General features: G+C 43.9%; 2 protein-coding genes across 6 annotated transcripts in view; both read right to left on the bottom strand.

Annotated features, from left to right (window-relative positions):
• Positions 1–41,610: 41,610 nt before the first annotated feature.
• On the bottom strand, positions 41,611–123,893 carry PGM1 (phosphoglucomutase 1). 2 transcript variants are annotated; one of them, XM_007522534.3, is made up of 11 exons: positions 123,559–123,893; positions 88,122–88,284; positions 87,310–87,456; positions 83,558–83,683; positions 77,754–77,944; positions 72,593–72,747; positions 69,755–69,870; positions 55,365–55,500; positions 49,732–49,915; positions 45,053–45,187; positions 41,611–42,276 (listed from the first exon to the last, which is right to left on the bottom strand). In XM_007522534.3, exons 1-11 carry the CDS (start codon positions 123,802–123,804, stop codon positions 42,187–42,189), a joined length of 1,689 nt encoding a protein of 562 aa, XP_007522596.1. In that variant the 5' UTR covers positions 123,805–123,893; the 3' UTR covers positions 41,611–42,186. The 2 variants fall into 2 exon arrangements, with proteins under 2 accessions (XP_007522596.1, XP_007522595.1); XM_007522533.2 differs by lacking the exon at positions 123,559–123,893 and adding an exon at positions 94,651–94,965.
• Positions 123,894–142,387: 18,494 nt separating this feature from the next.
• EFCAB7 (EF-hand calcium binding domain 7) overlaps positions 142,388–144,179 on the bottom strand; it is a 50,795-nt gene continuing 49,003 nt past the window's right edge. For all 4 annotated transcript variants that reach the window (XM_007522532.3, XM_060206329.1, XM_060206328.1 and 1 more), the window contains one exon: positions 142,388–142,645. In XM_007522532.3, the coding sequence (XP_007522594.3) occupies positions 142,571–142,645 (75 nt within the window). In that variant the 3' untranslated portion in view covers positions 142,388–142,570. The remainder of the gene's footprint in view (positions 142,646–144,179) is intronic.

Raw genomic sequence — 144,179 nt, 5'->3', positions numbered from 1 at the left:
TTATGAGGGAGGGTAGGGGATGGACCTAGAGGCTTAGGTATCTGCCTCTGGCCATTGCAAGTGTTCCTTTGTCCTCTGGTGCTGAGGACAAGCAAGATGGCTCACTGGGGAGCTCCCTCCTGGCTCTACCTTTGCTTCCTCTCTCTTCCTCCCCTTCTCTCTTCTTTTCCCCTCCTTCTCCCCTTTCTCTTCCTCCTCTGTTGTCCTTTGTTTAACTGTGGTTGCAGTTTACATATCTTCCCCCTCACTTCCTTTTGATTTCTTTTTCCTTCCAGTTCTTTACAAAAACCCTGAAGATATTTTTTTTTTAATTTATCAATTTTTACAAATTAGAGAAAGACCAACTCGAGTATATGAGGCCCCAGGGATTAAATTTGAGACTTCATGCTTGTAAGTGCCACATGCTACCTCAACCCTACCACCTTGGGCGGCTGATCTGGCATTTTTCAAACCAGGTTGATTCATCCATATGGTGCCAGGAGGTATGGCCATGAATCTCACACACACATTTTAGCCACTCAGTGTTTGTCATGTGCTTATTATGGCATCAATATTATTGTAAAAGTAAGATTAAGTTAGGGTGGTGTAGGGGAAGAGAGAAACAGGCTGGCGGTAGGGATCCACCTGCCAACGCCCATGTTCAGTGGGGAAGCAATTACAGAAGCCAGACTTTCTACCTTCTGCATCCCACAATGACCTTGGGTCCATACTTCCAGAGGGATAAAGAATAGGAAAGCTGGGAGCCGGGCTGTAGCACTGTGGGTTAAGTGCAGGTGGCACAAAACATAAGGGGTGATGTAAGGATCCCGGTTCGAGCCCCCGGCTCCCCACCTGCAGGGGAGTCGCTTCACAGGCAGTGAAGCAGGTCTGCAGGTGTCTCTCTTTCTCTCCCCCTCTCTGTCTTCCCCTCCTCTCTCCATTTCTCTCTGTTCTATCCAACAACGATGACAACAATAATAACTACAACAACAAAACAACAAGGGTAACAAAAGAATAAATAAAATAAATATAAATAAATATTTAAATAAATATAAAATAATAAAAATAAATATTTTTATAAATAAAATAAATAAATAAATAAAATAAATATTTTTTTTTAAAAAGAATAGGAAAACTATCAGGGGAGGCAATGGGACACAGAACTCTGCTGGTGGAATCTGTGTGGAATTGTATCACTGTTATCTTGCAATATTGTTAATCATTATTAAATTTTTAAAAAGACAGTATCTATGGGGAGTCGGGCGGTGGCGCAGTGGGTTAAGCGCAAGTGGCGCAAAGCGCAGGGACCGGCGTAAGGATCCCGGTTCCAGCCCCCGGATCCCCACCTGCAGGGGAGTCGCTTCACAGGCGGTGAAGCAGGTCTGCAGGTGTCTGTCTTTCTCTCCCCTCTCTCTCTGTCTTCCCCTCCTCTCCCCATTTCTCTCTGTCCTATCCAACAACAAAGCAACGTCAACAATGGCAATAATAACCGCAACAAGGCTGCAACAACTAGGGCAACAAAAAGGGAGGAAAAATGGCCTCCAGGAGCCGTGGATTCATGGTGCAGGCACTGAGCCCAGCAATAACCCTGGAGGAAAAAAAAAAAAAAGACAGTATCTATGAAGATGTATAATAAATATCACTTCAACTCTAAGAAAAGATAAATTAACCCAAGTCAATAAAATTACTATGAAAAAAAGGATTTAGAGTGGTGAACAAAATAGAACACCGTGTGTGTGTGTGTGTGTGTGTGTGTGTGTGTGTGTGTGTGTGTGTGATGGAGTATTGACTCACGTGAAGGCAAGGTAGTAAAAAAAAATGAAATCAACAAACAAACAAAAAAATTCCTTGCTTGTAATACAGACATGAGTCTCTTAATAATGTTAAGGTTAGCAACTGACTAGTAGTATAGATGATGGCCCTAATGATCTCTATCTTGTAGCCCAGGTGGGTAGTAGACTCTACTAGCTACATACTATGATGTTCACACAACAAAGCCACTTAAAAATGCATTTCCTGGAATGTGTCTCTAACACAACCCATGGATGCAAATGGCGTCTATGTGACAACTGCACTGGGCTCAGGTGATAATGACTGACTAGGCTCTTCAGAATGACTGGTCTAGGAAAACTTCTCTGCGAAAGTGGGCATTTGCCTCAAGAGAATATGGGCAGGGTGGTGGCAGGAATGGAAAGGATTCTGGAAAGAGAAAACAACTGCTACAAAGAGCTAGTCAGAACCTGTGAAGAACCAAAAAACCGCCAAGGTGGAAGGTCAAAAAAGCCTCCAGGAAAGAGATCCTGTGGGGGTTATGAGCCAGAGCCAGATACTTAGTTTCTATTGTTTGTTACAAAGTTAGAGGGCTTTGGGTAGTGAAATGATATGTTGTAGTTTTATTTTTAAGATTAATTTTGGCTGCTTTGTGGAAGGGTGCTTGGAGAAAAGATACAGAAACACTGTTAAATGGAAGTCAGAATGGAGGGAGATGGTGGTGCTTTGAGTTCTGGTAGTGTCAGTAGAGAAAAGGGGGGTGTTAAGGCTGTTTCTCAAGTCAAGTTGATGTCATTCTCATATTTCTTGGATAGAAAGAACTGAAAGATAACAGCTTTACTTTTCATTTGAGCATCTGGATGTCTGGGGCCTTGTTTATTGAGATAGGAGGAAATCACATATATTAGTCTGAGTCGTGAAAAACAAATGTGTGTATATATATATATGTATGTATTATACGCAGCTCTATATAATTGTACATAGCTTATATGTGATATTGAATATATGCATCCCATTGGTTCTGGTTTTCCATGTATATATTGACCAAGAGTAGGTTAAATCTAAAAGACACTTACTAGGAGGAATGACTTACATGATCTGTGGAGCCTGAGAAGTTCAAGACCCGCAGACTGAGTTGGCAAGCTTTATACCCAGGAGAGATGACAGTGTATTGAATAGTTCCAGCCTAAGTCTGAAGATTTTAAAATCAGGAGAGCCAAATGGTATAAGTTTCAATCTCAGGCCAAGTCCAAAGGCAGAAGACAGCTGGAATGTCCCAGTCAAGCAAAAGAAATAATTCAGTTTTTTTCCAGCATGTATACTTTCATATAACTAAAAAATAAAAAAATCAATCTGTTGTTTTAAAGATTCATTTATTGATAATATCACAGTTAATTCTGAAAAAGATATTTCTATACAATTCCACTTAGCATTAATGCACTCATAATTAAACTTTATTTTATTGTACAAAGAAGTAAGATTATTTTTTCCATAAAGTAGAAGTCTTGGATGATCCATTCAGGGAAGATCACTTAATCCAGCTTGCTGCTGTATCCCCCTCTTACAAAAACACTGGCATTATCGCAACAAAGTAAAAGACTCTGGGGTGGGTGGGTGGGTAGAGAGAATACAGGTCCAAGAAGGATGACAAAAACACTGGCAGCACATTTTGAGGTCAGGATTTTTTTCTATTTGGTCATGTTGATTTGAGAAGATTCAGCAAAAGGGCAAACTTCCATTGAATGTTCACAGATAACTCCAGTAGAGCAGTTGAGAACACATCAGGCTTTCAGGCAGGCAATGAGGCAAAAGAAAAAAGAACACTTTCGTACTCGGCCTTTTATTCTACTCAGACCTACTGATTCAGGGAAGCCCACCCACACTGAGGAGGGCAGTCTTTATTCAGCCTACTGACTCAAAGGTTATAGTCATTCAGAAATGCATGCATGCATGCACAAACACACACACACACACACACAGTTTGGCCAAATATCTGGGCACTTGATGACCCAATCATCTTAACATAAAAATGAACCACCCCACCACATAAGTAATAAAGGAATCCCTATAGTTCAAGGGATTAAGATTTTCCATTTAAATTATACTAATCTAATACCTAAAAAAATAATCTATAGGGTTGGGCAATGGCACAACCAGTTGAGTACACACATTACTTGTGCAAGGATCTGGGTTCAAGCCCCTGGACCCTACTTGCAGGGGGAACCTTCATGAGTGATGAAGAAGGTCTTCAGGTATCATTCTTCCTCTCCATCTCTCAATTCCTCTTTGTCCTATCAAATATAATAAAAATAATAATAATGAAGCAAAGCATTAAAAAACTATTATAGATGGACAGATGTAGGAACATGAAATTCTGAGGAGACATCTGAATAGGAGATGTAAATTTGAAATGTAGTGGTTGATAGATGGGTTGAAGTCAAGGACGTGGATGAAGCCACTCAGAGCAAAACAGTAATATATCACAGGGGGCTGAGTGGTGGTGCATTGAGTTGAACTGCACACATTACAGTGCATGTGGACCCAGTTCGAGTCCCAGTCCCCACATGCAGGGGAAAAAATCTTCACGAGTGGTAAAGTAGTGCTGCCGGTGTCTTGAGAAAAGAGCATATGACGGGAGTCAGGCGGTAGTGCAGCGGGTTAAGCACACGAGCCGCAAAGCGCAAGGACCGGAGTAAGGATCTCGGTTCAAGTCCCCGGCTCCCCACCTGCAGAGGAGTCGGTTCAAGCGGTAAAGCAGGTCTGCAGGTGTCTGTCTTTCTCTCCCCCTCTGTCTTTTCCTCCTCTCTCCATTTCTCTCTGTTCTATCCAACGAGGACATCAATAGCAACAGCAATAATAACTACAACAAGAATAAAAAACAAGGGCAACAAAAGGAAAAATAAATAAACATAAAAAAGAGCATGTGACAGTCCTCCCTGCATATCCCTGCTAGGCGGCTGATAAATAAGCCTGAAAAGCAACCAGCTGCTGTAGAACAGCAGAGTTTGTTGTCTCATAGGGCTGGAGACCAGAAGTTTGAGATCAAGGGGCTGGAAGAATTGGTTCTCTTGGAAAAATATTTTCCCTGTTCATCTCCTAGTTCCAGAGTTAGACCTCCTGGACTTGTAGATACCTCATAATCATGTGACATTCTCCTGGTGTGAGTGTTCTCTTTTTACAAGGACATCAGATATTGGTCATTTTTTAAGGACCTCTTTTTATTGGATTACTTCTGTAATCCAATAAAAAAAGATCCTATTTTAAGGAGTCAGGGGGTGGCACACCTGGTTCAGTGCTCACATTACAGTGTGCAAGAAGCAGGTTCGAGTCCCTGGTCCCACCTGCAAGGGGAAAGCTTCACAAGTGGTGAAGCAAGGCTGCCGGTGTCTCTCTGTCTCTCTACCTCTATATCTCCCCACTGCTCTCAATGTCTCTGTCTTTACCAAATAAATAAATAAAAATTAAAAAACATATATTTTAAAAGGTTCTATTTTTTAAAAAATACCACATTCTGATGATCTAGGACTTGGAACTACATTTTTTTAAAATGAACTTTCTTTTTATTTATTTATTTTCCCTTTTGTTGCCCTTTTTTTTTTTATTTAAAAAAGAAGACATTAACAAAACCATAGAATAAGAGGGATACATTTTTTGAAAATATTTATTTCTTTATTCACTTTTGTTGCCCTTGTTTGTTTGTTTAATTGTTGTAGTTGTTATTATTGTTGTCATTGTTGGATAGGACAGAAAGAAATGGAAAGGAGGGGAAGACAGAGAGGGGGAGAGAAAGTTAGACACCTGCAGACCTGCTTCACCGCCTGTGAAGCAACTCCCCTGCAGGTGGGCAGCAGGGGGCTCTAACCGGGATCCTTACGCGGGTCCTTGCGCTTCACACCACGTGCTCATAACCCGCTGCACTACCGCCTGACTCCCGGAAGTACATATTTTTTTATTTCTTTTTTTTAATATTTATTTATTTATTCCCTTTTGTTGCTCTTGCTGTTTTATTGTTGTAGTTATTATTGATGCCGTCGTTGTTGTATAGGACTGAGAGAAATGGAGAGAGGAGGGAAAGACCGAGAGGGGGAGAAAAAGACAGGCACCTGCAGACCTGTTTCACCGCTTGTTAAGTGACTCCCCTGCAGGTGGAGATCCATACCTGGTCCTTGTGCTTTGTGCCATATGTGCTTAACCTGCTGGGCTACAGCAGGACTCCCTATTTATTTATTTTTAGGATAACAGTGGTACAATTCCCACCACCTAAGTTCCACATCCCATCCCTTCCGTTGGAAGTTTCCCTATTCATTATCCCTCTGGGAACATAGACTAGAATTCTTTATGGGGTACAGAAGGTGGAAGGTCTGGCTTCTGTAATTGCTTCTCTGCTGAACAAAAAAATGTGTTTGAATACAAATATGTATCATGTGGAATTTGGGACATTTTTATACTAAAAATATTGTCATTTATCCAAAATTCTAATTCAACTAACTGGCATCCTTTATTGTTATTTGTTAAATCTAATAGGCCTATTCTAAACTAGAACCCTGTCAGGAATAATTTCCTGTTTGCCTTTCTTGGCAATCTCGTTCCCTTTTCCCCAGGTCTCTTTCATTCAAGTATAACCTTTCTCCCTCACCAAAAAGAGGTTCATTAGAAACAGAGTTCATGTCCTTCCTTATCAACATTGCATCTGATGATTCATGGTAAAGCATGAAACAAAGAGAAAAATGGGAGGAAGGGAGATAGAGGAGGAGAGAGGGAGAAATAAGGGAAGGGAAGGAAGAAAGAAAGGAAGGAAGGGAGGAAGGAAGGGTAGGTTAATTCCAAGTGATTTTTGAGGAAATACCACCTAGAAAATAAAGACAAACCTATCCTTTCATTTCACATAAGCCCAGAGACAGAGCAGACAACAGCCGCTCAATAATTGCTTATTTCTTCATTTTCATCCTGCTAGTTAACATCATTAGAATGCCTAGGTCTCCATATAAAACCAAGACTTTAAGTTTCCAAAAATCAGATATTCTACAGATCTTTCTGGAAAGAATCAGTTATTACAACACCACTTTTTGGCAGTGTCTCTGGGTCAGTGTCTTCAGGGAAATAAGTAAAGGAAAGCTTTTTAACCAGGCACAGAATAGGAACTGCAGCCCAAACCAAAGAGAGTCCTTCACACCCCTATCCTAATAAGGGTGGTCTAAAGTGATGTCAGGAGCTGAGGTGGTCTCTGTAAGTGGGAGGAGGGGAGGTCCCAGTGGATACTGGAGGCTTCCCACAGCAAGTCCCACATGTGTTCTGAAAGTCCAACAGGTGGATGTACTGACAACATGGGAGAGCTAACAGTGGAAGTCAGGATGGAATTATAGTACCGTCTACAACTTGGTGACAGAAAGTCAGTAAGATATAAAGCAGGACAAAATGTCTAATAAACAGGAACCAAAAAGTAGGAATAAAGCAGATGAAAGTAGGGATCAAGGGAGTCGGGCGGTAGCGCGGCAGGTTAAGCACATGTGGCGCAAAGCACAAGGACCAGTGTAAGGATCCCGGTTTGAGCCCCCGGCTCCCCACCTGCAGAGGAGTCGCTTCACAGGCAGTGAAGCAGGTCTGCAGGTGTCTGTCTTTCTCTTCCCGTCTCTGTTTTCCTCTCCTCTCTCCATTTCTTTCTGTCCTATCCAACAACAATGACATCAACAACAACAATAATAACTACAACACTAAAACAACAAGGGCAACAAAAGGGAATAAGTAAATAAATATTTTTTTTAAAGTAGGGATCTTAGGGTAGAACGAAGATAGGAAGTCTATTTTAGGTATGTTCCTAGGGGCCCATGACTTTTGTAGTTTTTGCTTAAGTTTGATAACTAACACGGCAGTGTTAGTTGGGAATACGGCATCAGAGCTGAGAACAGGACTAGAAAGCTGGACTAGAACAGAACATAGCTACCAAACTTAAAGAAAATCTCTGAATAAAATTAACTGTTTAACCCCATCAATATGACCCAAGGTCCATATAAACCTCAAACTAACTACACAAAAGAAAGTAAGTAAAATGTATCTCTTAGTCTCTTCTGACAGGATCAGCATTACTGTCACCCCTTGATAATCTTTAGAAGAAACACTATAAAATTGGCCAAAAGATGTACCGGCAAAAAACATATATCAACAAAAGTACAATTATTTTCCCTATGAAAACCTTTATAGGGAGTCGGGCTGTAGCTCAGTGGGTTAAGTGTACTTGGTGCAAAGCGCAAGGACCGGCATAAAGATCCCGGTTCAAGCCCCCGGCTCCCCACCTGCAGGGGAGTCGCTTCACAAGCGGTGAAGCAGGTCTGCAAGTGTCTATCTTTCTCTCCTCCTATCTGTCTTCCCCTCCTCTCTAGATTTCTCTCTGTCCTATGCAACAATGACAACATCAATAACTATAACAATAAAACTACAAGGGCAACAAAAGGGAATAAATAAAGAAAAAAAATTTTTTTAATTCCTGAAAACCTTTATTAAAATCAATAAACTAGTAAAACGCAGTAAAACTCAACCAAGTTGCAGATGCTACTATGATTCCATCCTAAACTCCCTGGGCAGAACTCACTTCTCCAGAGCCCTACCCCACTATGGAAAAGTAGAAACAGACTGGGTTATGGATTGACCTGACAATGTCCATGCCCAGCAGAAAAGCAACTACAGAGGTCAGACCTCCCACCGTCTACACCCCATAAGGAATTTTGGTCCCTAGTTCCAGAGGGAGAGAAATGATAGGGGGAAGATGACCAGTGGGGTCAAGACTCCATTCCACCAAAACCCAGAAAGAGATGAGAAAAAAAGGAAGGAGGTTCAGAATTAGTAACAGGTGTGGGTGTGACTTAGAAAAGAAGAGGAGGCAGGACCTTGGGGAAAAATGAGTAAAAAATTATATATATATACAAATAATTTTAGAAATAATAGTCAACCCATATGAGATAACTAGTGCAGTTTCCAATACAGGGAATGGGGACACAGAACTCTGGTGGTGGGAAAGGTGAGTAATTATACCCCTGTTATCTCATAATTTTGTACATCAGCATTAAATCATTAATTAAAATTATCTTTATTTATTTAGTTAACAGATAGAGACAGCCAGAAACCTAGAGGGGAGGGGGTGATAGAAAGGGAGAAAGACAGAGAGACACTTGCAGGCCTGCTTCACCACTTGCAAAGCTTTCCCCTTGTAGATGGGGACAACACGATTGAACCTGGGTCCTTCTACACCATAACATCTGCACTCAACCAGGTGCAACACCACCCAGCTCCTAATAAAAAAGATTTTTGAAAAAGACTAGGGTCTTTTATAAAGTATATCACAGGAGTTTCCATTCTGGAAACGTAGTCCTTATCTTTCACTTTCAGTCCCAAACTGCAGAGGAAACTAGTAACTAGTCCTTTGAAGTTACTAGTAACTAGTCCTTCAGCCAAAGACTTAAGTCAGAGACCTTAGCAGATCTGAAGACTAAGGAGTTTGTAAAGTGTGTCTGTTGCAGTAGCACGAACCTAGGTTTGAATCCTTGCTCCACAATTCACGAATTTTATAACCTCCAAGGAGTCATCTCTTCAGAAATCTGGTTGCCTAGTCTATAAAATGGGAATATTAGTGTATCCCTAACTAGTAAGGTTATGAAGATAAATAAATAAGTTGACTACATGTAGAAGTCTTGGCCTGCTGCCCAGTACAGAGTCAAAGCCAATGGAAGCTCTTAGTAGTACAATAATGTAGAAATGTCACAGCATTTCATAGGCACATCATTATTTATTCCTTTTTTTTAATTTCATGAAAGGGGGAAAGGGGATGGATGGAAGGAGGAAGGGAGAGAGAGAGAGAGAGAGAGAGAACACTTTAGATTTGATGGGAAATTGTGCTTTGAAACTGACAAGTACAATTTGTCTGAAATTGCCAAGCTCTTGGGTTGAGCCTTCCTATTGGAAGAAGAGACAAGTGAGATAGATTAATTTGGGACCTTCATTACTTGCTCCATCTGGCCTGGCTTGGCACAGCCCCTTCCCTCTGAGGACTGGTTCCTCCTTCAAAAGCCTCAGCAGAGTGGCCCCTAATAGCTTCTGACAAGGCAGGAGTGAGGTTCACAGAGCACAGAGATAAGGGCCCCAGCACCAGGGCCAAAACATTGCCAGGCCCTGAAGCTCCACTGCCAAAGAAAGAAAGATGCTGAAAATGAGCCAAGGCCTCTGAGCCAGAGCAGATCCCAGGATCCCTAAGGGCATCTCCTGCCCCAACCCCCACCACGCACACTTGCACACTCGCACACTCGATGAGGAGCCGAGGATACAGAATGCCCATGAACGGGAAAGCTGAGTGGATTATCTGCTGAGCTGTGTTCCAGTGACCACGGGCACTTTTCAGTCTAGCTTTCTAGGCACACTGGAGGTAGGAAGGGGTTTGAGAGAAGTGAAGAAAGTTGTTTTAAGGCACTTGCCAATAAAAACCTGGCAGCCCCCTCCCCCATCCTTGTAGCTCCCACTGTGGGGGAAATGAAAGAGGAAGCAGGGAAGGAACGGATGTTTACTGAGTACCTGTTATGCTCAAGGCAGGTGGTCTCCACACAGTTGGCTCTTTCACACAGCACAAGTCTGAGGAAGTATAATAATAATAGCAATGATAATTGTTATCATTATTATTACCACCAACATAATCACTGGGGCTCAGTGCCTGCACTACTCCTGGTGGCCATTTTATTTCCTCCCCTCCCCCCCTTAACTTTATTTGATAGGACAGAGAGAAATTGAAAGGGAAAGTGGGAAAAAGACAAAGAGAGGGGCTGGGTGGTGGCGCTCCTGGTTGAGCGCACATGTTGCAATATGCAAGGACCTAGGTTTGAGCCCCAGGAGAAAGCTTTGCAAGCGGTGAGGCAATGCTGCTGGTGTCTCTTTGTTTCTTCTTCTTGTTTTTCTTTTTCCTTCTCCATTTCTGGCTCTCCAATAAATAAATAAAATATAATGTATTTTTTAAGATTTATAAAAAGGAGAAGGGGAGAAAGGAGAAGATAAGGAAAGAGAAGGACATCTGCCATGCTGTTTCACCACTCAGGACGTTTTCCTCCTACAAGTGAGAAGCGGGAGGCTTGAACCATCTTTGGGGTCGACCAAGTGCACCATGGCCCAGCCCCAGTGTTGCTATTCTTTAACTGAGCAAGGGGACAGCATTTACCTAGGTCACCACATTAGTGGCAGAGTCAGGGTTTGAACTGCCCACCTATGAATCCGTATGATGGTTCTGCTGTTTTGTACTCCAAGTAACGAGCTACCTCTAAATTAGAGAGAGATCATGGTGAGGGAGACATCCTCAGCCCCAGGAGCTGCCAATTCTGTGTCTGCATCATCTTCCCCAAGATCCTGTAGACCATAAAGCCTGAAAGGGGACTTTGTATTGCCCAGAGAAAGATGACAGTTAAAATTTTTTTTTCAGAAGTCGGGCGGTAGCGCAGTGGGTTAATCACATGTGACACAAAGCACAAGGACAGGCATAAGGATCCCGGTTCGAGCCCCTGGCTCCCCACCTGCAGGGGAGTCGCATCATAGGCGGTGAAGCAGGTCTGCAGGTGTCTATCTTTCTGCCTACCCCCCCCCCATCTTCCCCTTCTCTCTCCATTTCTCTCTGTCCTATCCAGCAAGGACGACATCAATAACAACAGTAATAATTACAACAACAATGAAAAACAACAAGGACAACAAAAGGGAAAATAAATAAATAAATAATAATAATAAAGCCATAGTATATTAAATTTTTTTCATTTTATTCATTTATTTGCAAAAATACAGAGATAAATTGAAAAGGGAGGGTGAAATAGAGAGAGAGACAGAGAGCAACCTGCAGCCCTGCTTCACCACTCGTGAAGCTTTCCCCCTGAAGGTGGGGACCAGGGGCTTGAACCTGGGTCCTTGCATGCTGTAATGTGAGCACTTAATCAGGCATGCTACTGCCTGGCCCAAGTATAGCATTTTTTAAAATGATAAATTATTTGAAAAATGGACTGGGGTGGCAACTCAGTGGTATTTCCCATGCACAAGACCCTGAGTTCATTTTTCAGCACTACACTAAAAAAACAGGGACACTGAACCCTTTTTTTAAAGCTCGAGACAGAGGGAGGATGAAGAAGACCACAGCACCAAAGCTTCCTCCAGGGCAGTGGGGATCCAGGCTCAGATCTGGGTTGCACACGTGGCAAAGCAGTGCAGTATGCCAGTGAGCTAGTGTGCCAGCACACTGAACCTTCCCACACACACACACACTCAACAAACAGACACCGAGCAGCTCTTTTGTGCCAGTCTCTGTGCCAGGCATTAAATGTGTGAGCATCATAAAGATAAGTGGTCTCTAACTTGATGATTATAGTCTCACACAGAAGATGAACTTTAAATACATAGTTGTCTCATTGCAAATAAGAAATCTGCTAGTTATGATTATGGTAAGTGCTTAAAGGAAAAAGCACAGTGAGGTAAGGTGAAGGGGCCCTGCCTAGTGACACACACAGAGAAGGGATCATGTCTAAACACCTAAGCGTCTGTGGAAATTGGGCAAGTGAAGGGATCTTAGAGAAAGGAATGTATGAAGGCCCTGAGATGGGATGAGACTTAATACATTTGAAGAACTAAAATAAGTTCTGTGTTGACAAGCCATTAAGAGAAAAACAAGGACCAGTTTGGTGGAGCATCCTGTAGAGAGGATATACTACCATGCCTAAGGACACAGGTTCAAATCCCCAGTCCCCACCTGTAGTAAGGTAGCTTCACACACAGTGGAACAGTGCTGCAGGTATCTCTCCTCTCTGAGTCTCTCTCCCTCTCTCTGTCTTGCACCCCCTCATCAAAGAAAAATAAAGTGGAGTCATTTATGTAGGCACCAAGTCCTACTGACAACCCTGGGAAAGGAGAGAGAGAGAGAGAGAGAGAGAAATTGAGAATGGTGTGAGGTAAGGATAGAAAAACAGAAAGTGAGGAGATCACACAGGACATTAGAATGTCAGGTTTAGGATTGAGCTTTTTGTTAGTAAAGTCTCATTTTGTTACTTTGAAATAACTTACTAGAGACCCAGGAAGCCAGTACATCAAATAAACTTGTCTGAGGCTCCAAAGATCCCAGGTTCAATTTTTAGCACCACTATATGCCAGAGTTAAGCAATACTCTGGTTCATTTTTTCTCATGAAAATGAATGAATATTTTTTTTAACCAAATGCAAACTAGTTAAAAAGATAGAAAAAAAAAAGCAACTCATTTGTTCTAATAATTGGAAAGTTTGGAGCTAAGCTTCAGGTATGGCTGGATCCAGGAGCTCAAACAGAATCATCAAGAATTTCTTTTCAGGGTCAGCATAATAGCTCACCTGAATAGTGTGTTTGTCTTTGACATGCACCTGACCCAAATTCAAGTCCAGCCACCACTGTACTGGAAGGAGATTTGGTGTTGTGCTGTCTCTGTGTACTCCTAGCGAGCTCTCTGCCTCTGTTGCTCTCTCTCTAAAAAAGAAAAGAAAATCTCTGGAAAAAAAACTAACATCATTTTCAATGAGGAACAGCTGAAAGTTTTTCTTTTTCCTTAAAATCAGAAACTAGACAAGGATGTCCACTGTCTCCACTGTGATTCAACATGGTCCTCAAGGTTCTCACTACGGCAATCACACAATAATGGTATACAGATTGGAAGGCAAGAAATCAAACCATCACTACTTGCTGATGACATGAAACTCCACTTAAAAAAAAAAAACAGGGAGTCGGGCTGTAGTGCAGTGGGTTAAGCGCAGGTGGCGCAAAGCACAAGGACCGGCATAAGGATTCCGGTTCGAACCCTGGCTCCCCACCTGCAGGGGAGTCGCTTCACAGGCGGTGAAGCTGGTCTGCAGGTGTCTGTCTTTCTCTCCTCCTCTCTGTCTTCCCCTCCTCTCTCCATTTTTCTCTGTCCTATCCAACAACGACTACAACAATGAAGCAACAAGGGCAACAAAAGGGAATAAATAAATTAAATAAATATTTAAAAAACAAAGGAAAAAAAAACTACTGGAAATAAATAAATTCAGTAAAGCAGCTGAATACAAAGGCAATAGACATAAATCTGTGGAATCTCTGTAAATAAGGAATCTGAAGAAAGGGAAATAAAAGACTCAATCCCACTTATAATCAAACCCAAAAAGATAAAATACCTTGGGGTGAGTCTCACAGAGGAGGTGAAGGACCTTTACAAAGAAAACTATAGGACATGGCTAAAAGAAAAAGAGAAAGACATACAGGGAGTCGGGCGGTAGCGCAGAGGGTTAAGCGCATGTGGCGCAAAGCGCAAGGACCGGCCTAAGGATCCCCGTTCAAGCCCCCGGCTCCTCACCTGAGGAGGGGGGGATCACTTCACAGGTGGTGAAGCAGTTCTGCAGGTTTCTGTCTTTCTCTCCCCCTCTCTGTCTTCCCCTCCTCTCGCCATTTCTCTCTGTCCTATCCAACAACGATGACAACAAGAATATCTACAACAATAAAACAACAACAAGGGCAACAAAAGGAAATAAATATATATATATATATATATATATATATATATATATATATAGAGAGAGAGAGAGAGAGAGAGAGAGAGAGAGAGAGAAAGACATACAGAAATGGAAGAACACTGCTTGTTCCTGGATTGAAATGGAGGGGGCAAACATGGAAGTTAAAGAAATATCAGACTAGGGGTTTCTCTCGGTCCTAGCCAATAAAAAGTGTTGGGTGGGTGGTCACCAGGAGCAGTGGATTTGTAGAGCTAGCAGCAAGCCCCAGGGATAATCCTGGAGGAAAAAGAAATATCAAACTAGGTAAACACCTCTAATTTATCTAGAAATTATATAGAAGTGCTCAATAAACAACAATACAGATCGTTTCAGATGCACAGGAACTTGCAAGAATATATGAGAACTTCCCGTGGAGCAGATAGGGAGAAACTGAAAAACAGAAGGTTAAGTGAACAGCTGAAACGGTGGCTTCACTAGAACGTTCTTCAAGAACTGGGTAATTAAGAGACAGATTTAACCAGTTGTGTGTGGAAGAGAGAGAAAGGCATAAGCCTACATGAGATGGGTATCAGGCTCAGAGAGAATTTTTCTATCCTTTTGCACACCTCATAGACAACTGGAGAATTCAGCAAATGGTAAACTAGCAAGGGGGTGGGGGGGTGGAATTCATGGGGTCGGGTGGTAGCACACCTTGTTGAGTGCACACATTACAGTGTGCAAGGATCCAGGTACTAGCCCCCTGGTCCCCACCTGCAGGGGCAAAGCTTTGTGAGTGCTGAAGCAGTATTGCAGGTGTCTCTCTGTCTCCCACCTTAATCTAAATTTCTGGTTGTCTCTGTCCAATAAATAAATCAAGAAAATAAAAAAAAATAGAGAGAGAATTCATTGTCATGGAGAGACAATAATGAAGCATTTGTGGCTTATTCTGAGCTGTGAGTGGGAAAAGAGCCACCCCCTTTGAGACTCTATAAACATGAGTCATCTTGTGGGTTTGGGACTGAAATACATTCCACTTGCATGATCTTGAAATAATTAAGGTGGGCTGGGGAGATAATACAGTGTCTGTGTAAGAGATTTTCATGCCTGAAGTTCCAAGGTCTCAGGTTCAATCCCCAGGACCTTTAAAAGTCAGAGCTGAGTAGTACTCTGGTTGGGGAAAAAAAGAGGGGGGGGCAGGAGGTGATGCATCTGGTTAAATGCACATATTACAGTGTGCAGGGACCTGGGGTTCAAGCCCCTGGTCCCCACCTGCAGGGAGAAAGCTTCACGTGTGGTGAAATAGGACTGCAGGTTCTCTGTCTCTCTCCCTATGTATCTCCCCCTCCCTTCTCAATTTCCCTCTATCTCTATCCAATAATAAATAAACATTAAAAGGAGGGGAAGGGAGAGGGGAGAGGGGAGAGGGGAGAGGGGAGAGGGGAGAGGGGAGAGGGGAGAGTGGAGAGGGGAGAGGGGAGAGGGGAGAGGGGGAGGGGAGGGGAGAGGAGAGGTACAATCCATTTGAAAGCAGGTTCCAGTCTGGTCATATCCTTGTGCTACCTAGGAGACACAAGCCAAACTCTGTAGATCTTCCTGCCCAGATGCATCCAGAAAAAGAACAACAAAAAACCATCACTCGGTGTGTCTTCACAACTGCACACAGAGGATTTTAGCCATCTCTCTTCTCCCCTGATGAAAACATGACCCTTTACCCAGCTGGTCATGTGACCATTGCAGACCCCCCCCCCCACCTGCTGTCCCCATAGCCTTGCTTCCTGCCTGAGTCCTGCAAAGCTGTCATATTTCTGTCATGTTCCTGATTTGGAATTTCTGCTTCTTCCTTTACCTCCAGGGTTATCGCTGGGGCTCTGTGCCGTTACTACAAATCCACTGCTCCTGGCGGCCATCTTCTTTCCATTGTTGTTGTCATTGTTGTTGCTGTGGCTGTTATTGTTATTGTTGCTGTTGTTGGATAGGACAAAGAGAAATCGAGAGAAGAGGAGAAGACCGAGAGGAGGAAAGAGAAAGACAGACACCTGCAGACCTGCTTCGCCGCTTGTGAAGCGACGCTCACCCCCACACACACCCCACAGGTGGTAAGCCGGTGGTGGGACTTGAACCGGGATCTTTGTGTTTTGCACTAGGTGCGCTACCGCCCAACCCCCTAGCCTTGGAATTCTATATCCTGGTGTGACCCCCGGTAAACAACAAACACTGGGTGAACGTATGAGCTTGGTTATTTTCCAAGCTTATCAAGGTGCAAGTAGAGAACCCTGCCCTGGCCTAGGCTGTCCGGGCCCTGCCTTTGTCCCTCCAGAAAGCACGCAGGCAGCCCTTTCCTCTCTGCTGCAGGGCAGGGTAGAACGCTGTCTAAAGAAACGGGGGAAAGAAGAAAATCAGGGTTAGGGGGATGTTCATCCTCCCAGTCTATTATCTATTGGAGAAGGGGTGGCCTTTGGGCCTAGGCTCCTCCTGATTTCAGGACATAATTTCTTCCTTGCTGGCCAGGCCCAATTGTGGCCCAGGTTGGACAGTGGGTGTGAGAAACCTTTCCTGACTCTTCCCATCTTCAATGGAAGAGACTCTGACTCAGTTCCAGGAACCCAAATTCCTCTTCACACCACCACGGCCTAGAGTGGTGGTGAGCTTGGCAGCCTGAGAATGCTGGCACTGAGTTCTGAGGTGCAAATCAAAGAACTATCTGACTTAGAAAAACAGTTCCAACACAGCAGTCTTTGTGAGAAGAGAAAAGACAAGAGCCGGCCAGAAACACCAAGGGAGTCGCTGGCAGTTCTACCCTGCCCTGCAGCCGAGAGGAAAGGCCTGCCTGCCCGCTTTCTTGAGAGACAAAGGCAGGGCCCTGACAGCCTAGGCCAAGGCAGGCTTCTCAACCTTGGCACGCTAGGAAAATAACCAAGCCCATGCATCCATCCAGGAAGTCCCTCAGGTGCTGACAGAGGTGACTGTAAGCCCCAAGTGCTCACACATGGAGGTGAGTTTTTGCTAAGCTTGGAGGACAGAAAGAATGGCTCAGGCCGGAACTGTGTGGTCTGCACACATGCCTTCTACCCCCAACCCCTTCAGCTCTCAGTGCACAAAAGCCTCCACCCCAGTGTCTTGTCAAAGAGAACTTCCACCATTACCACAGTTCAATTATTAGTTTAATTACCACTGTTCAATTACCATTGTTTGTGACTAGTCCATGACCCCAGTGTGGTGCAAGGCATACTGTGGGCTCAGTAGTTAGCCCCACATACATTGTAGAGCCCCACTTCCTTCCTGCAGATAGTGGGGGGGGGGAGTTGAACTCTTATCTCTAAAGGACTTTTTAAAAAGATTTTATTTGAAGGGCTGGGCAGTGGCATACTGGGTTAAGCACACATAGTACTAAGCACAAGGACTCACAAAAGGATCTCTTGGTTTGAGCCACAAACCTCCCCCCACCCCGGCTCCCCACCTGTAGGGGGGTCACTTCACAAGCAGTGAAGCAGTCTGCAAGTGGCTATCTTTCTCTCCCCTCTGTCTTCTTCCCCTTCTCTCTTAGTTTCTTTCTGTCCTGTCCAATAAAATGGAAAAAATGGCCACCAGGAGCAGTGGGTTTGTAGTTCTGGCACCAAGTCCCAGCAATAACTCTGGAGGTAGTGTGTGTGTGTGTGTGTGTGTGTGTGTGTGTGTGTGTGTGTGTGTGTGTGTGTGTGAATGAAATGTGGTTTTTATTTTGTGTTTGTGTGATTTAATAATGATTACCAAGATTATAACGGGTATAATTTCATATAGTTTCCATCACCAGAATTCTGTGTCCCATCCCCTCCATTGGAAGCTTCCCTATTCTTTATCCCTCTGGGAGTATGGGCCAAAATTCTTTATGGGGGTGCAGAAAATGGAATGTCTGACTTCTGTAATTGTTTCTCTGCTGGACATGGACTTTGGCAGGTCCATACCCCCAGCCTGTCTCTATCTTTCCCCAGTAAGGTAGGGCTCTGGAGAGGTGAGATGTCAGGACACATTGGTGAGGTCATCTGCCCAGAGAAGTCAGAATGGAATTACAGTACTGTCTGCAACTTGGTGGCTGAAAGGTGGTAAAATAAAAAGCAAGAAAATCATTTAATAAATAGGAACTCAAAGAGAGGAATAGAGATAAAACTAGGGCTGTGGCAGGTGGTAGCACTTCTGGTTGAGCGCACATGTTATAATGTGCAAGGACCCTGGTTTGAGCTCCTGGTCCCCACCCGCAGGGGAAAAGCTTTGCAAGTAGTGAAGCAGTGCTGCAAGTCTCTCTCTCTCTCTCTCTCTCTCTCTCTCTCTCTCTTTCTCTCTCTCCTCAATTTCTGGTTGTATCTATCCAATAAATAAAGAAAATTAAAAAAAAATTAAATGGTGGTGGAGGGGAGTCAGGCGGTAGTGCAGCGGGTTAAGCACAGGTGGCGCAAAAACACAAGGACTGGCGTGAGAATCCCGGTTTGAGCCCCGGCTCCCCACCTGCAGGGGAGTCGCTTCACAGGCGGTGAAGCAGGTCTGCAGGTGTCTATATTTCTCTGCCCTTCTCTGTCTTCCCCTCCTCTCTCCATTTCTCTCTGTCCTATCCAACAACAACAATAATAGCTACAAAAATAAAACAAGGGCGACAACAGGGAATAAATAAATAGGGGGAAGAAATGGTGGTGGAAAGGAGCAGTAGGTCTGAAAAGCATCCTTACTTACTGGAGCATGGAAACAGTGACTGGGATGAAATCTGACTGGCAAGCATGAAGGGGGTTCCGTTCCCGAGCTGTTTCTGAGACCTGTCATCCCTTTGACCTTGAGCGACTTACCTAGACTCTACACCTCCACTTTTGATCTAGAAAACTGGAGTGAAAAATCACACCGCCTCTCTTCCTGTGGTCGTTAGATGAAAAATGTAACATACTCAACTAAAACAGAACCTGGGAACTGAGGCGGTGACGCAGTGGCAGAGCTCACGACTTGCTTTGATACCAAGAACCACATATGCTGGAGTTGGGCTGTGCTTCTCGCTCTCTTGTGACATAAACAATGAATATTTAAACCCACACAGCTGGGGCCAGGCAGTTGGGTGCCTGGTTAAGCACACACATTACAGTGCACAGGGACCCAGGTTCAACCCCCCGGTCCCCACTTGCATGAGTGGAGAAGCAGGTCTGCATGTGTTTCTCTGTCTCTTTCCCTCTTTCTCTATTTTTTTTAATTGTCTTTATTTATTTCTTGGATAGAGATAGCCAGACATTGAGAAGGAAGAGGGAGATAGAGAAGAAGAAGAGAGAGAGAGAGCTGAAGCTGTGTTTCAACACGCATGAAGCTCTCCCCCTGCAGGTGAGGACCAGGGAGTCAGACTTGGGTCCTTGCATATTATCACATGTGTGTTCAACCAGGTGTGCTACCACCCCGCCCCTGTCCCTTCCTCCCTCTACCTCCTCCTCCCCTCTTAATTTCTCCCTGTCTCTATCCAATATTAAAAATAAATAAAGAGATAAGTTAATTTTTTATTTCTTTTTTTTTACTCTGATTTATCGGGGAATTAATGTTTTACATTCAACAGTAAGTACAATAGTTTGTACATGCATAACATTCCCCAGATTCCCATATAACAATACAACCCCCACTAGGTCCTCTGAATCCTTCTTGGACCTGTATTCTCCCCACCCACCCACCCCAGAGTCTTTTACTTTGGTGCGATACACCAATTCCAGTTCAGATTCTACTTGTGTTTTCTTTTCTGATCTTGTTTTTCAACTTCTGCCTGAGAGTGAGATCATCCCATATTCATCCTTCTGTTTCTGACTTATTTCACTCAACATGAATTTTTCAAGGTCCATCCAAGATTGGCTGAAAACGGTGAAGTCACCATTTTTTACAGCTGAGTAGTATTCCATTGTGTTTATACACCACAACTTGCTCAGCCACTCTAATCCACACATCCTAGTAGAATGGGAATCAGAACCAGATTTAAATTGCTTTAAGGTAGTAAAGGAAAGGGTGGGGAGATAGCATAATGGTTATGCAAAAAAGACTCTCATGCCAGAGGCTCCAAAATCCCAGGTTCAGTCCCCCATATACCACCATAAGCCAGAGCTCAGTGGTGCTCTGGAAAAAATTAATTAATCAATCAATTAAAGGAAAGTGAATTTCTTTGCACATCTGAATTGATGGGCTCCTACTGGGTGAGCCCCTACTATTGGTCAGGCAAAGAACTAGACCCAGGGGATACAGTGCAAAACAGCCGTTTTCTCCCTTAGAGGATCCCAAGGAGTTGCTTGCCATCCAGGGGAGGAAAATGTTGCTCCTTAACAAGTATATAAAGCACATAAAGCACATGTGTCCTTATTTAAGCTCAAATTCCTGAGAGAGACATCCTAATTATTGTAGTTTATCTTTTCTTTTTTCTTTTCTTTTCTTTTTTTTTTTTTTTTTGCCTCCAAGGTAATTGCTGGGGCTCAGTGCCTGCACTATGAATCCACTGCTCCTGGAGGCCACTTTTCCCCATTTTGTTCCCCTTGTTGTTACTGATGTTGTTGTGGTTGGATAGGACAGAGAGAAAAGGAGAGAAGAGGGGAAGACAAAGAGGGGGAGAGAAAGACAGACACTTGCAGACCTGCTTCACTGCTTGTGAAGCAAGCCGGGGGCATGAATCGGGATCTTTATGCCAGTCCTTGTGCTTTGCACCACGTGCGCTTAACCCGCTGTGCTACCGCCGGACTCCCAGTTTATTTTTTAATCAGGCCCCTAGTTGTTGAGTAGCCAGTGAATTAAGGACACTTGAGTCGGATTTTAACCCCTGGTCCAATCAACCACAGCCGAGAAACATGTTAGTAGTTCATGGCACCAAACATGCCTACACTCTCCTCCTTCACCCAGTAGGGCTTAGTTTCCCTTAGAAGCGGAGTTGAATTATTGAATTACTAAGTAGTAATTGAAATATTAAATCAATTCTTCTTCTAGCGTTTGCCCTTCTTCCGTAGCCAGTCAACAGCGTCAGGTTGAGCCTGATGTCTGCTTGTTGCTGGCTTTGAAAGTGACTGGGATCCATGTGGATTCAGTCGGCTAGGAAGGATCATCAGTTTCCCCAATAAATGGGTACTCACGGGATGCACCACGAGAAGGTCGATCCAATGCATCCCATTAAATCAATAATAAAAAAAAAGAAAGGGATACCCATCAAAATTCCACCAAGCTTCTTTAAGAGAATAGAACAAACACTACAATCATTTATCTGGAACCTGAAAACACCTAGAATTGCCAAAACCATCTTAAGGAAAAGAAACAGAATGGTGTTTATGTACACTCCTAGCAAAATGTAGACATATAAATCAGTAGTTAATTAATATGAGAGGGGGGAAATCAATTGTATGTCTCAAAGTTTCTCAAAACACAAACTGAATCCTTTTAATATATAGGCTGTGTATTTGATGTGCGGACTCTCTCAAAAGCCTAGACCAAGTAGATTAGAAGCATCCAATAGCACAGCTATATACAAGATACTGGATACTGTACAGCAAACCATAACAAAAGGACTTTTCAAAGTTAACCCAATTAACAAATAATGTGATGATAACATTAACTATCGATTGTCTTTTTGAACCCTAAGACAGCAGGAACCTCACATCTCCACTATAGAGCCCCTACTTCCCCCAGTCCTGGAACCCTTGGATAGGGCCCACTTTCCCGTATGCATCTCCCAATCCAAACCAAATAATATTGCATCCGCCGACCACAACCTAACCAACGCAACGATTGCCACCTCAACATGCTTCACCTCAGACTGTGTCCAGAGACTTCACGTGTGGAATGACAACCCTTCAGCTTCATTACTCGGGTGAGACCTTTCCTTTTATAGTACACTCTAATTTCATCTCAGGTAGTTCACTTTCTAACAAAGTCCCATAACCTAGATATATACCAGTTTCTGTGAGAGAGAGCATATGTTCACACGTATCCATAAACTACTGCAAAATATATACCTGAAAGCAGTAGTACACTAGAGTTTGCAGTGAGTACCTCCCTAACACTTCCTCTCCACTATTCCAAGCTTGGGATCCATGATTGCTCAACAAATTGTTTGGCTTCGTATGTTAACTCTCTTTTCAATCACCAGGTTCCAGATGCCACCAGGATGCTGGCCAGGCTTCCCTGGATTGAAGACCCCACCAATGTGTCCTGGAGCTCTGCTTCCCCAGAGACACACCTTACTAGGGAAAGAGAGAGGCAGACTGGGAGTATGGACTGACCAGTCAACGCCCATGTTCAGCGGGGAAGCAATTACAGAAGCCAGACCTTCCACCTTCTGCAACCCTCAACGACCCTGGGTCCATGCTCCCAGAGGGATAGAGAATGGGAAAGCTATCAGGGGAGGGGGTGGGTTAAGGAGATTGGGTGGTGGGAATTGTGTGGAGTTGTACCCCTCCTACCTTATGTTTTTGTTCATTAATCCTTTCTTAAATAAAAAATTTTAAAAAAAAAGCACTACTTCTAGAACACACCATGAGATAATGTTTAACTCTGTAAGAAAGTACCAGGCTTACCAAGAATCTGTACTGTTTTCATTCCTATCTGCGATAAAGAAGAGTTTCTATTGCAAAAAAAAAGAAAGGGAAATGGGTGGAGCAGACAGGACATTAGGGAGGCAGAGAATGTTTTTCCAGTAGATGCAAAGTCAGGTCAATGTGGAAAGAGTGGGTGACTCCTATGGAAAATGAAGACATTGGACTGGGATTGGAGAGACATTTGGAAAGGGAGGCAGGACACCAGCTGCAGCCGACATCGTCTTGCTCTGGAAATCAGGACGTTCTTTCATTATAGAACAGCATCCATGCTAAGTCATTATCCCATAGTGGGCCTTGGAGAGGGAACCACTGATTACTTTCTAGAAGTTTCATCCTCACCCATCCACCCTACCTAGATCCCCTGCGTCACCCCACTGCCCCCCCCCCAAATATCTGCAAGGCAATCCTTCATTCTCTGGAAATTACTGTAGAACAGAAAAGAAAATCTGCCTGCGATATAGAGAAGGGGTTAGAAGCATGAATTTCAGCCACAGATGAATTCTTCTTTTTTAAAAAAAATGTTTTTTATATATTTATATATATTTATTTATTTTCCCTTTTGTTGCCCTTGTTGTTTTCTTTAAAGCATCTTTATTTTATTTATTTATTTTTAAATTTATTTATTGGGGGATTAATGTTTTATAGTCAACAGTAAATACAATAGTTGTACATGCATAACATTTCTCAGTTTTCCACATAATACAATCCCCACTATGTCCTCTGTCATCCTTTTCCAGGACCTGTAACCTCCCCCCCCCCAACCTCAGAGTCTTTTACTTTGGTGCAATACTCCAACTCTAGTTCAGGTTCTACTTGTGTTTTCTCTTCTGTTCTTGTTTTTCAACCTCTGCCTGTGAGTGAGATCATTATTTATTTATTTTTCACTAAAGCACTGGTCAGCTAAGGAGACATTAACAAGACCATAGGATAAGAGGGGTACAACTCCACACAATTCCCACCACCTGATCTCCATATCCCATCCCATCCCCTGATAGCTTTCCCATTCTCTATCCCTCTGGGAGTATGGAGCCAAGGTCAGTGTGAGGTGTAGAAGGTGGAAGGTCTGGCTTCCGTAATTGCTTCCCTGCTGAACATGGACGTTGACTGGTCAATCCATACTCCCAGCCTGCCTCTATTTCCCTAGTAAGGTGGGGCTCTGGGGAAGCGGAGCTCCAGGACACATTGGTGGAGTCATCTGTCCAGGGAAGTCTGCTCAGCATCACGCTGGTATCTGGAACCTGGTGGCTGAAAAGAGAGTTAATATACAAAACCAAACAAATTGTTGAACAGTTATGGACCTAAAGGCTGGAATAGTGCAGATGAAATGTGAGGGGATACTCACTGCCCTTGTTTTTTATTGTTGTTGTAGTTATTGTTGTTGTTGTTGTTATTGATGGCATTGTTGTTGGATAGGACATAGAAATGGAGAGAGGAAGGGAAGTCAAAGAGGGGGAGAGAAAGATAGACACCTGCAGATCTGCTTCACCGCCTATGATGCGACTCCCCTGCAGGTGGGGAGCTGGGGGCTGGAACCGGGATCCTTACTCTGGTCCTTGAGCTTTGCACCACGTGCGCTTAACCCGCTGTGCTACCACCCGACTCCCAGATGAGTTATTCTTATGATGATGTCAAGTGATTCCTGAGCAGAACAATCTCTACCAGACTTGCTCCACTGGGGTTCTAGGAGAGAACTCCAAATTTTTCTTTCTTTTTCTTATTTATCTTATTTTATTTTACTTTATTTCATTTTATCTTTTCTCCAGGGTTATTGCTGGGGCTTGATGCCAGCACTATGAATCCACAGCTCCTGGCAGCCATTTTTTTTTTCATTTTATTGAATAGGACAGAGAGAAATTGAAAGAGGAGGGGGAGATAGAGAGCGAGAGAGAAAGACGGACACCTGCAGACCTGCTTCACCACTCGGGAATCTTCCCCCCTGCAGGTGGGGAGCCGGGGGCTCGAACCTGGATCCTTGTGCAAGTCCTTCGGTACTATGTGCGCTTAACCAGGTGCACCACCACCACCTGACCCACTGAATTCCAAATTTTTCCTCCCTTCCATAAATCAGTGACATTTTAAGGGATAAGCTACTGATGAAACTTTGGATTACTGAAATGGAGCTTATTTTTTATTTTATTTATTTATTTGCTTTTTTAACCAGAACATTGCTCATCCCCAGCTTATGGTGGTACGGGGGATTGAACCTGAGACCTCTGGTGCCTCAGGTATGAGAATCTGTTGTGCTACCGGTGCCACTATCTCCCTGGTCTAAGATTAAATTTAAGTCGACTGCATCTCCTCACTGAATGTGTCTAGATAAGCCGAATGTGTATTTTATATTAACAGCTATCTCTGGGAAATACTGTCCACTGCATCTCAAATTCTTCTCCTCTTCCTCCTTCTTCTTCTTCCTTTTTTTTTTTTTTTTTACTTTATTAGACAGGCCAGATAGAAATTGAGATGGGAGAGGGTGATAAGGAGAGAGAGAGACCTGCAGCCCTGCTCCACTGCTCTTGAAGCTTCCCCCCTGCGGGTGGGGAACAGGGCTTGAACCCCAGTCCCTGAGCATGGTGATGGGTAATCAACCATCTGGATCCAATGAAACCTTTTTTTGCCTCCAGGGTTATCACTGGGGGCTCGGTGCCAGCACTACAAATCCACTGCTCCTAGAGGCTATTCTCCATTTTGTTGCCCTTGTTGTGGTTGTTATTATTATTTTTGTTATAGCTGTTGTTGTTGTTGTTGGACAGGACAGAGAGAGGAGGGGGGAGTGAAAGATAGACACCTGCAGACCTGCCTCACTACTTGCAAATTGACCCCCCTGCAGGTGAGGAGCTGAGCCGAGCCGGGAGCTTGAACCAGGATCCTTGCACTTTGCACCACGTGCACTTAACCCTCTGTGCTACCACCTGACTCCCAAAATTTTTTTAATTTATATTTTTTAACTTTTAAAATATTTTATTTATTTATTTTCCCTTTTGTTGCTCTTGTTTTTTTTTATTGTTGTTGCAGTTATTATTGATGGCGACGTTATTGGATAGGACAGAGAAATGGAGAAAGGAGGGGAAGACAGAGAGGGGAAGAGAAAGACACCTGCAGGCCTGTTCCACCGCCCTCGAAGCGACCCCACTGCAGGTGGCAAGCCGGGGACTCGAACCGGAATTCTTCAGCCAGTCCGCTGCGCTACCACCCGACTCCCAATTTATTTTTTTAATATTTTATTTATTTATTAATGAGAGAGATAGGAGGAGAGAGAGAAAGAACCAGACATCACTCCAATATGTGCTGCTGGGGATTGAACTCAGGACCTCATGCTTGAGAGTCCAACACTTTATCCACTGCACCACCTCTCGGACCACCCCAATTTTTTTTTTAAAGTAAATGTCTCCTGACCATCACCATGCATTAGTAACAAGCATATTCCCGGAGGACTGGGCAGTGCTGCACAAAGTTAAACACACACATTACCATGTGCAAGGACTCAGGTTCAAATCTCTGGTCCCTCCCTGCAGGGGAGAAACTTCATGAGCTGTGAAGCAATTCCACAGGTGTCTCTCTCTCCCTCTCTCCTCCCCTCTCAATTTCTCTTTGTCCTGTCAAATTTGCCATACAGGCACTGAGCCCCAGCAGTATCCATGGTGGCAATAATAAAAAATAAACCCATAAGCAGGAATAGGAATTTTAAAAAGGGTGGGAAAAGCATGCTATGCAATTATATCAAGATTTGCCAAGTCAGCTCACCTGGAGAAAGGCTACAACTCACCTCCAGCCTGGTTGTGGTGGTGGTGGTGATATCATTCCCTCTCTCTGCCTCTCATTTTCTTTTTTTTTTTTTAAATCTTTTTATATTTATTTATTTATTTTCCCTTTTGTTGCCCTTGTTGTTTTTTTCTTGTTGTTGTAGTTATTATTGTTGTCGTTATTGATGGCGTCGTTGTTGGATAGGACAGAGAGAAATGGAGAGACGAGGGGAAGACAGAAGGGGGAGAGAAAGACAGACACCTGCAGACCTGCTTCACCGCCTGTGAAGCGACTCCCCTGCAGGTGGGGAGCCGGGGTTCGAACCGGAATCCTTCTTCCCGTCCTTGCGCTTTACGCCACGTGCGCTTAACCTGCTGTACTACTGCCCAACTCCCTATCTCTCATTTTCTATCTGAAAAGAAAGTTGATGCAGAGCCACAAAGTCCAAGTGACACAAAACTATGTTAGTTTACCTTGCTATAGTAATCCCTTGAAAAAATCAAATACAAGTACACTTTCATTCCCTGACGAAAGTAGCTGAGGAGAGAGCGTAATGATGATGCAGAAGGCTTTCCTGCCTGAGGCCCTGCGGCTGTGGATTCAACCCCTGGCGGCACCATATGCCACAACTGAGCAGGTACTTTGATTCTTCTCTCGTTACAATAAATAAAATATTTTTTACAAAATAAAGTAACTGAGGCCTTGTTTCTTACCAGTTTTAATCTTAGGCAAATTGCTTAATCTCTTACATTCTCCATATTTTTAATCTGTAAAATGGAGCTACTAATACCCACTTTTAGAGTTATGAAGGTATTAAATGACATGGTGTGTGTGTGATTAAGCTATCTGCTATCTAAAAGACAACCAACGTATAATTATAGTGACTTGTCTTGAGTTGGGGAAAATAGTCTGATTGCTAAATGCCATGTAGACTGTAAATGTACCTAGTCCACAGTATGGATGTAGATTAAATGAGAAAGCACAAGTAGAAACGCTTTAAAAAGTTTCGGGAATTGGGAGTCGGGTGGTAGCAGCGGGTTAAGCGCACGTGGCTTCGAAGCAAGGACAGGAGTAAGGACCCCGGTCCTTTCCCTACCTGCAGGAGGCTCACTTCACAGGCGGTGAAGCAGGTCTGTAAGTGTCTAACTTTCTCTTCCCTTCTGCCTTCCCTTCCTCTCTCCATTTCTCTGTCCTATCCAACAACAAGGACATCAGTAACAAGAACAATAATAACTACAACAATAAAACAACAACGGCAACAAAAGGGAATAAATAAAAATGGAAAAAAAAAGTTTCAGGAATCGTGAACTCAGATATGGAGGCTCACAGTTGAGACTGCAATGGGGTAGGTAGGTGGAGAGAGCCAAAATATAGAAGAAAAAAAGAATCTGGGATTGTGAACATCTGTAAAAGGAAGAAAGCAGGACTGTTCCTCAGAAGTAGCAAATACACATTCTCTTGCATTCCCAATCCAGCTGAATAGTACCCCTTGTTTACTGCGCCATGTTGAGGTTTCCTGGAGGCCCAGCTGAACTCAGTAGAAAGAACACGGCGATCAGTGACTATGCCTGCCCGGGTAACATGAAGTGAGAACACCTGTCCATACTTAGCGTCTCTAACAGATGAAAGCTCTCCGTGAAAGCAACTGAGGTATCTGTTTATTCTGATGTCCACATGATTCACAATGATTACCTGTACTGGGGAAAGATATATATATTTGAAATGAGACAGATTGTATTTTCCAGAGATGGCTTTTAAGAGTTCTTATCCAGGAGCCGGGTGGTGGCGCAGCGGGTTAAGCGCACATAGTAGAAAGTGCCCTGACCTGCGTCCGGGTTCGAGCCCCCAGCTCCCCACCTGCAGGGCGTTCGCTTCATAAGCAGTGAAGCAGGTCTGCAAGTGTCTATCTTTTGTTGTTAAAATTTCTGAGGCTCTTGCCGGGCCTGCTAGCTTCACGGCGGGTAACAGAGACGCGGAGACCACGGCTGGGCAGGGAAGCTGTATTTCTTTATTCAGGAACAACGATTCACAAACTAAGACAAACTAATCACCAAACAGAACTCGGCTGTCTCTTTGCGGCGGCGCAAGCACTCTCTCTTACTCTCGAACTCAGGAACTCTCCAACTCTGCAACTCTGGAACTCTTGTACTCAGGAACCCTCTCCCGGGGTCCCCTTTGGGTCGGGGCCAAGCGGGCCCGCGAAATTAACTGGACTGATCCAATTCTCTTGGCGGGGGAGGGCTAGAACCAACCAATGTAAAGCATACGACAATCTTTCTCTCCCCCTCTTTGTCTTCCCCTCCTCTCTCCATTTCTCTCTGTCCTATCCAACAACAATGACAGCAATAACAATAATGACGATTAACAACAAGGGCAACAAAAGGGGAAAAAAAATTTTTTTTTAAAAGTTCTTATCCAAGCTCAAAAGATATCATGTTAAGTGAGATCTGTCAGAAACAGGAGGATGAATATGGGATGATCTCACTCACAGGCAGAAGCTGAAAAACAAGATCAGAAGAGAAAACACAAAGCAGAACTTGGACTGGAGTGGGTGTGTTGCAGCAAAGTCAAAGACTCTGGGGTGGGCAGGGGGAGAGTTCAGGTCCTGGAACAGGATGGCAGAGGAGGACCTAGTCGGGGTTGTATTGTTATGTGAAAATGTCATGCATGTACAAATATTGTATTTTACTGTTGACTGTAAGCCATTATTGCCCCAATAAAGAATTTTTTTAAAAAAGAGTTCCTATCCAAAACAAACAAACAAAAAAAGAGCTCTTATTAAATCTCATGTGTTTCTGCAATGGGACCTTGTCACTCTCTCCAAAAAAAAGAAAAAAAAAAATTCCCTTTCTCTTGAATCTGAGCTGGTGTGAAGGAGTTGGTCACAGGCAACTCCCAATAAAAGTGCTGCTATACAATTTGTTTGGCTTTCTATCTTAATGCTTTTACAGCCACCAAGGTGCAGATGCTACCATGATACCAACCTGACTTCCCTGGACAGATGACCTCACAATGCACCCTGGAACCCCACCTCTCCAGAGCCCCACCTCACTAGGGAAAGGTAGGGATAGGCTGGGAGTGTGAACCCTTCTGCCAACGCCCATGTTCAGCGGGGAAGCAATGACAGAAGCCAGACCTTCCACCTTCTGCACCCCACAATGACCCTGGGTTCATATTCTCAGAGGGATAAAGAATAAGAAAGCTTTCAAGGGAGGGGATGGGATATGGAACTCTGCTTGTGGAAATTGTGTGGAAGTGTACCCCTCTTGTCCTGTGGTCTTGTCGATATTTTTCTTTTTTTTCTTCAAGTTCTTATTTGTAAATTGGAAACACTGCCCTGGGAAGTCCAGCTGGCATTATGGCATTATGGTAGCATCTGGAACCTGGTGGCTGAAAAAAGAGTTAAGATAGAAAAAAGAGTTAAGATAGAAAGCAGAGCAAGAATTTTCTATTTTATAAATTAATTAACAACAATAAAAAGTGATGTTACATGATTTCTTAAAGTGTTGTGTGTACGTATATGTGTGTGTATTTTGTGAACAAGAGAGCAAAGAGCATCATTCTGGTCACCTGCAGTGAAAAGTTATGACCTCAAGACCTCATGAATGCAAACTACACTCACTACTCATGGAACCACCTCATTTGTTGACAAATTTGAAGGTGAATGCTGCTTCTTCCTGACTCTTCCTGACTCTTTGGCCCACTTCCTGCTAGAAACCAACACTGAGAAACTAAGTTAGAGGAAGGTCAGATCCAGGTGACAGAGAACAGTCCATTTGAGCCCAGCGTTCAGGTCAGGGAGCCTCCAGTTGATTCTTGGCCCTGTGTGTTTCGTTCATGCCCAGCTGCTCCAGTCTTCACAATCAACCATTCAGGAAAGAAAACGATCCTAGAGGACTGGGCGGTGGTGCTCCCCATTAAATGCACATAGTAATAAGTGCAAAGACCCACTCAAGGATGTGGATTCAAAACCCCGGCTCCCAACCTGCAGGTGGGTCGATTCACAAGCGGTGAAGCAGGTCTGTAGGTGCCTCTCTTTCTCTCGCCCTCTTTATTTCTCTCTGTCCTATGTAGTAAAATGGAAAAAATGGCTGCCAGGAGCAGTGGATTCATAGTGCTAGCACTAAGCCCTCCCCCCCCCCCCCGTGATAATCCTGGAGAAAGAAGGAGGAAGAAAAGGAGGAGGAGGATGAGAAGGAGGTAAAAGAAGGAGAAGGAAAAGGAGGAGGGGGAAAAAGGGAGAGAAAGAGGAGGGGGAGGGGAAGAGGGGGAGGAGGAGAAGAAGAAGAAGAGGAGGAGGGGGAGGAGGGGGAAGTGGAGGAGGAGGAAAGAGGAGGAGGAGGAGTGGGAGGAGATGATGATGACAACCCTTCTCCACTGCACCATCCGTATCCCTGATCTTCCTCTATGAGCATAAGATTAGGCAAAAGTCTACCACCGAATATTCTGGGGGTGGGGGAGTGCACTGGCCACATAAACTCTCAAAGTTTCCATTTCTTTATGGCAATAATAGGGGGCCTTGCATCACAGTACAAGAGTGAAGTCAGAAACCACCAGAGAGTTTTGATAAAACCATCTGTTGTGAAAAGCCAACAGACTGCTACTCTTATCCCGCCTTCTCGTCTGCTAGAGAGTAGCATTCTGAATCACACACACACACAGTGCTCTCTGGAAAATAGTTATTACACCATCCCCACAAATCCAACTTTAATGGACCTAGGTAGAGCTTTCACATTTGGTGAAAAACCAAAGCTCTCAAAAGTTCCCACAGGGCAAGCAGACAGAGCAGTGAGACATATTCTCACGGGCAGTGACCTCACTTCGATATAATGGGAGGCTGTGATGCAAGAATGCTTCTTGTTGTGATAATAGTAACTCTTCGTAGAAGAGCCTGGAGAAATGTCTGGCTGTGTGCCCCGCCCAGTGCAGCCCATGGCTGTCATCCTCCCAGCCCTTAGCAGCTTCCCTGCCAAGTCACCCTGCTCAGAGACGCTTGGGGTTTGGACTGGTGTTATGGATTCTACTTCTGGAAGATGAGCCCTGCTTTGTATTCAGTCTGATTGGGCAGAACCCTCTCTAAACTGTCCATTAAGTCTTACAGCAGTTTTTTTTTTTCTTTCTTTTCTTTTTTTTTTTTTTTTAGTTTTTAGAACTTTATTTATTTTACTTGATAGAACAAAGAGAAATTGAAATGGAGCGAGAGATACCTACAGTATGGTTTCACCACTTGTGGAGCTCTCCCCTTGCTCGTGGGGACTGAGGACTCGAACCCAGCTCCTTGTGCATGGTAATACAAGCACTTAACCAATTATGCCACAACCTGGTCTCTGGAAGCACAATATTTTTAATGTTTGGATTAGTTTTTTACTCATTGATTCATGGCATCATATGTGGTTCTCTAACATAAAAAGGTAAACAAATAAATCTTTAAAAAATTAACTTTTACTCAAAATTCTGTCATTATCTTCTGTCTGCTGCAGGAATCCTTTGCCTTAGGTAGCTTTTCACCTTCAATCTCTAATGTCTTAGGAAAGAGTTCATTGTGAGGCATTCATTAGCTGTGATGGTTGGTTCACTCAGCTGTCACTTATAAATAAAACGTGTTCTACAAATACTTTTTTGTTGTTATAAATTAAAATAATCAGAACTCACAAAGTAAATACTGATAGAAAACACACCACTGGGGGCCAGATGGTGGTACACCTGGTTGAGCTCACGTTACAAAGAGGGAGTCGGGCGGTAGCACAGCGGGTTAAGTGCAGGTGGCACAATTTGTAAGGACCCACATAAGGATCCCAGTTCGAGCCCTCAGCTCCCCACCTGCAGGGGAGTCACTTCACAGGTGGTAAAGCAGGTCTGCAAGTGTCTATCTTTCTCTCCCCCTCTGTCTTCCCCTCCTCTCTCCGTTTCTTTCTGTCCTATCCAACAATGACAACAATAACAACAACAGGCAACAAAAGAGAATAATAATTAAAAAAAAAAAAGCAAGGATCCAGATGTCTCTCTCCCTCTCTATCACCCCCTTCCCTCTTGATTTCTGGCTGTCTCTATCCAATAAATAAATAAAGGTAATAAAAGAATATATTTTTTAAAAGTTTTATTTATAAAATGTAAACACTGACAAAACTATAGCATAGGAGGGGTACAACTCCACACAATTCCCACCACCAGATCTCCATATCCCATTTCCTCCCCTGATAGCTTTCCTATTCTCTATCCCTCTGGGAGCATGGACCCATGGTCATTGTGGAATGCAGAAGGTGGGAGGTCTGGCTTCTGTAATTGCTTCCCTGCTGAATTTTTTTTTTAAAAAAGAAAAGACACCACTGCCTTCTGGGATTGGTGATAGTGGGAGAAAAGGAAAGAGGTGATTAACATAGACTGAGATATGCCACAGGGAGGGCACTAGGACACTAGAAAAAGCTCCCAAACTGCACATTACAGACTTAGGAACTTCTTGGAGCAGACAATGTACAAGCGGAGACCTGAGGAACAGGGGCCAGGTGGCAGCGCTCCTGGTTAAGCGCTCACATTACAGTGTGTAAGGACCCGGGTTTAAGCCCCTGGTCCCCACCTGCAGGGGGAAAGCTTCACAAGTAGTGAGGCAGGATTACAGGTGTTTCACTATCCCTTTCCTTCTCTATTTCCCCCTTTTCCCCCCTCTCTAATAATAAATTAATTTATTAAAACAAAAAAACAGACCCGAGAAGTGACTGAGGCCATGTGCAACTATGGGGCTTCATGCATATGCTAGTCGATTGCTCCTAGGCCAGATTTTTCATTCTGTTTGAGTTCCTACCAAAAAACAGTAAAGGAGAGCACAGCTGGTTAAGCACACACATCACAGTGCACAAAGACCCAGGTTCAAGCCCCTCACCCTGCCTGCAGGGGGAAAGCTTCACAGGTGGTAAAGCACGACTGCAGGTGTCGCTCTGTTTCTCTCCCTTTCTATCTCCTTTTTCCTCTCAATTTCTCTCTGTCTCTATTCAATAATAAATCAATTATTTAAAAAAAATTTTAAAAAAAACAGTAAAGGACTGGAGAGTGGTATACCTGGTCAAGTGCACATTACCATGTGCAAGGACCCAGGTTCAAAGCCTCGGTCCCCACCTGCGGGGGGGGGGGGGGTGTGGCTTCACAAGCAGTGAAGCAGGTCTGCAGGTGTCTCTGTGTGTGTCTCTCCCTCTCCACCTCTCTCTGTCAAATTAAACAAATACAGTTAAAAAAAATCTTTAAAAAGGAAAGGAGAGAAAAAAAAAGTCACCACAGCATGAGGCTCCCATCCATGGTGTTCGCATCGGGTGCTTAGACTGAAAGCCAGACTCCACACATGGTGCAGACAGTCTGTGTTGTTCTAACACATGAGCTAACTTGCTGGTCTCCGGAAGATTTTTATAAAACAAAGTCAATTTCTGTCTAAGAAGTCAAGAAGAAGTACAGCAGAAAATGTTGGATGAACTCTGAGAAAGAGAACATATAGCCTGGCTTCCCAACACTACAACAAACTTGACTTCCAACTTCCTTCTCCCTGAGGTAGGACAGATCCTCCAGAAACCAGGCCACTTTCTGGGGCTGGGGGAACATTCCAGAGCAGGATTCTGCTTCTCCAAAATGAGAGCCGAATGTCAAGAGGGAAGGACTAAGGAAAACTTCAGAGTCGGACCTTAAACAGTTTCAACCCAATTTTCTCATTGTAATCCTCACCACACCCCTAAGAAAACAAGCCTGACTCACAGAGCACATCTATCCTGGGCAGCAGAGAAACTTGGCTGTGTGCCGCTGGCCAGTCTCTGCTGGCTCTATCTCCCAGCACTCCAGGGACATATGGGTAGGGAGCCACTATCACTGAGTGATCCAGCCCTAAAAGTTTGGATGCTAAAAGCAGGCATTGCTATCCAACCCATAAGTTAGGTATATTCTGGAGTCTTCTATTTTTTGTGCTAGATTTTATTCCCCCAGATTGGTGTCAGCCGAAGAGCAGTAGCTGTGTCAAGGGTCAAACCCAGGACTTCACACAGGCAATAAATACATCCTACCCCTCAATCATCCAGTCCTGAGAATTTGGATCCTAAAATCAGATATTGCCTACAAGACTCACAGAGCATGTAGTCCACACAGTCTTCTGTTTGTGCACGACTTCATTCTTGCAGCTTGGTAACAGAATGGAAGAGTACCAACTGTGTCATCAAGACACATCATATTTAGAATGGAAAGGAATGAGGATAAAGAAAGGATCCTGAAGGCTGCAAGAGAAAAACAAAAGAGTCACCTATAGAGGAAAACCCATAAGATTAGCAGCAGACTTCTCCACACAAACACTACACAGGCCAGAAGACAATGGCAAGATATCTATTGAGTACTCAGTGAGAAAGGCTTTCAACCAAGTATCCTAGTATCTTGCTAGATGGCCATTCAGACTAGATGGAAGCATAAAAACCTTCTCAGACAAGCAACAATTGAAGGAGTCAACTATCACCAAGCCTGCCCTGAAAGAAGTTCTGAAAGGTCTCCTATAAACTTTAAGTTCATGACTAGTCAACAATTTGTTCTGCTTTGTATCTTAACTCTCTTTCAGCCACCAGGTTCCAGATGCTACCATGATACCGATCAGACTTCCCATTGTTTTTCCCCAATGGCATCTCACACTCAGTGTGGATTAGTGTTTCCTGCCTGATGGATACACCAGGTATGGGGGGGGGGGGGGGTAGGAATGTTGGCTCACAATGCCAGGCCTCATGGAGTCTCTGGTAAACAGCAGGTACATAGTATTATCTTTCAGTAAGGAAAATAAGGGGCATGTACACATCTTGCATCATAAAAGTCTGGTAAAAATGGGTCTTGGGACCTCACTGTTCCAGAGCCCTACCCGACTAGGGAAAGATAGAAACAGGCTGAAGGTATGGATAGATCTACCAATACCCATGTCCAGCAGGGAAGCAATTATAGAAGTCAGACCTCCCACCTTCTGCACCCCAAAAATCTTTTTGATCCATACTCTCAATGGGAGAGAAATGATAGAAATGGAGGGACTGGGGATCCAGAACTCTGGTGGTGGGAACAGTACAGAGTTGTACCCCTGTTACCTTGTAATTTTGTGAATCAATATTAAAGACACACACACAGAAAGAGAGAGAGAGAGAGAGAAAGTCTGGTAAATCCAGCCGAGTTGGAGCTGAACTGCCTAGGGGCATGTAATCCTTTTCTGTGATGTGACCTTGCATAAGTCATTGAACCAGACCTTAAGATGGGATCTCTCAGAGTTCCTACCTCAGTAACTGGGAAGATTTAAATCGTACATCGAAAGTGCATAGTAGAGTGTCTGGCCTATAACTTGGGTCCACCTGCATGATAGCTGTCAGACCCAGGCAAGAAACTAGTAAAGTGATGAGCTCCTTGGAATATACATAAAATAGACCTACTAGGTTTTTCCAGAATGGAGGCCACCAAATCTTCATCTGCAATATTCTTGCCTTTAGGTTTATGATTAGTCAACAATTTATTCTGCTTTGTATCTTAACTCTCTTTCAGCCACCAGGTTCCAGATGCTACCATGATACCAATCAGACTTCCCAAGGCAGACGACCCCACCAATATGTCCTAGATCCCTGCCTCACTAGGGAAAGAGAGAGACAGGCTGGGAGTATGAATCCACCTGCCAACACCCATGTTAAGCAGAGAAGCAATTACAGAAGCCAGACCTCCCACTTTCTGCACCCCATAACAATCCTGGGTCCATACTCCCAGAGGGATAAAGAATAGAAAAGGTTTCAGGGGAGGGGAGGGGATAGTTTGTGGTCTAACATCCAAGTTCTTGATCTACTTGGAATTTACTTTTGTATTTGGTGAAAAGGGATAAAGAATAGGAAAGGTTTCAGGGGAGAGGATGTGACAGTTTGTGGTCTAACATCCAAGTCCTTGATCCACTTGGAATTTACTTTTGTATTTGGTGAAACATAGTGGTTCAGTTTCATTCTTCTGCATGTTTTAACCATTTTTTCCAACACCATTTGTTGAAGAGACTCTGCTTTACCCATTTAATAGTCTGGGCACCTTTGTCAAAGATTAGATGTCCATAGCTGTGGGGGCTTACTTCTGGGCTCTCAATTCTATTCCACTGTTCAGTGTGTCTATTCATGTTCCAGTACTAAGCAGTTTTGATGACAATGGCCCTATAATACAATTTGAGATATGGGAGTGTGATGCCAGTTTCTTCCAGGTTCTCTAGCTTGGTGGCATATAGTTGTTCATAGAAGCCTCGCATGATATGCTGAATTTCTGTGGTGTCTGTTGTGATATCTCCTCTTCCATTTACTATCTGATTTATTTGGGCCTTTTCCTTTTTTGTTTTGTGAGTCTGGCTAAAGGTTTGTCGATTTTGCTCACTCTTTCAAAGAACCAACATTTACTTATGTTGATCTTTTGTATGGTTTTCTTATTTTCAATGTTATTGATTTCTGCCCTAACTTTAGTGACTTCTGTCCTTCTGGTTGCTTTAGGGTTCCTTTGTTCTTCTTCTAGGACCTTAATATGTGCAATCAGGCTATTTATTTGTGCTTTTTCTTGTTTCCTAATGTGTGCTTGGATGACTATCAACTTCCCTCTCAGTACTGCCTTAGCTGTGTCCCAAATATTTTGATAGCTTGTGTCTTCATTTTCAATGAACTTTCGAAACATTTTGATTTCTTCCTTTATTTCCTCATTGACCCAGTTGTTACGGAGTGTACTGTTGAGCTTCCACATTTTGGGACTATTCCTAATCTTTTGTTGATTGTGAAGTGTTAGTTTAATTCCACTGTGGTCTGAGAAGATGCTTGGGATGATTTCAATGCTCTTGAATGTGCTGATGCTGTCTTTGTGGCCTAAAATATGGTCTATCCTTGAGAATGATCCATGTGGACTTGAGTAAAATGTGTATTCCAGTTTCTTGGGATGAATGACTCTGAAAATGTCCAACAGTTCTATTTTATCTATCTCCTTATTTAGCTCTCTCATTTCTTTATTGATTTTCTGCCTGGATGATCTGTCAAGTTGAGAGAGTGGGGTGTTGAAGTCCCCTACTATTACTGTGTTGCTGTTAATATATTGCTGTAGCTCTTTCAGTAGATGTTTGATGTATTTAGATGGCTTCTCATTGGGTGCATAGAGGTTAATAATTGTTAAGTCCTCTTGATTGACTGATCCTCTGAGCATTAGTGTCCATTCCTATCTTTTTAAATTTTAACTATTTTAAAGTCTATCATGTCAGATATGAGAATAGCTGTTCCTGCCCTTTTTTGTGGGCCATTGGCCTGTATGAATTTTCCATCCTTTCAATCTGAGTCTGTGTTTGTCTTGTTGAGTTAGGTGGGTTTCCGGTAGACAGCATATTGTTGTGTAGTGTTTTCTGATCCATTTTCCTACTCTGTATCTTTTAATAGGTGAATTCAGGCCATTGACATTTATTGATATAAAAGATTGAAGATATTTTAATGCCATTTTTGTAGAGTTTTAGAGTGTTCTGATATATGGCCTATTTATGGTGGTCTATCTATTGGAGACCTTTCAGAACTTCTTTAAGGGCAGGCTTGGTGATAGTTGACTCCTTTAATTGTTGCTTGTCTGAGAAAGTTTTTATGCCTCCATCTAGTCTGAATGACCGTCTAGCAGGATACTAGGATATTTGGTTGAAAGCCTTTCTGAGTACTCAACAGATATCTTGTCATTGTCTTCTGGCCTGTGTAGTGTTTGTGTGGAGAAGTCTGCTGCTAATCTTATGGGTTTTCCTCTATAGGTGACTCTTTGTTTTTCTCTTGCAGCCTTCAGGATCCTTTCTTTATCCTCATTCCTTTCCATTCTAAATATGATGTGTCTTGGTGTCTTTAAGTCTGGGTTAATTCTGTTTGAAGCCCTCTGGGCTTCTTGAACCTTTATGTCTTTGATGTTGTCTAGACTAGAGAAGTTCTCAGCTATTCTGTCCTGAAGAATGCTTTCTTTCCCTCCCTTTTTCCCTCTGGTAAGCCAATAATGCTTATATTATTTCTTTATTTCTTTTGAAGTCATCCCATAGGTCTCTGTTGTTGTTTTCAGTATTTCTTAATCTCTTTTTTGAGATCTTGTACTTCTTTTTTAGTCGTCTCCAATTCATCCTCGATCTTGCTAATTCTGTCTTCAGCTTCATTTATTCTATTCTCTCTCCCCTCTACTGTTTTCTGGAGTTCATCTAGAACTTTTTTTACCCTGTTCTGATACTGTTTTAGCTTGTTCAGCTAGTTGTGTTTTTAGCTCAGCAATTTCAGCTTTCAGCTCTCTAATAACCTTGAGATAATTAGTGTTTTCTTCTAGAGTCTCATTAGTTGTTTCTGCATTTCTGATGACAATTCTTTCAAACTCTTTAGTCACTCTTGTGATTATTTCCTTAACTAGTGTTTGGATGTTGACCTCATTATCTTGTACTTCAACCTTTGGGGGGCTTTTAGCTGGACTCTTGTCCTGGTTCATTTCTCCAATATTTCTTCTTGTTGGTTTAACCATTTTATGTATTATGTTATGAGTTCCCTCTCTCAGTACTTTTCAAATTACTGATCACTATTGCCTGGATTGACTTGTGTCTAAGTAAGGTAATTAAAGGGTTCACAGTTGTGGAAGTTAACAGTTGTTTCAATAGTATTTTAATTCCTGATTTGGAGTTCAGTGGCTTAAAAGCCTCTTTTGTGCTTTTTCTTCCCTGTAGGATATGGGAGCCTGAGGGCTTTTAAACTATAAGTAGGCTTCTTAGCTTAATCACTGACTCCTGACCAAGAGATAAAACAGGGTGTGGCAGAGATAATCCAGTGGTTATGCAAAGAGACTTTCACAGCCCCACTGCTAGGGCACCAAGGTATAGATCTTCTCCTTAATTTCCTGGCTAGATCTCTGTACCCTGGTGTCAGCACAGGGCCTCCCTTCCACTGCTCCAGATTCTGAGGGCAGTAGCAATGGAGACTCAGAGTTGCATTTAGTGAGTCTCAGGGGAGTCCTCTCCTCCCTTCAGCCATCCCCTTGTTCGTGAAACAAACTGGAGGTGGTGTCTCAACTGATAAACTGCTGGACTACTACCAACCACTTAATCTCTCTCTAGGCTCCTCTCTGTCTACCAGCCACACGTTTGCACTCACTGGTGATTTGGTGGGTTCCTGAAGTCGTTCTAGTCCTGTCTTGTTCCAGTCCTAGGTGGTCTCCTTTGGTATTCCTAGTTGATCTGGGAGAGGAGAGGAGAGAAATACATCTGCTGCTGCTCATAGGCCCGCCTCCGGAAGTCTCCCCAGGACTATATATTCTTGCCTTCTTCTACTTTCTGCCATAGACCATGTTCCTCTCCTTACAAAAGAAGGGGATGGAGTGGGGATTGCTTCATTCCCTTGTTATACCCTTCTGCTGTGGTTATATTAAACTGTTTAAAGACAGTCCTTTGGGGCCTCAATTTCATCACTCTTGTTTCTTCTTTTCTTGTGTCTTGGTTACCATAACCTCTTTCCTTCTCAAGAATTTTGTTCCTTTAACATTTCTTCTGACTAGAGGATTATCATTCTCTCCCTTTCTCCTAAATCAGACCCATCAGCACAACAACCATCTCCAGTTCTCTTAATGCTCTCAATAACCCTATATATGGCTGGGTTCTGGGCTCAATGATACAGCACAGAACTCAATGATCCTATAAACTTAGAACTACTCTCCACTTCATTTTTAAATTGAGGAGAATATATTCAAAGGTCACTCCGAGTTGCCAAGTGGAATTCAAACTCAGGTCTATTGGCTCTCAAGTTTATATTTCAACTATTACATTACACTTAATGGATACACTATAAATGCTGTATTCAATAATATTAGTAATATTCCAAGGAGTCCAAGACTTCCAGTCTAGTGCCAATAGTCCTGCTCTTGGATTCTTAGAGCCTCCACAGACAGCCTCTCTGTTTCTTGCTGTGAGAGCTCATGAAAATCCTCTTCCTGTCCTTCATCCCAAGTTAACTATATCAAGCTGCATTTATCTACCCAGAGCTCAGCTGACCCTACTAAGACTTGCCATTACAGTTCTAGCGCTTTGATTCCCAGCATCTCATGTCAGAGTGATGATCTGGCTCTTTCTCTCTTTCTCTTGTGTGAATATTTTTTTTCCCTTTTGTTGTCCTTGTTGTTGTAATTATTGTTATTGCTGTCATTGTTGTTGGATAGCACAGAGAGAAATGGAGAGAGGAGGGGAAGACAGAGAGGGGGAGAGAAAGATAAATACCTGCAGACCTGCTTCACCGCCTGTGAAGTGACTTCCCTGCAGGCGGGGATCCGGGGGCTCAAACCGGGATCCTTACGCCGGTCCTTGTGCTTTGTGACACTTGCACTTAACCCGCTGCATTACTGCCCAACTTCCTTAAATAATGTTTTAAAAAGAAATTACAGTTGAGTCCAAAGATCATTTTTAAAAAATATTTTATTCATTCATTCATGAGAGAGAAGGAGAAAGAGAAAGAATCAGACATCACTCTGGCACATGTGCTGCCGGGGATTGAACTCATGACCTCATACTTGAGAGTCCAGTGCTTTATCCACTACACCATCTCCCAGACCATGAGTCTAAAGATCACTTGTTTGAGTGTCTAAGATCTTTACACTTAGTACAGAGAATATTTTGTTTGCCAATTATGATACCAAAACAAAATATATTTCCTCCCTCCTCTTCAAAAAGAAATGTTTCCTTTCTGAAATCAGAAGGACATCTTGTTCAGAAAATAATATATGGGAGGTGGTGGTGGTGGTGCACGCAATTAAGTGCACATAGTACTAAGTACAAGGGCCTGTGCAACTATTCCAGCTCGAGCCCCTGGCTCCCCACCTGCAGGGGGGACGCTTCAGAAGCTGTGAAGCAGATCTGTAGTTGTCTCTCTCTATCTCCCCCTCCTCTCTCAATTTCTCTCTGTCCTATGCAATAAATGACCACCAGGAGCAGTGGATTCATAATGCCAGCACCAAACCCCAGCAATAACCCTGGAGGAAGAAAAAAAGGAAAGGAAAGGAAAGGAAAGGAAAGGAAAGGAAAGGAAAGGAAAGACAACACATCAAGAAACAGTTGCTTATTTTGCTTTAATATCCCAAAATTACATGTCTGAAAGGGACAATGTTGCAAAACAAGGAGAACACATGCAGCTGAGTACGTCTCACTCTGACGAAAGAACTGAGTGGAGAGAAGGCACCAGAAACTGGTTTTGGCTGGGTTGCATGTAAACATAAGTCGGGGAGAGATTCACTGAGGTGAAAGAAACCTGCACTGCTATTTTATTGGCACAGCTGAAGGATGAAAGAAATGGCCTTCCAAGTAGATGTTTAACTTCCCTCTTCTACTGTAGTGTGAACAGACCCTGGTCTACGGAGACAAATACCCACAATGCAGCCGTGCAGAAGGGCATGAAAGGGAACCGGCATTAGCATAAGCCCCTGAGTCTTCTTTGCCTTGGAGCTCCCAGGGGCATCTCAACTGGCAGTGCCTTGCTAAGGTGCCACTTCTCAACAACGGGTTAGTGGGAAAGCAGAATCGTATAACGGCAGCTGAGGCTGAGGACACTGTGCTTCTCTCTGAGCTCTTCCATCAGACGACCTGGAGGGTCCTGGGCTGGAGGGACGTACCACATCTGGCTGAGTTCTTAGGTGATCACGGTGGGTGCTGTGCGGCCCGTTCTTTCCTGGAGCTGGGACACTTTTAGAGCAATGGAGATAAGGGGGGCTAGCATGACCTGAGGAAGACAAAAGGAAAACACCGTCTCCGTCACTCTGTAGACACACAACAACATTCCCAGCCTCCACAGTGCCTCTGAGCACTTGACTGCCTACTTGCCTGCCCTAAAGGCTCCTCAGAGTCAAGGATATATTCTTTTCCCTCAAAACCTGGTTCCAACATTCCACACTTCAGTGAATAGATGCTATAGTCCCTCAAGTAAAGCTACTGAATCACGGTCAGTCCTTGCACCTTCTTCTCCCACAACCATTTCCCTTTGTGCAGTCGACCAAGCAGTCCAAGGGATGTGGACCTTCCAAGTATCCCTCCAGGACACTCATTTCTCTCACCCAATATTACAGCTCCTGTTAAACAGAAACAACTGGGCTCAAACCACTGCACCAGGAATTTCCAAATGAGCAGCACAAGATTTCTGTTAGGTGGCAGAAGTGATCATGGCAGACAATCTGGGAAACGTGAGATTGTGAGTTCAGTCTCTGGCACTGGATGGGCCAGTGATGCTCTGGTTTATTCTTTTTTTCTGTCTCTTTTGTGTTAATCAATCAATCAATCAATCAACCAGTCTTTTTTTTAAAAAAAAAGGAATCTTGCAAATGCTATTTTAAACAGGCATCTACTGTAAGTTTTTTTTTTTTCTGCCTCCAGGATTCTCGCTGGGCCTCGGTGCCGGCACTACATATTCAATGCTCCTGGCAGCCATTTTCTCCACTTTATTGGATAGGACAGAGAGAAACTGAGAAAGGAGGGGGAGATAGGGAGCCGGGCAGTGGCACACTAGGTTGAGCACACGTTACAATGGGCAAGGACCCAGGTTTGAGCCCATCGTTCCCAGCTGCAGGAGGAAAGTTTCATGAGTGCCAAAGCAGGGTTGCAAGTGTCTCTCTGTCTCTCTCTCTCTCTCTATCACCACCTTCCCTCTGGATTTCTGGCTGTCTCTATTTAATAAATAATATTTAAAAATTAAAAATTAAAAAAAGAGAGGGAGAAAGATAAGACACCTGCAGACCTGCTTCACTGCTTGTGAAGCGTCCCCCCTGCAGGTGGGGAGCCGGGGCTTTGAACCTGGATCCTGGCGCAGTTCCTTGTGCTTAGGACTATGTGCGCTTAACTAGGTGTGCCAATACCCGGCCACTGTCTACTGTAAGTCTTTTAGGTGCTATCTATGTTGGGAATTTCCAAGAAGAGGTTAACGTAGCACAACATATACTGAGCTCTGTTTTGGGGAGCACCTGGTCAGACTGACATTGTGAGAAGGTGCTCCAGTGTGCAGTGCTCAGACAACACTGTAAGGAGCACACATGAGGAAAAGCCTTTCCCTGCGTGCAGATACCACCACCCTTTGTGACGCTTCCATTTGGGTGATTATTTTCCAGGCTCTCTGTGTGACTTCTGGCTTCATGAGTCCCTCCTCTTTCTGCCATACTTCTGCAGACTCTTTGGGTGAGGCTGGAAGAACACAGCATTGCGTTACGATGTGCTACAGACTTTTCCATGGAAAAGTGGAGCCGTGAAACCCTTTCTCCTTTAGCACCGAATGCAGAACCGGTATGTTTGATGCCGGAGCAGGTGACGATCAGAGCAAGCAAATATGAAAACAATCAGTGACAGGTCAGAGCACCAGAAGATGCTATTTAAAGAGAATGCTGGGCAGTGGCTTACCCATTAAGTGCACATACTACTAAGCACAAGGACCCATGCAAAGAAAGGATCCAGGTTCGGGTCCCTGGCTCCCCACCTTCGGGGGAAGAGTCACTTCACATGCAGTGAAGCAGGTCTGTAGGTGTTGATCTTTTTCTCTTGCTCTGTACCTCCCCCTCCTCTCTCAATTTCTCCCTGTCCTATCCAATAAAAAGGAAAAAATGGGGGAGTTGGGCGGTAGCAGAGGGTTAAGCGCATGTGGCGCAAAGCACAAAGCCCCCGGCTCCCCACTTGCAGGGGAGTCGCTTCACAAGCGGTGAAGTAGGTCTGCAGGTGTCTGTCTTTCTCTCCCCCTCTCTGTCTTCCCCTCCTCTCTCCATTTCTCTTTGTCCTATCCAACGACGCCATCAGTAACAACAACAATAGTAACTATAACAATAAAATAACAAGGACAACAAAAGGGAATAAATATTTTTTTAAATTAAAGAAAAAGGAGTTGGGCGGTAGCACAGCAGGTTAAGCACACGTGGCGTAAAGCGCAAAGACAGCGTAATATTCCGGGTTCCAGCAGGTCTGCAGGTGTCTGTCTTTCTCTCCCTCCTCTGTCTTCCCTTCCTCTCTCCATTTCTCTCTGTCCTATCCAACAATGATGACAACAATAAAACAAGGGCAACAAAAGAAAATAAATAAATAAATAGTTAAAAAAAAAGTTAAAATTAAAAAAAAAAAATTTTAAAGAAGGAATAAATGGCCACCAGGAGCAGGGGATTCGTAGTGCCAGCACCGGGCCCCAGCGATAAGCCTAGAGGCAAAGAAAAAAAAAAGTGATTTAAAGATTAGTTATCCTGAGTCTGCCACTTAAGAAGCGTGCGAACCATTTAACCTTTCTGTGCCTCAGTTTCCTTATCTGTGGTACACAGATTCCACCTCCTTTGAGAATGACATCAGTACTACACCAATGTAATGAGTTTAAAGCACAGCTCGGAAGACAGCAAACACTTAGATAATTGTTAGCTATCGGCTATTATGACAGAGATGTGAAAGCGCTTCTCTGATCATTCGAGAAATGGGTTGTGATAACAGACCTGTTGAACCACTATCACCCCCTCTAACAGGGCACAGGGCTTGGGCATTACCTGGGGGTCCTGGTAGATCTTGGAAGCATCCTTCTCATAGCTGTCAATGTACAGTCGGATGGTGGCTCCTGCACTCCCAGTGCCACTCAGTCGAAAGATGATTCGAGAACCATCTGTAAAAATGAGCCGCAAACCCTGTAAAAAAAAAAAAAAAAAACCACGAAGCTTTATTTATTTGCCCCTACTATGCTAGATGGAGTGGAGATAGAAGGCTGGCAAAGGGGTCCATTTGGAAATCTGACCTCATCTATACTTAACCGGAAGATTTGATCCTTGACAAATGGCCATAGTTCAGCCCCTTGAGTCTTCTGCCAAGGCTTCCTCCCAGTAGGGTTGAGCTCATGCAGAAGCACTCCCAGGCTCAGGTGGAATGTCATGAGGAGGGTGGGAAACACAATTCCCCTCTCCTCCTTCACCTCTCCCCCCACCGTCCCTGATTTTATGGTTTTCGTGGCTTTAGCTATTTCAGTTGGAAGCCTAATAGTAAATAAAATAAGAAGTGATCCATTGGTGACAGAAACTTAATCCCTGGACCAGGGAAGAAAGAATCGGCAGAACAGGCTGGAGTCAGAGCAGAAGATTCAGGAGGATCTTTCCGAGAAGAATTCTTTGCAAATCACCGACAGAGAGCCACAGAAAGAAACCCAGAGATCACATGACTGAAATGCCAGAGGCCAGATACTCTGACCTCCTGAGCAGAGTCCATGGTCAACATTCCACAAGGCCATTGTTTTGCTACCCCTGAAGTTTCCCCACTGCAGGTGGGCACTGGGGCCTCGACCATGATAATGTCGAGCAGGTGCACCACTGCCCAGCCCACAGCAGCACCTGTTGTCCTCAACATTCTTTTGTTTCAAGAGTAAAAAGGTTGGGGTGGGGGGGGGGTCAAGGAGGTAGCACGGAGGTTCGTTATAGAATTCCTTGCTTGAGGTTCTGAGGCCTCAGGTTGAATCCCCAGCACCACTATAAACCAGAGAACCCTGTACCCTGAGTTTCCGAGAGGCTCAGAGAAAGGCCTCCAGTATGGGTCCCTGGTACCCCGAGGAGGGAGCCCTCGCGGCTTTTGTCTTCATCCACACCTGGTCCAGGATCTTAACTGTGGTGCTGGGTTCTGCACTGATGTACTGGGCTTTGCTGCAAGTCACATGCAGACAATGATAGTTACCATTTCTTTGAATAGCTAAGTGGCTAATTTATGTTTCCTCCTCCTCCTCCTCCTCCACCATCTTCTCCTCCTTCTTCTTTTTAGAAATTAGAACATAGGGATTGGGTGGTGGCACAACTGGTTGAGCACATCTATTACAATGCGCAAGAACTCAGGTTTGAGCCTCCAGTCCCCATCTGCAGGGGGAAAGTTTCATGAGTGGTGAAGTAATGTTGCAGGTGTCTCTCTGTCTTTCTCCCTCTCTAGCTCCTCCTTCCTCTCAATTTCTGGCTGTTTCTATGCATTAAAAAAATAAAGATAATTTAAAAATTAAAATAAAAAATAGGACATATAAAAGTTGATGATATTGTCACCCTCATTGCGATGATTTCTTAAGAGAAGTAGGAGTAAAAGTCAAAGCATGAGCTCTTTCAGATGCTGCACTCCATCTCACATATTGCATAAAAATTGCCACGGAATCTTGGTGAAGAATTCCAGATGGGGGCATAGGGGGCTGCACAGGACCAGGGGAGAAATCATTTTCCCTAAAGAGTACAGTAAGTGTTCACTTACCATCTCTCGGTTGTTAGAAACTGTAATTTTATGCGAAACAGTGACTAACAAAGTCAATTTAACAAGGATTACTGATACAAACAAAAGTCAATTTCCTGTAGCATGTTTCTGGCTACACACACACACACACACACACACACACACACACAAGAAAAGAAGGGAGTCAGGTGGTAGCACAGTGTATTAAGCGCACAGACCAGCGTAAGGATCCCGGTTCGAGCCCCCGGCTCCCCACCTGCAGGGGAGTCACTTCACAGGCGGTGAAGCAGGTCTGCAGGTGTCTGTCTTTCTCACCCCCTCTCTGTCACCCCTCCTCTCTCCATTTCTCTCTGTCCTATCCAATGACAGCAACAACAACAATAATAATAACCACAATAATGATAAAACAACAAAGGCAACAAAAGGGGAAAAAGTGGTCTCCAGGAGCAGCGGATTCGTGGTGCAAGCACTGAGTCCTGGCAATAACCCTGGAGGCCAAAAAAAAAAAAAGGAAGAAAGAAAGAGAAAAGAAAGAAAAGAAAAGAGAAAAGCCCGGATCGAGCCCCCGGCTCCCCACCTGCAGGGGAGTCACCTCACAGGCGGTGAAGCAGGTCTGCAGGTGTCTGTCTTTCTCTCCCTCTCTCTGTCTTCCCCTCCTCTCTCCATTTCTCTCTGTCCTATCCAACAACAATGACATCAATAATAACTACAACAATAAAACAACAAGGGCAACAAAAGGGAATAAATTTTTTTTTAAAAGTTTAAAAAAAAGGAAATAAATCACATCACTAGCCTTTTTTTATCATTAGACTTCTAAATAAATATCTCAAACACTTCTAACATTCAGTCATCATTTGCTTTCGCTCACTGCTCTGTGTTCTGGTCAGTGTATGTAGTGCAGCCAAATCATAAGTGGACAGGCCCCATTTTGGTAGCTCAAGGTACATGTGAGGTGGGACCCAGACCCGTGCTACTCATGCCCACATGCACTGGCTCTGATTTGGACAACCGAGACAAGACGATGAATTGTACTTTTTGTGACGTGGAAGAAAAAACTGAAATGCCCAGATAAAAGCCATGGAGACATGGGGCAAGTGTGCAAACTCCACACAGACTGGGTGGGAATCTTTTTTTTTTTTTTCTCCCTCATCATAATGAACTACACTGAATGAAACGTTATTCGCGCACATGCCAGGCATGTGCAAGCCAAGTGTGATTCATCACAAAACCAGCTCAGAAGAGCTACCTTAGAGACACAGGGCTGTGGGTGGGAGACATAGCATAATGGTTATGCAAAGGACTTTGGTGCCTGAGGCTCTGAAGACCCAGGTTCAAACACTTCCATCACCATAAGCCAGAGCTGAGCAGTGCTCTGGCCTCTTTCTCTGTACATTTCCCTCAGTATCTCTCTCATCAATAAATAAATAACAGAAAAATGAATCTGCAAAGGGGAGAGAACTAAAGAAGCTTTTTTTCTCTTTCTTCTTTTCTTTCTTTCTGTCTTTCTTTCTAAGATCTGCTTCAGGACTGCCCTTTCTACCACTAGGCCCATGGGCCACGGCAATAACAAGCAATCACAATGTACATAATGATACTATGTCAGAGTTCCCACTGTTGTTTAATATTTGCTCATATGTCACAGAAAGAAGCCTAGCAAAATTCCTTTTGATAATACTGCAATTAATTTATATGACTTATGTGTAAGTTTTTACAGTCAGAAATGATGAAAGGCCTTAAATCACCTGCTATCAACTTGTTCACTTTTTTTTTTAATTTTTAAAAAATATTTATTTTTCCTTGTGCTGCCCTTGTTTTATTGTTGTTGTAGTTATTATTGATGTCATTATAGTTGGATAGGACAGAGAGAAATGGAGAGAGGAGGGGAAGACAGAGAGGGGGAGAGAAAGATAGATACCCGCAGACCTGCTTCACCGCTTGTGAAGCGACTCCCCTGCAGGTGGGGAGCCAGGGGCTTGAACCAGGATCCTTACGCCAGTCCTTAAGCTTTGTGCCACATGCGCTTAACCCACTGCGCTACTGCCCGACTCCCAACTTATTCACTTTTCTAGCAAAGGCTTAAGTAGAACACTTAGAAGAAATTTCCCCTAACTGAAGAGGTCCTCTCTCCTTATGATATGCTATGAATAGTGACAAAAAAGTCTAAGAGGAGGAGCCCCACTAACAAGACATTAACCATTTCTCCACATACAGTACTATGATTTCTAGCTTGTTTTTTTAGCTGATGTATCTAGAAGACAGACAAGTCTGTTTACACACTACTCATTCTCCTTTTATCTGTTCCAGACAATAGTATGTCTGGAATATTAAGTTATTATAAAAAAAAATCATGGTGTATTTTTCTGTTTTTCTACACAAAAATGCATCATGATTTTTCCAACAACTCAATATCAAGAGAAAGTAATAGTACTCAGCTGTTGCAATGGCTGCCATCTTTTCTGGAGGGGGCCTGGTCTTCTTTTATTATATAGTATCCATTAATGTTTTCTGAATAAGTATAATTTTGATCCAACAATATATGTAAATATCATAATGTTATTTTTCGTGATATTAAGTTTGTGATACATTAGGATCAAGCAAAATGTGTGTGTGTGTGTGTTATGCATAGCGGAGCTGGGGGGATGGTTCAGCTGTAGAGCGACCAACTCAACATATGTAAGGCTTAAGGTCTATCTCAACACCAAAAGAGAACAATTAGGAGAACTGTGTATATCGGAGCAGTGATCTGCTCTCTCTCCCTCTCTCCAAAATAAGATTGTACTATGGAAAAAAAAGTGGACCCCCGTGCAGGTGGGGATTCAGGGGCTTGAATCCAGGTCCTTGAGTGGGTCTTTGTGCTTATTACTATGTGCACTTAACCACGCGCATCACTGCCCAGTCCCTGGAAGCTTTTTCTTTTGGGCCTTGTGATTTCAGGGGTGAAGCCTGAAGATCTCACTCCTCCATACTTACAGATCTGTCCTACCTGATTTCTGGAGATGCTTCCGTCGACAGGATCACTGTATTCAAAGTTATCGATTTTCTCCACTGTGTAAACTTTGTCACCCACAGAGAACTGTCTCCCCACAAAGGAGCGGTCAGCTATCAGGGCCTCCAAGTCCTTCATCATTTTGTTTGCACCCTCTGCATCCACCTCCTCATAATCATACCTGGAAGAAATAACCAAGTTGAGGCCCCATAGGCTGACTTTAGATTACACGGAAGTATAACAGCACTCTCTTCTTTATCTGTGTGCCCCCCCCCCAAAAAAAAAAAATCAGCCAAGTTTAGAAGCTGGCAAAAGGATGAGTGTGTCAATCCCTGGAGATGAAACAGACCAGAGATGAAAGGAAGAGTTTAGAGGATCTTAGGGAAGGGTTAGAAGCTTCTGGATAAGCAGAAACTGCAATTTTGACTTTTCTACAAAATATAGCTCTGAGAAGCTTCAAAGGCTTTAGAGAGTTACTATCTAATGTTTAATCACACATCCTGAGGAGGTAGAATTAAAAGCAATGTTATCTCAAGAGAATGCTGGTTAAGCAGTCCCGTGACTCAGACCCTTCTCTTCCAAACTCTGAGGGCTGCTCCCAGTCTGGAAGCTGCCCCATGCTGCTGACACTCTGCTAAGCAAATTTCTAGCCTCCACAGGAGCTTCCAAATATAAGGCCAAAGTTTCACTGACTGGACACAGGAGCCAAGCCCGGAATCTCTCCATCGGAAACATCTCAGTAAGAGTGGATTCTGGTTCAAAGTGCTGTGGAGTATCCCTGACAAATGTAAAAGGCTCAAGGGAGGGGGGAAAAAGTGTTTCAAGATTTTTTTTTTCATTTTTCCTCCATGAATTCTTCTTAACTTTTTTCTAACGAGGTTAAAAACTCCTACAGGCTGGGGGTCGGGTGGTGGTGCAGCAGGTTAAGTGCACATGGTGCAAGGCGCAGGGACTGGAGTAAGGATCCCAGTTCGAGCCCCCGGCCCTCCACCTGCAGGTGGAGTCGCTGGAGTCACTTCACAGGTGGTGAAGCAGGTCTGCAGGTGTCTATCTTTCTCTCCCCCTCTCTGTCTTCCCCTCCTCTCTCCATTTCTCTCAGTCCTACCTAACAACGAACAACATCAACAACAACAATAACCACAAAAAAGCTACAACAACAAGGGCAACAAAAGGGGGGAAATGGCCTCCAGGAGCAGTAGATTCATGGTGCAGGCACTGAACCCAGCAATAACCCTGGAGGCAAAAAAATAAAATAAAACCACCCTCTTACAGGTCAAGATGTCCACTTGAAGACAATACCTAGCATATGGTCTGCAAGGAAGCTGCTTTAAACCTGGGAATTTGGGGCTGACAAGTAGAGGCTGAAAAGGACAAAGGAGGCATGGAGTTCCACCGTGTTACAGATGCTACCTAACCCAACCTGACTTCACTACTGGACGGATGACCTCACTGATGTGTCCTGGAGCTCCGCCTCCCCAGAGCCCCGCCCCACTAGGGAAAGAAAGAAACAAACAGGCTGGGAGTATGGGTCCACCTGCCAACGCCCATGTCCAGCAGAGAAGCTATTACAGAAGCCAGGCCTTCCACCTTCTACACCCCATAAAGATCCTGGGTCCATACTCCCAGAGGGATAAAGAATAGGGAAGTTTCAATTAAAAAACACAAAACTCTTACAGGTGTTTTTTCTTTCTTAAACTAATGGCACACACTCTTCAGAGGTTTATTTTATTTTTTTAAGGCTCAAGACAGCTGGGTTATATTTATGTGCAATCGTGAAACAAATGTGATATGTGCAAGACGACGCATGAGAAATACTGGGGAATTAAGTGTTGGGTAGTATGCCAGCTCCCCCTGGCTTCTGCTTAACCAAGCACTGGTATGCCTGTATAGGGATTGGTTTGATCCCACTCAAAACTGCGGTCTATTTACATAAATCACTTTTATATTTACATAAAGCACCACCTTCCCTGCAGGGCATTGGTGGTTTAGTGGTAGACTTCTCACCTGCTCCGCCCCCTCTCCTTGTCACACCCTGATCTTCCACCAGTCACTTTTCTCTCCACCCTCTCTATGTCACATCCTGTTTCCACCCTACTTGGAGAGTATAAAAACAGCTGCTCTTCTGATTAAAGACACTTGGAAATAGCTTTCCGGCTCCGAGGGTTCCAGAGTGTATCTCCTGCGAAGTTAGTGCGGCATGAGTTCCTGATCCCTCTCCCATGCAGCAGCCTAGATCGGCTCCAGTTGAGTTCTCTCCAACCCAGAGCACTAGCTCGGGAAGAAGCACCCTCAGGCTATCCCAGCAATTAAGGTCAAACTATTCTGGCTCTAAGATTCTATGAATCAAGGACAAAGTCTCCTTACTCGTCAAGTCACCTCCCCCGGCCCCCTCCCCCAGTTAAAATGATAAACAGCAAGAAATTATGACCAGGTGTTTGTGACCTTTGGGTGTTGAAGGGAGATGTTCTATAAATCCTAGGTTCATAGGAGTGAAATGGAAAGGATCTGGGCTTTGAAATCTCAGGAACAAGGTATGAATCCAGTCTTCTCCATTACTAATTGTGTGGCTATGTGAGAGGTATCTCACCTCTCTGAATCTCAGTTTCTTCCTCAGTGAACTGTTTTGAGGCAGATACCAGCAGTGCACACAAACATGCTTAGTGCACAGCTAAATAAATGGATATCAGAATGGAATCTCAACAAGCCATATATGCATATTTGACTACTTTACTTGCAATAATCGATTAGCAGTTATTTGAAATTAATAAAACTATATTTAGACAGTTCTTCAATAGGGTCTTTAAAAAAAATGACCCTTCTGTGAAGCACAAGAACCAGCATAAGGATCCCCGTTCGAGTCCCCGCCTCCCCATCTGCAGGGAAGTTGCTTCATAGGCGGTGAAACAGGTCTGCAGGTGTCTTTCCTTCTCCCCTGTGTCTTCCCCTCCTCTCTCCATTTCTCTCTGTCTTACCTAACAATGATGACATCAGTAACAACAACAATAATAACTACAACAATTAAAAAAAAAGGGCCAACAAGGGCAACAGAAGGGAATAACTAAATAAATATTTTTTAAAAAAAAAAGGGCGGGGGTCGGGCAGTGGCGCTGCAGGTTAAGTGCACAAGGACTGGAGGAAGGATCCCAGTTGGAGCCCCCAGCTCCCCACCTCCCGGGGAGCCACTTCACAGGTGGTGAAGCAGGTCTGCAGGTGTCTTTCTCTCTCCCTCTCTGTCTTCCCCTCCTCTCTCTCTCTCTGTCCTAACAACGAACAAAATCAACGACAACAATAATAAACACAACAAGGCTACAGCAACAAGGACAACAAAAGAGGGGAAAAAATGGCCTCCAGGAGCAGTGGATTCATGGTGCAGGCACTGAGCCCAGCAATAACCCTGGAGGAAAAGGAAAAAACAAAAAACAAGGGCAACAAAAGGGAAAATAAGTAACTAAACATAAAAAAAATAAAACACACATACACACATAAATGACCCTTTCTCTGAACAATTCCAACTAAACATGCCACTTATCAACTCATTCACTGATCTATTCAAAAGATACGGAGACAGTTAATGACACATTCGGTATTTGGAGATACCATGGAACAGAAAAACAAGCCATCATTCTGCTTTCACGGCACTTTCTCTCAAAGAGCTTGTAACTGCAGCTCTGAAATCACTACACGCTCTGGTTCTTAGAGAGCAGAGATTCTTGTCTTGGTTTCCGGGGAATCACATAGAACCTCCACACAGCAGTTATCACTTGTGCCTTTTAATTAAGTAACTTGAAGAAGGAAGACAAGAACGAACTTCTCCAAAGCTGATAAAAAGATTATGATTAAGGAAGTCAAGATGCTTAAGGCTGAATTCTTTCCTGATTATTCAGAGATCTTGAACTGTTAAATTTGTTCTATGTGTTTGAGAATTTTCTACTCACTGAATTTATAGAAAAGGGAACCAAGGCCCAGAGAAACTATACCTACATTTCTTCCAAATAAACAACTTATTTCATATCCTTTTTCTCACGTTTCCTTTCTGTAATTATAGTGAGGTCCGGTCAAATTTTGTTGGGAAGGTATTTTGGTGTTAGTGAAAAGCACTAATACTGGGGTGGGGAAGGATGCAATTACTTTTTAAAAATAGAATCATGTTGGGCGGTAGTGCTGCTGGTTAAGCGCACGTGGCGCAAAGCGCAAGGGCCGGTGAGAGGATCCGGGTTCGAGCTCCTGGCTCCCCACCTGCAGGGGAGTTGCTTCATAAGCAGTGAAGCAGGTCTGCAGGTGTCTGTCTTACTCTCCCCCTCTCTGTCTTCCCCTAACTCTCTCCATTTCTCTCTGTCCTATCCAACAACGACTACAACAATAAGACAACAAGGGCAACAAAAGGGAATAAATAAATATTTAAAAGAATAGAATCATGCATGGTAAAGAAGACTGACAAAGTATTCTAAGTATTTTATTCATTACTAAGTCCGCAGAGATAGATGTAAAGTAGGCACACTGGCAGTGCCTGTCGAATAAGTGCACAGTCTCTAGGAACTTTTTATTTTTATTTATTTTAATTTTTTATTATTTACTTATTTGCCTCCAGGGTTATCACTGGGGCTCGGTTCCTGCACTACAAATCCACTGCCCCTGGCAGCCATTTCTTCCATTTTGTTGTTGTGGTTGTCAGCTAGGACAGAGAAATTGAGAGAGGGGAAGTCAGACACCTGCAGACCTACTTCATCGCCTGTGAAGCCACCCCCTGTGCTGATCCTTGCGCCTCATACGATGTGGCTTAATCCAGTGCGCCACCACCCGGCCCCCTAGGTACCTATTTTAATGAGCCAGGAAAGTTGATTTGGACTGATCATAATCATTTCCATAATTACAGAAAAACAATGTTTCCCTATTTGTAGTGCTCCAGAGTATATAAACACTTCCATTTTCTTGTCTCAATCTACTTACTAGTTTGACTGTTATTCCCATTTCTATAAATGAGAACACAGTACAGAGAGAGGTTCCATGAAATAAAATCTTAATCTGGTCTTTGGAATACAATGCTATTATCTTGCCCGTTGAACAGATACCTTTTAAAGACTTGCATAAATATATTTATTATTTGACTATATTAACTAATTTTTAAGACTCATTTTTCAAGGTTAATATAAAAGTTGATTTGATCTGACCCTGACTGAAATACATTTTTTAAAAATTTGATTTAATTTATTTATTTATTCCCTTTTGTTGCCCTTGTTTTTATTGTTGTAGCTATTGTTATTGCCATCGTTGTTGGATAGGACAGAGAGAAGAGAAATGGAGAGAGGAGGGGAAGACAGAAAGGGGGAGAAAAAGACAGACACCCGCAGACCTGCTTCACCGCCTGTGAAGGGACTCCCCTGCAGGTGGGGGGCCGGGGGCTCGAACCGGGATTCTTACACCGGTCTTGTGCTTTGCACCACATGTGCTTAACCCGCTGCGCTATTGCCCGACTCCCCTGAAGTACATTTTAAATTCCCAATTGGTAAAGGCTGAACTAGGGCTTTGCGGTCACAAGCCAGCAAAGACAGGAAAGAACCTGTATGCCTGACTGAGAATCCTCTCTGCCATTTCTTCCCCCTACTTCTCACCCCAGTCAGGCTTTGACTTACCTAGTGAAAAAATTCCGGCCAAACTTTTGCCAGTGATCTTTGAGGATATCCTCCACACTCTGTTTTCGAGTAGCGAGAATGGAGAGCCAAGCAAGGACCGCCCAGAGTCCATCTTTCTCACGGATGTGGTCAGAACCTGGAGGGGGTGGGGGTGAGGGGAGTAAACAGCAGTGAGAAATAGGATTTTTCTGAAATATTTGGGAATAAACACAACAGGAAACATGTTGACCCAATCAGAAAGGCACTAAAACTTTACTAAGGACCTTGAGCAGCTGTAAAGAAGTACACATTAAATAACACAACAAATTATTAAAAAAGGAGTTGAGGGGGCCGGGTGGGAGCACAGCGGGTTAAGCGCACATAGTGCTAAGTGCAAGGATCCCGGTTCCAGCCCCCGGCTCCCCAACTGCGGGGGGAGGGGGAGTTCGCTTCACAGGCGGTGAAGCAGGTCTGCAGGTGTCTCTTTCTCTCTACCTCTCTGTCTTCCCCTGCTTTCTTGATTTCTCTCTGTCCTATCCAACAGCAATAACAAGAAAGGCACAAGGGACACACAAAAAAATGGGGAAAATGGCCTCCAGGAGCAGTGAATTCATGGTGCAGGCACGGAGTCCCAGCAATAACCTTGGAGGCAAAAAAAAAAAAAAAAAAGAAGTTGAAACTTTGGGGCCAGGCAGTGGTGCATAATATTTAACACACATATTATGTGCAAAAGGCCTGGGTTTGAACCCCTGCTCCCCTCACCCCCTGCAGGGGAGACCCTTCACAAGCAGTGAAGCAGGGCTTCCCCTCTTTCTTACCCTCCGCTCTCCATTTCTCTCTGTCCTATCAAATAAAATAGAAAGAAAGGGAGTCGGGCGGTAGTGCAGGTGATGTGAAGCGCTAAGACCAGCGGGAGGATCCCGGTTCGAGCCCCCGGCTCCCCACCTGTAGGGGAGTCGCTTCACAGGCGGTGAAGCAGGTCTGCAGGTGTCTGTCTTTCTCTCCTCTCTGTCTATCCTTCCTCTCTCCATTTCTCTCTGTCCTATCTAAAAATGACATCAATAACAACAACTACAACAACAATAAAAAAAAAAGGGCAACAAAATGGTGCCAACACTGAGCCCAAGTGATATCACTGGAAGAAAAAAAAATTGATACTTTACTGAGTAATTTAGAGGCTTAAGGTAAACACCAATAAGAATATCAGTGGAGGGAGTCGGGCTGTAGTGCAGCGGGCTAAGCGCAGGTGGCGCATAGCACAAGGACCGGCATAAGGATCCCGGTTCGAACCCCGGCTCCCCACCTGCAGGGGAGTCGCTTCACGGGCGGTGAAGCAGGTCTGCAGGTGTCTGTCTTTCTCTCCCCCTCTCTCCATTTCTCTCTGTCCTATCCACCAACAACGACAGAAATAACCACAACAATGTGAAACAACAAGGACAACAAAAAGAGAAAATAAATAAATAAAAAAAAAATATTTTTAAAAATTCTTTAAAAAAAACAAAAAATTAACATTTCTCAGTAAAATTTACTATAGGTAAAATTAAGACCACTAACAAATTTTATAAAAATATTTGCTTATTACTTAGATGTTACATATATCTAATGTAGAAAAAAATTTACAGGGGCCGGATGGTGGTGGTACACCAGGTTAAGCACATATAGTGCAAAGTGCAAGGACCCACCCAAGGATCCCAGTTGGAGCCCTCGGCTCCCCACCTGCAGGGGTGTCACTTCACAACTGGTGAAGCAGGTCTGCAGGTATCTGTCTTTTTCTTTATCTTCCTATCCCCTCTCAATTTCTCTCAGTCCTGTCAAAAAAAATAAAATTGAAAAAATGACCACAGGAGTAGTGAATTCATAGTGCAGGCACCAAGCCTCCGTGATAACCCTGGAGACAAAAAAAAAAAAAGAAAGAAAGAGGGAAAAAAAAACTTTAATATTGATAAGATATAGGCAATTCACACACAAAATTCACACAGGTAATTGATAAATAAAATAGCAGTTGGCATTGTTTCCTAGCTAAATTCAAATTAAAACCACAACAAGAAACTGCAAAGTTGCTTGACAAATGGCCACAGACTTAAGAACCAGAACAGCTAACGCGTCAGGGGAAGAAAAATGGGATGGAGTTCTGACAGACTGTGTCTGAGTGGGCGCAGTACTATGGAGCAACTGGGCAATTTGAAACTAGGTGTGGATCCAGTAATTCCAAGTCTAGGCTGCTATCTTTCCACTTAACCAGCAAGACTTAACCAGTTACACCTGCCTCCAGTGTGTGTGTGTGTGTGTGTGTGTGTGTGTGTGTGTGTGTGTCCTTGCTAAAACTTTTTTTACTCCAAACAGAAAACTGGTTTCTTTTGATGTGCATATAGGAAAAATTGGTCGCAGAAGCCGTGGATTCGCAGTGCAGGCACCAAGCCCCAGTAATAACCTGGAGGCAAAAAAAAAAAAGAAGAAAGAAAGAGAAAGAAAGAATAAAAGAGAAAAAGAAAGAGAAAAATATCTTACATATTGATAAGACTTTTTTAGAGTCTGACGTGGAACAGCACTCTCGTCTGGCTGCTTTTGAGAGCCAGAGACAGAGAGAGATACCAGGTAGTGGTGGATACAGTGCATAAGGACCCGGGTCCAACCCCCCAGCCCCCACCTGCAGGGGGAAATCTTCACTAGTGACGAAGTAATGCTGCAAGTGTTTCTCTGTCTCTCTATCTCTCCACTCCCCTCTTGATTTCTCTGTCTCTATCTAAATATATAAAAAGGATTGAGTTTAAAAAGAGAGAAACAAAAAAATAGCAGTTACTGAGATCTGTTTTTCTTATTACTGAATAGGGCCCAGTGCAATTCCTTACTAGTAGTGCTTTGCATGTCGTCATGTCTTGGACTCTTTGCCCCTAGAGAGTTCCCACTGGGTCTTAGAACTTTCAAAACCTTCCAACAGGATACTGACTATGCAGTAGGCCTGAGGCAAGCTGGCATCTTTCTCTTCCTCATACTTTTCAGAGCAGGATGTCTTCTCTCAAAGACTGACTCCCAACATTCCTAGGCAGTTACGAACTACTTGCTCAAAACATCTGGTGTGACGCCATCCTTTCTCCTTGAGCATCTAGTTATGAATCTTTCATGTCCTAACCATGTAGCCATACTGATCCTTGTAACTAAGTCCGATGATTAGCACAGCAGGTGAGATACAGTAAACAACTAATTGCTACTTATATATAAAAGAGTGCAACAAAGTATTCATCCATTAACCTACTCCCACATTTTTTCTCTCTTTGGTTCAGGAAAACACTTTTTTTTTCCCCTTTCAAATAACATTCTCTTCAATAAGATGCCCCCTTTAGAAATGACAATTCTTAAAATCTAGGTGTTGGGGGCCAGGCAGTGGCACACCTGGTTAATTGCACACACATTACACTGTGCAAGGACCCACATTCAAGCCTCTGGTCCCCACATGCGGGGGAAACCTTTCACGAGTGGTGAGGCAGGACTGCGGGTGTCTCTCAGTCTCTTCCCCTCTCTACCTCTCCTTCCTCTCTCAATTTCTCTCTGTCTCTATCCAATAATAAATAAATAAAAATATTTTTTAAAAAAAATCTAGATGTTGGCCAAACAAGAGATATTAGACACTGCTTTCAGTACTTTATAGAACAGATTTTTTTTTAATTAGCTAATTTTATCATCTATGTCTTCTTACTATTTCAAGGAACAGAAAATGAATTCTCTGACTCTTACAGCTCTAGAAAATGGTAACAGCTTTTGACAACACTTCATCCTGAGAAGCAAGATTCTGACAGTTTCCACAGTGTGCTGAAAATTCACAACAGAAATAGAAATCTTGGCAATGCCTGTCTGTACCCTGCTAATTTCCTCCCTTCTTTTCTTCTTCTTTTGTTTGTTATAAAATAAATGAGAAGCAGAGGAAGCTATTTTCCTTTGTGTTTACTCTTTGCTAAGTAAATAACTGGGTTTTTATATATATTTGTGTGTGGGGGGGGATCCAAAAATCTTATCCAACTCTAACAAGGCTACTTGGAAGTAACCAAATAGCATAGCTAACATTATTTTTAAAAATCTGACTTCAATAATAATAAAGAAATATTCTGAGGGGCCAGGCAGTGACACACCTGGTTGAGTGCACGTGCTACAATGTGCAAAAGGGCTTGAGTTCAAGGGTCCAGGCCCCATCTGCAGGAGGAAAGCTTCATAAGTGGTGAAGCAGTGTCTCTCTCTCTCTCTCTCTCTCTCTCACTTTCTTCTCTCTCTCAATCTCCCCCTCCCTCTCAATTTTTTTCTGTCTCTATTTAACAAATAATAAATTTACAAAAAAAATAATAACCATTCTGGATTAATCTCACTAAATTACTTCAGATGTGTCAAAACACTACATGATTAATATTCCAGAAGAGAGAGTATGTGTGTGTGTGCATGATTAATATTCCAGAAGAGAGAGAGAGAGAGTGTGTGTGTGTGTGTGTGTGTGTGTGTGTGTGTCTATTGTTTCTGAAGCTGTAGCAGTTATGATTTGATGCAAAATGTTTCATACTTAAGCATTAGAAGACCATAATGTTGAGGGTTTGGGAAATAGCTCACATAACAGCACACTTTGCTATGTAAGGACTTGCATTCAAACCCTGGTAGAGTAGTACTGTGATGTTTCTCTTCTCCTCTCTTCCTCTCCTCTCCTCTCCTCCCCTCCCCTCCCCTCCCCTCCCCTCCTTTCTCTTCTCTTCTCTCTCTCTCTCTCTCTCTCTCTCTCTCTCTCAATTAACAAAGAGAAAAAAGAAGTCTTCCAGAAGCTGCGGGATTTCACAAGTACAAACCCCTGGTGTCCTAATCAAGCTAACAAAAATATTAGAAGATCTGAATCCAAGACTTAGTTACCTCTAATCTGTGTCAATCTGGATAAGCCATTAACTTCTCTGACCTTTCGTTTTTTCAAATCCAAACAGAGATATTTTATTCAGCAGTGGTCAGTCACTATAAGCAATTATTATGTTTAAAGTCAAAAGAGAGACATTTCTTATCATTTTTATGGGATGTTTCCAAGAAAATTCCAGGTTGTTTTTTTTAAAAACTTCCAATACAGGGGCCATATGGTGGTGCACCTGGTTAAACACGCACATTCCAGTGCAAAAGGACTGAGGGTTCAAGCCCCTGGCCCCCACCTGCAGGGGAAAAATGCCACAAGTGATGAAGCAGGGCTGTAGGTGTCTCTCGGTCTCTTTCCCTCGCTATCTTCCCCTTCCCTCTCGATTTCTCTCTATTTATCAAATAAATAAATGTTGTTTAAAAATGTGAATACAGCTACCCTTCTCAAATCATCTTAAGATTTTACCATGATAAAGCCATTGAACTGTTCTATAAGCTAGTAACTACTGCATAGCCACAAGACACCACTATGACGAAGGGTAAACAATAAGCTTCTAAAGAAAAAGCAGTGTTCTCCACTATTTGATTAAGCTTGCAAAGACAATACTCCTTTACCATAACATATATTGGAGAATAAAGTGGGGTAGAACCAAGGATTACTACATTTTCCCTTTCTTGTCTAATTTCCCCATAATAAATGGAAATTACATTTTTTAATCAAAAAACAAAGAAAGGGAGGCTCAGCGGTGGCTATCAGGTAGAGTGCACATGTTGTCGTGCACAAGGACCTGGGTCCAATCCCTTAGTCCCCGCCTGCTGGGGGGGAAGCTTCATAAATGGTGGAGCAGAGCTGCAGATGTTTCTTTCTCTCTCTGTGTCTCTCTCCTTCTCTCTGTCTCACCTTCTATGACAACAAAAAAAAGAAAGAGAGAGAGAGAAAGAAAGGAAGGAAGGAAGGAAAGAAGGAAGGAGAAAAAAGAGAAGAAAAAGAAAGGAGGAACAAGGGAGAGAGCATGATGGTTATGCACACAGATTCTCATGCCTGAGGTTCCTTGGCCCCAGGTTCAGTCTCCAGTACCACCATTCGCCAGAGCTGAGCAGTGTTCTGGTAATAATAACAATAACAATAATAATAATATAATATAAAAAGAATGGAAAGGAGAGGAAGAGAAAGGGAAGAATATAAATAAATAGCCACTGGGAGCTGGGAGCAGTGGAGTCATCATACAGCAACTGAGCTCCAGTGATAATAACCCTGGTGGCAGAATAATAATAATAATAATATAAAGGAAAAGCTTTCTTTCCTATTTTTTTCCTATTTCTTTCCTATTATTATTATTATTCCTATTATTATTATTTATTTTTATTTATTTATTTATTTATTTTTTACTGGTGCAGCTGTTGACACAGAGGTACGTACAGTCTCTCACCTCCCTGTGAAAGTTGTCTGCAGAACACTCCCATCCATAACTCAGGCCCTTTTCCATCATCACGCAACAGGATAGGGAAAACACAGATGAAGGCACCACTTGGCCTGGCTGACACGGGCCACTCAGGGTTTTGCAGGGGACCTTTCATATTCGGCGCAACTCAGAAACTCAGTGAGCGTGAGGGGACTCTGCCCTTTCAGCATCTTCAAACACCTGTCACTTCACTTCAGCCTAATCAGCACCATGTGAGAAGGATAAACTCAGCTCAGTCAGGGTACACTCTGGGGCTCCGCCAAGAAAAATGTCAAGCCTTGCTGAGAAAGCCAAAAGCAAACAGTTTAGGGACTCCATTTTATTAACCAGTGTGGGCTGCACGGGAGTGAGTGCCAGGCTCCTGCCTCAAAAAGCGGCAGGGCAGGCGGCAGAGGGATATGGCAGCTGGGACAGTTCGACAGAGTCCTCTGAGAACACCAGCGTCTATCTATGTCTGTGTCTCTGTCACGATCTGTCTACCTCCGTCTTTCCTCTCCCCTGATTTCCTCTCTGCCTGGAAATTTCCACTTTACATCTGCCTATTATCCTGGCAAATAACTCCTACAAATAGTTTGGGTCTAACCTTTCTCCAGCATGCCTTCCTTGTGGCCCGCCATGCTTACCCCATCCCCATCATTCCCCATCAGCTGTGACCCCCGTCTATGCTGTGAGCTGTTCTCCTAGGTAGACAGTGGAAGACAGTCAGCTTTCATATGCCTTTGTCCCAAGAATGGTGAGACCACCCCAAGTCACAGGCTGGGAAGCTGAGCAGGTCTGTTCTGTTCACTGTCCTGTCTCCTTTGACTCTCACTGCGTAAGTGACTCTGAAAAGAGTTAAGTCCTTCCAGAAGACATTCCCAGAATTCTCTAGTCATCAGGTGTCTCTCCTCCAGATCAACTGCCCCCAACCCCACCCTCACTTTGCATTTAGCAGTTATTCACCATTGCCTCCTGGAATTTTCTTTTCCTTCCATCATCCTCTTTCTCATTCTCTCTCTCTCCCTCTCCCTCTCTCCCTCTCCCTCTCTTTCTCTCTCGCACCAGAGTACTGCTTAGTTCTGTCTTAAGGTGGTGTTGGGGATTGAACCTAGGACCTTGGAGCTTCAGGCATGAGATTCATTTTACAGAACCACTATGCTATCTCCCACCTAGAGTTTTGTTTCCTTGGGTGATAGAAGGTCCTAAGCAGCTGAAAGGCAGGAACCTGGTCTTAACCCAAACTCTATTTTTTGAAAGTGATGCAACCTACATAAACTTAGATACTTTGCCCAACTTCATTTTAATTGTTATCCAGCTGGTGTACTGCACCAAAGAAAAAGACTCTGGGGTGGGAGGGAGGGTTCAGGTCCTGGACCATGATGGCAGAGGAGGACCTAGTGGGGGCTGACTTGTTCCAGGACCAGAGCCCTCCCCCACATCCCAGAGTCTTTTACTTTGGTGCAATACACCAACTCCTTCCAACTGGTTTTCTACCCCTCTTTCCTAAGCCCCACATTCTTCTGAGGAAAAATTTTTAAAATCAGCGATGTGACGTGATGTGATGTGACATGACGTGACGTTCCACTCCACCCCACTCCACTCCACTCCACCCCACCCCACTCCACTCCACTCCACTCCACTCCACTCCACTCCATTCCATGACTCCACCTTCAATTATCCAGCAAGTTTAAGGTTGGTCAAAATTGACCCTTTACCTTGTCAGTATGTGTAAACATGTGCATCATCATCCACAGTTAGAAGGGAAGATGATTCTTACCCATAAGGTACACCACAAAAACAGGTTCATCCTGTTATTTCTGGAGCCAATTTCTGAGCTCCTAGCCAAAACATCTCTATCCCTGGTGTTCGTTCTTTTGTTTGTTGTTTATTTGCTCTATTTTTGATGTTTTATTGATCTTTTTTGATAGGACAGAGACATTGAGAAAGGAAGGGGAGACAGAGAGGGAGAAAGAGAGACACCAGTAGCACTGACTGCTTCACCCTTTGTGAAGCTTCCCCCATGCAGGTGAGGATGGGGGGAGGGGGTTGAGCCCTGGTCCTTGAATATGGTAACACTCAACCAGGAGGGCCACTACCCAGCTTCTATCCCTGATGTTTGTGATACTGAGGTCTGGGGAAGTATTCCAGTTTCTGCAGTTATGATAATCGTGAGATCTAACTGCTGTTTCTCCATGATGAGCAGGCTGGCGTGTGCTTGGTAACACCAGCAGGACTATGAATCGCGCACCTCAGTGCTAGCAGTCTGTTTTGTTCAGTGAACTGATTCATTTGAAATCTGCACTTTTACAAGTAAACACCTTTGTTTCATAAAAGGTCACTGCTTCCCACAAAAACCTTTGGGCCGTGGACCAGAAGTGTTGTAGGTTTCTCACAAGAGTCTCACAGTCCTGCAAGATGTGAGGTTCTGATTCCCCATAGTGATAGATATTTAAGCAGAAAGCGCTGACAGGTCATTTAAGATTCCAACAGCACAAAAGAAATTACATCGGGGTGGGGGTCGGGTGGTACCGCAGTGGGTCAAGTGCACCTGATGCAAAGCGCAAGGACCAGCGTAAGGATCCTGGTTCGAGCCCCCGGCTCCCCACCTGCAGGAAGGTCGCTTCACAGGTGTAAAGCAGGTCTGCAGGTGTCTGTCTTTCTCTCCCCCCGTCTTCCCCTTCTCTCTCCATTTCTCTCTGTCCTATCCAACAACGACAGCAGTAACAACAATAATAACAGCAACAATGAACAACAAGGGCAAAAAAAGGGGGGAAATGGCCTCCAGGAGCAGTGGATTCGTAGTGCAGGCACCGAGGCAAAAGAAAAAAGAAAAAAAGGAGAGAGGCAGAGAGATGCCAGTAGCACTGCTTCAGCACATCTGAAGATTCTCCCCTGCAGGTGGGGAAACCAGGTCCCTGTACATTGTAACATTTGCATTCAACGAGATGTACCACCACAAGGCGGTATCTCATTCTATAAGAAAAAGTTATTCTGGTAGGGTGAGGGTACCAGAGACAACAAGGAAGGAAGGATGGGAGGGAGGAAGGAAGGAAAGGAGGGAGGCAGGGAAGGAGGAAGGGTGGGAGGGAGGAAGGGTGGAAGTGAGGGAGGAAGGAAGGAAGGAAGGAAGGAAAGGAGGAGAGGTAGGTAGGTGGAAGGGAGGGAGGGAATCTCCTTAAGGAAAATGTTGGAAATGCTTGCTAACAGAAAACACAGTGGGTAGAAAAAGACTCCTCTATCAATAAGGAAACTAGAAGCTCTTTTATCTAAGTTCAGCTGTACTGACGCACAGCGGTAGAAACACCCACAGTCTGGCATTCTGAATATGTATCTTGGAAATATTACAGAATGGTGTTCTTCTCTCTTTTTCAGAGAAAGAGCTTGTGGGTCATTTTCATGGTGCATTCTCTCTCTCTCTCTCTCTCTCTCTCTGGATATAGATGTCAAGGGAAGTAAAGCCATGCTTGACACTTAATATTTGCTGGATGGGCTAATCAGCAAGAACATGGTGCATTACACTAAAGTCAAAGACTCTGGGGTGAAGGGGAGGCTTCAGGTCCTGGAAAATTATGGCAGAGGAGGACCTAAAGGGGGTCGAGTTGTAATTTGGGAAACTGAGAAGTGTTACACATGTACCAACTACTGTATTTTACTGTCGACTGTAAAACATCAATCCCCCCCCATAAAGAAAAAAATTAACAAGAACAAACTTGAGCAGGGAATAATTTAGTATCTAAGACTTGGATTCAAAAAATGCTGTAAGATATGGGAGCTTTCTTGGCATATGTTCCTCAGTAAAAATGTTAAAGGGTTCAATCACCTGCATTACATGGGTTAGTGGCATTATGAAATGTCCTAGGGGGCCAGGCAGTAGCACAGCAGGTGAAGTGCACATGGTGTGAAGTGCAAGGACTGGCGTAAGGATCCCAGTTCGAGCCTCAGGCTCCCCACCTGCAGGGGAATATCTTCACAAGCGGTGAAGCAGGTCTGCAGGTGTCTGTCTTTCTCTCCACATCTCTGCCTTCCTCTCCTCTCTCGAGTTCTCTCTGTTCTATCCAACAACAATGACAGCGATAATAATAATAACAACAATGATAATTAACAAGGGCAACAAAGGGGGAGGGAAGCCTCCAGGAGGAGTGGATTTGTAGTACTGGCACTGTGCCCCAGTGGTAACTCTGGGGAAAAAAAAAAAGAAATGTCCTAAAAGTTAACATAAATGAAAAATAGAATGCCCAGTTCTCTAGATATGATCATCCAACTCTATTCATCACTTGTCAGTTCAATTCTGGAGGATTTGGACTCAATCTGGAATTGGAAATGATCTCACTCATAGAAGAAGTTGAAAAATAGTACCATGAGGGAGTTGGGTGGTAGTGCAGCGGGTTAAGCACATGTGGCACAAAGCACAAGGACTGGCGTAAGGATCCCGGTTCGAGGCCCTGGTTCCCCACCTGCAGGGGGAATCGCTTCACAGGCGGTGAAGCAGGTCTGCAGGTGTCTGTCTTTCTCTCCCCCTCTCTGTCTTCCCCTCCTCTCTCCATGTCTCTCTGTCCTATCCAACAATGATGACAATAATAACTATAACAATAAAACAGCAAGGGCAACAAAAGGGAGGAAAGAAAGAAAGAAAGGAAGGAAGAAAGAGAGAGAAAGAAAGATAAAGAAAGGAAGGAAGAAAGGAAGGAAGGAAGAAAGAAAGAGAGAGAGAGAAAGAAAGAGGAAAAGAGAAAGAAAGGAAGGAAGGAAGAAAGGAAGAAAGAAAGAGAAATAAAGAAAGGAAGAAAGAAAGAAAGAGAGAGAAAGAAAGAGGAAGAAAGAAAGAAAGAAAGAAAGAGAGAGAGAAAGGAAGAAAGAAAGAATTAAAGAAAGAAAGAAAAGTAGTACCATGATGCCAACTTGCCTTCCCTGGGCAGATGACCTCACCAATGTATCCTGAAACCCACTTCCCCAGAGACCTACCCCAGTAGGGAAGGTACAGGCAGGCTGGGGGTATGGATTAACCGGTCAACGCCCATGTCCAGCAGGAAATCAATTACAGAAGCCAGACCTCCCATGTTCTGCAGCCCATAGAGATCTTTGGTCCATACGCCCAGAGGGATAAACAATAGGGAAGCTTACGATGGAGGGGGGGATATGGCATTCTGGTGGTGGGAACTGTATGACTTGCACTCCAGTTTTGTCAATCATTATTGAATCACTATTAATAATAATAAGTTGAAAAAAATAAGAAAACACAAAGCAGAACTTGGACTGGGTTTGATGTATTGCACCAAAGTAAAAGACTCTGGGGTGGGGGTGGGGGCAGGGGTGGGGGGGGTTCAGGTCTTGGAACATGATGGCACTGGGAGACCCACAAGGGGGTTGAATTGTTATGTGGAAAACTGAGACATGTTACACATGTGTAAACTACTATATTTTACTGTTGACTGTAAACCATTAATCTCCCCAATAATGAAAATAAAGAAAAAAGAAAAATTTAAAAAAATCCTAGAGGATTTAGACTCAATCTGGAATGGCCACCTTAGAGGGAGGGACATGGGAAATTGGAAACATCTAGAAGCCAGTATTGGGTAAGTAAATAACAAGAAGACAACCATGGTGGAGGGACTAAGGACTGGTGACCTGGTGAACAGGAGACTTGAGAGCTGTCTTCCAGAATGTGAAGGTCTATCAGGGGTCAGAAGGGCAGCTTGTACTGTGTTTCCTGCAGAGCTGTTCCCAGCTGGTCAGCACCAGTGGCTCCTACATGGCTCCAGGGGTCTAGCCAACCTTGCTGGATATTCTCAATGAATCTTTAGGGAAATACACTACTATATATACCACAAAATTTGAAAGCTACGATAGTGGTATATAGATAAAACTGCACAAATGAGATACATTAAAGTAAAACGCATTGGGCTGCAGAAAAAGTCATAACACATCTTTCTATCTTATTCTATGCACAAATGTGTCAGGACTTTCCTGACAGTCCAATGTTAGACTTCTCGAATGTTAACATCATTGAATATCCCAAACAGAGAAGTGGCTTGCAAGTTTCTGAAATTTCTCTACCCTCTCATGAAATTAGCTCCTCTCACATACCCAAGCACCCTGGGGAACTTTGCTGTAGACATTTTTTTTTGTATGATTTCCTTATTTAAAATATTTTTGTTATGTATTTATTTTGGACCGAGACAGAGAGAAACTGACAGGGGCAGGGGAGATAAGGAGGGAGAGAGGAAGAGAGAGACACCTGCATCACTATTTCAGTTCTCATGAAGCTGCCTCTCTGCAGATGGGGACCAGAGACTTGAACCCAGGCCCTTGTGCATAGTAATATATGTGCTTAACCGGGTGCACCACCACTTGGCTTCTATAGACTTTCTTTTCGTAAGTGTACTACTGATACAAGTACGTAGGGTCAGGAAATGAAAAGTTTAAACCTGGTGCCGGCCTTTGTCCATAAGGAAGAATGACCATTGCCAAGCACTGGGGAGAGCTGGGTGAGATTTCATGGGAGAAGAAACTGCACTGTTCAGCACTCACCTAGTATTCTGTGGCCCAGAGTTGCTATCCATATTTTATGATAGTGAAGGACTAAGACTAGTAGTCTCTGACTAAAGCCCTAGAACCTTCAGAAAACGTCTAGCCTTCTTTATGAACAATGTTCAGTCCCCAACTTCATCCATCTCTCTTGATAATCCACATCTACATCAAGTCAAATCATTACCAAGAAGTGTTGCTACTCTCTCAGGATGTTTTGAATTTATCAGTTCGCTCTACCTACCCTACTCCTGGACTTGTAAGAGGAAAAAAAAAAAAGTAAACCAGCATTCCAATCTATTTAGTCTAGTATCGACTGCAACTCAGTCCCATGACGTACAGAATGCTAGGTTTGGGGGGTCTTCTTTTCTTTGCTCAAGGAACAGCAGCAGAGTCCTCAGGGACCAAAAATAGCAGTTCTTTTACTTCAAAATAAAAGAGTTGAGTAGAGAGAATATTAAGAGTAGCGATGTGGTTAGAAATGTGCTTCCTAATCTATCGGGGAAACAACACACGAGGAAGAAGAACCACATGCCTGAAGAAAAAGTGATATAGGTAGGATGGGGTGGTAGGGAAGCTGTCAAAGACAAGACATGGGAGTCGGGCTGTAGCGCAGCGGGTTAAGCGCAGGTGGCGCAAAGCACAAGGACCGGCATAAGGATCCTGGTTCGAGCCCCCGGCTCCCCACCTGCAGGGGAGTCACTTCACAGGCGATGAAACAGGTCTGCAGGTGTCTATCTTTCTCTCCTCCTCTCTGTCTTCCCCTCCTCTCTCCATTTCTCTCTGTCCTATCCAACAATGACAACAACAATAATAACTACAACAAGAAAACAACAAGGGCAACAAAGGGAATAAATAAATAAAATAAATATAAAAAAAAGAGACAAGACATGGAACTTCAGGTCAATACTTCAGACAGGCAGAGAGGAAACAGGAGAGCACAGGAAGTGAGTTCTAAAGATCTCAAGATATTCCCAAAAATACACCATGTCTACCTTCTCCTCACAGTGCAGTGCAGGACAGTATCCTCACAGAGAGGGCGATTTATTTTTTTGACCACTTAGCAAGACAATTCTACCTTAATGATCTCTTTTACATTGAACCCTAGTAAATCATGACTTGTTGCTACAGACAACTTGGGCCTATTAAAGAGAAAGATTCAATACTGTGCTGAAAACTCCCCCTCAATAAAAATGAAACACTGACTTGGGCCACCATCTTTTTCTCAAGAAATGAAAACATTTATAAATGTTTCCTTGACCACCAAGGAAAGAAAAAAAAAATGTTTACCACTCTGATTCCTACAGACTCTCTGGCCACAGAGTCAAGAAGGCCCCCAAACTTCCTGTCTCCATAGACGGGATCTCCTGAAAGTCAAATGAGCTCTCCCTTGGCTGAACATACTCCTTACATTTCAGATGTGTACACTTCATCAGGGTTGTTATAAATAAATTGGATCTTGATTTAGGACACATCAGCTACTGTTGCTATTTCCGTGCTGCCTGAGGAGTCTAAGCTTTCACAGCAAGAAGTGTTTACAGCAAAGAAAATGGCAGTGAAAGGCTGAGCACTTACCGGTCCCAAAGCTCTCCTCCCCACAAAGGGACAGTTTGCTGGCATCCATCAAATTTCCAAAAAACTTCCAGCCAGTTGGGGTCTCATACAAAGCAATCTTTGTAGCATTAGCCACCCTGCAAAGGCATGAAATCAAAGTTACATCACAGCAGGACTGCTAGCATGCCCATGTGAGGAATGGAAAATAACAACTGTTATTGTAATCAAGGGTCCCATTTAGCATTGCTCAGAGGTACATAGAGCTCTAAGACTGGTGGCAAGTTGTAAGAGAAAACTTGAGTACAATCGGCTATTATAAGCGGAGTTAGAGCAGGGGAGCAGAAGAGGAAGAAGGAAGAATGAATTTCCATGAGTGTGTTCACTATTTTAGAAGAAGCAGCAGGAGCAAAATGGACAAGGCTAGTTTTTAGGCCGTTTAAACCAACGTGTTTTGAATACTGGCTGCCTCGATAACCATTCTATAAAAGCTGAAAAATGATGTTTCGAAGAGTGATGCTTTGGTTAAACATTAATGATCACAGCATCACAGGATATTGGGTCTAGAGGTCAGAACGCTGCCGGCAAGAAAACCAAAGTCCAGGGTGTCATGATCACACAGGATGCCCCCTCTCTACCTGCTGCTCAGCTATTCAGCCGATTTCTTCCATTTTACCAGAAGGCCCTACAATGACAGTGGCCAATGGGTTCTCCTCAGTCCCCCCATGCTTCCCCATGGTCCCCTCTCTCTTCCAACACATCTTGCATTTCTCCCAAGAAATCTTAGATTTTTTAAAAAATTTCCGTGAAGGCTGGGTGGTAGCATTGGGTTGAGTGCACATATTACTGTGCACAAGGACCAGGTTCCAGCCCCTGCTCCCTAGCTGAAGGGAGAGTCACTTTATAACCGTGGGAACAATTCTGCAGGCGTCTTTCTCTCTCCCTCTTTACCGATTCCTCTTTCTCAATTTCTTTCTCTGTCCAACCAAATAAAATGAAGGGAGGAGGGGAGAAAAAAACAAACAAAACCCTCCATGGAATGTTTTTTTCCCCTCCTTTGCAGATTTATTTTTTATTTATTTTATTTTTATTTTATTTACTTATTCCCTTTTGTTGCCCTTGTTGTTTTATTGTTGTTGTTGATGTCATCATTGTTGGATAGAACAGAGAGAAATGGAGAGAGGAAGGGAAGACAGAGAGGGGAGAGAAAGACAGACACCTGCAGACCTGCTTCACCACCTGTGAAGTGACTCCCCTGCAGGTGGGGAGCCAGGGGCTCAAACCAGGATCCTTATGCCGGTCCTTACACTTTGTGCCACATGTGCTTAACCCGTTGTGCTAACACCCGACTCCCTTAGTTATTTATTTTATGAGAGACTGTTGGGTAGTATGCCAGCTCCCCCCAGCTTCTGTCTCTAATCCTGCTTAACTAAGCACCGGTATGCCTGTATGGGATTGGTTTGAGTCCACTCAAAGCTGCGGTCTATTTACATAATTCACTAACTAAGCACCACCCTCCCCCCAGGGCATTGGTGGTTCAGTGGTAGAATTCTCATCTGCTCCGCCCCCTCTCCTTGTCACACCCTGATTTTCACCAGTCACTTTTCTCTCCACCCTCTCTACATCACATCCTGTTCACACCCTACTTGGAAAGTATATATAAGGACAGGATTGTTCGTTTTAGTTTAGTTTTAGTTTAGCTTAGCTTGGCTTAGATTGTGCTGCGTTCTGCATGAATAAAGAGATACTGCCTACAGCTCAGCCATGAGTCCCAGGTCATCTGTCTCCCGTCAGTGAAGCTCAGCGCGACAAGAGACATACCAGAGGACCACTCTGTCATTACATCTGATGTCAGGATTAAAAAGGCCTCACACATGAAGCATTCTCTCTACCTGTAGAATTACCTCTCCAGTTGACTTTTTCTTTCATATGGGAAAATGTACCTTCATTCTCCTTACTGTTTTCATTTTTTTTTTTTTCTTCAGAATGCTACATTATTGCCACAGAACAAACCATGTTCAGATTGGAACACTGAAATCCAAACATTTCAAAAAAATCCATGATTATGAAAACTGAAAGTAGCATAAACTTTTTTCATGTGACAAGGGTTTTTCCACAGGGAGTCTATGAATATGTATTACTGAGTTTTCAACAGAGGAATAAAAACTGCTCCTGGGGACGTGACGCAATGAACAGAGCACAAGACTTGCACACGTGAAGTCCCAGGTTCAATCCCCACCACTTCATGTGCCCCAGGCATTCTCTAGTTCTCTTTTGCTAATCAACGAATCTTAGGACGATGCTTTGCCGACAATGAAAGGGCCACCTGTTTATTTTCTCCATTGGCATTTAATCTCTGCCGGTGACACAGAATAACTCACTCAACAATGGGCTGCTTGCCATGTGTCCAGCCCAGGTCAGTGCCCAACCCTACTATACTAAAGGAAGTGTCAATGCTGTGGTCTTTTTCACTTTCTCTGCCTCTGTGACTCTATCTCCAAAATAAATACATTCAGCCATTCAGTTTCTACCTGACATGCGGGTATAAAGGTACCTACAACCGTGTTTCAGACACAAGGTGGCCGGGTAGAGTTTCGGTTGATGAATGAAAGGAGTTTTTGCTTTCTTTTCTCTCTGGAGAAGTTTCTATCTACCAGGGAAGGGGAACAAGTTAACAGGCTATCACAATGCAGTGTGGTATGAACTGGTAAGGAAGAAGTACAGGAAGTGAGTAGAGACGGAGCAGGGACACCTACTCCTGAAAAGTTCCCCCACACCCTCTATAGTGCAGACCCAAGGTACCTACATTGACGGAAATCTCCCCAAATGGACTGGTGAGAGCCGAGGCGTACAGAGACCTACCGGTCCAGGGCTCCGCTGGTGGGCATGCTGCGCGCAAAGCCACGGACCCCCGTTTGCTGGAAATATGGAATGCTGAGAATGTTGGCAGCGATGACAGCCACAGAGTCCGAAGGGTTGACAAAGAATCCGTGCTTGCCCAGAATCATGTTTCGATCCTTTGGGAGAAGGCAGATTCAAAGGAAGACAGTGTAACCAAACTGTTCAAGGAATCAAAGTCTGCTCACTCCGGGGAGGTCTCCTGAGACGCGGCATTTCTCCTGACTGGACTGTAACTTCTGGATGGTACTGCTAACGAGTCTGTATAGCAGCACCGCCAGGCCAAAAGGACCTTGATGCCAAAGAGCTAAAACTGCTTGCAATTAGAAAGCAAGGACAAACGCCCCGTGATTGGAATGTTCTGTTCTCCCTCCAGAGGCCACTGACTTTAACCTCCTAGACCCCCAAACTCTGCAACCAATCATCTCTCTCTCCAAGGAAAGGGGAGAATCACAGGGAGAGAAGGGATGCTGGCTGCTCACACAGATGCTAAGTGAGGGGACCGAGCAACCTTCAGAGAACAAAGCAGATACTTTTGTTTTTTTTATCCGAGAGAAAAACTTCACAATCCTTGTTCTCTCCATTTGGTGCAGTACTCAACAAGACAGGTGGCCACCTTCACAATTTCCTTAGTGCCTCAGGAGAAGGAAGGAATTAAGGAGAGTGTGGAGAAGAAACACCCTCATCATGCACTGAATTAGACAGATGCACTGAAAAGCAATGTCATGGTCTTAAAGCATTGGACTCCCAAGCAGGAGGTCCTGAGTTCGATCCCTGGCAGCACATGTACCTGAGTGATGTCTGGTTCTTTCTCTCTCCTCTTCTCCTTCTCCCTCTCTCTCTCTCTCTCTCTCTCTCTCTGTCTCTCCATCTTTCTCATTAATAAGTAAATAAAATCTTTAGAAAAAAAAAGAAAGGAGTCAGGCGGTAGCGCAGTGGGTTAAGCGCAGGTGGTGCAGGCGCAAGGACTGGTATAAGGATCCTGGTTCAAGCCCCCGGCTCCCCACCTGCAGGGGAGTCACTTCACAGGCGGTGAAGCAGGTCTGCAGGTGTCTGTCTTTCTCTCCCTCTCTCTGTCTTCCCTTCCTCTCTCCATTTCTCTCTGTCCTATCCAACAACGATGACATCAATAACAACAATAATAAAACAACAAGGGCAACAAAAGGAAATAAATACTAAAAAAGAAAAAAAGAAAGAAAAGCAATGCCATGGTCCAGGAAGTGGTGAATGTCTAGTGTTGGGTTTCCAAGCAGGAAGTTTCAAGTTTGACCTCTAGCATTGCATGGGGCAAAATGATGTTCAGGTTTTTGTTTGTTTTGCTTTTTCTGATTCTCTCTCTCTTTCTCACAGACCTCCCACCTTCTGTACCCCATAATGACTTGGGTCCATACTCTCAGGGGGATAAAGAATAGAAAACCGGGGGCCAGGAGGTGGTACAGAGGGTTAAGCGCACATGACATGAAGAGCAAGAACTGGCATAGGATCCCGGTTCAAGCCCCGGACTCCCCACCTAGATAGGGGTAGATTCACAGGCAGTGAAGCAAGTCTGCAGGTGTCTATCCTTCTCTCTCCCCCTCTATGTCTTTCCCTTCTCTCTCAATTTCTCTCTGTCCTATCCAACAACAATGACAAAAATAATAACAACAACGATAAACAACAAGGGAAACAAAAAGGGAAAAAATAGCCTCCAGGAGCAGTGGATTTGTAGTGTAGGCACCGAGCCCCAGCAATAACCCTAGAAGCGCAAAGAAAAAAAAAAAAGGAGAGCTATCATGGAAGGGGATGAGAAACGGAATTCTGGTGGTGGGAATTGTGTGGAGTTGTACCCCTCTTATCCTATGGTTTTTGTCAGTGTCTTCTTTTTATAAATAAAAAATAAAATAAAATTAGGACTGGAGTGGTAGCACAGTGGGTTAAGCATACATGGCATGAAGCACGAGGACCACCATAAGGATGCTGGTTTGAGCCCCCTGTTCTGCACCTGCAAGGGGGTCACTTCACAGTGGTAAAGCAGGTCTGCAGGTGTCTATATTTCTCTCCTCCTCTCTTGATTTCTCTTTGTCCTATCCAACAACAACATCAGTAACAACAACAATAATATCAGTAATAATAATAACAACAACTAGAGCAACAAAAATGGGAAAAATGGCCTCCAGGAGCAGTGGATTCTTAGTGCAGGCACAGTGATAACTCTGGAGGCAAAAAATAACAATAAAATAAAGTAGAACTTAAAAACAAGTAAAGCACACAACGAATACCACCCCAGCATGCTTCACTTTAGACTGTGTCCAGAGACAGCAGGAGTGGAATGTCAACCCTTCAGCCTCATTACTCAGGTGAGACCTTTCCTTTCATAGTATTCTCTAATTCCATTCCAAATGGTTCACTTCCTAACAAAGTTCCAAAATCTAGATATAGACCAGGTCCCATGAGATAGAACATATGTTCACATGTATCCATAAATAAGGGCAAAATATATACCTGAAAGCAAAAGTACACAATAGTCTGCAGTGAGTCAGTATAAAGTTCATAATGAAATAGTGTCTACTTAGACTTAGATACCCTCCTCACCTACTTCCTATTACATTTCCCTCACTCAATCCAAGACTAACCTTATCAAAGCAAGGACTGCAAAAGCTGAATAAGAGACTGGCATACTTTAACAATGATTCTTTAGTCACTATCAGGCCACCCCAACAGCTGGCGCCCTAGTCAAGGAGTCCTGAGATTCCCACACAGACATGATGGGCCTAGACCTCGAATAAATCCCTCTCTCCAATGTTATCAGTCATCTCTATCAGGAACAATACAATAGACCCCTTTGTGGGTCCCCATAGGACCTTGCCCTCAACTTGGATCAACAATGGTAGAGAATGTTCCATCCTCCGAAGGGAGGCTGGACAATATACTCTATGCTACAGCTGAGGAAGATGGGTTCTGATATTGGGGCAGCTTGGAATGTTCCTACTCATGACCACAGAATGTGAGCTCAGATCTACAGGGATGCAGAGGTCACATAGGCTCTTAAGCTGAATATGGACCCCAGATCACATCAAATCGATGGAGTTTACAGTCAACAATATTTATACACCTTTCCCATATTTGGGAGCTACTCTCTTCCCTGATCCAGCATTCTAATCCTTTTTACCAACCATGACATCATCTCCCCAGACAATAACTCGGATCCACCTGCATATCATATTTCAGGCTCAGGAGAAAAAAAAAACTAGTATAGTCACAGTCCCTTTGTAATTTAAGTAAAATATGCCTACTAGCTATCTACAAAATGGAGCCCCCCCCCCCCAACTCTTCATCTGCACTATTCCAGTCTTTAGGTTCATGACTAGTCAACAACTTGTTTGGCTTTATATGTTAACTCTCTTTTCAGCCACCAGGTTCCAGATGCCAGCATGATGCCAACCAGACTTCCCTGGACAGACAACATCACCAATGTGTCCTGGAACCCCGCTTCCCCAAAGCCCCGCCTCACTAGGGAAAGAGAGAGACTGTGTGGGAGTATGGATCGACCTGTCAATGCTCATGTTTAGCGGGGAAACAATTACAGAAGCCAGACCTTCCACCTTCTGCATCCACAATGACCTTGGGCCCATACTCCCAGAGGGATAAAGAATAGGAAAGCGTTCAGGGAGGGGAAGGGATACAGAGTTCTGATGGTGAAATTGTGTGGAGTTGTACCCCTCTTCTCCTATGGTTCTGTCAGTGTTTCCTTTTTATAAATAAAAAATAGTAAAGCAATATCTACTAGGACCCCTGCAACTTCTCAACATCTTAAAGGGAAAAAAATGACTTTTAAAGAAATAGTGGATTCTAGCTAATGATAAAAAAACAAGTAACGGGGTAGCGCACCGGGTTAACGCACATAGTGTGGAGTGCAAGGACAGGTGCAAGGATCTCAGTTTGAGCCCCCGGCTCCCCACCTGTAGGGGTTCACTCCACAAGCAGTAAAGCAGGTCTGCAGGTGTCTTTCTCCGTCCCTCTATGTCTTCCCCTTCTCTCTCAATTTCTCTCTGTCCTATGTAACAACAATGGAAAAATATGAGCTCCAGGAGCAGTGGATTCATAGCACAGGCACTGAGCCCCGGCAATAACCCTGGATAAAATGTTAAACAAAAAAAAGCCTATTTTCAACTAAGTAAAGATGTGTGACACATACTATCCCTGAGCTATCAAAGCTATAAACCTGATTAAAACATATCTCCTCCCTGTCTGTCAAATATTTTCCAGCCTAAACAGTCTATATATTAAAAATGCTAGCTGAAGAAAAGGGTAGAAGGTGATCTCATTATAGTTTCACCATCTAGGTAATGTGAATGAATAAATGAGTAGAAACCCAAGCCCTTTTCAGAGGCTGAATAGCTACTGGTGACTGAGGGCCAAAACACTGCCTTAGGACAGCTATCGAGAAGCAAGCCAGAGGGCCAGAGAAATAGCTCACATGGAAAGTGTATTGCTTTGCTGGAGGCATGACTCAGGTTCAAGCCCAGCCCCCACTACACTGAAGGAAGCCTTAGTGTTGAGGTTTTCCTCTCTCTCTCTCTCTCCTATCTGTAGCTCATGAGGTACCAGTCATTTCATCCTCATCATGCCCCTATTAGCAAGCATGAATATCTAGACTTAAACCCAGTGGAAACTTTGCGGACTCTGATTTCTGTTCAAGAGGGACTTTTTATATATATATATTTCTTTATTCCCTTTTGTTGCCCTGGTTGTTTTATTGTTGTAGTTATTATTGGTGTCGTCGTTGTTGGATAGGACAGAGAGAAATGGAGAGAGGAGGGGAAAACAGAGATGGGGAGAGAAAGACAGACACCTGCAGACCTGCTTCACCGCCCGTGAAGCGACTCCCCTGCAGGTGGGGAGCCGGGGGCTCGAACCAGGATCCTTACACGTGTCCTTGCGCTTTGCGCCACCAGCGCTTAACCCACTGCGCTACCAGTGGACTCCCTAAGAGGGACTTTTAATAACTCAGCCCCACTGTCAGGTGCTAAGGGGTCTTTGATGCCACTCAATAGGATGAGAAGGCCCGGTCACAGGTGCCCATCCGCCCCCATGTGTCAGAGCTGCTCTACTTGCAGCAGAGTTCACCTTAAGCACTTGTACCCACCCCATCTCCATCAAAAGCAGCTCCAAAGTCATGCTCTCCCGTCTTCATAGTCTCTACCAGGTCAGCAGCATAGGTGAGGTTGGGGTCAGGGTGGTGGCCTCCGAAGTCCTCTAGGGGGACACAGTTAACTGCTGAGTTTGCAGGAGCACCAAGTTCTTCACAGAGGATCTTCTTTACATACGGTCCCACAACTGTGGAGCACAAATTAAGGTGTCAGGAAAAAAGAACCAGTAATGCGTGCAAGGGTCAGTACAGGAGGTGTGGAGAACGTCAAGAACAATAAGAAAGTGCATTCAGAGGCCAGTGAAGAGGCAAATCAGACTGAAGTAGATAGTTGCGCAGAAAAATAACAACAAGGTGGCCAGTGGTAGCTCACTTGGTATAATGTGCATCATCAGGCACAAGGACCTAAGTTCAAGTCCCCATTCCCCACCTGCAGGGTGGAAACTTTACAAATGAGAGAACAGTGCTGCAAGTCTCTCTCTCTCTCTCTCTCTCTCTCTCCCTCTCTCTCTCTCTCTCCCTCTCTCTCCTTCTATAAAAAGAAGGGGGGAATTGGCTGCCAGAAACAGCAGCATTACACATACATGGAGCCTAGTGATAATCAAGTTGAAAGGAAGGGATGAAGGAAGGAAGAGGAAGGAGGAAAGAAAGAAAGAGAGAAAGAAAGAAAGGAAGGAAGGAAGGAAGGAAGGAAGGAAGGAAGAGAGGTAGGAAAGAAGGACGGAAGGAGGAGCTAAAGAAAGAAAAAGAATGAGACAGAACAGCAATACAGCTCAGCTGGGAGCATGTCCGTTTTGATATGCCTGTGCCCCAGGTTCAAACCTGGCCCCTACAGCACGGGACGAAGTTTTGGTGCTATGGAGTTTTTCCAGCCCACCCTCTGTTTCTATCTGAAACAGCTGACCTGGAGCAGTGAAGCCCCTGAGTGGGGGGGGGGGGGGGATGGGGAATTATTATGAGAGAGTAAGACAAAAAGGTGAGTGCAGTTTCATGGAGGACAGAGTGGCAGAGGGAGTTTACCATTATGAAGGCTCTACCACACATTTGTGCCAGATGTTTCTCAGTTTCTCTCTTACTCAATCCTTTCAAAAAAGGTTCGAACTGCCAACGCCCATGTCCAGTGGAGAAGCAATTACAGAAGCCAGACCTTCTACCTTCTGCACCTCATAATGATCCTGGGTCCATACTCCCAAAGGGATAGAGAATAGGGAAGCTTCCAATGGAGGGGATGGGATGCAGAGTTCTGGTGGTGGGAACTGTGTGGAGTTGTACCCCTCTTTTCCTACAATCTTGTATTTTAAAAAATAATAATAATAATAGAACAAAGCACAAGAACCGACATAAAGATCCCGGTTTGAGTCCCCGGCTTCCCACCTACAGGAGAGTCGTTTCACAGGCGGTGAAGCAGGTCTGCAGGTGTCTATCTTTCTCTCCCCCTCTCTGTCTTCCCCTCCTCTCTCCATTTCTCTCTGTCCTATCCAACAACGACGACATCAATAACAACAACAATAATAACTACAACAATTAAAAAAAACCAAGGACAACAAAAGGGAAAATAAATAAATATAATTTTTTTTAAATTTAGGAAATAAATAAATAAAAGCCTATGAGGTGATACAGCCCAGTGGTTAAGAAGCTTGACTATGGAACCAGAGCATCTGGCTTCAGATCTGGCTGTCTAACTTGGGAAAGTGAGGGTAATCACAACAGCTACCTAACTGGCTGATGTGAGGATTAAATGACTAAAGAGACGTAAAGGAAGTACTGACAACAGCATCATTACAGGTATGAAGCCCCGGCATATATGTTAGAAATGTTTGTGTTGGGAGTCGGGCAGTAGCGCAGCAGGTTAAGCACACGTGGCACAAAGCACAAGGACTGGCGTAAGTTCGAGCCTCTGGCTCCCCACCTGCAGGGAAGTAGCTTCACAGGCAGTGAAGCAGGTCTGCAGGTGTCTATCTTTCTCTCCCCTTCTCTGTCCTATCCAATGACAGCAACAACAATAATAATAATAACCACAACAATGATAAAACAACAAGGGCAACAAAAGGGGAAAAAATGGTCTCCAGGAGCAGTGGATTTGTGGTGCAGGCACCAAATCCCAGCAATAACCCTGGAGGGGAAAAAAAAAAAAAGAAGAAAAGAAATGTTTGTGTTTTGATTATCACCACTAATAAGGAAACTGAGATCCTAAGATGAACCTCCAATATGCCCCACTTACATAGCTAGGAGGAGTGGACACAGAAATTCAGACCTCTGACTTATTATATCAAGGTATCTGACAAAATTACTTAACACAGTACAGAAAACAGTGCCACAACGTTGAACAGCAGGAAAAACTGGTCATAAACTTTCCAGTGACATTTAATATAACTTACTTACCTTTTTCTTTGGTTCCCTTTTGTTGCCCTTATGTTTTATTGTTGTAGTTATTATTGTTGCTGTTATTGATGTCATCATTGTTGGATAGGACAGAGAGAAATGGAGAGAGGAGGGGAAGACATAGAGGGGGAGAGAAAGACAGACACCTGCAGACCTGCTTCACCGCCTGTGAATCAACTCCCCTGAAGGTGGGGAGATGGGGGCTCAAACTGGGTTCCTTTTGCTGGTCCTTGCACTTCAGGCCACCTGCGCTTAAACCGCTGTGCTACCGCCCGACTCCCATAACTTACTTATCTTGAAGAAGATAGGCAAAGGCTCTAGAAACAATAATTACATGGAAGAGATGGATATAGCCAAACTGCTCCATAAGGATATGGCTGTGCTGCTTTGGATTTGCCTCAGTTAAAAAGCTCTTTCATTGAAATAGAATTTCTGCTGAGCTGAATATGGGTCCCGGATCAAACTGGTGGGGTTTACAGTTAACAATATTTATATACTTTCCCCATATCTGGGAGCTACTCTCTTCCCTGATCCAGATTTCTAGTCCTTTTTCCAACTATGACACCATCTCCCCAGACAATAACTTAGGTCACCTGCATGTTAGATGTCAAGCTCAGGCAAAAGCTAGTACAGTCATGGGCCCCTTGGAATAGACCTAAAACAGAACTACTAGCTTTTTCCAAAACAGAGACCCCAAATCTTCATCTGCAATATTCTTGCCTTTAGGTTCCTGATTAGTCAACAATTTGCTCTGCTCTATATCTTAACTCTTTTTCAGCCACCAGGTTCCAGATGATACCATGATGCCAACTGGACTTCCTTGGGCAGATGACCCACCAATGTGTCCTGGAGCCCCACCTCCCCAGATCCCTGCCCCACTAGGGAAAGAGAGAGACAGGCTGCGAGTATGGATCGACCTATCAATGTCCATGTTCAGTGGAGAAGCAATTACAGAAGTCAGACCTTCCACCTTCCGCACCCCATAATGACCCTGGGTCCATACTCCCAGAGGGATAAAGAATAGGAAAGTGTATCAGGGGAGGGGAGGGGATATGGAGTTTTGGTGGTGGGAATTGTGTGGAGTTGTACCCCTCTTATCCTATGGTTTTGTCAGTGTTTCCTTTTTACAAATAAATTTTTTAAAAAAAGCTTTGAGCTGGGGGTCAGGTGGTGGTGCGGCTGGTGAAGAACACATGTAACCGGCTTGTGTTTGAGTCCCGGCTCCCCACCTGCAGGGGGAGGTTTCACAGGCGGTGAAGCAGGTCTGCAGGTATCTGTCTTTTTCTCTCCCTCTCTATGTCCCCCTCCCCCTTCAATTTCTCATCACTCTATCATCTAAAACAGAAACAAAACAGGGGGGAAATGGCCGCTAGGAGCAATAGATTCATCATGCTGGCACCGGTCCCCAGCTAATCCTGGCTGCAATAAATAATAATAATAGAAGGAACAATACATTTAAAAAAACCTTTAGGGAGTCAGGCAGTAGCGCAGCGGGTTAAGTGCACGTGGTGCAAAGCACAAGGACCAGCGTGAGGATCCTGGTTCAAGTCCCTGGCTCCCCACCTGCAGGGGAGTCGCTTCACAAGTGGTGAAGCAGGTTTGCAGGTGTCTGTCTTTCTCTCCCCCTCTCTGTCTTCCTCTCCTCTCTCCATTTCTCTCTGTCCTATCCAACAACGACAACATCAATAATAACTACAACAATAAAAAAAATAAGGGTAACAAAAGGGAATAAATAAAAATAAAAAAATATATATACATAAAACTTTGAACTTTGGTGATGGGGAAGGGGGCTGTTCTGACAACTAGTCATCTTGAGATTGTCTGAATCAATGCCCCAGAAATAAGTTCCTTGTCTGTTCACATTGCTACCTACCAGTGGTGAATAACTTGCCTCTTTCTGGGGCCTCTCTCTGCTCTCTGCAAGGAGGGCGGGTGTGTGTGTGTGTGTGTGTGTGTGTGTGTGTGTGTGTGTGTGTATGTGTGTGTGTGTATGGAGGGCGGGTGTGTGTGTGTGTGTGTGTGGAGGGCGGGTGTGTGTGTGTGTGTGTATGGAGGGCAGGTGTGTGTGTGTGTATGAAGGGCGGGTGTATGTGTGTGTGTGTGTATGGAGGGCGGGTGTGTGTGTGTGTGTGTGTGGAGGGCGGGTGTGTGTGTGTGTGTGTATGGAGGGCAGGTGTGTGTGTGTGTATGAAGGGCGGGTGTATGTGTGTGTGTGTGTATGGAGGGCGGGTGTGTGTGTGTGTGTGTGTGTGTGTGTATGGAGGGCGGGTGTGTGTGTGTGTGTATGGAGGGCGGGTGTGTGTGTGTGTATGGAGGGCGGGTGTGTGTGTGTGTGTGTATGTATGGAGGGCGGGTGTGTGTGTGTGTGTGTGTGTGTGTATGTGTGTGTGTGTGTTTCACCTGGGCCATGAAGCAACAGCCTGCATGTGGTTAGCTGTTGACCCACCTCATTTCCACAAGAGCCGGAAGCCCTTTGAAGGAAGTCATCAGCCGAGTTCCTGCCTACTCCTCAGGCGTCCAGGTAGAAACTGCTCTACAAGTGTCTGCTGAACAGTTTGAAATGACAGAATAGCTTTTCCTTTGTCTGATTAAGGGAGGAAGTCCATTCTGTGAGACAAGTTAGGATCCCAGAGGGAGAAGCTCCAAGGATGGAAGAGTATAGCCTACAGGGCTTTGTTTTTTTGTTTTTGGTTTCTAATCATGGATTTGCAGTAGAAAGGGAGGCTCTGAGTTGAGTAGCACGGTAGGTGCCCCAACCAGGCAGACAACTGGATTCTAAAACCAGAGGAAATCCTGGCCCCACAAAAATTCTTAAAATTCTAATGTGAAGCCAAACAAGTTTTCAGGCATTCCCGTAAATCTACAAGAGAGAAAAATCTCTTAGTTCCGGTTGTCAATGCCACTGTCATCTCAGCCAGCCTCGTCACAAGCCCCACATAGGAAGAAGAGGGAGAAATACACATCCTGTGGCTTCTGACTGTAAGCCCCATGGTGCTCTCCTCCGCTTCCCAAAAGAGGCACAGGTGGCAAGGGGGGAAAGGTTCAGGAGTGTGTTTACTACATCTAGGAAGTGTGGGCACCTCAGCAGCTGGGGTGTTTAGGAAGCATGTAAGGTATCTTCCGAGTAGGAGAAGGACTCTGCAAAACATTTGCATGTTACTCCAAACTGGGTGCTTAATATGGAAACACTGACCTTCACACCACCTGACCCTGGGGAGTGTCTCTGCTATTTTTTGCTGCACACAAATTAGATTTTTATCTGTGTGAACACTGCTCTGGAACGGCTGCAAAACGACTGTGTAAAGATGGTCAGAGAGAGCCCTGAGAGGAGGCACGAGAAACATCGGAATGCATACATACAACAGAGCCCAGCTTCCCATGGCTGAGGAAAAGGACACTGAGGAAAAAAGACTCCATACCTCCATGCATGGCATCGATACGGATCTTCAGTCGATTTGGACCAGAAAGCAGTTCTTTCAGAGCACTGAAATCAAAGATGTTCCTCAGCATTGTAGCATAAGCTTCCACCGAATCCACTATTTCCACTGTGAGAACAGGCAACATGAAAAGATGGAGGAAAGAGGTTCATAAGTAAATGTTATCCCCTGAAGTAATTATATTGTTATAAATCTGAACACTTTTTTTATTTCTTTCTTTCTTTCTTTCTTTCTTTCTTTCTTTCTTTCTTTCTGAGAGAAATTGAGAGGGGAGGGGGAGGTAAAGAGGGAGAGAGACACCTGCAGCCCTGTTTCACTACTCATGAAGCCTTCCCCCTGCCGGCGGGGACCAGGGACTTGAACCTGGGTCCATGTGCACTGTAATGTGAGTGCTTAACCAAGTGTGCCACCGCCTGCCCCCAACACCCCCTGTATTTCTAAAGGACAACTAGGGAGCAGCTCTAATATGTTGAAGCTTTTATATGATATTTTGCTCAAAAGTAACAATTCCCTTAATAGATAAATGTTTATTTGCCCACTTTTATAGAAGAGGAAGATCAAGGCTGGAAACACTTTAGTAATTTGCCCATATCGCTAGGGTGAGACACAGCTAATGGTAATTAGGTGAAAAAAAGCCTAATGGTCACTGTCTGACACACTGATTGTCTGGACATATCTCCGAGGAGTCTATTTTGAGTCACAGATAACAGGGAATGCACCTTTCCTCCTCTTCTCTTTTCCCATATATACTGCCATCAAGAATTACAGATAAAAAGCAGAAGGGCAGGGGCTGGGCGGTAGCACAGTGGGTTTAGAGAACGTGGCACGAAGCACAAGGACTGGTATAAGGATCCTGGTTCAAGCCCCCGGCTCCCCACCTGCAGGGGAGTCACTTCACAGGCAGTGAAGCAGGTCTGCAGGTGTCTGTCTTTCTCTCCCCCTCTCTGTCTTCCCCTCCTCTCTCCATTTCTCATTGCCCTCTCCAACAATAATAACACAATAATGACAACAATAATAACAACAATGATAAAACAAGGGCAACAAAGGGGGGGGGGAAATAGCCTCCAGGAGCAGTGGATTCATAGTGCAAGCACCGAGCCCCAGTGATAACTTTGGAGGCAAAAAAAAAAAGCAGAAGGGCCAGGTGGTAATACACCTGGTTAAGTGCATGTGTCACCATGTACAGGTACCCAGGTTCAAACCCTCAGTCCCCACCTGCAGGGAGATAAGCTCCACAAGTGGTGAAGCAGTGCTGTAGTCCTCTCTTGCTCTCTCTCTCTCTCTCTCTCTATCTATCTCTTTCTCTCTCCAGCCCCTTCCCTCTTAATTTCTTTCTTTCCCTCCCACACACATCACTTCTTGCTTAAAATAAAAAAGATACAAAGCAAAAAAATATATAAATGATTTATTTTCACATCCACTGCTAAAGGAATATTATAAAGAACGTAGTATTACTGCTCTTACTGTTGTGTTTATGGTGTCTGGTCACTTTCAAAACACTAAAAACTGAAGAAACAACTGGTATTTCCTGAGTCTTTGAGGTGTAACAGAAGATTAGGATGCATTTGTCAGCTCTCAGGTAAATTCAGTTAAGAAAAAGTGCATTCTCAATTACAGAAACCAGACCTCCCACCTTCTGCACCCCATAAAGGGATAAAGAATAGGGAACCTTCCAATGGAGGGGGTGGGATACACAGTCTTATCAGTCATTATGCAACATATTTCAATCTAGCCCCCCAAAATGGTCTCATTTGACTTTTACTAAATATTAGGTTAGGGGAAAATATCAAAGCCCCGTCTTTCGATCCATTCACAGCTGAGTTTAAATCCTAATTTACCACTTATTGACTATGTGACCTGAACCTTTTATTTCATTTCTCTTAGCCTTTGTTTCCTCCTCTGGAAAAAGTGAATGTCTTTAGTGCTTCCCTCACAGGACTACTGTAAGGACAGAAAGAGATAATGCAACGGGAAAGGTACGGCACATAAAGTTAGCTATGAATGCAGTGATGTCCTCCTCTGGTCAAGAATGTCCACTTTACAGTGATAGAAACTAAGGCCTAGAATATTTAGATTAACTTTTTTAAAAAATATTTATTTTATTTATTTATTCCCTTTTGTTGCCCTTGTTGTTTTATTGTTGTAGTTATTGTTGTTGTTGTTGTTGTTGTTGGATAGGACAGAGAGAAATGGAGAAAGGAGGGGAAGTCAGAGAGGAGGAGAGAAAGATAGACACCTGCAGACCTGCTTCACCGCCTGTGAAGCGACTCCCCTGCAGGTGGGGAGCCGGGGTTCTAACCGGGATCCTTATGCCAGTCCTTGTGCTTTGCGCCACCTGCACTTAACCCGCTGCGCTACAGCCCGACTCCCCCAGGCCTAGAATATTTAAAGGACATGAAAACACTAATTTGAATAGACATATAAACCCCCATGTCCATAGATGCCTTATTCACAATTTAAAAAATTATAAGAATAATTTAAATGCCCATCAATGAATGACTAGATAAAGAAGTTATGGGGTAGGAGCTGGGTGGTAGTGCACCTGGTTGAGCGCACATATTACAATGTGCAAGGACCTGGGTTCGAGTCCCCGGTCCCCACCTGCAGGGGGAATACTTTTTGAGTGGTGAAGCAGTTCTGCAGGTGTCTCTCTGTCTCTCTCCCTATCACCCCCTTTCCCTCTTGATTTCTTGCTGTCTCTATCTAATAAGTAAAGATTTAAAAAAAATTTGCAAAGAAGTTATGGGCTATATACTTAACTGAATACTACTCATCAATTAAAAATGATATTGTGTCTTTCAGGACAAAAAAATGTAACTGGAGTTGATTAGGTTTAGTGAAGCAAATAAGGAGGTGAAAGACAACTACTGGATGATTTCACTCGTCTATAGAAGATAGGTAATTAAATGGCATGAACTCAAAAAGAGGGGGGAAAAATGAACCAAACTATCTCTAAAGGTTTTGTGAGAACTATGGTAGAGGGTGGCACTTTGGTGGTGGGTGCAATATGGAATGCTCTCTATAATTTTCTAATCCTATAAAGATTATTTAAGAGGGAGTTGGGCAGTAGCACAGTGGGTTAAGCGCACGTGGCAGGAAGCACAAGGACGGGCATAAGGCTCCCAGTTCAAGCCCCCGGCTCCCCCACCTGCAGGGGAGTCACTTCACAGGCAGTGAAGCAGGTCTGCAGGTGTCTATCTTTCTCTCCCCCTCTCTGTCTTCCCCTCCTCTCTCCATTTCTCTCTGTCCTATCTAACAACAACAATAATAACTACAACAACAGAAATAAAAATAACAAGGGCAACAAAAGGGAAAAATAAATAAAATTTAAAAAAAAAAGGTAAAAAAATGATTTAAGAAATAAGGAGAAGGTTGTATTGTTATATGGAAAATTTAAAAATACTATGCATGTACAAACTTTTGTATTTACTGTTGAATATAAAACACTAATTCCCCAATAAAGAAATTAAAATTAAAAAAAAAGTAAAGAGAAACTAAGACCTAGACATTTGGAAGGGTTTACCCAACTCACAAGAATGACTATAGGCAGTCCTCAAAGATTCTTGGTCTCTAGACTCCCAGACCCAACTCCAGCCAGGTCTGCTAATTCATGCAAGAAAGACCAGTGATAACAATCTTCCCAGTGCTAAAGACCTATAGTCTTCAAGCCCTGAACAGCAATTTGCTCAAGTTGGAGTTAGTAGTGAGCAAGAAGGGGAAGAGAGCCAACATGCCTGTGAAGGGTTGGAACTTGTTTTCCAAATCAAATTGCTGCTTTCCCAGAACTCCAAGGTCTACTTGCAGATCTGGACAAATCACATACTCTTCTATTGTCTTGCTGATGTGGAAGATTTTATCAGTAATGGCTTCAGGAGCAGGACCTGGAAATCAAGCAGCAAACAGTGGGTCCCTTTGTGCCACACATGTGGAAACACAATGAACACAAAGCTTGTGGGTTCCTCAACTTTTCCCTCCCAGCATTCAGCCAACAAAATATTGAGATTTTTTCCAAAAAGAAGTTGTCCTGCTAATGGTCATTCACATATGGCTCCTCCTATTCAGTTCTAGCACAAGAAACATTTCATGTTCTTCAACAGGAAACAAGGAACGTCCTGTCTCAGGATTGGAACCCAGGCCTCTCAAGGCCTCAGTGGTTGATTTATTCAAAACAACAGCAAACTCACCTGTTGGTCTGCTTCTAATTCTGCTTCTAAGACCCCTTCTGTTTTGATCATCACGTTAGGTTTGCTTGCATTGATTAACGCTGTGGTCTATTTACATAATCAATGTTTTGTTTGAGACCCGCACTGGTTTAATCCCCACTGGTTTGCACGCTTTTTTTCCTTCTCCCCACCCCCTATCCTACATACTTCCTCTTCCTGACACTTCCGCCTCAGGAGATAGAAAGGACAGGATTTTCTAATGAAGAGAGATTAGATTGATTGCACTGCATCCCCACTCATCATAAAGATTGAACTGCGTTTCCAGCTCAGCCATGAGTCCCTGGTTGTCTGTCTCCCACCGGCAAAGCTAGACTAGTACTCACCTCCATTGGAAATGTTGAATTTGATGCCAAAATCTCCATTGGGGCCCCCTGGGTTGTGACTGGCAGTCAGGATGATCCCACCAATAGCTTTGATCTTTCTGATGATGCAGGATACAGCAGGGGTGGAGAGGATTCCATTCTGTCCAATAACCAACCGACCAATCTAGGAGAAAAAGTCCAGGACACATACTTGACCATCCATAAACCCAGTTACTACATAGCAGCACCAGAACAGTCAGATAGGGTAAGAAAGAAAAAATAATCTATTTTTTAATTCTCTTTTTTTAAAATTATTTTTAGTATTTATTTATTCCCTTTTGTTGCCCTTGTTATTTTATTGTTATAGTTGTTACTGTTGTTGTTATTGATGTTGTTGTTGTTGGATAGGACAGAGAGAAATGGAGAGAGGAGGGGAAGACAGGGGAAGAGAAAGACAGACACCTGCAGACCTGCTTCACTGCCTGTGAAGTGACTCCTCTGCAGGTGGGGAGCCAGGGTCTAGAACCGGGATCCTTATGCCAGTCCTTGTGCTTTGTGCCACCTGCGCTTAACCTGCTGCACTACAGCCCGACTCCCTAAGAAAAAAAAAAATCTATAGCTAGGAAGTGAAAGCAAGACCATAGAAGTGAATACAAGTGGGCAAAAACAAGCAAGCAAACAAAAAACAGAGATAGATAGATAGATAGATAGATAAGATAGAAAGAAAGAGGGAGTCGGGCGGTAGTGCAGCGGGTTAAGCGCAGGTGGCGCAAAGCACAAGGACCGGCGTAAGGATCCCAGTTCGAGCCCCCAGCTCCCCACCTGCAGGGGAGTCGCTTCACAGGCGGTGAAGCAGGTCTGCAGGTGTCTATCTTTCTCTCCCCCTCTCTGTCTTCCCCTCCTCTCTCTATTTCTCTCTGTCCTATCCAACAACGACAACAACAATAATAACTACAACAATAAAACAACAAGGGCAACAAAAGGGAATAAATAAATAAATGTTTTTTTAAAAAAAAAGATAAAAAGAAAGAATCAACCCATGTCTGTAACCTTGGGGACTATTGTCATCTCTGCTGGAGGAGGCCAGAGACACAGAACTCTAATGGTGGGAATGGTGTGGAATCATACCCTTGTTATCTTATAATTTTGTAAATCACTAATAAAAATAAAGAAAAAGAAATTGAAAAGTAATTTATTAAATAATGAAAACTGCTTTCTCAAGGGGCTGGGCAGTAGTGCAACAGATTAAGTGTACATGGATCAAAGCGCAAAGACTGGCCTAAGGATCCCAGTTCAAGCCCACAGCTCCCCACCTGCAAGAGGGTTGCTTCGCAAGCCGTGAAGCAGGTCTGTAGGTGTCTATCCTTTTCTCCCCTCCTCTCTTGATTTCTCTCTGTGCCATCCAATAACAACAACAACAACCACAACAAGGGCAACAAAATGGGAAAGATAGCCTCCAGAAGCAGTGGATTCATAGTGCTGGCACTGAGCCCCAGTGATAACCCTGGAGGGGGAAAAAAAAAAAAAGACAAAAAAAAAAAAGCGCTGCTTTCTCATAACTCATAACCATTGACAATTTAAGTGAAAAATGGGTAGTGGTGCTGGCCATAGAACATGGTGAATTCGTACCACTGAATTATGCCCTCCCCAAAGGCTAAAACAGACGTCAGATAATATACTTCGAAACTCACACACCAGCCAATTCAAGGGGAAAAAGAAAAACCCTTTCCTGGTTCCCACATTCTACCAACTGAGAGGTAAGTCCCGCCGTCTCACATTGGAGAGACCTTCGCCAGCCTGCCTTCCTGTCCTGCCCCCTGCCCCCCACCCCCGACTTCCTTCTACACACTCCCAAGCTGAAGACCAGATGATCGATCAGCAGCTCATAGTCAAACATGGCAGTGGAAAAACTTTTTTTTTCTTTTAATTGAAAGCAACCTCTTTTTTTAAAAAAAAAAAATTATTTATTTATTTATTTATTTCCCCTTTTTGTTGCCCTTGTTTTATTGTTGTAGTTATGATTGTTGTTATTGATGTCGTTGTTGTTGGATAGGACAGAGAGAAATGGAGAGAGGAGGGGAAGACAGAGAGGGGGAGAGAAAGACAGACACCTGCAGACCTGCTTCACCGCCTGTGAAGCGACTCCCCTGCAGGTGGGGAGCCGGGGGCTCAAACCGAGCTTGCGAGTTTGCACTTTGCACCACGCGAGCTTAATCTGCTGAGTTGCCGCCCGACTCCCAGCAACCTCTTTTCTGTGTTTCACACAGAAGAGAGAAAGGTAGGATGGAAAGAAGAAAGGAAGGAAAAAAGAGTTCCTAAAAATGGTGACTCATCTCCTTTGCCATATCTTGGACAGAACTTGAAAGAATCATATTGAGCGAGATAAACCAGAAAGAGAAGGGCAACTACTGAAGGATTCCACTCACAGGTAGAACCCAAGAAGCAAGGACAGTAAGGAAAAACACAATGTGAAAAGTAGACTGGGTGGGGTGCTTTGCAAAGGATTCTGGAAACAGAGCAAATGGGATGGGGTGGGGTGGGGTGGGGTGGGGTGGGGTGGGGAGGGGAGGGGTGGGGAGGGATGAGATGGAGGAGGGACTCTGGGCTCCTGGTGTATTATGGTAGAAAGGACATAGATTGGGGGAGAGAGTGTCTTGCAAACACCCATTACAGAGAAATGAGAGATTGTACCTATGTGTTATCAACTATAGTGTCAACCATTAACCACTCCCAATAAAATGGGGAAAGGTTGGGAGTCCGGTGGTAGCGCAGCGGGTTAAGCGCCCGCAGCGCAAAGCGCAAAGACTGGTGTAAGGATCCAGGTTGGAGGCCCGGCTCCCCACTTGCAGGGGAGTTGCTTCACAGTGGTGAAGCAGGTCTGCAAGTGTCTATCTTTCTCTCCCCCTCTGTCTTCCCCTCCTCTCTCCGTTTCTCTCTGTCCTATCCAACAACGATGACATCAATAACAACAATAATAACTACAATAAAAAATAAAAATAAATAAAATAAATAAAATGGGGAAAGGTATTTTTTAAAAACCTGCTTTATTAATTTTTATGTTCTGCTAGTTATACACATGTTAATAAGTTATATTCTCTCATTCCTAGCCTTATCTATGGTTGAAAGATCTGGGAACTAAGTAAGTTACTGGCTTTATAAAAGGTATGTGCCCTCACTGTCTGTTTTCTTTTGGACATTAAAGTTCCCTGCAAGACCAGTAAGATAGTTCATCTGTGTGCTAACCTTGCCATATGCACAGCCTGGGTTTGAGCCCAGCCTCTACCACACTAGAGGAAGCTTTGGTGCTGTGGTAGCTTTCCCTCTTTCCTTTCCCACCCCCCCTCCTCTCTCTATCTCTCTCTCTCTCTCTCCCTCCCTCCCTCCCTCCCTCCTTCCCTCTCTAAAGAAGTCAGCTCAGAGCATTGAAGCCCCAATGATGACAAAACCAAACAAATGTTCCTACAAGTGCAGGTGGCTCTATGCAAATAAAAACCAGAAACATCTAACAAACGCAGATTATATTCTGTAACCCTACTTTCACAGATAAAAGTATACCAAAGAGAAAAAAATAAGAATCCAGTTTAGCTCACTAAGCTGAAAAACCCTGCAAGTTCACGGGTAGAAGGGTTCAAGATGGATATTGACAAAAGTGAGGCGACAACACTGACTTCTCGCAAGATCTGAGACAATGGATTGCTCTTCCTCTAGATTTTCTCCCTGGAGTTCTGCCTATAATCACAAGGATGCTTAAACTGCTGGGAAATTGTGCCGATGCAGTCACATCTGCCATGTTGTCCCCTCAGGCTACTGCTAGTTCCCATGAGAGTTGGGACATTCTTGGAGTGCCTTTTCAGCCATTTTGTGCCCTTAGGGCATTGTCTATATCCCCGCGCTATTTGGAGTGCTTTGGTCACTCCTCCCCCCTCCCATTCTCAGGAGAGTTATTATCCTATCCTGGAGTGCTATGGTTACTCCTCCCCCTTCCCATTCTCCCGAAAGCTGCTCCTATAAAAGCCCTTCTTCTTCCACACCTCGCTCTCTTGCCTGCGCTTCACTCCGGTGTTCAGACGCAGGAAAGGTTACTGTGTGAGGCGGCCATTTTTGCTACCTCCACGTGGCCCAACCTGCCTCTCTAGCACCCAACTCTGAGGTGCCAGCGCAAATAAAGATTTGTGTTTCCTCTTCGCTCCGGACCCCCTCTCTCTCTTCCCCGTGGCCTGCACACAACAACATTAAATAGTCAGACTTGGGGCCCAGGCAGTGGCGCAGCTGGCTGAGCGCACATGTCACAATATGCAAGGACCTGGGTTCCAGCCCCTGTTCCTCACCTGCAGGGGAAAAACACAAGTGGTGAAGCAGAGATGCAGGTGTCTCTCTCCCTCTCTCTATCCCCCCTCTGGCTATCTCTATCAAATAAATAAAGATGATACTTAAAAAAGAATATAAGTCCATATAGGAATTGATAGAAATTACCAGACTAGAGTACCTTATTGATCCACTAAATAATTAAGCAATTTGGCTGAGTAGCATGACTGCTTTAGACACAACACTCTTTTTAATAAGCAATGTCCTTGAAAACTCTGCTTCAGCTGCCACAGCTCTAACAAATAGGTGGTCACCATACTTAGTCAACTATTATCACTTGAATGTATTATTTAGCAAACCAGCAGGCCATAAATCGGAGACAGTCTGTAGGGGCTGCCTGCATTACACATTCCTACCACCTCTTGCACATCCTTCAGCACCACACAAAAAAACGAAATGAAGCCAAATAGATCACAGCAAAGGCGACAGTGTACCAGAGCAACTCAACAATCTAGATATATGCGGGCGAATAATGCTTCATTCATGCTCTCTCACAAGACGGAAAGCATCTTAATATCATTCCCTTTGCAGCTCTCCTAAAGGTGAAATTTACAGCATGTCACCTTTTATCTTTAAAATGTGTATTGTATGCTTCATAATAATTTCATAGCTGAGTGCCTTATCAGCGTTTTTTTTTTTTTTTACAGGAGAGGCATTTAGATTCTGAAATGGGGCCTAAAAGAAGCCTTGTATTAGGAACCAGAAGATCTGCAAGCACTTTGAAATTTAATTTGGGTGTGTGTGTGTGCATTTAACTTTTCTTGCGACCACACCTGCTGATCTATTATTAGAACATACTGAAAGTGGATGCCCGGCATATTTGCTTGCAATACCAAATTTCTTTTTCAGAACTCAAGTGGTTTTCCGAAATGAACTATGACAGATTTTTTTTTTCATTTACAAATACCCAGAGATGTGTGTGTGTGTGTGTGTGTGTGTATGTATGCTTCAAATTATTGCTAAGTATAATCTTAAACATTAAAAATAGTTGGGGGGGAGTGCCACAGAGGAAATTGCAGAGCCAAAGGCCAGTGTCCTGATACCTGCCTCCCAATAAGTCAGTGGAAGGTACAAAGTGTGAGATTATCAAGATCAGTGCTTTCTCATGAGAGACTCTTCTTTTGTTAATTCAGCCAAGTGAATTTTCTAGGATGCAGAGCTCAGCAGAGGCTCCTTACATTACAGACACACATGAGTTATTATCTCTACCCTGCTGCACAGACTCACTGCACACCGGGCTTCTTTGTGTCCAAGGTCTTTATAAGCTGGTCCCCTCTAACAAGTCCTCTTGGAAGATTCACACCTGACATTCCCCAATTCCCTCCCAGCATTCCCACATGCGTGTCTACAAGCATTTGTAAACAGCTACAGGCCCTGGCTTTTGTTTTCCTGTTTGACAAGTGACTGAACTTCAACAAGCAAGCCATTGAAAGCAAACAATATTCCCCTCTCTCCACTAGTCATGAGAGCGTTTTCCATATAGGCTAAGGTGCCCCTGTAAGCTTCTTAGAATGTCGCTAAAACAGGTTAAGGAGCAGGGCTGCATTTTAAATGTCCAAAGAGCAAATAGGTATTTGTTCAAGCAACTGGCAAAGAGCACAACACATAAGAAATTGAACTTACTGGGGGTCAGGCGGTGGCGCAGTGGGTTAAGCGCATGTGACGCAAAGCGCAGGGACCGGCGTAAGGATCCCGGTTCGAGCCCCCAGCTCCCCACCTGCAGGGGAGTCGCTTCACAGGCGGTGAAGCAGGTCTGCAGGTGTCTGTCTTTCTCTCCCCCACTCTGTCTTCCCCTCCTCTCTCCATTTCTCTCTGTCCTATCCAACAACGAATTGCGTCAACAAGGGCAATAATAATAACCACAACGAAGCTACAAGGGCAACAAAAGGGGGGGGGGGGAAAAGGCCTCCAGGAGCGGTGGATTCATGGTGCAGGCAGCGAGCACAGCAATAACCCTGGAGGAGGAAAAAAAAAAAAAGAAATTGAACTTACATTCCTATATCCCAACGTGATTCCTGGAGTATTTTCAAAATACACCATCTCTGTCGTCACAGTGAAATTTAACTGAGTGTTAGTACGATTGAAGTGTCTACCACATACCTATCTTCCTACTTTTGCATATTTCTGCAAAATTAAGACATTCTGGGGAGAGCTGGAAGTGTAGCAATATTTATGATATACCAACCCCATTGGCGGCGGCCATCTGTACTATTGTTTCTATTGCCGACTTGTTAAAATACCGCCCGTCCCCACCAGTCACCAGTGAGGATCCCTGGCGATCTTTTAGGTCTATGGAGAAAAACAGACTCTGGATAAAATTCTCCAGATAGCAGGGTTTTTCTTCAAAACAATAGGTTTTCTTCCGTAATCCACTTGTTCCTGGTTTCTGGTCAGAGTAGGGAGTGGTAGCGAAAGTCAACAGAGGGAGAGGACATTCTTCCATTTTTCTATATTTCCCAGAAATCCATTCATCAGAATCACTCATCTTGCCCTTCCACCTCTTTGGTTCAGCAGCGGACGTGCAGAAAAGTAGTCGAGCGTGTCCCCCCCCCCAAATAGTTTGTCCAACTTAAGCTGCAGCAGTGCTGTCTGAGGAACTAAAATATAGGTCTTGCCAGCCCAGTCACTCAGAATGAGAAAGTGAGGTTAATTCCTTGTTGTCATCACCCCGGGTGAAAAAGCAGAGGGCTGCATACCCACCACACCCACACACAAAGCAGATCTTCAAAGTTGTTTTGATGAGGACACTTCTGCCCACATAACCGAGCCAAACACCCCTCAATTATTTCTGCCCTGTCCCCCAGCTAGGGTGGAAAGAACAGACTTCAGTTACAGACATCAGGGCGCCACTAGGAGCCCAGGCAGAGAGGCAGGCAAGTGCCACCCAGCCCAAAAGAAGGTTTGTGAACAAGACACCTTGGTCTGGGTCCCAATGCTGCTGACACCCCTTAAACAAGAGCCTCTCTGGGCATTCATCACTGTGAAGGCCTTCTGTGGCTGAAGGAATGGATTCCATGCCATCAACCATGTAAAAGGTCAGTCTTAAAATGGAAGTTAAGAGAGTTCAGTTACCTCGGTTTTCTGACCTAGCTGTCATTTTGTTTGCCCAAATGATTTCTCACTTTTCAGAGGCAGGCCCAGTCAGAAGGGGAGGGGGGAAAAATTATCTCACAAAACAAATTTATTCACAGGCCACCAGTTTAGAAAAACATCTTACCAAAGTGCCCTGAAAGGCCAAGACTTGATGAGACTTTGAGCTCAAGGAAAACTGGATATGAAGATATACCAAATCCTTGGGAATGCCAACAAAATAGTGTGTTTTTCTGAGTGTATCAGGTTTGAAACACTTTTCACTTGGGAAAGTATACGTAAAAAGTTAACTTTTGGGGAGTCGGGCGATAGTGCGGGTTAAGCGCACGTGGCACAAAGCACAAGGACCGCCGTAGAGATCCCGGTTCGAGCCCCCGGCTCCTCACCTGCAGGGGAGTCGCTTCACAAGCTGTGAAGCAGGTCTGCAGGTGTCTTTCTCTCCCCCTCTCTGTCTTCCCCTCCTCTCTCCATTTCTCTCTGTCCTATCCAACAACGACGACATCAACAACAACGAAACTAATAACCACAACAATAATAAAGCAATCAGGGTAACAAAAGGGCATCGAGTCCAGGCAATAACCCTGGAGGCAAAAAAAAAAAAAAAAGTTAACTTTTGTGTTCTTATTTTCCAAAGTTTTAAAAAATAGATTTATGGAGCTGCGGCAGTGACTCAGTGGGTAGAATCCATGCCACACCTTGTGGGAGTCCCTGGGCTCAGTCAGCAGCACCGTATTGGAGCACTTGGAGCACCGCACACAGCACTCAGGGAACCTCCTGGGTGGTACTCAAGTGTCTCCCCTCCCCTCTCTTATTCTCCCATTCTCTGAACTTTTAGAATAAACATTGAGTGCAACGGTTTCTCTTATCTGAGAGGGAAGAGGAAAAGGGAAAGACACCTAGAAGTTATAGATATAAGTGAGATTTCAAAAGGAAGTGAAGTAAGGCCACAGAATTGAATAAAAATGGGCGGAAGTGCCTGAGTGCGTGTGTTCCCATATCTGTGGCCTTAGAAGAACTATGGCAGCTTCTGCGAGAGGGAGACGGGACCACAGCCCTCTGGTGGTAGGAATGGTGTGGAATTACACCCCTATTATCTTATAATTTTGTAAATCACTATTAGATCACTAATAAAAAAATAAAAATTTAAAACCTGAGCCAACAAGGCACCTCAGTGATAATACAAAAATAATATTAAGGGAGTCGAGCTGTAGCGCAGCGGGTTAAGCGCACATGGTGCAAAGCACAAGGACCGGCGTAAGGATCCCGGTTCGAGCCCCGGCTCCCCACCTGCAGGGGAGTCACTTCACAGGCGGTGAAGCAGGTCTGCAGGTGTCTATCTCTCTTCCCCCTCTCTGTCTTCCCCTCCTCTCTCCATTTCTCTCTGTCCTATCCAACAACGACAACAATAATAACTACAACAATAAAACAAGGGCAACAAAAAGGAATAAATAAATAAAATAAATATTTTTAAAACTATATTAAAAGGTTAGGGCAAGGAAGTAATTCAGTAGGCAGCCTCTGTGCCTTAGCACACGTGAAGCCCCAGGCTCAAGGCCAGGAATCCAATGGAGTGCTAGCAGAAGCTCTGTGGAGGTGGAGTGCTGATATGGTGTCTCTCCCTCTCTCTCCATCTCTCCTTCCTTATCTTCTTTCTCTATCTCCCCCTTCTTTATTATTATTTTTTTGACACCTAATTGCTTTAACTTTATTGGGACAAAACAATTATTTATTTTATTTTATATTTTTGAATATTTATTTTATTTTATTTTATTTATTCCCTTTTGTTGTCCTTGTTGTTTTATTGTTGTAGTTATTATTGTTGTTGTCGTTGTTGGATAGGACAGAGAGAAATGGAGAGAGGAGGGGAAGACAGAGAGGGGGAGAGAAAGACAGACACCTGCAGACCTGCTTCACCGCCTGTGAAGCGACTCCCCTGCAGGTGGGGAGCCGGGGCTCGAACTGGGATCCTTATGCCTGTCCTTGTGCTTTGTGCCACCTGCACTTAACCCGCTGCGCTACAGCCCGACTCCCAGAACAATTATTTTTAAAGTTTTATTTTACTTATTTATTTCACTGAAAAGGAGAGAACTGCTTCATTCTGGCATGAAATGAAATGCTGGTGGGGAGCTTTCTCTATTGTGTGTATTATATTAGATTTATTTATTTATTGGATAGAGACAGCCAGAAATCAAGAGAGGATGGGGTGACAGAGAGGGAAAGAGACAGGGGGCTGGGCGGTGGCAAACTGTGTTAAGCACACATAGTATGAAATACAAGGACCCAAGCAAGGATCCCAGTTTGAGCCCCCAGTTACCCACCTTCAGGGGAGTAATTTCACAGGTAGTAGTGATGCAAGTCTGCAGATGTCTATCTTTCACTACCATTTTCTTTTTTTAAAATATTTTTATTTATTCATTATTGGACAGAGAAAGAGATAAATTGAGAGGGGAGGGGTAGAGAGAGAGGAAGAGAGACAGAGAGATACCTGCAGCCCTGCTTCACCATTCTTGAAGCTTTCCCCATGCAGGTGAGGACCAAGGGCTTGAACCTGGATCCTTGTGCACCATAATGTGAGTGCTTAACCATATGTGCCACCACCTGGCCCCTTCTCTTCTCCTTCCTGTCTTCCCCTCCCCTTTCAATTTCTCTCTGTCCTATAAAAAAATTTAAAACTTTAAAAAATTAAAAAGGCCACTGGAGCAGTGGATTCGTAATGCAGGCACCAAGACCAAGCAACAACTCTGGAGGCAAAGAGAGAGAGAGAGAGGGGGGGGGGGGGGAGGGAAGGAAAGAGACAGAGAGACACCTGCAAAAACTTCACCACTCTTGAAGCTTTCTTCCTGCAGGTGGGGACTCCAGGCTTGAACGTGGGTCCTTGCCCACTGTAACATGTGTGCTCAACCAGGTGCATCACCACCACCCAGCCCCTGCCCCTTCTCTGTCCACCTGAATTAAAAAGAACAAAATAACTCAGCAATAATGGAATTACACATACACAAGGTCCTTGTGCTACAAACGTTTTTAAAATAAATTTGACTTTCAAGACAACACTTTCGGGGGACTGGGTGGTGGAGCACCTGGCTGAGTGCACATGTTAAAACACACAAGGACCTGGGTTCAAGCCCCCAGTCCCCACCTGCAGGGGAAAAGCTTTGCAAGCAGTGAAGCAGTGTGCAGTTGCCCCCCCCCCATCTTGCCCTTCCCCTTCAAGTGATCTCTCTCTATTAAGTAAATAAATAAAACCTTTAAAAACAAATAAATTAGAAAGCACTTTTAGTGAAAGAGTACCTATATAAAAGCTTAAGTCCCTTGTGTGTGAAGAACTCAAAAGTATTTAAATGCATGCTATTTAATACCCAGCCCTATTTGAGCCCTGAGATCTCGCTCATAACCACTGACACATACACTAATGTTGCCAATTAAGAAGCTCCACTATTGAATTCAAGTGGAAGTACCTTCTGATTTTGCTATACCACTCTTGGACATATGGGCAGGAAAACAGAAGTTCAAAGAGGTGGCGCAGTGGATAAAGCATCGGACTCTCAAGCATGAGGTCCCGAGTTCAATCCCCGGCAGCACATGTACCAGAGTGATGTCTGTTTCTTTCTCTCTCTCCTCCTATTTTTCTCATTAATAAATAAATAAAATCTTTAAATATATGTTCAAAGGAAAATATATACACCCCTATGTTCAGAGTTGCATTATTTCCAATAGCCAAAGAGTGGAAGTAATCCAAAGACCCATCAAAAGACAACTGGATAAAAAGTTACATTCAATAGCATATAATATTTCGCTATTCGACAGAACATACACATGTTCAGTGGAATACTACTCTTCAATTAAAAGAACATATTGTATTCTTTGAGACAAAGTAGGTAAACGGGAGGTAACTATGCTTCCTGACATAAGGATGTGAAAGACAGCTACTGATCCCAGATGGTTTTGCTCACAGGTGGACTACAGAGTGAAACCAACTGGAAATGAAACATATAAACAGAGGAGAAGGGGGAGGAGGAGAAGGAGAAGAAAGAGGAGAAGAAAGCCGAACTATCTCCAAGACTCACCAATGTGTCCTGGAGCTCCGATTCCCCAGAGCCCTGCCCCACTAGGGAAAGAGAGAGGCATGCTGGGATTATGGATCGACCTGTCAACATCCATGTTCAGCGGGGAAGCAATTACAGAAGCCAGACCTTCCTTCCCCCTTCTGCATCCCATAATGATCCTGGATCCATACTCCCATAGAGACAAAGAATAGGAAAGCTTTCAAGGGAGGGGATTGGATATGGAATTCTGGTGGTGAGAATTACATGGAATTGTATCCCTCTTATCCTATGGTCTTGGCAATACTTCCATTTTATAAATAAATAGTAAAGAGAGAGGGAAAGAGAAGAAATAATAATCATAATTGCCAGTCTCTGTTCAGGGTGCCATTTGCCGGGCCGGGCTAGCTTCACAGGCGGTAGAGAGATGACCAGGGACTCATGGCTGAGCTGGGAACGCACTTCAGTCTTTATTGACAAGCGGGGAGGCAGTTCAACAATCTAGTCTCTTCTAATCTAATCTTTCTTCATTAGAAAGCCCTGTCTTTTAGGTCTCCTGAGGCGGAAGTGTCAGGAAGAGGAAGTACATAGGATGGGGGTGGGGGGAAGGAAAATAGTGTGCGAAGCAGTGGGGATTAAACCCATGAAAACAATGATTGTGTAAATAGACCACAGCCTCAAGCAATGCAACAGAAGGGGTCTTAGAAGCAGACTTTAGAAGCAGACCAACACATAATAAAGTAAACCAGCAGTTGGGGAAGGTAGCTCCGCAGTTAGAGCACAAGCTTTAAATACATAAGGCCCCAGGTTCAATCTTTGGTGTCACATGTGGTGTTCTGATCTCTCCGTCTCTCTCACTACGTTCCCCTCGGCTCTCAATTTCTCTCTGTCTCTATCCAATAAATAAATAAATAAATAAATATTTTTTAAAAGCGTGCTCTGGTCTTTCTCTAACATTGTGTGTCTTTCATCAAAATAAATAATAAACCTGAAGAAGAAAAAAAGAAAATAAAGAAATGTAGGGGGTACCTAAACCAGACAACTTATACTAATCATAAGTAAACTGTCTGCAGAGTTTGACAGATGATATAGAGTCAGAACTTCCAAGGGAAAAGTGAATAATCCCTTGAGAAGCAAAAGCTGAGAATTTTTCTACTAATTTGCCAAAAGCAAAACAGGTACTGGGCACAGCACCCTAATTAGCTGAGGCAAGAATGCCCACGTCTGGGGCTGCTCTGCCAGGACCCACAGAACTCACAGACCCAGCAGAAAACAGGCCACTGGCAAGGGAGCCTGGTGTCGTTCAAACGACAAAAAGAGGGAAAACTCTTGAAGCATGACATTAGAACAATTTACCAGGTGCGTCTATCAAGCTGAAAACCAGGCAGGAAAAAGCTACTTCTTACAACTTCTATTTGCTTCTTATTTAATACTCTTTAAAACTGAAATTACTTGGAAATTAATTTATGAAGTAAACTGGCTTTGGTTGTTTTTGGAAGACCGTAGAAAGAAGGAAGGAAAGACAGGGAGAGAAAAGAGACATCCAGCACCGTCCGTGAAGTTCCGTCCGTGCGACATCCCTGGGGCTCCTGTGCGGTGCTGCGGTTCACACTCATGGCCTTATGCATGGCAAGGTATGTGCTCTAGCAGGCGAGCTATCTGCCGGTGGCACGTTTATTTTATTACTGAATGGTAGGTGACACATCCCCTGCTAGTCAACTTACCGCACATGGGGTTCCTTTTTTTGTTTTTTCCCATGGTTTTCAAGTTCTACTCCAAGTCTTATAGATTTTAGATAGGCTCGAAAATCTAGCCAGCCTATGTATGTCTTGACATATTTAGTAGCAGATTCAGATTTATGAAATAGCAACCCAATCTTTTTTAAAAAGATTTTTTAATATTTATTTATTTCCTTTTTTTGTTGCCCTTGTTTTTATTGTTGTCATCGTTGCTGGATAGGACAGAGAGAAATGGAGAGAGGAGGGGAAGACAGAGAGGGGGAGAGAAAGACAGACACCTGCAGACCTGCTTCACCGCCAGTGAAGCTACTTCCCTACAGGTGGGGAGCGGGAGGCTGGAACCAGGATCCTGACCGGTCCTTGCGCTTTGCGCCAAGTGCGCTTAACGCGCTGCGCTACCGCCTGACTCCCACAACCCAATAATCTTTTCATTGGTAATGACACAGCAATCAACCACATGATTGGTAGCTTTCTGAAAGAACCCCGGAAACTCGGGAGCACTTCATCACATGGTGCTTCCTCATCCCTCAACTAAAGCGCCTCTGCCCACATTTCGGGTCGTTCCCTTCCGATGACCTGTCCCTGCCTCCAAGAAACGCAGAGGCTGGAGCTAGGAAAGTACTATCTCGTCAGGTTTCCTCGTCTCCACACACATTTCTTTATTTTCTTTTTTTCTTCTTCAGGTTTATTCTTTATTTTGACTTTATTTACAGTTTATGGTCAATGCAAGTCCACTCCATAAAATGAGAAATGATGGGGATTTGAGGCATAATTACACAGTATCAAAATAAATATGCAGGAGAGGGGGGGAACTACCAGCTTAAAAGTGGGTTCACTTGAGGGCGCCAAGCACGCATAGCGTGAAGCTCAAGAATCACCATAAGGATCCCGGTTTGAGCCCCCGGCTCCCCACCTGCAGGGGAGTTACTTCACAGGCGGTGAAGCAGGTCTGCAGGTGTCTGTCTTTCTCTCCCCCTCTCTGCTCTCTATCTTCCCCTCCTCTCTCCATTTATCTCCGTCCTATCCAGCAACAACAGCAGCAGCAACAACAATAACAACAACAGTGGAAAAAAGAAAAAAGATTGTCTCCAGGAGCAGTGGATTCATAGTGGAGGCACTGAGCCCCAAGAACAACCCGAAGGAAATAAAAGGGGGGTCATTCTCAACATGAGATTGCAGATGTGCTTTCAAAAAGAGCTCAAGGCTTGCTTTTTATTCCCCTAAAGACTTCTGGTCACATCAGGTACTAGAACACCCCAGAACGTTGCTCATGTGAAACAAAGGTGCTTCTAAAAGTATTTTTCGCCACCTCAACATGCAGCCCAGACTGTGTCCAGAGACTTCAGGTGTGGAATGACAACCCTTCAGCTTCATCACTCGGGTGAGACGTTTCCTTTCATAGTATTCTCTAATTCCATCCCAGGTGGTCCACTTTCTAACAAAGTCCCAAAACCTAGATATTCACCAGGTTCCGTGAGAGAGAGCATATGTTCACACATATCCATAAACCAGGGCAAATATATACCAGAAAGCAGAAGTACACTAGAGTTTGCAGGGAGTACCCCCCAAACACTTCCTCTCCACTATTCAACCTTTGGGTCCATGATTGCTCAACAATTTGTTTGGCTTTGTATGTTAACTCTCTTTTCAGCCACCAGGTTCCAGATGCCATCAGGATGCCGGCCAGGCTTCCCTGGACTGAAGACCCCACCAATGTGTCCTGGAGCTCTGCTTCCCCAGAGACTCACCCTACTAGGGAAAGAGAGAGACAGACTGGGAGTATGGATTGACCAGTCAACACCCATGTTCAGCGGGGAAGCAATTACAGAAGCCAGACCTCCCACCTTCTGCAACCCTCAATGACCCTGGGTCCATGCTCCCAGAGGGATAGAGAATGTGAAAGCTATTGGGGAGGGGATGGGATATGGAGATTGGGTGGCGGGAATTGTGTGGAGTTGTACCTCTCCTATCCTATGGTTTTGTTAATGTCTCCTTTCTTAAATAAATAAATAAATAAATAAATAAATAAATAAATTTTTTAAAGTGTTTTTCACATTGAAAACTGTGTAAAGTCTACAAGGTTCCAAAATTAAGGCTGCTCTTGGGCCTAGAACTAGTTTCTAACTGTCAAAAAACTGAGGGGCACATCCTTTCAAATATAACTATTCTAATTCTTAAAGAGAAAAAAAAATCTTTTTTTTTTAGAGAGAGAAATTGAGAGGGAAGGGAGAGAGAGAGAGATAGAGAGAGACATCTGCAGCACTGCTTCACCATTTATGAAGCTTCCACCCTACAAGTGGGAGCTAGGGGCATGAACCCAGATCTCTGTGCACTGCAACATGTGTGCTCAACCAGGTGTGCCACGACCTGGCCCCAACAAAACACTATCTTTTCAAAACAATTTAAAAGAACTACTGGGCTAAGGAGAGAAAACAGATGAAGCATGCCAGACTTGCATGCCCAAGTTGAAATAATACCAGGACTCTCCTAGTCGATTGCCCAAAGGTTCAGTATAACACCTTGGGGTTCATTATTTGTTACCTCTTAAATTCAAGATTTTTAAATATACTTCTTCACTAGTTCTTCTTGCTTAAAGGAAGAGGAGGAAGAGGAAGGGGAGGAGGAGAAGGAGAACTTAGCACAAGTGGAATTAGACAGCAGTGCCTGAGCACCAAGCACAAGTCGTATATGTGGGTAGAATCAGGGCACTAGGTGAGTCCAGCACCCCTCTAGGAACACCTGTGTGGGCATAGATATCTTCTCACTCCCCTGCAAAGCCCATTCTTCCAGCCAAGCATGAACTGGGGAAGATTCCCACTGCTGTGCTCTTGCACATGGCAGTGAATATCAGCAATTTAAGTGTACATCAAATCCAAGCTTCTAGAGAAGAGTTCTGTAGCCCAAAACAGAGAGTAATATTCAGCAGCTCTGTAAATCTGGCATGACATCTGTCAATATGCAAAACTAAACCCAAATAACATAATCCTTGCCCTAGAAAAGCTTCTATTCTAAAAATGGGACTGAGTCATTATATTATGAATACTACAGAACTCAACCTCATATAAAAATATTACCAGAAGTAGCAATGTTAGATGAACTGTGAAGTGTGGTTAAAAAAGGAGAAGAAGAAGAGACATTAAAAACATTAAGCTTTCTGAGACGCTCAGACTAAGTGGGGCAGCTATTAAGAAAGTCATTTGTTTTAGCTCTCCAGCAAAGGTTGAACTTCATCTTCAGAAACGTTACTGTCGAGCATAGCGAGCCCAATTTGGCCTAATGAATTCTCCGGCATTGTCAGTACTCCTTCACAATGACACAAATTACATTTAAACCATATGGGGCATTTAAGGATTACTCCCTTCAGACAAGGAACTTTTACACTAATCTTGGGTCCCATCAATTTCACCATGGCAGACTTATGAACCCCTATGCTTCTGGCCTCACAAAGACTCTGGCTCCTATTCTGATCAGCAGTGGCCTCTTCCCAGAGCACCGCAGAAACTGGGGACTTGGCATTTAACCACTCTTTCTTCCTTTACCTCCATCAGTAGATATTGACTGGGTGGCAAACTGTGTCTCAGGGTTGACGTTTGGGCTGGACCCAGGACCTGAAGAGGTTCACCTCTTCTGCAAATGCACAGAAGGGACATTGGTATGGGATATGCTCACCATGTATCTCTGTGGTCGAACACCAAAAAAAAAGCTATTACTCTGGTTCAAAGCGGCAGGGATGGGGCTGGGTGGTGGTGTACCTGGTTGAGAGCACATATTACAATAAGCTAGGGCCTGGGTTCAAGCCCCTGGTCCACACCTGCAGGAGGAAAGCTGCACGAGTGGTGAAGCAGTGCTGCAGGTGTCTCTCTCTGTCTCTTTCCCTCTCTAACTCCCCCACCCTTTCTATTTTTGGTTGTCTCTATCCAATAAATAAAGATAATTTTTTAAAAAATTAAATAAAATTTAAAATTTAAAAAAGCAGCAGGGATGATTAGACCCCAAGTTGAAGACCCTTTGCTTGTGAGGCTGTAGGTAGCTACTGCCCGCCCATGGGTGTTTGAGGTGTTTCACCCTACGCTAGGAACCCCAACTGGAGAGCAATCAGTCATCCATTCCTCTGACCAATGGTGAAAAGGTGTGTAGAAGAATGCCAGCCCAGGCTGGCTTAGCACTAAGAAGAGCACAGAAGTTTAGAGGGACAGACACAATCAGGGTTCCCATCTGTGACTCGTAGCTACATAAGAGGTACAAGCTAGAGCAAGTCACTTAAGTGAACTGAGTCTGTAAAGTGGGCAGAGCTCTCCAGGTCAGTCTGAGAAATGAACAAGGTAGCACTTGAGAAGACACCTGGCCACCTGTTTATTATTAAATAAATAATAAACACTTGGGGCCTTACAACCTACAAAACCTGAGGAAACTCACTGAGAATCAGGTGTATGCGAACGTGTGTGGGGAAAAACATACACACAGGGAGGGAAATAAACAAACAAAGCAAGGGAAACAAGTCCAGTTCAAAGAAGACTAACCTTTGAACTCAGACGACAGAACTGAGGTTACCAGAGGGGACTGGGTGGGGAGGGGACAGAGCTACATGGGCGGATAGAGTCTATTAGAAGGTACTTTGTTGGTGTGTGTGTGGTGCAGTAGAGCAGCGGAGCACAAGGACTGGCGTACGGATCCCAGTTCAAGCCCCCGGCTCCCCACCTGCAGGGGGATCCCTTCACAGGCGGTGAAGCAGGTCTGCAGGTGTCTATCTTTCTCTTCTCCTCTCTGTCTTCCCCTCCCTCTCTCCATTTCTCTCTGTCCTATCCAACAACGACAACAAAAATAGTAACTACAACAGTAAGACAACCAGGGCAACAAAAGGGAATAAATATATAAATATTTTTTTAAATCCATGCCTAAGGCTCCAAAGACCCAAGTTTAATGTCCCCACACCACCATAAGCCAGAGCTATGCAGAGCTCTGGCAATAATAATAATAATAATAACAACAATAATAATAACAATAACTCAAAAAGAAACCACATTTTAAGTGGAGCAAAAAATGCTCATCTGGATGTGTGCAAGGGACCTAACTATGAGCACTCAAGAGAGAAAGGAGTCTACAAGAGACCAGTCCCCATCTCTGTATAAAATAGCATACGCTATGTGAAAATTTTAAAACTCACAAGGCTTACGAATCTCTTCTATACAAAATGCACATGTGAGGTCTCCTGTTTCATTACAAATTATATTATTCAGCCATCTTGACCATCATATAAAACAGCCATTTATATGATGTATATTAAATTTTTATATGTATCTTTAATCTTATTTCCTTTTTAGAGCATTCCCGAGACATGTTTCACTTAAATCCTTTAAGAATATTCATTTGGAAGATTCTGTGCTCCTCTGATGGCTTCTTATATTCTAGCTATTCCTCAGAAATATGAGCTAAAACCTCTTCAAGAGGTCTCAAGAAATTGCTGTATTTTTTTTTTCCAATCATTCGTGGTGGTATATTTCCCTCTTGTGGTAGAAAATAAGAAAACAAGCAAAGTTTTCTGAAGCCTCACAAGGGGGCGTGCTAACTAGCTCCACACAACTTCACAAGGGAGTCCGTTTACCTGGAATGCAGTGGGAATCACACCCCCTGAATATTTGCAGCAGGCAGTGGTTGTCACTCTCTCAAATATTTAAACCAAGCAGGATGTCTGGCCTTTCAGGAAAAGGAAGATTTCAGCCAGAGAGGTGTTGAAGTGCCTATAAGCACGAGGTCCTGGGTTGGATCCCAACCATCACAGGTACCAATGTCCAGTGTCTAGTGCCAATCTATCTATTTCATTATCAAATAAATAAAATCTTAGACAGGAGGAGCTATAGGAAAGTTCAATTACTGTCTGTTTCATCACTTAAGTTTTTTTCAGTTGCATGGTGTAGCCCAACTGGGATGTCCCACGGTAGAGGAAGTAATATAAGCTAATTACAGAAGATGTCTTTTGAGTTTGGTCTTCTATAACATGGAGATAGAAAAACCCCTGTGAAAATTTCTGAAAATTAAAAAAAAAAGTTTCTGAAAGTAAATAAGGCAAATAGGTTACTTGGTCCTATACAATGGGGTCCCTCTTATTTGGGGAAGAACACATCTCAAGGCCCCCCAGTGGATGTTTCAAGTCACAGATAGCACCACAATTAATGTCACACCTATGATAAAGTTGAATTTAAAAATTACACACAGTCAGAAATTAGTAACAATAACTAATGATGAGATAGAAGAACAATAATGGTTATGCAAAGAGAGTCTTGTTCCTAAGACTCCAAAGTCTAAAGTTCATGGTTCATATTAAGTGAAATAAGACAGAACCAAAGGGATGAATAGGGGATGATCTCACTCAGAGACAGAAGTTGGAAAACAAGGTCAGAAGGGAAAACTCTAATCAGAACTTGGACTGGAATTGGTGTATTGCACCAAAGAAGAAGACTCTGGGGAGAGGGGGAGAGGGGGAGGTCTCAGGTCCTGACACAGGATGGCAGAGGAAGACCTGGTGGGGGTTGAATTGCTATGTGGCAAACTGGGAAGTGTTATGTGTGTTCAAACTATTGTATTTTACTGTAGACACTAAACCATGAATCCCCCAGTAAATAAATTTAAAAAATAATATATAGCTTCAATAATATTTTTGGATCATGGTCCACAGATAATTAAAGACAAATTCACTGTCATAATCTCTCAATAGATATAATCAAAACTACCCCAACTAGAAGGAGATATTGATAAGACTGACTGTATCATCCCTAATTTATAAAGCAAGGAACCCAACTAGGAGACAATAAGCGTGCTGGGCCATTTTGTGTGATCAACTAGAAGGCAGGGAAGTGGCTCAGTGGGTAGAGTGCAGGACTTGCATTGTGATGCCCTAGGTTCAATCCCTAGCTGTGCATATGCTGGAGCAGTGCTTTGGTCTTTCTACCTCTCAAAATAAATCAATATCTTAAAATATATGAAAATAATAAATAAGACATCTCTGATGGGTCAGGTGCCAGGGAGGCAGGACAGCTAGAGATAAGCATGGATCCCTCTCTAACAGGAAGGGTTGGAGGTTGGACAAGTCAAGTCTAAATTCTAACTCTGCCCCCTTCTAGCTGTGTAGTCTTCTCTACTGTAGCCTCCGTGTAAAATAGGAACAGCAGAACATTTTCCTATAGGCTGTGGAGTACCGGAGATAGTCACCATAGGTCACAATGTGCCGGGCAGTGTTCCAAGTGCTTTCCAACATCAACCTGTTTAATCTTCATAAAGACCCTATAAGATCAACACTACTATTCTCAGCCCCTATCTAGGGATGAGGACACCGGGAGACATAGATATCTTCCTTGAGCCCAAGTTCACCTAGCTGGGAAATTGTGGAAACAAGGTGGGGGTTTTTTGTTTGTTTGTTTGTTTTTTATACTTTTTTCCCTTTTGTTGCCCTTGTTGTATTTTTTTATTGTTGTTGTAATTATTATTGTTGATGTCGTCATTGTTGGATAGGACAGAGAGAAATGGAGAGAGATGGGGAAGACAGAGAGGGGGAGAGAAAGACAAATGCAGACCTGCTTCACCACCTGTGAAGTGACTCCCCTGCAGGCGGGGAGCTGGGGAACAACCTAGATCCTTGCACTTTGCGCCATGTGCGCTTAACCCGCTGCGCTACTGCCTGACCCCCCCAGAAACAAGGTTTGAACCTGGCCACACTCTTAACCATCATGCTTTGTTGTCTAGTGTAAAGTATGTAATGCAATGCAATGCAGTGCTATATGTGGCTACATAAATGGCAAATACTCGGGAGTCGGGCTGTAGCGCAGCGGGTTAAGCGCAGGTGGCGCAAAGCACAAGGACCAGCATAAGGATCGCCGTTCGAACCCCGGCTCCCCACCTGCAGGGGAGTCGCTTCACAGGCGGTGAAGCAGGTCTGCAGGTGTCTATCTTTCTCTCCCCCTCTCTGTCTTCCCCTCCTCTCTCCATTTCTCTCTGTCCTATCCGACGACAACAATAATAACAACAACAATAAAACAACAAGGGCAACAAAAGGGAATAAATAAATAAAATAAAATATTTTTTTAAAAAAGGCAAATACTCAGTAAAACTGAGCTTTTAAAACAGCCGTCTATGGACCAGGGAGCTGCTTCACCATGTATGTGGCCTAGGTTCGAGACCAACCCCTACTACACTGAAAAAATTAGACATATCCAGCTATATCTTTGTCAAAAAGAAGAGTAGGAAGCAAGGGAGGAAGTAAAATTCAAATTAAACAGAAATCTAAAGAACTATGGGTTCTTTAGATTTTTTTTCCACTCCAAGACATTTCTGGAAATTCCTGAGATGAATTGTGGCTCAAGAGGGCTACAACAAGGTGCCCTCTTGGTTTTAAGACTTACTGAGAACTAGACTCCATGAAAATAAAGCATTGGACCTTGACACAAAAAGTCTGGGGTAGCTAGGGAGATAGCATAGTGGCTTTGCAAAAAAGTCTTTATGCCCACGGCATCAAAGGACCCAGGTTCAATCCCCTGCACCATCGTAACCCAGAGCTGAGCAGTGCTCTGATATATAAATAAACAGATAATAAGAAATTATTTTTTTTTAATTTGGGAAGCCCCCAACTAAAACACTAGATAACTCATAAATATGTTTTTTTTTAACACTCAAAGAAGACAGGTCCTGAAATAAGTGCAGCCTACAATGTTCCTAGCCGTGACCACAGAATGCGACCTCAGACCTGCAGGGATGCAGAGGTCACACAGGCTCCTGTGCTGAATATGGGCCCCAGATCAGATCAATGGGTTTATAGTTAACAATATTTATATATGTTTCCCATATTTGGGAGCTACTTTCTTCCCTGATCCAGTTTTCTAGTCCTTCTTCCAACTAAGATATCATCTACTGTACCTTGGGTCCACCTGCATGTTAGCTGTCAGACTCAGGCAAAAAACTAGTACAGTCATGGGCCCCTTGGAATAGACCTAAAACAGATCTACTAGCTTCTTCCAAAATGGAGACCCACAAGTCTTCATCTGCAATATTCTCACCTTTAGGTTCCTGATTAGTCAACAATTTGTGCTGCTTTATATCTTAAATCTTTTTCAGCCAGGAGGCTCCAGATAATACCATGATGCCAACCTAACTTCCTTGGGCAGATGACTCCAACATTCTGTCCTGGAGCCCTACCTCCTCAGAGCCCTGCCCCACTAGGGAAAGAGACAGACTGGGAGTATGGATCAACCTGCCAACGCCCATGTCCAGCAGGGAAGCAATTACAGAAGCCAGATTTTTCCACCTTATGCAACCCATAAGGATACTGGTTCCATACTCCCAGAGAGATAAAGAATACGGAAGCAGGGGGTCGGGCGGTAGTGCAGCGGGTTAAGCGCATGTGGCCTGAAGCACAAGGACCAGCATGAGGATCCAGCTGGTCCTTGTGCTTCAGGACCAGCATGAGGGTTCCAGCCCTCGGCTCCCCACCTGCAGGGGAGTGGCTTAACAGGTGGTGAAGCAGGTCTGCAGGTGTCTATCTTTCTCTCCCCGTTTTTCCTTCCTTTCTCCATTTCTCTCTGTCCTATCCAATAACAATGACATCAGTAACAACAATAATAATAACCACAACAACGATAAAACAAGGGTAACAAAAGGGGGGGAAATGGTTTTCAGGAGCAGTGAATTCGTGGTGCAGGCACCGAGCCCCAGCAATAACCCTGGAGGCAACAAAATAAAAAAAAATAAGAATACAGAAGCTATCAAGGGCAGGGATGAGATATGGAGTTTTGGTAGTGGGAATTATATGGAATTGTACCCCTCTTATCCTATTTCTTGTCAATATTTCCATTTTTGTAAATTAAAAAAAATGTTTATTTTTACCTTGCGGTCTCTGAGGTAGCCCAGTGAGTAGAGAGAAAAGAAAAAAAAAAGAAATAAGGAGTTCAGCGGTAGCGCAGCAGGTTAAGTGCACATGGCGCAAAGTGCAAGGACTGGCGTCAGGAATCCCAGTTCAAGCCCCCGGCTCTCCACCTGCAGGGGAGTCGCTTCACAGGCAGTGAAGCAGGTCTGCAGGTGTCTATCTTTCTCTCCCCCTCTCTGTCTTCCCCTCCTCTCTCCATCTCTCTCTGTCCTAACAACATCAATAACAACAATAATAACTACAACAATAAAACAACAAGAGCAACAAAAGGGAAAATAAATAAATATAAAAAGGAATAAAAAGAAATAGTAACTAAATTCTCTCCTGGACTTTGTGAGAACTATGGTGGTTATGGGGGAGGAAAGCATTATAGGACTTTGTGTGGTGGGTGAGGTGAGCTGTGCGCACAAACATATGGATATGAACTAACATAAAGCCTTGCACACTAATGTTACATCACTAATAGTAAAAAGTAGTTGACATTAGTTCCTATTGTATAAAGCCACTTTGTGACACAGGTATCCCCTAGTGTCTGAATGCTGAGCACTCCTATGACACCTTTTAGAAGCTAAAACAGAGTAAAGCAGAGGAAGTAACCGTTAATTTGTGTAGGGGGGAGAAAAAAAAACTTTACCAATGCAAGCAATACCACCTTGATACATTTCACTTCGGATTGTGTCCAGAGATGTCAGGCATGGGATGTCAACCCTTCAGCTCCAGTACTCTGCCACCAAGTTGCAGATGCTACTATGACACCAACCCGAATTCTGTGGGCAGACAACTTCACCAATGTGTCCTGGGCCCCCTCCCACCTCTGCAGAGCCCTGCCCCCCTAGGGAAGGATAGAAACAGGGTGGGGGTATGAATCCACCTGCTAATGCCCACGTCCAATGGAGAAGCAATGACAGAAGCCAGACCTTCCACCTTCTGTACCCCATAATGACCCTGGGTCCATACTCCCAGAGGAATAAAGACTAGCAAAACATGGAGGTCGGCCGGTAGCACAGTGCGTTAAGTGCACATGACGCAAAGCACAAGGACCAGCGTATGGATCCCTGTTCGAGTCGCCTACTCGCCACATGCAGGGGAATCCCTTCACATGCCATGAAGCACGTCTGCAGATGTCTGTCTTTCTCTCCCCCTCCCTAACTTCCTCTTCTCTCTCCATTTCTCTCTGTCCTATCTAACAACGATGACATCAGTAACAACAACAGTAATAATTGCAACAACAATAAAAAACAACAAGGGCAATAAAAGGGAAAATAAATAAATATAAAAAATTTTATAAATAAATGAAAAAAGAACAGGAAAACTTTCAAGGGAGGGGATGGGATACAAACTCTGGTGGTGAGAATTGTGTGGAATTGTATCCCTCTTAGACTATGGTCTTGTCAATCATTATTAAATCAAATTTATTTTTTTTTATATTTATTTTCCCTTTTGTTGCCCTTGCTGTCTTTATGTTGTTGTTGTTGTTGTTGTTATTGTTATTGATGCCATCATTGTTAGATAGAACAGAGAGAAATGGAGAGAGGAGGGGAAGACAGAGAGGGGGGGAGAGAAAGACAGACACCTGCAGACCTGCTTCACCGCCTGTGAAGTGACTCCTCTGCAGGTGGGGAGCCGGGGCTTGAACCAGGATCCTTACACCGGTCCTTGCGCTGCATCACCACATGCGCTTAACCTGCTGCGCTACTGCCAGACTCCCTAGTAAATCAATTTTAAAAAAACCTGTTACAATTAAAAAAAAAAAAACCTTTGCCATTAGTCATTAGACTAAAAAATTTGCCATTTGTCATCAGAATCAATGGAATCTTGTGTCGACTACAGTCAGACACTATGATGCATGTTTAATTGTTTTTTAAATACTGAATTAGTTAATTAATTAATGAAAGAGATACCACAGAACTTGCTTCTGGTAGTTTTGAGGATTGAACCTGGGACCTCAGGCGTTTAAGAACTTTTATCTCATCTTCACATGAGTCTTTCAAGATCAGTGTTATTTTATTTATTTTTTATTTTAAATATTTATTTACTTATTTATTTTTGCCCTTGTTGTTTTATTGTTGTAGTCATTACTGTTGTTGTTATTGATGCCTTCATTGTTGGATAGGACAGAGAGAAATGGAGAGAGGAGGGGGAGACAGGGAGAGAGAAAGATAGATACCTGCAGACCTGCTTCACTGCCTGTGAAGTGACTCCCCTGCAGGTGGGGAGCCAGGGGCTTGAACCGGGATTCTTATTCTGGTCCTTATGCTTTACACCACCTGCGCTTAACCACTGCGCTACCGCCCAACTCCCTTTTTTTTTTTTTTTTTTTTTACCAGAGCACTGTTAAAGCTCAAGCTCCTGATGGGGCTAGGGATTGAACCTGGTACCTCAGACATTAAAGTCTCTGTGCATAACCACTCTGCTATCTTCCCAGGCTTTCATAGACCAAAATTCCATAGAGAACAAGCTGCAGTAAACTGGGTGCTAACTGTTGCTCTCTTACAGATTTGTCAGCAAAGGAGTTGGACTGTGTGGCCCCAGTCCAAAGAGTAACTTGGCTTTTATTCCAAGTGTCAATCTTGACTTCTTAGTTTCCTACATATGTCGGGCAGCCCCCCTGCTCTGCTCCATCACTGACACTGTGGTCTATTTACATAATCATTGTTTTGCCTGAGACCCGTCCTGCCTGCAGGGTATTAATTAATCCCACCTGTTAAAACCTTCACAACAGTTGCTATGGAAGCTTTCTACTTCCACACTCTTTCCTTTCCTCCACCCCCTTTCCTAGCCATTTCCTTTTCCGACTTGCCACTTCCATTTCAAAAGATATAAAGGTGTTGTCTCTAATCAATAAAGATGCATTGCGTTCCTGCTCCACCACAAGTTCCTGGTTCCTCTCCTGTGTCGCTGAGTAAGCAGCAGCCCAAGTTGGCTCCGGTCGAGTTCTCTCCAACCCAGAGAGCACGTGCCCAAGAAGAAACACCCTCACGCTAGCCCAGAATATATATATTTCCATTTTTTAATCAATTTTTCAAAGTGTTTCATCTTGTGCCACAGAATTTTTTTTTCAAAGTCCTTCTAGAGATGATGTAATATGATATTTTTCTTACTAAAACAAAAGGTTTTTTTCCCTCTCTCCACCCAGTGAAGTCATCTCAGCTCCATTAATTGGGTTCCTAACAATCATGATATGATCTCTGAGAGTCAATGCAGACCTCAGCTTAACAACTACATGTCTGGTTTCTGTGGCTTAGAACCCATATCCCGCCTAGGAGCCATTTTATCTACTTGGGTTTTAATAAATGTTCTCCATTCTGAACAACTTCTCAAAGCCTAAGCAAAAATATGTTTGGATGTACCAGAATGACAGAGAATTATATGCCCAGCGCAGTGCAATGGACTACAGAAGGAAAGAAAGTGAAAACCCCCACCCACATACACCCAATGAACTTTCCAAGAGAAAAGACTTGTAGAATCTCTTCACAAGACAGCATGCTAGAACAGTGCAAGACATGTCAGCTCATTTGAAAGAGTTAATACCAAAGTACTTTCATCCAAACTGATGCTATCCCCTTTTAAAGAATCCCGGTGGGAGGCAACAAATTTATTCAAACAATCCTCAGGCCACACTGACATTTCTGAGAGACTTTTCTTCAAGCAACTATCTTTACAGTCTGTGGCTCTTTCTTTGCAAGTCGTCAGTCAAAACCAATTTCCTCCTATGAGAATAGGTTTGAACTTTGGAAAGAGACAGAAATGGGTTGGAGCCATATCTAATGAATAAAGTAGGTGATCAGATCTTGTTACATCGTTTTAGGTGAAAAATGAGGCATGACTATAAAATAATGTGACTGGTTTTCCTTGGTGACCCATAAGGCGACTGGCTAAAAAATAATTCCTATAGAGGAGTTTCAAAATGCTTTGAGCACTAAATGCATCACTGGAGTGTACAGTTCCCAGAGTGGTGATTTGGCAGGGTACAACACTAATTTGGATCTATAAGTTCAAATATGTTTGTAACAAAAAAAAAAAAAAAAACAGAAAGAAAGAAAAGAAATCAAAATCTGATTGCTTACACTCCTGAAAATGAAGAAGCTGTTCTTTTATAGTAGTGTCTCTTTTTTGGACACCCTTTTCAGTTTGGGACAAGTCTGCTTCTCTGAGAAAAACAGATCTCAGATCTTCTGCAGAAGGCCTTGACTAGCCACACTTCCTCCACCCTCATCCCTGAAGTCTCACACCATCTCTCTTTCCTAAGGTAATACTGTCATAGGACCTAATAGTGACTCTCCCTCACAATCACTGTGTGTGTGTATGTGTGTGTGTGTGTGTGTGTGTGTGTGTGTGTGTGTCTGTGTGTGTGTGTGTGTGTGTGTGTGTGTGTGTGTGTGTGTGTGTGTGCAAATTGTCCCCCTTTCAACTGCCGGTTCCTTGAGCATGAGACCATCTTAAGTTCTCTTTCACCAACAGCACAGAAGTATATAGACCAATTGTAGTGTTCTTGAATCAGACCCTTTGCTTTGATTTCTCACACACCTTGGGCTTCACTTGAAAAAGTAAGACTTTTTTTTTTATTTAAGAAAGGAGATATTAAAAAAACCATAGAATAAGAGGGGTACAATTCCGCACAATTCCCATAACCTGATCTCCACATCCCACCCCCTCCCGATAGCCTTCCCACTCTCTATCTCTCTGGCTTTTCTAGAGTATCTATTCAGTGAGCTATGAGCTGAGCATAAGTGAGTTAAACTGTTTCTAGATTTTTTTAAATATTTATTTATTTCCTTTTGTTGCCCTTGTTGTTTTATTATTGTAGTGACTGCTATTGTTGTTATGAATGTCACTGTTGTTGGACAGGACAGAGAGAAATGGAGAGAGATGGGGAAGACAGAGAAGGGGAGAGAAAGACAGACACCTGCAGACCTGCTTCACCGCCTGTGAAGCGACTCCCCTGCAGATGGGGAGCCGGAGGCTCAAACAGGGATCCTTCCACTGGTCCTTGCGCTTTGCGCCATGTGCACTTAACCCACAGTGCTACTGCTGACTCCCGTTTCTAGATTGTTTAAAGAAAAAAGAAAAAGAAAAAAGCACTTTGTTCCATTCTTTTCCTGTGTCTACGAGAATCTCTAGAATCATCCATGATAAAATGTGGCTGTGGAATATGAATGCAGCCATGAAGGCAAGATCAACACCTTCAAGATGGCAGCATCACAAGATTGAAAAAGGGAGGGTGTGGGCGGGTGGTGGTGCACCTGGTTGAGCACACATGTTAGAATGTGCAAGAGCCCAGGTTCAAGTCCCTGGTCCCCAACTGCAGGAGCAAAACTTCTCGAGTGATGAAGCAGTACTGCAAGTATCTCTCTGTCTCTCTCCTTCTCTGTCTTCCCCTTCCTTCCAATTTCTGGCTAGCTCTATTCAATAAATAAATAAAGATAATTTAAAAAATTAAAAGGAAAAAAAAGGGTCTCAGTACCATGGCTGTGCTATAATGGTACTGACCTGCTTATACAGATTACACCATTTGATAAGAGAGAGAAGTCTATCTTCTTTAATCCACTTTGTTTTTGAGTCTCTGCTACAATAGTTTAAATCCATCGAATTATACAAATTATTTGGCTTAACATATTGAATCGGCATTAAGTAGGCTGCAGGTGTATCCAATTTTCTTTGGGAGGAACTTAAAGCCACATCTTCCATAGCAGTCAAAGCTGAGCTACAGACAGCAGGAGGGCAGGCCTTGGCGGGGACTTCACAGTGACTTCAAAGGGAAGCCAAGTTCAGAGTCGCAAGGACACAGGACTCCGGAGCTTATGTGCTGAGTGACAACTGCGATGTTTCCCCCACGCTCAACTCTGAGTAAGTAGCAACAGGAACTTGCAATGTAGTTAGATCATACAAGTTTCTAGCTTGGACAAATTTAACTAGAGATAACAGACTGAGAGAAGGAAGGAGAATGAGATTTCAACAGAATGGACAGGTTTGAGGGAGATAGCATAATGGTTATGCAAACAGATTCTCCAGCTGGAGGCTCCAAGGTCCTAGGTTCAATCTCCTGTACAACTGTAAACCAGAGCTGAGCAGTGCTCTGGTAAAATAAATAAAATGGGCAGTTCTGCTCTTTGACTCATGGATCAGACACTCTTGACTGTTTTAGTTTCACATGACTTTCTTTTTTTTTTTAATTTATTTAATAATGATTGCTAAAACCATAGGATGAGAGGGGTGCGATTCCACACAGTTGCAAGCACCGGATCACATGACTTTCTAAGGATAAGCACCTTGCGCTGAGCGTCGTTCATTCATAGTGCTCACGTTTTGCCATGTACATGAACTCCTGAGTTGGAGCCTGGTTCTGCCTGCACTGGAGAAAGCTTTGGTGCTGTGGTATCTTTTCCTACATTCCCTTCTCTTCCCATCTCTCTCTTTTTCTTTTCTTTTTTGTTTCTAATTTTTTGTCTTTATTTATTGATTAGACAGAGACAGCCAGAAATTGAGAGCGAAGGGGCTGATAGAAAGGGAAGGAGACAGAGAGACACCTGCAGCACTGCTTCACCACCCACGAAGCTTTCCCCCTGCAAGTGGGGGCAGGGGGCTTGAACCCACACCTCCGCACATTGTAATATGTGCACTCAACCTGGGGCACCACCACCAACTGGTCCCCTCTACCCATCTATTTCTATCCCAAAAGTTGATAAAGCCAAAGAACAAAGAAGAGAGAGAGAGAGAAATGCATACTCTTTTAACACATTGCATTCTGTCATGTGGAACTCAACTAAAAGATTTTAAGAATGACTTTTTAAAAATATTTTGATTTATTTATTATTGGGGAGGGGGAGATGGAGAGTGAGACAGACAGAGAGATTCCTGCAGCCGTGCTTCACCACTTGCAAAGCTTGGCCCCAGCAGGTGGAAACTGGGGGCTCGAACCCGGGTTCTTGTGCATTGTGACATGTGCTCTCAACCAGGTACGTGGCCACCATTTAAGGATGATTTTGACTATACTAAAATTTCATCTTCCTCTCTACAAGCATTCATGATAGAGGCTGAGTGATGGCACACCTGGGTGAGTGCACACATTACCACAGACTGGGTTGGGGTTCGAGCCCCAGTTCCCCACCTGTGGCAGCTGGGGGAGAAGGGAGTTTCATGAGTCAGTGGAGAAGCAGGTCTGTATGTGTCTGTCTTTCTTCCTCTCTATCTCTCTGGCCCCTCAATTTCTATCAGTCCTATCTAATAAAAAAAAATAATAAGAGCCTTCATGATAAAATGTGACTTTCATGTATTGATTGAATAATAGCTTTTATGTTTTTCTTTTTTTTTAATATTTATTTATTCCTTTTCGTTGCCCTTGTTGTTTTATTGTTATAGTTGTTCTTGGACAGGACAGAGAGAAATGGAGAGAGGAGGGGAAGACAGAGGGGGAGAGAAAGATAGACACCTGCAGTCCTGCTTCATTGCCTGTGAAGCGACTCCCCTGCAGGTGGAGAACTGGGGGTTTGAACTAGGATTCTTATGCCAGTTCTTGCGCTTTGCGCCACTTTTCAATTCATTCTAACAGTGCGTTCAAGATATGCATACTTCTTTCCAGATGTTCTCTTTTAGTTAAAGCTTCACCTAAATTGGTGAAACCACTGTCACTGGGAACCTGTCATTTGAAGCACGATTCTGGGCGTATCTAAGTTTTCTACGAACATCTCCCATATCCTGGAATTGCTAGGGCCAAATCTCCAGTCTCTTTTCTTGACTCTGTGGTCATAGGCTTTAGACACCAGAAATATTTGTTGTTCAAAGGAAAAAACAGCAAGACGTGTGAAGGCAACTCAGGCCTCTTACAGAGTCTGGAGCAAAGATCGGAGTCCCAAGCAGGGACGGCGATGTTTCCAAACTATTTCTTCCATAAATCATGCTTTCTCACTTCAGATTCTACCTAGAATGTTTCTCCTCTTTAGACGCAGAGATCTGGGTTATTGTCATTTCCTGTTCCCTAGGACTAGAGCAGATGAACATCTCTGCTCTGACAGTTTGTCCTGCCCACCCTCTCAGGGTTTTAACTGCATTTTGTAGCAGTTTGTTTAGCTTGTCTCTGACCACCTGGTCTCTAGCACAAAACACCTGGACAGTGAATCCTATGGAATTGAGGATGGGGCTTGTCTTGTTCTGATTTAAGCCAAGATACATTTTGGTTCAACTGAGAATCCATCCTGCATTTCCCAACAGTGTTTGCGATCTCCATTCATGTTCGCCTGGCTACTCATCACTCAGATTAAGCCCACGGGACTCTCATAACATACTAACCCTCCCTGCCTCCCTTCCTTTTATTTTCTCTTTCTTTCTTCTTTCTTTCTTTCTTTCCTTCCTTTTTATCTCGGGGGCTCAGTACCTGCAATGTGAATCCACTCTTCCTAGCAGGCACTTTCCCCCCATTTTTTATTGGATAGGACAGAGAGAAATTGAGAGGGAAGGGAGAATCTAAAAGGGTTCCTCTTTGACTATACTAAAATTTCATCTTCCACTCTACAAGCATTCATAATAGAGGCTGAGTGATGGCGCACCTGGGTGAGTGCACACATTACCACAGACTGGGGTTCGAGCCCGAGTTCCCCACCTGTGGCAGTTGGGGGAGAAGGAAGTTAGTAGGGCAGTAGTGGAAGTGTTGGGAGAGAAGGGAGTTTAGCAGGGCAGTAGTGGAAGTGTGATGAGATTTCTAAGAAAATCCTCTTTTGGGGAGTCGGACGGTAGTGCCACGGGTTAAGCGCCGCGGGTTAAGCACATGTGGCGCAAAGCGCAAGGACCGGCTTAAGGATTCCGGTTCTAGCCCCCAGCTTCCTACCTGCAGGGGAGTCCTTTCACAAGCAGTGAAGCAGGTCTGCAGGTGTCTATCTTTCTCTCCCCCTCTCTGTATTCCCCTCCTCTCTCCATTTCTCTCTGTCCTATCTAATAATGACATCAATAACAACAATAATTTAAAATAATTAAAATATTAAAAATAACAACAATAAAAAGGGCAACAAAAGGGAATATATATATATGAAACTGTACACATGTGACCACAACCCAAATAAAGTGACTAAATAAATAAATAAAGCAATATTCTAAAAAAAAGAAAAAAGAAAAGAAAATCCTCTTTTTGTGTGTCTTAGCTAAATTTTGTTCTCTCCACTGTAGCCCTATTCCCAGACAGAAAATTTTTCATCAGGATCCCCAAGAATTACACTATTTGACCAGCCCCTCAAGTTTGAGTCTCATATCTGAATCGTCTTTTTATTACACTCGTTTCTTTAGACATGTGGTAAAGGCTCAGTACCTGTTGAACAGATGAGTGAAAATGTCAAAGTAACACTGTTAGCAACCGAAATGAAGAAGAGATCTATGGGAAGCCATTACTGATCATTCTTTCAAAAGAACTTGCGAAAACTCAGGAACAAAGAAAAAACAAATCTAGATGACCTTCTCTCTGTTGATCTTTTTCAATGTTTGGACTGGAAAGACAGATGTAGACAGGACCCAGATAAAATTGCTGGGAAATAGATTTTCATTGACTTTTTTAAAATTAGTATATGGAGCCAGGTGGTGGCATACCTGGTTAAGCACACACATTACAATGCACAAGGACCCAGATTCAAGCCCCTGGTCCCCACATGCAGGGAGAAAGCTTCATGAATGATAAAGCAGAGATGCAGGTCTCTCTCTCTCTTTATCCCCTCCTCCCCTCTCAATTTCTCTCTATCCAACAATAAATCATTAAAATGTTTTTAAAAATTATTTTATTATTTTTTACCAGACCAATGCTCAGCTCTGGCTTTTGGTGGTGCTAGAGATTGAACCTGGAACCTCAGAGTCACAAGTGTCAGAGTCATTTGCATAGCCACTGTACTATCTCTCAGGCCCTATATTATTTATTTTACGATCTAGGAAGGGCAAAGCAGTGTCTTTGGCATATGCTGTCTCAAGGCTCAAAGTCAGAACCCCACGTTTGTGAATCCAGACCTCAACCACTGCATCGTCTCCCCGGGCACAGAAATCAACCTTTAGAGTCAAGGGGCCCTTCCTTCCCAGAAGTGATATGAGGCTTTGAATCAGCAGTTCTGTCTTGGACTCTCAGTGCTGCCATTTCAGTTTCTGTTTGACTTGACTAAACTTCGCTCTGCTCATGAATAAGTAGAAGGTGCCCATAATAGCATCTACTTCATAGGGCTGCAAAGGCATAAGTGAGATACCTCTAATAAAATGTTTGACTTGGTACTCAGCAAAATCACGAGCAACCTGCTCTTAGTCCAAGACAATGCTACCATGAACACTAATTAAAATATTACAGAAAAAGAATATGTGAGGGGCCAGGTGGTGGCGCATCTGGTTAAGTGCACGTATTACTATGCACAAGAAACCAGGTTCAAACCCCCACTCTCCACCTGCAGGGGAAAAAGCTTCTCTCCCTCCCTCTGAACTTCTCCTATCAAATAAAATAAAGTATAAAAAATCATAAAAAGAGAGAGACTATGTGAGACGAGTTCCTGAAGTGATGGATATAAGTCATATCTTTTTTTTTTATAAAGATTTACTTATCTTCCCTTTTGTTGCCCTTGTTTTACTGTTGTAGTTATTGTTGTTGTTATTGATGTCGTCGTTGTTGGACAGGACACAGAGAAATGGAGAGAGGAGGGGTAGACAGAGGGAGAGAGAAAGGCAGACACCTGCAGACCTGCTTCACCGCCTGTGAAGCGACTCCCCTACAGGTGGGGAGCCGGGGGCTCGAACCGGGATCCTTACGCCGGTCCTTGTGCTTTGCATCACGTGTGCTTAACCCAGGGCACTACCGCCAGACTCCCATAAGTCAAATCTTATTTAAAGTACAGAAACTTGATCATAAAAAAAGGAAAGAAAGAAAAGAAAAATGCGTTAGCAAATACCTTATAAAAGTGGGCTATCAGCCCCTGTGTACAACTTTGAAAATCCACATTTTCGTTTATCAGGTTGACTGAGAAAAATCTATTTCGAAGTCAACACCTCTCTAAGTGGAGCAGCTCCGTTAAGTCAGTTAACTTTGCTTAGCTAGGGGGCGGGACCAAGGTGTTGCACAAATTTCCGGATTAGACACGACCCCTTGCATAAGAACTTGCCTTTGAGCCTGTAGTTTCTGTTCTAATAAAAATTCAGCCCCTGCCCCCCTCCGTGGAACAGATCCAGAAGCAAACACTACTAGCCTTTTCAAAAGCCTGGGCCCCAGCAACCAGTTCCTGGCTGGGCATGAGCTTGGTATTGCCAATACAGAGGGGGTGGGGGAAAAAGAGGTTTTTGCAACAGGCTCCCCAGATCTGTGCACCCTCACACCCGGGTTAGAGGGGACAGGAGTACCAGAGTCTCAGCCTCAACCCGCCCGGGCTCGGAGCCAGTGAGAAGCGCCAGCGTGGGACCAGAATAGCAGGGCCACTGGGCGGGCTGAGCAAGGCGACAACTGTCCAGTGTCCAGTCTTTCCCAGTTAAGGCAGCTGGACTGTGCGCTGTAACAATATCTTGAGCCACAGGGAAGGTTAATGGAAATGTCAGCGGCCTGCGATGAGGAAGGAGGGAGGGGTTGGAGCAAAGGGAGAGAGCGAAGAAGAGAAAACGGGGTGGGGAGTGAGGTGGAAGGGGTGGGGCAGAGGTGGAAGGTGGGGCTTCCCAAGGTCAAGTCCAGCTCCCCTGCGCTCGCCTCCCCAAGCCCCCCAGGGGAGGCAGGGTTGCAACTCAGCGATGCAGGCCCCCCACCCCTGGGCCACCCGCACCCCGAAGTGCACAGCAGTCAGGGGACCTAGAGGAGCTGGGGGTGGAGACCAGGGGACCTAGAAGAGCTGCGGGTGGAGATCAGGGGACCTAGAGGAGCTGGGGGTGGAGATCAGGGGACCTAGAGGAGCTGCGGGTGGAGATCAGGGTTCGGCTTCTGGTCCGGCTTCTGGTCCGGGTACGCCCGGGTCTGCACGGTCACGATCTGCACCATGGTGGCCGCGCTGCTCCCCGACCAGAGGCTGGAGCTGCGCGGGGGTGAGGGCAGGGTGCGGGGTGCGCGACGGCGCTCGGCCCCGCTCTTTAAAGGGGCAGCGGACAGAGGAGCTGCGGGTGGAGATCAGGGGACCTAGAGGAGCTGGGGGTGGAGATCAGGGGACCTATAGGAGCTGCGGGTGGAGATCAGGGGACCTAGAGGAGCTGGGGGTGGAGATCAGGGGACCTAGAGGAGCTGGGGGTGGAGACCGCGGCCGCCCAGCGCGGAAGTGGCTGCCCGGGAGCCGCCCGGGGAGGCCGGGGGAGCGCCCGCGGCTGCACGTAGCGCTCGGCCCCGGCTTCCTTACCCCGTTGGCGGCCGCGATGCGGACGATGAGCTGGATGGCCTCCCGCATGTAGAACCTGCCGTCCCCGCCCACCACCAGGGTGGCCTCCTGCCGCCGCGCCGGCTCCACGGTGGAGATGATACTCTGGATGAAATTCTCCGCGTAGTGCGCCTGGCCCTGGAACACCTTCACCCGCTTGCGCAGCCCGCTGGTGCCCGGCTTCTGGTCCGGGTACGCCCGGGTCTGCACGGTCACGATCTGCACCATGGTGGCCGCGCTGCTCCCCGACCAGAGGCTGGAGCTGCGCGGGGGTGAGGGCAGGGTGCGGGGTGCGCGACGGCGCTCGGCCCCGCTCTTTAAAGGGGCAGCGGACAAACCCACCGCCCGCCCACCTCCAGGCGGGTCCGAGGGGGAGGGCCCGGGGTTGCGCCTCACTCCAGGCCTCTGGTGACTTGAAATGGGTGGAGCCTTCTCGGGTTTCTCAGTATCTTTCCCTCTGTATCTACTCTTTCTCATTTAAAGAAACTAAATAGGGAGTGAGGCTTTAGCGCAACGGGTTAAGCGCTGATGGCGCAAAGCACAAGAACCTGCCTAAGGATTCCGGTTCGGTCTCCTCAACTGCAGGGTAGGGGAGTTGCTTCACAGGCAGTGAAATAGTCTGCAGGTGTCTGTCTCTGTCTTCCCCTCCTTTCTCCAATTCTCTCTGTCCTATCCAACAATGACGACTACAATAATAACAAAGGCAACAAAAGGGAATTAGTAAATATTAAAAATTTTTTAAATAAAAATATTTTTTAAGGAAATTTTCTGGGGTTGGGGGTTAGATAATTATGTGAAAAACAGAAATGTTACACGTGTACGAACTATTATATTTTACTGTGAACTGTAAACTATTAATCATCCCAATAAAGACCAAAAAGGAAGGGAGGGAGGGAGAGAAAAAAAGACCATGGTGAAAAAGGAAAGGAAAGGAAAGGAAAGGAAAGGAGAGGAGAGGAGAGGAGAGGAGAGGAGAGGAGAGGAGAGGAGAGGAGAGGGGAGGGGAGGGGAGGGGAGGGGAGGGAAAAGGGAGGGGAGGGGCGGGAAGGGAAGGGGAGAGAAACGTTCCTGGCCAGGGCCATCAGTGGTGTACCTGGTTAAGCACACACATTATTACCATGTGTAACGTTCCAGGTGCAGAGCCGCTGGTCCCCACCTGCAGGGGTGGAAGTTTCAGGGGTGTTCAAGCAGGGCTGCAGGTATCTCCCTGTCTCTCTTCCTCTCTGTCTCCCCCTTCCCTCTCAATTTCTGGCTGTCTTTATCCAATAAATAAAGATAATAAAAATAAAAGAAAAATGGTGGTCTGGGAGGTGGCGCAGTCACAAGCATGAAGTCCTGAGTTCAACCCAAGAAAGAAAGCAAGAAAGGAAGAAAGAAAGAAAGAAAGAAAGAAAGAAAGAAAGAAAGAGAAGGGAGGGAAGGAGGAAGGGAGGATGGAAGGAAGGAAGGAAGGAAGGAAGGAAAGAAAGAAAGAAAGAAATGTCCCTTTGTTTTCACTAAACTATCATGTGTGAATAACTTTCTGAATATGTGCTGTGAGAATAGGAGTGCCATCTCAAGTAGATTTCATGACACTTTTTCATCATCTCTCCAAAGAAAGTTATTTGTGTTAGAAAGAGTCAATTCCAAAGGTTCAGTTTGCCCTGTAATTGCTTTCCACGTGACTGCTAATGAATCTCACACTTTTTTAAAAAATACTTATTTATTTCCTTCTGTTGCCCTTATGGTTTTATTGTTGTAGCTATTATCGTTGTTGTTATTGATGTTGTTGGATAGGACAGAGAGAAATGGAGAGAGGAGGGGAAGACAGAGAGGGGGAGAGAAAGACACCTGCAGACCTGCTTCACTGCTTGTAAAGCGACTCCCCTGCAGATGGGGAGCCTGGGGCTTGAACCAGGATCCTTATGCCAGTCCTTGCTCTTTGCTCCACCTGCGCTTAACTCACTGCACTACTGCCTAACTCCCTGGATCTCACACTTTACTTCCGGTCCTTAGAGTGAGTATACTAATGACTGTGATTACATACTGTTTCATATCCTTGCTAATTGACAGGCTTTCTTTTCCCCTATTTTATATTTAAGAAAATAAGATTCCAAGAGTGAAAAGCCTTTTCAAGGCCACAAAGAGAAGTTCATGCCTGAGGCCGATTCAGATGGATTTGACCCCAAACCCACTACTCTGACCATGACTTACCTGCGCGTCATCAGGCTTGATAGGGAAATAGACAATCTTGATTAAATGTAGCTACAGATAGAAGATTGAGTATGATACTGTCAAAATACTCATTTCTATTACTTCTATTATTTTATGTAATAGAAATTTGTTGAGGTAAGGTGTAGAGAAAACAGAGAAACTAAAAAAATACAATAACTGACTTTTTATTTTCCTTTGTCCCCCCCCCCCCAAAAGGATTTATCAAACAAGAAGACTGGAGTGTCCAGGAAGGGTAGGGAGTTAGTGGGAGGGACTAGACTACTAAGCAGAATTCCATTTAGGTTTAATATTTCCCTTGGTTTGGTGAAAGTGATGTGTTCTGTGCTCAAGAAATATGTTATTTTATCCAAGTGAGGAAAAACTGCTCGCCCTTCCTAGTTGCACGATTGTGGGACTCAATTTTTTTTCTTTGTGGGTATTCATTTCTTTTCTGTAAAATGGACATAAAACTTATCTTGGGGAAATTTTTTCAAGAATGAGTGGGACTTTGAATGTGTGAGGTCTCAAGCGTGGTTATATAATAGTCACCTGGGACACTCTGGAAACCATCCTTGCTCCAGCCCAAACAGATTAAAACATAATCAGTTGATGTAAGTAAATGACCTAGAACGAGGTGTCTGAAACAGAGAGATCCTTAAAAATAGGAGCATCCAACTGGGGTGATAGCCTCACGAGCGTGCGGAACACTCTCATGCCTGAAGTTACGAAGGTCCAGGTTCAGTCATAAGCCAGAGTTAAGCTGGGCTCTGGTAGAAGGAGGAGGAGGAGGAGGAGGAGGAGGAGGAGGGCAGGGAGGGGGAAAAAAGGGAGGGAGGGGGAAGAGGAGGAGAAGAGGAAGAGATAAACTAGGCCTGCTTCTCCACTTTCAGAGCTTCTTGTTACATTGTGACCAACCGGGAGTCAGGCCGTGGCCCAAGGACCGGCATAAGGATCCTGGTTCGAGCCCCCGGCTTCCCACCTGCAGTGGTGTCACTTCACAAGTGGTGAAGCAGGTCTGCAGGCGTCTATCTTTCTCTCCCCCTCTCTGTCTTCCCCTCCTCTCTCCATTTCTCTCTGTCCTACCAACAACAATGACATTAATAACTACAACAATAAAACAACAAGGGCAACAAAAGGGAATAAATATTAAAAAAAAAAAACTCTTAAAAAAAATTGTGACCAACCACAATCACCACCACCATCTCCTTTTTTTTTTTCATTTGTTCTATTTTAATGAAAAGATACAGAGAGCCCAGAGCCCTACTCAGCTCTGGCTTTGGTGGTGTGGGGGATTGAAACTGGGGCCTTTGCAAGTCTTTGTGTATAACCATTATGCTATCTCCTTACCCCTTAGCTATGACTTTTTTTTTTTTTTTTTTTTGCCTCCAGAGTTATTCCTGGGACTCGGTGCTTATACTATGAATCCACTGGTCCTAGAGGTTATTTTTTCCATTTAGTTGGATAGGACGGAGAGAAATTGAGAGAGGAAGGGATGGAGATGGAAAGAGAGAGACCTGCAGACCTGCCTTGTCCTTTGTGAAGCGACACCCCCACCCCCACAGGTGGAGAGCTGGGGATTTGAACCCAGATCCTTAAGCAGGTCCTTATACTTAGTTCAATGTGTGCTTAACCAGTTGTGCCACCACCCAGCCCCCTTTATATGACTCTTCAGTAGCTGATTGACATATCTCTCCATCAAGCAGGGAAGCTGACGGACTCATGACTGTCACTCAAAAAAATCAAGTGTTATACATCTTGATATAGGTGTTACGCCTTGATAGATATGACTATAAACTTTGTTATTGTCTCAGTAGATGAGTTTCAGGGGCAAATAATTTGAAAACTAAATCTTGAGCTGCTGGTAATGATTTCCAATACCTGCCTGAGTTCACAGTTTACAGAGTAGCATAATCCTGTGAATAAAGTCGTATAATAAACCCCATTTTATAGACTAGAGCTCTGAAGATAGTTGTAGTGAATGCAAACTATCTAACTCCACAAAATGAAAAGACTGAATAGAACCACTTAGTCTTAGAAATATCTGCTTCATTGAGCTGAGTGGAAAAATTTGGGCAGCCATATAATAGTGATAAATACTCCATAGATAATTCATATAGTGGTGGGTTCAAAATCAAATTCCATGTTCTTTCTTTCTTTCTTTTCTTTCTTTTTTTTTTTTTGTGTGTGTTCCTCCAGGGTTATTGCTGGGGCTCGGTGTCTGCACCACAAACCTACTGCTCCTAGAGGCTATTTTTCCCTTTTGTTGCCCCTGTTGTTTTATCATTGTTGTGGTTATTATTGTTGTTATTGATGTTGTTGGATAGGACAGAGAAATGGAGAGAGGAGGGGAAGACAGAGAGGGGGAGAGAAAGATAGACACCTGCAGACCTGCTTCACCACTCATGAATCGACGCCCGCCCCCTGTATGTAGGGAACCCGGGGCTCACTTACACCCATCCTTGCGATCCCATGTTATTTATGTTTTTTTCACTATCTTTGGAATGAGAATGGGCTGTTTTTTTTTTCATTTGCAAGGATTCATTTTTGTGTTTTTTTTTTTAATTTTTGTTCTCTTATTTATTTGATAGACAGCAAGAAATTGAGAGGGAAGGGGGTGATAGAGAGAGAGTGACACAGAGAGACACCTGCCGCCCTGCTTTACCACACGCAAAGCTTTCCCCTGCAGGTGAGGACCAGGGGCTCAAACCTGGGTCCTTGTGCTTGGTGATATGTACACTTAACTGGTTACACCACCACCTGGCCCTCACAGATTCATTTATGAAGAATTGCTTCACTTCTTCTCACCTCAGAAGTTGTAGCAATTAACTTCGTCTGCATAGCAAACACTGAATTCAGCTGACATTAATTATTACTATTATTGCACATGATTTTGAGTTAACTGGGTGATTCTGCTGATTTGGACAAGACCCTGCTGGTCTCAGCCAAGCCCTTTTGGCAAACAGTCCCCCAAGAGCCTTATTGCCTGGTAATCATGACTTTGTATAATTCTCCTGTATTACTTTCCTTGCTTTATAACAAATCACCACAAACTAAATGACGTAAAACAACACGCATGAATTATCACAGTTCTAGAGGTCAGAAGTCTGGTGGAGTTTGACTGGGTCCGGTGCTCAGAGTGTATTTGTGTAAAATGTGACTATGTTTATTGTTGTTGTTATTGTTGTTATTGCTGTCATTGTTGTTGGATAGGACAGAGAGAAATCGAGAGGGGAGGGGAAGACAGAGAGGGGGAGAAAGAGAGACACCTGCAGACCTGCGTCATCGCTTCCGAAAGGGGGCAGGATGATCTTTATGCTGGTCCTTGGGTTTCCTGCTGTGCTACCGCCCAGCCCCCTCTTTTTAAACGATTTACTTTTATTTATTAATTTTTATTTTAAATTTTGTATTAGTGATTTAATAATGAGGAACAAGACTGTAAGATAATAGGGGTACAATTCCACACAGTTCCCACCACCAGAGTTCTGTGTCCCATTCCCTCCATTGGAAGCTTCTCTATTCTTCATCCCTCTGGGATTGTGGGCCAGAATTCTTTATGGGGTGCAGAAGGTGGAAGATCTGGCTTTTTTTTTTCAAGATTCTATTTATTTACTCAGAAGTCTTTTCAGGTGAAAAATCTCATTAGTCCAGTTCCTTCTAGTTCTTTGCATGTTTCTAAAGGAATTTTAAAATGTTCAAATGGGAAAATACTATACATACAATTGTGTATTATTCTGTTTACTTAAGTTCTTCTTCTTCTAGCATTTGCCCTTCTTCCGTAGCCAGTCAATAGCGTCAGGTTGAGCCTGATGTAAAGTTTCAGTAATTCTGCTAAACTCTGGCTTATGGCGGTGCAGGGGACTTCAAAGCCTCAGGCAGGAACGGCTTTTGCTTAACCATTACGCTATCTGCCCCTGCAGTAATTCCGAATTAGTATATTTTTTTATCAACATTGACAGCATCCTGGGCTTTTATAGGATTAACCAATAGGCGCACTATATAAACATAATGTCTGAATTACAAAAAGACGAGAGAGTACACATTCACCACAATCTTACTGTGCAAGGACAACTTAACTTTTCTATTTATTTATTTTTACCAGAGCATTGTTCGGCTCTGGAGAATGGTGGTGGTGCAGGGGCTTGAATCTGGGACTTTGGAGCCTCAGGCATGAGAGTCTGTTTGCATGACCATTATGCTGTCTACCCTCTGCCCTACAACTTACTTTTTCTATAGCAACTAGAGGTTTTCGAATTCCATCTCCTTGAGTGGCAGACTTTGATTGCTGTGAGTAGATACAGACTCAGCCCACTGGGGCCAGGCGGTGGCACACCCGGTTAAGCGCTCACATTACAGTACACAAGGACCCAGGTTCAAGCTCCTGGTCCCTACCTCCAGCGGGAAAACTTCGTAAGTTGTGAAGAAGGACTATGTGGGTGTCTTTTTGTCTATCTCCTCCTTCCCTCTCAATTTCTTTTCTGTCTCTATCCAACAATAAATCAATAAATAAAAATTAAAAACAAAATTAAAAAACTCAGTCCACTGTTAGGTATTTAGGAAACAATTATTTTCCTAGAATCTATCTTGATTTGTACTTTAATTGACTGAGCTAGTTCAACTGGAACTATTAGTAAGTAGTTAGTGTATATATTGTCAAAATACTGGCAGAGAAGGAAATCTGGCCTTTGAGATCAAGTGCCTATTTGATCACACAGTCGTCCTGTTTCATTCTTGGTCATTGTTCTCCACTGCCAAGAATTCTCACTTCTGTTTGTATGGGTAGCCTTCGGATTTAATGGCTTTTCTTACCCTTGAGGGAAGCAAACTCATTCTACTGCTTTCCTTAACAAATGCCAAAACGTGGATATCTCAGTAAGTGAGTTAAAAATAAAAAGATCTGGGAGACCCGGGTGCTAGCACAGCGGGTTAAGCACAGGTGGCGCAAAGCACAAGGACCAGAGTAAGGATCCCTGCTCAAGCCTCCGGCTCCCCACCTGCAGGGGAGTCGCTTCACAGGTCGTAAAGCAGGTCTGCAGCTGTCTCTCTTTCTTGCCGCCTCTCTGTCTTCCCTTGCTCTCTCCATTTCTCTCTGCCCTACCCAACAACAACGACATCAATAACAACAACAATAATAACTACAACAATAAAACAAGGGCAACAAAAATGGGAAAATTAATAAATAAATATTAAAAATAAATAAATAAATACATTTGATACAAACAGATTGGGGTTATGGACTGACCTGCCAAAACCCATGTCCAGCAGAGAAGCAATTACAGAAGCCAGACCTTTCACCTTCTGCACCCCATATCTTTCTCATTAATAAAGATATCTTTCTTTTTAAAAAAAAAATACTTTATTTTTTATTTCTTTATTGGGGAATTAATGTTTTACATTTGACAGTAAATACAATAGTTTCTACATGCATAACATTTCCAAGTTTTCCATATAACAATACAACCCCCACTAGGTCCTCTGTCATCCTTTTAGGACCTGTATTCTCTCCCCCGCCACCAACCCTCCCCCCACCACCCCAGAGTCTTTTACTTTGGTACAATAAGCCAAATTTTATTTATTTATTAATGAGAAAGACAGGAGAAAAGAGAGAAAGAACCAGACATCACTCTGACACATGTGCTGCAAAGGATTGAACTCAGGACCTCATGCTTGAGAGTCCAATGCCTTATCTACTGCGCCACCTCCTGGACCACTGTCTCTCTCTTTCTATATGAAAAAAGTCAATATAGAGCAGTAAAGCAAGCCCCAAAGACAAAAAGCAAAATAACAACAAAACCTAAAAGGTATATCAGAATTATTTCTTTTTTTCTTTCTTTTAATATAGGACTGAGAGAAATTGAGAGGGGAAAGGAGTTAGAGAAGGAGAAAGAAAGACAGACAGCAGCAGCACTGCTTCACCACTCATGAAGCTGACCCTTGGCAGATAGGAACCAAGGGCTTGAACCTGGGTCCTCAGGCATGATATCATGTGCACTCAACCAGGTGTGCCACCAGCCCTTACACCAGCCCTTGAGCTTTGCACCACGTGCACTTAACCTGCTGTGCTACCACGCAGCCCCCTCTTTCTTTTTTTAATCTTTTTATGTATTTTTGTTGGATAGAGCCAGAGATATTGAAAGGGGAAGGGAAGAAAAGAGAGAGAGGGAAAGAGACAGAGAGACACCTGAAGCCTTGCTTCACCACGTTCCAAATTATATTCCTCCATGAGGATCATTTCTGGAACCATCCGTTCCACCCCGGTCCCATGGCTGCCAGTTCTTAGCAACATCGCCCCGCCAGATATTCGTCGGGATGCGGCATCATCTAAGTTCATTTCCCACGTCTACGCTCGACCGGACCTGCCAATCTACGCGGATATCTTCGCCCACCCTGTCCAACGCTTGACGTCTCGTCACCCAATCTGGTCCCCTACGCCTACACTGAACTTCTCTGTTCCAGACTCTTGGAAACAGAGCTGGCAGTCAGCTGAGGTCAAGAACAAACACCTCATCACAGACCCCTGCAAGCGTCAACCCGGCTTTGCCCTAGCTCGTTATGATTGGGCCCTCCTCAATCGCTATCGAACAGGCCATGGCCGGTGCGCCGCTATGTTCCATCGCTGGGGAGCCAGAGACGACCCGAACTGCCCCTGCGGCTCCAGACAGACTATGACCCACATAGTCAACGACTGCCACCTCTCCAGATTCAAAGGAGGTCTCGGAACTTTACATCAGGCTCAACCTGACGCTGTTGACTGGCTACGGAAGAAGGGCAAACGCTAGAAGAACCACGTTACAAACTAAAGGACCAAGGTTCAGGCCTCCGGTCCCTGCTTGTCAGGGGAGAACTTCATGAGTGGTGAAGCTTTGCTGTAGGTGTCTCTCTGTCTCTCTCTCTGTCTCTCTGTCTCTCTCTGTCTCTCTCCCCCTTCCTCTCAATTTCTATCTCTATCCAATAAATAAAGATAATAAAAATTTTAAAAATATTTTTATATTTATTTATTCCTTTTTGTTGCCCTTGTTTTTAAAAAATTTTTTTAAAGAGACATACCTCTAGCTTTGTTTCACTGCTCATGAAGCCTCCCTCTTGCAGCTGAGGACAGGGCAAGGGGTGACCTTGAACCCTGGACCACCCAGCCCCTAGTGCACACTAATCTTTCCAAGTTGTCCAAAGTGACTCTATCAGACTTAGTCTAGTATTATTTCCAGATAACATTTCTCCACATGTTAAAGCCTAAGCCTCATTTACTCTAATATATATTGCCTCCAGGATTATCGCTGGGGCTTGGGCCCTGCACTATGAATCCACTGCTCCTGGAGGCTTTTTTTTTTTATTTTTATTTGTAAAATGGAAATACTGACAAAACCATAGGATAAAAGGGGTACAATTCTCACCACCAGAACTCTGTATCCCATCCTCTCCCTTGATAGCTTTCCCATTCTCTATCCCTCTGGGAGAATGGACCCAGAGTCACTGTGGGATGCAGAAGGTGGAAGGTCTGGCTTCTGTAATTGCTTCCCCGCTGAACATGGGCGTTGACAGGTCCATATGCCCAGTGGAAGCTTTTTTTTTTTAAATTTAATTTTTTCAATTTTTTTCATTTATTTATTCCCTTTTGTTGCCCTTGTTTTATTGTTGTAGTTATTATTATTGTTGTTATTGATGTCATTGTTAGATAGGACAGAGAGAAATGGAGAGAGGAGGGGAAGACAGAGAGGGGGAGAGAAAGACATACACCTACAGACCTGCTTCACCTCCTGTGAAGCGACGCCCCTGTAGGTGGGGAGCTGGGGGCTCGAACCGGGATCTTTACGCCTTGAGCATTAGCACCACCTGTGCTTAACCGCTGCCCTACCGCCAGACTCCCGGAAGCTATTTTTTTCCCGTTTGTTGTCCTTGTTGTTTATTGTTGTTGTATTTATTACTATTGTTGTTATTGCTATCGTTGTTGGATTGGACAGAGTGAAATGGAGAGAGGAGGGGGAGAGACAGAGAGGGGGAGAGAAAAATAGACACCTGCAGACCTGCTTTACTGCTTGTGAAGCTGGCCCCCTGCCGGTGGGGAGCCTGAGACTCGGACCAGAATCCTTACACGGATCCTTGCACTTTGCACCATGTGTGTTTAACCCACTGCGCTACTGCCCTCCCCCTTTTACTCTAATACTTACTAAATCACACTTCTTCATAGTATTGAAGTTTTTCAGACAGTTTTTATTGTATTACTGAACACAAATCAAAGCACTAAACTTTTGTTGTTGACGTGCAGGAGCTTCACTGAAGCTTGGAGTCTGCACAATTCCAGAGCTCCCAAGGGACTCCCCGGGCACCTTTTTCAATCACAGATAGAAGTTAAAGGGGGAAAAGGAGGAGAGAGAGAACTACTCTGCCTCTTATGAAATTTACCCTTAAAAAATGTTTTTTATTACCTTTATTTGATAGCGACAACCAGAAATTGAGAGGGAAGGGGAGAGAGAGAGAGAGAGAGAGAGCACTGCAGCACTGCTTCACCCTTGCAAAGCTTTCCTCCTGCAGCTGGGGACTGAGGGCTCCAACCCAGGTCCCTGTGCTTTGTAACATGATCACTCAGTCAGGTGCGCCACCACCAGGCCCCTGAAATCCATCCTTCACATGATACTCCCATATGGTGAGAGAGACTCAAAACTGGCTCCTTAAGAATGGTAAAGCAAAGCCCTTAGCTTTAAACTACATCTGCTGCATTCTTTCTGTCCTCCCACAGTCTTACCACTCCTCCCTCACACTCTCCCAAAGTGGGCCCTCATATGACTATCAGCTGCTGTCCGGTCCCTAAATCCTCATCATCTGTTAATGCTTCATGACAAGTGTTCACTAATTTGAGACTTACTGCTATTACTACAGTCAAGCGACAGCACAATGGTTAGGCAAAAGACTCATAACCATGGCTTGGGAGTCCCTCGTTCAGTCACACCATCCTATGGCAGAGATAAGCAGTGCTTGGGGGGGGGGGTCTTTCTCCCTCTCTCTCATTAAAATAAGTAATAAAATACTTTTAAAAATTTATTTATTTTCCCTTTTGTTGCCCTTGTTTAACATTGTTGTGGTTATTATTGTTGTTGTTGAACAGAACAGAGAGAAATGGAGAGGGGAGGGGAAGACAGAGAGGGGGAGGGAAAGACAGACACCTGCAGACCTGCTTTGTGAAGCAGGTGGGGAGCCTGAGCCTGGAACCCGGATCCTTCCATCTGTCCTTGCGCTTTAAGCCACGTGCGCTTAACCCACTGCGCTACCACCCAACTCCCATAAAATACTTTTTATAAAAGGCTTTCGTGACTGAGGCTCTGAGTTTCTAGGTTCAGTCCATATCTCAGAACTCAGCCTTCTGAATACTTGTTCAGTGAGTGCGGAAGTGGCTTGGCATCTAGAGCACAAGACTGACACGCCCTAACGTTTATTTCCAGAAGTGCATTAACTGGAATGGTACTCTGGCCTCTCTAAGGAAATAAGCACATCTTTTATCTCTCCTTTTTTTGTGTGTGTGTCGGGGTTATCCCTGGGGCTCGGTGCATGCACTACGAATCCACTGCTCCTGGAGGCCATTTTTCCCATTTTTGTTGCCCTTGTTGCGATTGTTGTAGTTGTTATTGTTATCATAGCTGTTATTGTTGTTGGATAGGAATGAGAGAAATAGAGAGAAGAGGGGAAGACGGGGTGGAGGGGTGGGGGGGGAGGGAGCAAGACATCTGCAGACTTGCTTCACTAACTTGTGAAGCAACTCCCGGGCAGGTGGGGGGCGGGGCTCAAACCCGGATCCTTACGCTGGTCCTTGTGCTTTGAGCCACAGGCACTTAACCCGCAGCGCTACGCCCAGCTCCCCATCTTTTAAAAAGACTTTTTACATGTTGGACCCAGGTTCAAGCCTGGCTCCCACTGCACTGAAGTGCCGTGGTTTCTTTCTTTCTTTCTTCCTTTCTTTCTTTCTAGAATCTACTTATTTATTCATGAGAAAGACAGGAAGAGAGAAAGATTTACCAGACATCACTCTGGTACATGTGCTGCTGGGGATTGAACTCAGGACCTCATGGTTAAGAATCCAGTGCTTTATCCACTGTGCCATCTCCTGGACCATCTTTCACTCTCTCTCTAAACCTCTCTGTTTCTATCTGAAAAACTAAACAAAACTTTTTGGTTTTTTTAAAGTATTTTTATTTACTAGAGACTGAGAAATTGAGAGGGGAGGAGGAGATAGAGGAGAGAGACACAGAAACACCTGCACTCCTGTTTCATCACTTGTGAAGGTTTCCCCCTGCAGGTGGGGACCAGGGGCTTGAACCCAGGTCCTTGCGCACTGTAATGTGTGCAGTTAACCAGGTGCGCCACCACCTGTTTCCCCAAAGAACATTTTACATTTTCTCTAGTAGGAAGAGGTGCACATGCCCACATTTATTATTTATAACTCTCCATAGTATGTATTTCACTGAAACTGCTTTAGAAGTCATAAAAGACTTAACTTTTACCTGGACCATGAGCCTGCTTTGTCACGCACAACCCAGGCTTGATCCTAGTCCCCAACACACTGAGGGAAGAAGCTTCAGTTTTGTGGCATATTTTTCTCTCTCCTTCTATGCCTCTCTGTCTCTGCTTACCTGAACAAGTCAGTCTGGAGTGATGTGCAACTGGCATTGGCAAACTCTCTCTCTCTCTCTGTCTCTGTCTCTCTCTCTCTCTCTCTCTCTCTCTCTCTCTCTCTCACACACACACACACACACACAGTCTCTCTCATATTAACAATAAAATTTTTTCACCCTCTGGTGGCCAAAATCAGAAATACATTTTCATTTTCCTGGATTGTATTCAAAACATATGTGGTGTTTCTGTTTCATATTTAAACTACACCCCAAATTAGATCTAATAGGCTTTAAAAAAAGTTAAAAAGAAGTCTACTATAATATTTAATGGTAAATCAGCAAACTTATTAAATTGAATAACTTAAGTGGTTTATAACAGGGTAGCACTTGACAACACCCATTTGGTTTTAAAATATCAGAACGGTAGAATTTTAAGAGTAGGAAGGAATGACTTTCAGTTTTTCCCATTCAACTGCAAGTTAGATTATTAGTGAAAAAAATAATTATTTTATTGCCTCAGCCTGTTAATTAAATAAGTGAAAAACAAAGTCTGAGTGAGTGAAATTGAATATTAGCAAAACATTCACACACACACACACACACACAAAAGAGAGACAGGGAGGGGCCTCCTGTGTGAGTGATCTAACTACTCTAGGCTAACGTTTCCAGACATACACAGAAAAAAATAGACAAAGATTCCACAATATCAAAACGGCTCCTCAATGCTATAATACTCTCATGTGGTCCTTGAAGGTCTTGAACTTGGGACTGTATGCTTGGCAAGACAGGTGCTTTATCAGGTGAGCTATCTTCTTGGCCATTATTTTCTTATTTTAATTTTTCTATTATATAGATAGTCCGAGAACTAGAAATATTGGTGCCATATATAGGCTTATTTTATTTTTCCTTACTCTTTTAAAAATTTTGTGTTCTTTTTACTTAACTAGATAGAGACAGGTAGAAATCAGAGGAAGGGGGAGATAGGAAGAGAGACAGAGAGACACCTGCAGCACTGCTTCACCACTAGCAAGGCTTTCCCCTTGTAGGTGGGGGGTTTGAACTCAGGTCTTTTCAGCATTGTGACATGTGTGCTCAACAAGCTGCGCCACCACATAGCCCTGACTTACTTTATTTTTCTAGTCACTTTACCCAACTTTCCAGTAATACTTGTTGCATATCCATTAATATTTCTATCATGTATGTTGGACTTATTAACTTAGTTATTGGTGATTCCAATACAGTATGATAAGCATTACAACAAAGATTGGGCACCAGGTCTTTAGGGCATCAAAGTAGTCTTTTTATTTTTATTATTTTTTTGCCTCCAGGATTACCACTGAGGGTGCTTACATTACAAATCCACTACTCCTGGAGGGTATTATCCCCCCTTTTTTTTTCCCTTGTTGTTTTATCACTGTTGTGGTTATTATTATTGTTGTTATTGGTGTCATTGCTGTTTTATAGGACAGAGAGAAATGGAGAGAGGAAGGGAAGACAGAGGGGGAGAGAAAGATAGACACCTGCAGACCTGTTTCACTGCTTGTGAAGCAACTCCCCTGCAGGTGGGGATCTGGGGGCTCAAACTGGGATCCTTAAGCTCTTAAACTGGTCCTTGCACCAATCCTTGCGCTTGGCACCATGTTTGCTTAACCCACTGCGCTACTGCCTGACCCCTTCAAAGTGGTCTTGAGAATGAAGGATAATCAAGAAAAGATTCTTGGGGACATTGACAACCTTGCTGAGACCTGAGGAAACGATGAAGGAAAGAATGAGTATATAGACAAGAAGGAAGCATGGCATCTGAAGAGCCCGAGTTGAAAGAACACGTGGAAGTTTAGCAAAGGGATAGAAGTATGGTGAGGGAGTCCGGCAGTAGCGCAGTGGGTTAAGCGCAGGTGGCGCAAAGCACAAGGACCGGCATAAGGATCCTGGAGAGAATCTGAAGAATATGGTCTCCCCAAGAAGATCAGTGATGCCCATCACTAAACCACTGCACCTATTTATTTAGTTGTTAGTTTAATTGTTTATTTACTTAGAGGTACCAGGGCTCTCCACATGCATGACTCCCACCATTCCCAGGCTGAACTTTTCCATTCCTTTTTTATTCCAAAATAACAATCACTACAGTGGGGAGTGGGGTGGCGCACCTAGTTGAGCTCACATTTTACAGTGCTCAAAGAGCCAGGTTCAAGCCCCACTTTTCCCATTATAGGTGTATAATGGGAAAACCTTGCGAGTGGTGAAGCAGCACTGCAGGTGTCTTTCTCTTTCCCTCGTTATCTCCTGCTCCCCTCTCAGTTTCTCTCTGTCCTAGCCAATAAAATGGGAAAAAAATGGCTACAGGAGAAGTGGCTTCCTAGTGCCAGCACTGAGACCCAGAAATAACCCTGGAGGCAAAAAGAAAAAAAAAGAAGTGCCCCCAAATTCCAAATTTAAACTACGTGCAAGCTCTGCATAGAGTACTAAAAAATATTCTGCCAACTTGGGACTAAATGATTGCCAGGAACCATTTCTTTGCTTGATAGATGATAAGCTTTGAAACAATGGAAGCCCTCGAGACAGGTTTTATTTTCCCTCTGGGCAGGCCATTTCCCCTCAGGTAAACCAGTAATCAAGTGAGACAACACACAGTTGTGGTAATAAACATGGTTTCGGCCATTGTTTGTTGCAAAGAACATTCCACTTTGAAGTTTGCTCCCCCTCCTCCTCCTCCAGCATCTCTGCCTCCCCCTTCCCCCTATGCTCCCCCTTTTCCAAAGCCTTATAATGCCTGTGAACACAATAAAATTTTGCAGCTTGATCAGAAACTTGTCTTGCTGTCATTCTTTCGTATCTCTTGTCCCTGTCATTCCAGGTCTTTAAGGTTCCTAGCCCCTGTTCTCTGCCCCACTGGTCGGGGCAAATGATAAATAAATTTTTTAAAGTTGAAAAAAAAAAAAAAAGAAAACATGAAGAAGAACTTGGACTGGGTTTGGGTTTGGTGTATTGCACCAAAGTAAAAGACTCTGGGGTGGGGGGAAGAGGGTTCAGGATGGCAGAGGAGGACCTAGTGGGGGTTTGTTATGTGGAAACTGAAAAATGATACACATATACCAACTATTGTATTTTACTGTTGTGTAAACCATTAATTCCCCCAATAAATTAAATATATATACTACTGTGTTCATATTCATATTTCAAAAGTTGACTTTTAAAAAATTTCTTTATTGGGGGATAAATGTTTTACAGTCGACAGTAAATACAGTAGTTTGCACGTGCATAACATTTCTCAGTTTCCACATAACAATACAACCCCCACTAGGTCCTCTGTCATCCTTTTTGGACCTGTACTCACCCCCCACCCCCACCCCAGAGTCCTTTACTTTGGTGCAATACGCCAACTCCAGTTCAAGTTCTACTTGTGTATTTTCTTCTCATCTTGTTTTTCAAAAAGTTGGTATTTTCTAACCTAGTGGTTTTATAGTTTTTAATTACTTGATATAGTTTTTCAGATGTTCATTAGATATTCTTTAGATTTAATTCATAGTATTTATCAATACAGTTAATTAAAAAGCAATTCACAAATAATATTACAAAGAAAAATTACTGTCATTACAAACTATTTCTCTTGTGATTATATTTCAGTTTAATATAAAAATAAATATCACCAAATTTTGCTTTTTTTCCTGATTTTAAAAAAAACCTATAACTTAATAGGAATTTCTACTTTCTTTTCTTTCTCACTTTCAATGATTTTATTAGTAGCAAGTTTATTTATTTTTTTAAAAAATACTTTATTTTTATTAGAGACAGAGAGAAATTGAAGAGAAGGGGAGATAGATGGAGAGAGACAGAGAGACACCTGCAGCTCTGCTTCATCACTCTTGAAGCTTTCCCCCTGCAGGTGGGGCCCAGGGGCTTGAACCCAGAAGGTGGGGGCCAGGGGCTTGAACCCAGGTCCTAGAGCACTTCGTGTGTGCCCCTAACCAAATGTACTGCCTGGCCCCACATTTATTTTTTAACTGACACCAGAGTTATCACTGGGGCTCAGAGCCTTCATGACAAATCCACTGCCACGGGTAGTCATTTTTCCTTTTATATTTTTTCCTTTTTCCCCCTATTTTCCTTTGTATTTGATAGGACAGAGAGAATTTGAGAGGAAAGTATTGCAAGAAGTTTCCCATCTTTCGTATGACTAAGGTTGTAAGGTCTGTGAAAAGAGTCATTATCACTTCCTGATCTGTTTACAGGTAACTTCCAGGAGGAACCAATTTACTGTATAATTGAGAAAATTACATACACTTTTCCCTTACAGAATCAGTAGCCTGATTTGTATGACCCCTAACATCAAAGAAAATAGCAAGATACACTGTACCAGTTTTCCTGAGGCCAGAGATCTCATCAGAGAAATCCTTCCAGAATCTGTGATTTGCTGAATGGTTAAACATTCTAACTGGAGAGCAGGGCGGAAGTTGTGGGTTAAGCGCACGTGGAGCTAAGCGCAAGCACTGACCGAAGGATCCCAGTTCAAACTCCGTACTCCCCACCTGCAGGGGTGTCGCTTCACAAGCGGTGAAGCAGGCCTGTAGGTGTCTTACTCTCTCCCTCTCTGTATTCCCCTTCTCTCTCGATTTCTCTGTCTTATCCAACAATAACAACAACGGCAACAAAATGGAAAAAAAATGCCTCTAGTTATCAGTGGGTTCGCAGTGCAGGCACGGAGACCCGGCGATAACCCTGGAGGCAAAAACAAAACAAAAACATTCTAACTGTTCAAATGTCAAGTCACACATCTAGTGTTCCACCAGTGGGACTATTCCAGCTACTAAAGTATCACGCATTTCCGTTAAGACCGGAATACTGGGCCGGGCAGTGGTGCACCTGGTTGAGAGCACATAACCATGTGCAAGGACCTGGGTTCAAGCCCCTAGACCGTCCCTGCAGGGGGAGAGCTTCACAAACAGTGAAACAGTGCCTCAAGGTCTCTGTCTCTCTCCCTATCTCCCCTTCCTTTTTGATTTCTCTTTGTCCCTGTCCAACAAATAAATAAGACAGGAATCCCATCAGATGTAATGTGCACTTTCTGTTGACTGTCATAAGCTGCCCACGAGGGAGAAACTGAAGTGCAGGATTTGCATACCGTCAGGGCATTCTGTGAACAGAACAGAACAATGCTCAAGAAGCTCAGCTACAAGAAGAGGCTGCACATTAACCGCAGCAGGAAAAATAAAGTGGCGGGGGGGGGGGGGGGGGGGGGGGAGGGAAGGGGCAGGAGGCTCCCTGATCCTCCGTCCGCTATATACAGACCATGGCACTAACATGCAGGCAGTATCTGGATCGCCAAACACCTCAGATAAAACAGTGACAATAGGGAGGCGGGTGGTAGCGCAGCGGGTTAAATGCATGTGGTGCAAAGCTCAAGGACCAGCGGGAGGATCCCGGTTCGAGCCCCTGGCTCCCCACCTGCAGGGGAGTCGCATCACAGGCCGTGAAGCAGGTCTGCAGGTGTGTATCTTTCTCTCCCCCTCTCTTGTTTTCCCTCCTCTCTCCATTTCTCTCTGTCCTACCTAACAATGACGATATCAATAACAACAATAATAATAACTACGACAATTTTTTTTAAGTATACAGGAACTTCTGAATTCACTGAGTATGACTTTTTAAAGACTGGCCCATAATTTTATTTCGATTTACTATTCCCAAATGAAATATGACCAGATTTTCTATTAAGGTGATGATAGAAAATTATTTTCTAGCCAGGCTGAGGAGATCGCACAGTGGTTGTGCAAAAAAAGTTTCCTCCACCTCAACTTCAGTGTCACTCTGCTGAGGGAATACTGGTTTGTAGGGCTGCTGTTGCCACAACGTACTTCCCCACACTTCCTCAAGAGAGGTGTGAATCCATTTTATTCCAAAGAGGACTTTCATGCCCCAAGCTCCCAGCCTCAGTCCTCAGCATAGCTATAAACCAGAGCTGAGAGTTCTCTGGTATAAAAAAGAAAAGAAAGAAAGAAAGAAACCCAATTAAATAAAGCCACACATTAAAAACACTACATTTTAATAACAAAGTATATAGCACAGAGATAAATGCATAAAAATTAAATATCATTTATGTATAACAGTAAAATTTATTAGCATTTGGTTGGTTAACAAGTAACATACTTAATGTGCTGTAATTCTTCTTAATTGGCAGTCTCAAATAAATCGATTCCTAAACATAAGCTTTAAGATATCAGGGAATAGACAGAGTAATATATCCATTCTTGTCTTTCATTCAGAGGCATTACATGCTGAGAGACCTGTAATGAAAGCAGAAAGGTTTCACTTGGCTTTTCTCTGTTTCACATATGGTTGATGTTTTAGTAGGGCATTTCTAGACCCGATGTAAAAAAAAAAAAAAAAAAACACTTGCGCAGATAAAATCAATACTACAAAAGGACGGGCAATCTGACATGGTCCTGTGGGTAGGCATGTTCTGAATTTGAGAAACTCGGTTGAATGAAGATGATGATTCTGGGTGTTCTGCTTATATAAACTCTTTGAAAAAGAAGTTAATATGCTAAAACTTTGGGGTTTGGGATATAGAATAATAAAGGGTGAGCAGTGGCAGGTGGTGTCCCATGGGGTCAAGTGCACGTGTTACAGTGTTATAATGCGCAAGGATCTGGGTTTGAGCTCCCCCTCCCACAAGTGGCCAAGCAGGTCTGCAGGTGTCTTTCTTTTCCTCTCTTTCTATCTCCCCCTCCCCTCTCAATTTCTCCCAGTCATATCCAATTAGAAACAAAAGAGGGAGGGAGGAAGAAAGGGAGGGAGGGAAGGAGGGAGGGACGGAGGAAGAGAAAAAAAAAACAACTGCTGGTAAGGTTGAGTCTGGTAAGGTTGAGTCTGGTAAGGTTGAGTGTGGTAAGGTTGAGTGTGGTAAGGTTGAGTGTGGTAAGGTTGAGTCTGGTAAGGTTGAGTCTGGTAAGGTTGAGTAGGTAAGGTTGAGTCTGGTAAGGTTGAGTCTGGTAAGGTTGAGTCTGGTAAGGTTGAGTCTGGTAAGGTTGAGTAGGTAAGGTTGAGTCTGGTAAGGTTGAGTAGGTAAGGTTGAGTCTGGTAAGGTTGAGTCTGGTAAGGTTGAGTCTGGTAAGGTTGAGTAGGTAAGGTTGAGTCTGGTAAGGTTGAGTAGGTAAGGTTGAGTAGGTAAGGTTGAGTCTGGTAAGGTTGAGTCTGGTAAGGTTGAGTCTGGTAAGGTTGAGTCTGGTAAGGTTGAGTCTGGTAAGGTTGAGTAGGTAAGGTTGAGTCTGGTAAGGTTGAGTCTGGTAAGGTTGAGTCTGGTAAGGTTGAGTGTGGTAAGGTTGAGTCTGGTAAGGTTGAGTAGGTAAGGTTGAGTCTGGTAAGGTTGAGTCTGGTAAGGTTGAGTAGGTAAGGTTGAGTCTGGTAAGGTTGAGTCTGGTAAGGTTGAGTCTGGTAAGGTTGAGTCTGGTAAGGTTGAGTCTGGTAAGGTTGAGTCTGGTAAGGTTGAGTAGGTAAGGTTGAGTCTGCTAAGGTTGAGTCTGCTAAGGTTGAGTCTGGTAAGGTTGAGTCTGGTAAGGTTGAGTAGGTAAGGTTGAGTCTGGTAAGGTTGAGTGTGGTAAGGTTGAGTAGGTAAGGTTGAGTCTGGTAAGGTTGAGTCTGGTAAGGTTGAGTAGGTAAGGTTGAGTGTGGTAAGGTTGAGTGTGGTAAGGTTGAGTGTGGTAAGGTTGAGTCTGGTAAGGTTGAGTCTGGTAAGGTTGAGTAGGTAAGGTTGAGTCTGGTAAGGTTGAGTCTGGTAAGGTTGAGTCTGGTAAGGTTGAGTCTGGTAAGGTTGAGTGT

The sequence above is a fragment of the Erinaceus europaeus genome, chromosome 13 (genome assembly GCF_950295315.1).
Source record: "Erinaceus europaeus chromosome 13, mEriEur2.1, whole genome shotgun sequence".
Lineage (NCBI taxonomy): Eukaryota > Metazoa > Chordata > Mammalia > Eulipotyphla > Erinaceidae > Erinaceus > Erinaceus europaeus.
The sequence above is the reverse complement of the archived record's forward strand: the minus strand, read 5'-3'. Positions and strand labels throughout refer to the sequence as shown.

Bases quoted from the DNA above. Each gene is read 5' to 3' on its own strand.
- PGM1 (XM_007522533.2), bottom strand. From the start codon at position 94,950: ATGAGTGATTCTGATGAATGGATTTCTGGGAAATATAGAAAAATGGAA. The intron at 72,748-77,753 runs GTGGGTACAAGT...CTTCTCCCAAAG, and splicing joins CTGCTTTTGATGGAGATGGG to GATCGAAACATGATTCTGGG. The intron at 69,871-72,592 runs GTAGGTCTCTGT...ATGCCTTTGCAG, and splicing joins ACCAGCGGAGCCCTGGACCG to GGTGGCTAATGCTACAAAGA.